General features: G+C 44.2%; 4 protein-coding genes and 1 long non-coding RNA gene across 12 annotated transcripts; 2 read left to right on the top strand and 3 right to left on the bottom strand.

Annotated features, from left to right (window-relative positions):
• Positions 1–6,267: 6,267 nt before the first annotated feature.
• On the bottom strand, positions 6,268–17,755 carry LOC134510074 (killer cell lectin-like receptor subfamily G member 1). 5 transcript variants are annotated; one of them, XM_063322925.1, is made up of 7 exons: positions 17,637–17,755; positions 13,869–13,943; positions 13,172–13,316; positions 12,012–12,110; positions 10,808–10,959; positions 8,772–8,875; positions 6,268–7,801 (listed from the first exon to the last, which is right to left on the bottom strand). In XM_063322925.1, the coding sequence occupies exons 2-7, from the start codon at positions 13,917–13,919 to the stop codon at positions 7,690–7,692; spliced, it is 663 nt and encodes a 220-aa protein (XP_063178995.1). In that variant the 5' UTR covers positions 13,920–13,943; positions 17,637–17,755; the 3' UTR covers positions 6,268–7,689. The 5 variants fall into 5 exon arrangements, with proteins under 5 accessions (XP_063178995.1, XP_063179005.1, XP_063178985.1 ...); XM_063322935.1 differs by having other exon boundaries at positions 13,869–13,990; positions 17,637–17,727; XM_063322915.1 differs by having other exon boundaries at positions 13,172–13,420; positions 17,637–17,694.
• Positions 17,756–37,437: 19,682 nt separating this feature from the next.
• Positions 37,438–66,388, bottom strand: STYK1 (serine/threonine/tyrosine kinase 1). 2 transcript variants are annotated; one of them, XM_063356293.1, is made up of 11 exons: positions 66,125–66,388; positions 60,297–60,834; positions 51,867–51,971; positions 50,816–50,962; positions 49,601–49,849; positions 49,113–49,294; positions 40,701–40,784; positions 40,236–40,444; positions 39,950–39,990; positions 39,582–39,678; positions 37,438–38,883 (listed from the first exon to the last, which is right to left on the bottom strand). In XM_063356293.1, exons 3-11 carry the CDS (start codon positions 51,931–51,933, stop codon positions 38,679–38,681), a joined length of 1,281 nt encoding a protein of 426 aa, XP_063212363.1. In that variant the 5' UTR covers positions 51,934–51,971; positions 60,297–60,834; positions 66,125–66,388; the 3' UTR covers positions 37,438–38,678. The 2 variants fall into 2 exon arrangements, with proteins under 2 accessions (XP_063212363.1, XP_063212355.1); XM_063356285.1 differs by lacking the exon at positions 66,125–66,388 and adding an exon at positions 60,927–61,040.
• SYCE3 (synaptonemal complex central element protein 3) lies at positions 65,159–69,814 on the top strand. Of its 2 annotated transcripts, none has more exons than XM_063356304.1 (3): positions 65,159–66,263; positions 67,868–67,976; positions 69,043–69,814. In XM_063356304.1, exons 2-3 carry the CDS (start codon positions 67,868–67,870, stop codon positions 69,210–69,212), a joined length of 279 nt encoding a protein of 92 aa, XP_063212374.1. In that variant the 5' UTR covers positions 65,159–66,263; the 3' UTR covers positions 69,213–69,814. The 2 variants fall into 2 exon arrangements, with proteins under 2 accessions (XP_063212374.1, XP_063212381.1); XM_063356311.1 differs by having other exon boundaries at positions 66,071–66,101.
• Positions 69,815–78,873: 9,059 nt separating this feature from the next.
• Positions 78,874–101,513, bottom strand: YBX3 (Y-box binding protein 3). Of its 2 annotated transcripts, none has more exons than XM_063356266.1 (9): positions 101,128–101,511; positions 97,352–97,415; positions 95,612–95,645; positions 90,999–91,088; positions 90,192–90,314; positions 84,748–84,839; positions 80,628–80,799; positions 79,885–79,985; positions 78,874–79,423 (listed from the first exon to the last, which is right to left on the bottom strand). In XM_063356266.1, the coding sequence occupies exons 1-8, from the start codon at positions 101,384–101,386 to the stop codon at positions 79,920–79,922; spliced, it is 900 nt and encodes a 299-aa protein (XP_063212336.1). In that variant the 5' UTR covers positions 101,387–101,511; the 3' UTR covers positions 78,874–79,423; positions 79,885–79,919. The 2 variants fall into 2 exon arrangements, with proteins under 2 accessions (XP_063212336.1, XP_063212343.1); XM_063356273.1 differs by lacking the exon at positions 78,874–79,423 and adding an exon at positions 79,441–79,640 and having other exon boundaries at positions 101,128–101,513.
• Positions 101,514–104,302, top strand: LOC134525434 (uncharacterized). The gene is made up of 2 exons (XR_010073780.1): positions 101,514–101,683; positions 102,324–104,302. It is a non-coding gene; the product is annotated as an uncharacterized LOC134525434 (long non-coding RNA).
• The last annotated feature ends 21,818 nt before the right edge of the window (positions 104,303–126,120 follow it).

Raw genomic sequence — 126,120 nt, 5'->3', positions numbered from 1 at the left:
AGGGCAAGGCTTAACACAAGGAATGGCCACTGTACTGGGAGCTTGGGACAGCAGAGGGGAGACAAGGGACAGACATAAGGACAAGGGCCATATCAGTATCACTGGATAGACATAAGGACAAGGGCCATATCAGTATCACTGTTCTAACTACTCAAAATGCTGTTATAAAAGCCTTTGACTGCCCAAGCCTTGAGACAGAACTCTCCTTCCTTCTGAAAGAGAACATGCCCAAAGGCATCCACCTCCCAAAGCAGGCTTTGTAAAAGCACAAAATGAAAAACAAGGATAAGATAACCTTGAAAACAAAAGAAAATCAGATTTTACTTGCTGGGGGGGCTAAAATCTCCTCTGAGTGCTCTACGCTGTCAGGCTGATCCTTCCTAGGTCCAGTTCTGCAGGTTTTTTTCAGTGATTCCCTACATTAAATAAGCAATAAACACCGTCAGCCTCCAGAAGGCATGAGGCTGTGCTGGAGGTCTGCATCCAGAGCAGATCACCTTGCTCTCCTTTGGTTTCAGGGCTCCCCCTTGCTGTGTGACCCCTGCCTGCTGCATCCCACCTTCTGGAAGCTGAGCATGTCCAGCCAGCTGCAAGGAAAGTGCCACTTCCCCTCTCCTCAGTGAGGTCCCCTTGACTAAGCATGCTGAAGCAGGGATGGGGTGACTGGCCATATTTTCTTGTCCTCCCATCTCTGTCATCTGGCTGTATGTCTTACCTTCCTCTCTTGTAATCTATGGCCCTTCAGCATACCACCAGTGGAGACCGCACATCCTACAGCGTGTAGGCCTGGGACAGAGAAAGACTGGAGAGATTTCTAGACTCCCTGTCACTCAAAGGTAATACAAAATCTATCTAAGGAGAGCTCCAGGCATCCTGAAATGAGAATTTCATTTTCAAACAAATACCCCTTGGACACACAGAAATCTAGTTACGGTTCTTCTCATGTGTTCACTTAGCTCTCTAGCAGTGCCTAAGGTCCCAGCCCTACATGATGTGTTGCACCTCCCAATGGCCAGTGTGTCCTCACCTTCCACATAAAGTCAGTGAACACCAGGATTGGTGGTGTTGCATGCTATTCTCACCTCCTCAGGTTACTGCTTTTGGTGGTGGGATAGCTACTTTGTCCCACATCTCATCATCTATGATGCAATGATCCCCGTATTTGGGCTATGGCACTCCCTGCAGAGATTTCACCATTTCTCTCTGCTCACACCTCACAGACTGTACTCTGAATAAGAATGTGTTGCCATGGCTGAGACTCTTCTAATTCTTGTGGACACTGTTTTCTTTGCAGGGAAAAGAAAATGTTAGTACCTTTCTGAAGTCCTGTGGGGAAACAAGCTGCATCTTAGGGCTCATTTTTGGTGACTAGACCCCAGGGAAATGACCATAAACAGTGAGTCCAGGCCAGGGACTAGATCCTCTGATTTAACTAATAATTCTCAATTAAAAGCAACCCTCAGTACATAAAATCTGCCTTAGAAATTTTCAGAAAAATCTCATCTCAAGCAAACCAGTAGGTCCTATAAAGGTACCAACGCTGCAATATTCTCATTTTGTAGCACAGGAAGAGCTCTGAACAGAGAGAAGGACTCATTCTCCTTACGCATCTACTAAATGCTGACCCGAACCCAGCTGCCTGGCAGAACCATACCGAGCACCATACTTCAAAACTTTATCAGCACCATCATCTGAAGCCTGTCAAGGCCTCCTAGACAGCAAAATTTTCAGGAAGGAGATTCTGGGGGAAACACGGCCTCAATGAGGTCAATGGAAAAACTCCCTTATAAACAACACATCCTTATAAAGCCAATTTTGTAAAAGTCCTACAAAGGTCTTATCACAGCCTGGAGATGTGAAAAAAGAAATAGGAATTATATTTATGAAGTAATCCATATGGTAATAATACTAATGCTACACTGTACCAGTGTAAGGGCCTTATGATCTTTGGAAGTGCCTAGAAATGTCTGAATCCTGGAAAAAAATTAGTTTGACATACACCTAAGTGGATTTTGCCAGAATTTCTTGGAAAATTATTTACTTTCTTATTAGACTGTGGGTAGCAGTTGACTGCAGAAAAATATCTTAGAGTAAATTACGGAAATTATCTTACAGTAAAATATGCAGTCCTACAGTAACCCTGCATTAAGATTATTGGAAGGTGAAATAGTGTTCAAATAAAGTCGAACGGCGTTTAGGAGCGAAAACCCTGGGTTTTGGTTGCAGGGAGTCACCTCGGCTGCAATGGTGGCTCAGCTCCAGTGGGAGGCAGCTGAGGACAGGCTTTCGGCCGGGAACTGTCCCGTCCCGCTGGGATCGGGGACAGCCTTTCCTTCCCCCTGGGTTGAACAGCGAGAGCTGAGAGAGCATCACCGCCCCCACGGTGTCCTGGGAGAAGAGAGCTATTCAGCGCCCACCTTTCCTCTGCGCAGCCTCTGAGGGCCTCACCTGCAAGACTCAAACAACCCTCCCTCTTTTCTTGCAGACTTCTCGCAGGATTTGTCAAACTACCCAAAAACCTCCCGCAGGCTGGGCTGCTAGGTGGTGTCTGCCTGCATTGGTCTCACTGGAGTGAAAAAACATCTTTCAAATTGGCATCGCAGCAAACTGAGTAACCTAAAACAAAACCGCAGTTTTACAAAACTGTCTTTTTTTAACTCATTAATTTCTGAGTACAGTAACAAAGTTATTTCATTACCGCTGTAATGTATGTATAGGGATTGTGTTCTCTTTACATGGGGACATCTAATGTTGCTGTATTCATTTTGAATAGCAGAGGGCACCCTTCAGACTTTCAAATTCGTACAGAAGAGACTCATACGTACGGGTTATATGTTGTAAATTTTCACAGGATTTTCCTTGGCCTGCTGCTGTGCTGGAGCTATACTTTTTTGTATTTATGGAATAAGGTTTCCCCAAACTGGCACTCACCGTTCCGCTACACAGCCAGTGAACACAGCAGGAGAAGGCTGGTTACACAAATTCCTGCAGGCAATACACTAGATGCTTTGATACTGTTCATAAATACTTTCAGAGGTATGAAGCTCTCTTTAAAAGCTTCACAAAGCAATGATTGAAAGCCTGCTCTGATTTCCAATCCTGGCTTTGTTCCTAATATAAACGAAGTAGAGCAAAATGAATAGATGATGGTTGTTTATTAGTCATTAAACATTATTTGATCAAAACACCTTTTTTTGCTAATCCAGTAGATGATTCTAAGGAAATTGTTGGTTTGGTGTGGGATTTTTTTCCTGATATGTTCTATAATATGAACATAGATGAAAGAGTATAATAGAAAATTGACTTATTCTAGAGTGACTGGCTATTCATCCAGTCATCAGTGTTCAGAAGACAGAGTTCTGTCCTAGGAAGCTTTAAAGATATCTCATCTTTAATTGGCATAGACTGTTTGACAAGTTTGTGTCTGAAGAACTTGAAAAAGAGGCATACTTCTCCACCTTGTCATAGGATATCTGGGTGTGTGTTGTCAAAAATCCTACTGCAAGCTCATATTTGATTTATCGTGTCATGCTAGGTTTCATTCTGTGCTATTCAATACCCAGGATCTCCCTGGTGATAAGTATTTACTGAACCTGAAATTAATGTATACTCTACACATTGTTCCTGCACTAAGCATTTACAGTACAGCAAATGTTAATTAGTCACTACATATAAGTAACATTACAATTTTTTCATCCTTTACATTGAGATAATTGGTTGAAATCTCTTGTTATGGGAGACACCTCATAAACCTCTATTAGTTCACTGGTTTTCTGACTCCCGTAGAAAAGTACTGGAGCTGGTATCTTCTTACAGTTTGTTCAAACATACTAGCCACCATGGACTCCATATTGGGTTAAATTGCTCATATTATAACCATTTCTGCTGATGCCATTTCAAGGGCATTCCTGGTTATTTTTAAAAGGTAATGGCAACCTGGGATATGTTCCTGAGGACTGGATGGAAGCAATTGTCACTCCTGTCTTCAAGAAGGGCAAGGAGGAGGACGCAGGCAACTACAGGCCACTCAGTCTCACATCAGCCCATGGAAAGCTGATGGAGACACATGGAAGGACAAGAAGATGATCAGGAGTAGTCAGCATGGATTTATGAAGGAGAAATCATGCTTAGCCAACCTGATAGCCTTCTACAAAGAGGTGTCTGGTTTGATGGATGAAGGGAGAGCTGTGGATTTTATTTGTCTTGACTTTACTAGAAGCCTTGATTGTTTTCTCCCATTGAAATCTGCATAGAAAAGCTGATGAAGTATGGAGTTAGACAAGTGGGCAGTGAGGTGGATTGAAAACTGTTGGAGGATTTTTAGTACAAAGGGGTCATCCTGTGAACACTCCAAGCACCGAAGAATTGCTAACAACTATGTAGGCTTTGCACCGAAGAATTGCTAACAACTATGTAGGCTTTGTTAGTTTGAAGGCTATGTGAAAACATTGTAGCGATGTTAGAAATGCTGAGACCAACAAGATACGAGAAAGTGTGCTGAATTCAGCGTGCGAAATGTAGAACTTCACCCAGGATATAGGAGGGGTGATTGTCCGCGTGGACAGATGCTTTAAGCCAATTATAATATGTTGCTTACCGCATGCACAGCTCATGCAACCAATCAGTAAATTGTTGGCGCATGATGCGGAATCAGAACGTCTATAATAACTGAGCTATCTGTGCAATAAACTGGCATTAACCTGATCATATTGGTCGTTGTGTTATTGTCCGAGCCTTCCACGTCAACAGAAAACTGGCTGAACAGACAGGTCCTGAGGGTGGTGATCAGTGACACAAAGTGCAGTTGGAGGCCAGTGATTAGTGGTGTACCCCTGGGGTCAATATTGAGTACTTAGATGCATTAAGAAACATATGTCCAGCAGGACAAGGGAGGCAGGTGATCCTTCCCCTCTAGTCAGCACTGGTCAGGCCATGTGTCAAGTTGTTTGGTTCTGGGATCCCCTGTACAACAAGAATATGGACTTACTGGAGTGAGTCCAGCAAAGGACCACAGGCATGATGAAGGGACTGGTGCATCTCTCACATGAGGAAAGACTGAGAGAGCTGGAGAAGAGAAGGCTGAAAGAGGATCTCACCAATGTACGTAAAAACCTGACAAGAGGGAATGAAGAAGAGGGAGCCAGGCCCTTCATATAGACCACTGACAGAACAAGAGGCAATGGGCATAAATTAAAAAAAATTAACTACAATCTGAATGAAAGAAAAAAATTTCACTGTGACAGTGGTCAAGTACTGGAATAGGTTGCCCAGAGGGGCTGTGGAGTCTCCATCTGTGAGGATATTCTAAACCAGACTGGACACAGTCCTGGACAACCTGCTGCAGCTGACCCTGCTTCATCAGGGAACAGTGGGACTCAAGTGTCCCACTCAACCTAAATGATTCTGTGATCTGTAAATTAAAAAAAATATTTCTTAGAAAGACATATCATGTGATTTGCTAAGGTTCAGATATATAATTTCTTTTCTTGATACACTGAGGAATCTGCAGAAATGAGTTCTTTCTTTCCAGTCATTTTCCAGTCACTGGCTTTTAGTATGTGCCTCGAAATTTCACATCAGCTTAAGTGGTAGGAGGACCGGGTAATAAGTAGTGGAAAAATGTGAAAATAGCAGAAATTCACAAATTTTGTTGAATTATATTTAAGTTACTGCTTTCTTCCTGTTGACTAATCAAGGATATTCCATTTTTCTAAGTAGTGTGAAATTTAATTTGGAACCGTTATTAAGAAATATCAATCCAAATATGATGTTCTAGACATAGTATATTGTTTTGAGAGGCTAATTTTGATTGAATGAATCTCTAATAGCACGTCTTTTATTTACAGCTCTGTTCAAGGTACACTGTTGATTTCCAGATGTTTTTGTATACATTCAGTGCCTTTAGGTTTTTTAATTATTTTGCCTGAAAGGCATAACAACACAATGTTATGATTCCCATCTCATTTAATTATTTTTGCAAGTTTGTGTTCTGCGGAATTCTTTGCATCTTTTCCTGGTCTTTAGCAATATCCAGTTTTCATATTTAATATGTTATTTATTCCTTTCATAGAAATCGTTAACATATATGTATATGTCTCAAAATTAAGCTGAAGAGACAGAATAATTACTAGAATTCATTCCCTATCCTGCGTCCCACACCAGTTACCAACTCTTTTACTTCACAGCTATAAACTTGTTTCAGAGCTCTGGCAAGATAAAGACAATTGTAGATAAATAATTTTCTTCAAAAGTTAAGAATGTCCATGCTTTGCTTCTCTGTGCATGTATTCGCCATCTCCACTCCTTGTGTGATGCTGAGCATCCAGATGCTGTCCTGAACAGCAAAAATGACCATTGATTTCTCCAAAAGGAAATGCTTTTTGAAGTGTAAATCAGATACATTGGATGGGCTGACACAATATCAAAACTCTTAAGTGCCCCATCGGGCTTTCAAATTCAAGAATTCAATGAAAGAACTTTATAAAAGCACAGTGTTGATTTCTGTGTTTATTATTCAGTACAAACAGCCTTAGAATAGCATCCTGAAAGTCTCCTGATAGCACATTTCAGAGGACAACTGGTTGACAAATCACAGAAGTGCTGCATAGAAACAATTCCCACTGCTAATGGGCATATGGGCTAGATAGGTCTACAAAAATCTTGAGTCCAGTATCTGAAGTACCTCAAGGGCCAGAAATAGGGAGTTTAAAACCATGACCACATACAGCACTGCACAGAGCGCAATAGCTACAGCACCACACTGATCCCAAGGGAACGGACTTGAACATGTGAGGGTGGGTTTGGTTTTCATTTCTGTCTTTGGTGATTATATGTCAACATTCCAGTCTAGAAGCTCCAGCACTACCACCAGCAGCACTGACAGCTCATGTCTCAACAGGACTACAAAGCCACCAGCACTGATACAACCCCAATTTCAACAGTAAATCCTCCGTAGGACCCATCAATATCTTCTCTATTTGCCAACACAGCATAATCCCATAGTCAGGGAAAGGAGAGCAACAACTGCAGAGGTGGAGAGGGAAACACATTCTTGATTGCTTCAATAATGACACACAATTACCTGTATTCCTTTGACTCCAGAAATCCTGCCTCTTGACTAGTTTGGTTGAAGTTGGCCTATAAAACATGGTGCGCAGCTGGGTCCTTCCAACAGAGCGAAGTAATGACATGGGTACACACTTTTAGTCCGGTGCAGTACTGGAGGTTTATTTTCGCTGCAAGATTTACAGAAGGTGCAGTCTATAGTTTCACCCTCTTCTCCCTAACTGGCAGCACTGGGATGCAAAAGGAGAGGCTGCCACCGGGAGAAGTCTGTTTATATGTTTCTGACAGTGAACAGCAGGCTTCACTTTCCTGGTCCTGCTGGCACCAGACAATGGAGATGCAGGGAATGGAAATGACAGCTGATGCTCAGGAACGGAGGAAAATGGCCAGCTCAACCTCAGGGATCTGAAGACCCAGCGTCGGTTGTGACAAAACTTCTGTTGGGAATGGGTCTACCACTGAGGATAACTCACCCTTGTGGGCAACAAGCCTGTCTCTACAAAGCACCTCTGTGAGGGTGTGGAAAGGGCAAGTCCTTGGTCTTGTGCAGAGCTTTGGTTTGCAGGACAATGATCCACTTGTACCACTGATGAGATGGTTATGAGACGAAAATGCGCGTGGGATTTATCTGAGAGATTTCTCACAGATCCACGGAGCAGCATATTCACAGCTGGAGGCCTGAAAGTGACCTTTTATCAGGACAGCACAGTGTTGCACAGGGCTGTTAGAGGTGATCCTGCAAGAGACACAGAACAAAAGTGAGACTGAGAGAAAATGCCGAGATTGTCTCCTGGAGGCGAGCAAGAAAAAACATCTGATTTTGAAGGGTGGAGCCCAGAGGAAGTGAAAGAACCCAGCCCCCAAGGGGCAGCTGTTACAAAACCAAATGTACACCAAAAAACTACCTGCCTGGGAGATTACACATCTAAGTAATTTTGCCATTGCAGAACCCAGATCAGAACCAAACACAGACACGATGCCCTGCAGTGTCAGTGATATCCACCGGCATGAGAACAACAGCGCTGAGAGTTTCACGAAAAGATGATTGCCTCCAAGGGCCTTGTAAGAACAGAAAGCTGGGTAACTAAGCCAAGTGCTTCGAGTGCTGACCTGCGACAGTGAGATCTCGGGCAAGTTTCCTTGCTGCAGAAGTGTTAGAGACTAACACATTGTGTTAACTGCCATAAAAAGGAAAGGGCCAGGAAAGTCACCGGACCAAATCATAATGGTTTTTCTCATGCAGAATGCTGAGTTTTGTCCAAATGAAGACTGAGCCAAAATTAAAGTTCTGACTTGGGTTGGCAGCAGCAAAGCAGCAAAGGTCTAGGTCCTCCCACCTAGTGACACCAACGCTTGGCAGAATGCGTGCGAGGTGGCTAAACCCTATAAAGCCAAGATGGACCATATGCTTTTCTGACTGAGCAACTGTGTGGGCAGTGCAGGTGAATAATCCTTGGTCCGAGCAGCTGGAGGGAAGTAGAGAGTGAGATACTAACATTAGCTCTGCTTTTCACAGGCAGGTGCCTTTACAAGGTGCAGTGCAGCAAAAAGTAGGCTCTTTCAGGTTCAGTGCCGTACAGGTGATGACAAGAAGAAAATCTACCCAGGAAGAAAGCTCCTGAGATCTGGTGCACAAACTCTGGGTGTTGCAGAACACCAGGCAATCTGAATTAGCACTGATGTTTTTAAAACAGCATTAAACTCACTTGGTGCCATTGAATATAGAGCCATCTTCCCAAATCCAGACAGAGCCTGTGCTGTTCCTCAGTCCAATCCAGAAACATTCCGTCTGAATACTCTTGAACAGGTCCTAGAAATGGTGATGAATTACAAAATGACCAATGAAAGCCAGCCTGAAAATGGAGGCAAGGGTAAGTAAAGAGACCAGAGAGCAAGACAGATCCGCTCGCCCGAATGTTCCTTAGTGGCTGACAATGCTGCTTCTCCACACCTTCGAATCGGGAAGATCAGCCCTGCAGAACATGCCTGGAGTAAAGACTATGTGTGTGTACACTCACAAGGAAGTCAGCGTGCTTTCAGGGGTCCTGGGCAGCTTCTTCCAAGGACATTTCTCAGGGCGATATGTGTGAACCAACTGGACCCCAGCCTCCTGGAGTTTCCTACACAGAGCTTTATGTAGAAACGTGTGCTATTAATATTAATATTAATGCTCTGCCACACAGCTAACTAGCAAGCTAATACAAAGTATTAACAATTAAAGGTAAAATCAGGTCAGGGCAGAAAGCGTAGGCACCAACAGACGTGTGTAAAGAGCCCAGGACCAAAGCTCATTACATTTTATATAAACTTTCCCGCTTATGGGTTTTCAATGTTCATTTCCTTTTGCCTAACCTTTAACACTTGTTTATCGTTAAAAGGCGAAGCCTGCAACAGAAACTCAACCCTGAAGTAAATCCCCCCCCCCAAAAAAAAGACAAAGACAAGGGAGAAATTTGTCTTGTCCACATTTGTAATGAAACCCAACGAAAACAGCCTTTCAGGTAGTTTGGCTGGGCTCCATCCTTGTCTCCTGCTGGCATGAACAACGCTTGAGAGCAGTGTCTTCACACAGAAGCATTGACAAAGCTGGCTTGGTCAAGTGGTGGGAACAGGAGTAGCTTGAGGAATGCCTGAGTGTTGCTGGTGGTTTGGAGGGGACTGTGCTTCCCTGACAGGTGAAGGGAGGTTGGACAGTCACAGCCTTTGCAGCACAGGGCATGTACAGCTGGGAAAGTCTTGTTTATGCGGGGAAGTCTGAGCAGGGACAATGGGTAACACTCTAGTAGCAGAGACAATAGGAGGAAAGCAGCCAGACCAGGGAGGCTTTCTTCTTGCAAAGAAAGGGGTAATCTGGGGAAGATGAGTATTTTCCAAGGAATCAGGATTTGCCTAAGAAAGTGTGACAGCCTGGTAGATGCTCCCAGCCAAGCAGAGACCTGGCTTTATAAGCCCCCACAGAACATCATACAATGCAACTTCTGTCCAGGCACTGGAAGCTGTCCACGTTCATTGGGCCTCAGCTAATAGGCCCTGGCTTGCACAAAACCAAATCAAGTACTTCTGCTCTAATTAGGCAGACGTGCCTCACCTCCTTAGTGATCAGCTCTACCAGTTCCTTTAGTGGTCACACATGCCTCTGCCCCCAGTGAGCACCTGCTAGAAAATGAGCAGTGAAACAGAGGGTTCCTGATTTCACCAGCACAGCTGAGGTTTTTTGGCAGAGAGAGGAAGTAAGCATTGAAAACAGACTGAGAAAGAAATATCTGTGCGTGAACACAAGGGTCACTGAGCGGGAGGAGCTGGGGTGGTTGCTGGGCGGAGAGCTATCGCTTTTGCAAAGGAAGCGTTTCTGAAGAGTAGGGACATATTCGCTTGTAGGCAATGAGTACAGAGAATGCACGGTGCCACTTTTCCTGTGAGCATTCGTATCAGCTTTGTCGGGGCTAGGAGGGGAGGTGGAGAGGGGCAGTGGAGAAGGCTGTCTCCTAGCATCCTTCATAGGTTGATTCTGAGGGACCCTGAGGGACCCTCACCTCTCCCTTCTCCCCTTTGTTTCTTTGCCTGCTGGGAACTTCTACGGTGTACACTGAAACTGGAAGTGCACTATAATGTCACAGTCATAAATCCTTCCTCTCCTTTAAAGTCAAAGTATTGCCAAAGTGACAGCACTGCTTGGATGTCAGTCACTGAGGAGGTATCTGCAAGGAAATGGAAGATCCTCAAAGAATAAGAAAACCATTACCATTTCTCTGGTATCGCTGATCACCAGGAGATGAGCTCCCTGCTCCGAGCAGGATTGCTGGCTGGAATGCCAGTCCTTCTTCTCCTTGGAGAAGGAGTAGCAGCTCCCTCTGTAGGCCACCCACTGCTCAGGGCAGGGTGGATTCCGACAGCCTGCAAAACAATCATGCATCTCTCTTCCCATTCACAGTCACAGCCTAGTTCATTACAAACACATTTCACAAATACGCGCTCTCCAGAAAATTATTCTCTGCAGTTACAGGAATGCCATCCCCGGAGCTCTTCTGAGACTGGCAAACACAGTGTAATTACCTGCATCAGAGTCTCTGAAGGGCTCTGTTAAAGGCATCCATTTTCCAGATGGGAATAGGTGGGAGAGTGTGTAGGGGTCTCTTGAGACCTTCCTTTTCCTTCCCCATGTTTTTGCATTTTTGTTTCCCCCCCTTTTTTGTTCTGTCTTCTCCATATGAGTTTTGTCTTTGACCCATGTTTCCTTCTGTTCCATGAGATAGGCAAAGCCCTGGCACCTGACAAGTTTGTGGCAGGTGGCCCATTTCCATACAGCCTACACTAGCGCTGGCTGCTGCGAGGGCATATCCTGTAGCACATTTCTGAAGAACTGCTGCTTCATAGCATTTCACAACAAGCTGGTCAAAAGGCTTAAATTTCCTAGGAACAGGAATCATTTTATAACAGCTGCTAGTCATGGAGGTCTTGCAGTTTGAAGTGCCCTCCTTTTCCTTCCTAACAGGAGACCAGCTGATGCTACTAGCCCATGGATGGCCACTGAGCACCTCAGGGTTCATTCTCTCACTGCACAGCACTGATGTGCTGAGAAAAAAAAAATGGGCCTTCAGGTTACAACCTCCAGCCTAGAGCTGTATTCATCAGGATGTAAATATTCCTGAGTGGCTGAGCACCCAGCACAGTGTGCTTGCTATACACTGAAGTCTACTCAGTCACCCTTTCAAAGGCACCTTTGATGCATTCTACCCCTTACTGTCTTGTTCCTGCTGAGGGGAGGTCTAACCAGATCAAGCTTAACATTTAAAAATCTCAGAAAAAAGAAGCAAGTCTTTTTTCACAGGTAAAAGGTTCTTCCATGCTTTTCTTGGACCTCTGAGCAGATTTCAAGAGCTCTGTTTTGTTCCCTGACAAAGTTCTAAATTCAAATAAAATGTTTTCAATGGAGGAGATTCATTTACCCTTGATAATAAAGCCCACTGTTGTTCCCAGCAATGCCAAGAGGAGGATCCCTAGAATCACTGCAATAATCCAACAGGTAGTACATGACATAGGAGAATCTAACAAGAAGAAAAAGAACATAAATGTGAGAAAGGTGAGGCTTTCTCAATGGTATCAGCTCTAAAAATACAATTTGCATTGAACTGCAGTGTCTCTTTACTTCAGCCTGCACTCATGTCAGAGTCCAATACTGTCTGACCAGGTTCTTTTTGAGATTCTACACACGGATAATTTAATGTTTAATACACAATTTACCTATTTGAAGATATGTGATGTTACGTGGGATTCTGATTTATCAGAATGATACAGTTATGTCTTGAAAGCACAACATAACGGCAAATTACTTTTAGCAGAATACAGGAATTTCAATGCACAGCTGAATCACAATACAAATGTGATTCTCATTGCCAGTCTCTATGGCTAACCATCACAACACTGGGTGGCACCGGGAAGGAATATGTGTGTTTAAGCAGCTCAAGCCTGTTGCTCTCTTCAAAACTCTTTTTGTCAGTTGTTCAGGGGTTGTATTCTGTGTTAGGCTGAGCCATGTATGCTCCCCCCATGCTGGTCTGGCTAACTCAGGAAGACATTCACACTCTTTTGATTAACTCACGGACAAAAATTTACACAACCAACTGATCCACGCAACAGGTACAGCCAGTTGATCCACCCAACTGATGCAACTGTTAATCTAAAAAAAGGTACCTCTCTGGTCCCCTTAACGCTAAGTTCAACTTTCTTTCTGACAGCTGTGTTCAACCACTGCATACTTCATGAGCACATTTCACTTGCCCATCTCCTTTGAGCCTTCTCCCATCGTAGGGGCTTATTGATCAGTCACAACTCAGGATGACGTCTGAAGGGTCCCAAATCCAAATATAATGACTGTTTTGATATGGCATCAACAGAAATCATTAGACCACACATTACTTAAATCTGTTGGAGCTGCAAGTCTCCAACTTTAACCTGCCTTGAACTGCCCAACCTTCACAACTTCAAACAGCAGGATAGAAAATAAAAAATTTTAGCATACAAATGCAGATCTCTAATTCAGACATGAAATCTGCTAGACTGTTTGTTCAGTAATGCATACATCTTTCCCATTATTAAGAGACTTTACCTTTGCTCTTGGTGTTCTGGTTCTCCTCTGTACTTTGTCTTCTCATTTTCTGTTTCTTGGAAGAGGGGCTGTATTTCACATTCAGATAGATGTGCTCATTTGTATTCCCATCACATGCTTTTAAGTTTTGCCTTTTTTCACTTTTCTTTATTTGGAATTTAAAAGTGCAATTAGTTACAAAGTCCAGACCTGGATTTGAATTTCCCTGAAGGTCAATAGAGCTTTCCTCCCAGCAGCTTGGAGTCATTTCTGACAACAAAGCATATTAGCCAAAGAGTAACACAGACAAGGAATGATGTTCTAAATCAGCTTTCTGGAATACAAAATAATTTAAACAAGAGCTCTATCTTTTGTGATTAAACTGCTGCTATGACGGATGCTAAGTAGGTCAGTGTTATACAGTGGATCTTGCTTTCACAGGTAAGTGAAGTTATCTAGCATTCTCCACAACAACTAATATAAGTAAGCAACTTAGGCTTGACCAAGATGACAAAGGTGAGGTAAGGAATTTCCTTATGCAGCAAATGGATGCACATGGGTAATTCTAGTGGAACAATTGGCAGAATGCATTTCTCTCTTTCACTGCAAGCACCGTCAATAAAAACAATACAGATGCATTTGATCTATTTCAGCAACATACTGATTTAAAAACAAAAGTTCTTTGAGTATTGAGACAAGAAAATCGGTGGGACATTACCTTAATTCCACAGGAGGAAGCTGAAATATAATAGCAGAGGAGGTGATGCATCTGTCCTGGTTTCCATATGTGACTCTGCAGGGTTACAAAGTGATCATTATCATCAGACTGAAACAGGGCAGCTGAGGGATGAGAAAAAAGTATTGTGGTCACCCACACAGGAAACTTGCATTCCTTCACCCCAGCACAAAGCTTTACCCTTTCAGACTTACAGTGACAAAACCTATGCCTACCATGGTCACATGAAACTCGGTTTGAGCTAGTTGAAGTGTCACATTCACTGAGCAACAGAATACATTGAACAAATTGAACCTGCAGAATCCACTACTAAAATCATAGGCTCGTACTGCCAGTTCTTTTCCTACAAGAACAATTTGTCTTATTTGCCCAACAGTATCAGTCTTTCCACACAAGTCTTTGGTCTGTGTAGAAAAAAGATGCTCATGCCTGCTTTACAGATAGGTTGGGACCTGACTTCACATGGAAAAGAGAAATTATAGTACCTTCAGAACCGGACTTTTGCATAATTATTTTCACTTTATAAGTTACCAGAAACATATATCTTTAATATCAAAAGATAAAAATAATTTCCATCTCTTTTCTTCATTTTCTTCCCCGTCTTTTTCTTCTTACTCCATTTATTTTTAAGGACATGGACAAGAACTGGGCAAGGATGTAAACCTTGGGGTTGGCTTGGCTGCAGTAACCATGAGATGGTGGAGTTCAGGATCCTGAAAAGAAGGGGCAAAAAATGAAACGCAGACTCACAGCCCTGGACTTGAGGAGACGAGACTTCGGCCTGCTCAGGAATCTGCTTTCAAGAATCCCATGGCCGACAGTCCTGGAGAGAAGAGGGGTTCAGAACAGCTGGTTGGTTTTCAGCTCCTCTGAACTGAAGTATGGTCCATCCCAATGAGTAGGATACAAAGCAAAGGTGGCAGTGGGCCTGCATGGATGAGCAAGGAGCTCCTGACTAAGCTCAGGCATAAAAAAGGAAGCGTACAAGAGGATGAAGCAGGGTCAGGTCACCCAGGAGGAATCCCCTAACTTGCAATTAGGAAAGCCAAAGCCCACCTGGATTTGAATCTGATGAGGGATGTGAAGGGCAACAAGAAAGGTTTCTACAGGTACACCAGCAAGATGAAAACTAGGATATAATGTGGTCCCTCTGCTGAATATACAGTGGAGCTGGTCACAAAGACGTAGAAAATTGTGAAACACCCTGTGATTCAGTGCCTTCTTTGTCTCCATCTTTGCCGATGTGACTTGCCCCCAGCAATCTCAGGTCTATGAAAACTATGAGAAAGTCCAGTGCAAGGTATCCTTGGTAGAGGAGAATCATATTAGGGAGCATTTAAATGAAATGTACGTACACAAGTCCATGGGCCCTGATGGGACACACAGTAGAAATCACATAAAGGACGAGCACTGACTGGGTGAAGAACTTTAGCTTTGTTTTACAAATCTGTGGCTCCTTGTGGGCAGGTTTTTGACATAAACATCAGACTTATCACACTCCCCAGCAAACTGGATCTAAAATCAACCCCTGTGCCCCTGAGTTCTTCATTGTGCTGCTGCAACTGATTGCATATTCTAGGGAAGGATGTTCTTCATTCAAAACATGGATGTATCAAAAAATTGAAATACGGAATGCAAGATTAAATTTAATAAAAATCTTCCTTTTTATAATTCAGTAAAAGAAATTAAATAATTAAATGTATTAAAACATAACTAATCAAGCTAAATACAGTCCTTCACCTGAGAGCTGGCATATACCTGTGCAGGAAGTACACATTCAAAAAAAACTTAGGTTAGAGCTTGCATCTGGCTCCTCTTTCTTGTCACAAACAATAAACCACATCAAATCCACACTTTGAAGAGATAACACCAGCTCATGGGTAATGCTTCTTCTGAAGGCATTAGCTTCAACCAGACAGGAAGCATTAGCTTCACAAAAGGCTTTTTTGTGTGATATATTTCTCATAGGAAGGAATGATTAATAAGAAAGGCAATGAGCAAGATCTGAGAGCTTCTCTTCCATGATGCCATATATATGTCATAATGCCACTTCTTTGTGTGTTCAGCAGATAAGCCTGTACTGCAACATGTCCAAAGGTTAAGAACTTCAGCCAAACACCTCCATTTCTGGTTGGTTGGTTTGATTGATTGTGGGGCTGTTTTCCTGCTCTGGTTTTTGGTTATCTCAGACTCAAGACTTCTCATGAAAAGTACAATTAACAATAAACAAAAAATAAACTCATCCAAACAGAGCGGCATACATTTTTTATAGTGTACGTTTCCACAGTGTACAGTACTGCTCCTATCTCTTCACCTCGTCTTGAAGACAGGTTGTGGTGAAGAGCTGAGACCTGCAGCTCTGCTGCGTGCGTACGTACAGGATCACATACAGGCTATTAGTACAATGAAGAAAGGAACAGCTGATCGTGACCTGACTCAGGTACAAATATTTAATTGCTTTCATTCTTGTTACAGTGATTCAGGTGAAAAGTAGTGAAAGGTTTATCCAATGGCAACAGCTCTGCTATAACCTTCCCACATCAAAATATTCCCTTCTTACCTACCCGAGCCCCATGCATCTCCTCCGTGTGAGATGGGCCCCACTCTGCCTGATCAGGATTGAAGTTCACTAGTGGAGGCACACACACAAGGCTCCCTTGGTTCACAAGCACATGCACACTTTCATGGACCCACCAGTACCAGCACAGCACCTCACAGCGCTTCGCTGTTCGTTGAACATGAGAAAGTCCAGCATAAGGTAGACTTATCCTTGGTGGAGCTGGGTCACATTAGGGAACATTTAAATGAAACGTACACACACAAGTCCATGTTAGAATTTTGAATTGCTAATCACAGGAAACTGATCAAACCGCTTCTGCTCACACTGACACTAAAGTCCTTCTGTACAGCTATGTGGAAGGTGAAAGCCTCTGCTTCATTAAGGTTATCCAATCAAGGACCCTCTAAATGCAAAATAAGATAATAAGGAGTAAATGATTAAACAGAAATCCAGAGAGACACAAACTCGGTGCACAAGAAATAACAGAGGCAACAGCAAAGACCAAAAGTCTTCAGCCACTGACTGATGGGCCACCAAGAGACTCCAGGCACAGCTTCGGAGAGGGCCAACCTGGGCTTTGTAACTGATAAGAAGTGGGCAACAAGAAGAACAGGAGGATTTGGGGTATTCGAGGAGGGCCTGTGGGACTGTGAAAAACTTGTTGAGGAACATTTAGGGGAAGGGAGGTAAACAGAGAGGATGGGGTAAAGCAGGGGATGGGTCATGTGAGCAGGTGCTGATCGTATGTAAGCATGTGGGGTGGGTGAGGGACTCTCACCGATGTCCGTGTGCCCTGCGCACAGCTGCTGGGGGGACCGGGGCGAGTGAGAGACTCAGCGCCAACGGCTGGAGCGGGACTGTGGGTCACAGCCTGTCTGCCGGGTGCTGGGGGGAGAGTGCTTGAGTCCTCCCCCAGCCTGGGGTGCGTGGGCTGTGCCTCTGCAATTCCCTAGCAAGCTCCAAGCCGGCGAGTAGGAGGCCCTGGTGTCACAGACACTTATAAGAAAATTAAATTAGGCAGGTGATAAACTTTATTCTAACCAAACAACTTTATGCTAACCAAACTGTTTAAGACTCTGACAACATTAGTAAACCGCAGGTTCAAGGTGTCAAATGGAATTAATACTACACAGCCAACTTAAGAATTCTTAAGTTTTAGAAACAAGGATCCAAAATGCGCAATCACTCACCAAATAAAGCAAGGGTTTCACCAAATAAAGCGAGGGCTCTCAACCTGCAGGAGTTTACTTTAGGTGGTGTCCAACCCACAGGGAGAGTCCCCAGCTGCAGACCTGCTGCTCTGAGGAGGATTCACTCAGTTTGTCCTCTGGTGGGGCTTCATTTATACCCTAGTTGGATCTGATCTGTGATCATATATGGTCATGTTAGTCCTCATTGGCTGAGGGTCTTAAATTCCTCGTCTTTCGACCAAAGTGTGTATGTGACAATAGTCACGATGTGGCTTCAAGAAGTTTTGTTCTTAACAGCTGTGGGGGTATGCACCTGCCACACCTGGGTCTGGGCAAGGGCATCAGGTGGGCAGAGGGTCTGTGCTGGTATTTGGGGGTTCCTGTGATTGTGGGGTGCCTGTGAGATAAATGCATAGTGTATGGGTCTGCTTTTTAGCCAGTACCGAGCTGGACCTGCTGGTGAGTAGGGCACCTGTGGGGTGGCACCTGGGGGTAAGAGATGCTGTGATCTGGGCAGGGGTGTCAGATGGAGAGGTGCTGTGCTGGTACTCATGGGTCCATGAAAGTGTGCATGTGCTTGTGAACCCAGAGAGCACTGTGTGCCTTCACTAGTGAACTTCAATCCTGAGCAAGCAGAGTGGAGGAAGGGGACTGCGCTGTCTGTAACTAATGTTTGTGTGAGTCCTGGAGTGTTATCCATAGGTGCTGTTGAAGGCATCGCCGTGCCTGTGGCCATTTGTGTATCTAGCAGTGCTAGTGTTGTGTATTTGTGTGTGTCTGGGACACATGCTCAGCTTCACTAGCTGAGCTGAACATGCAAACATGAAAGAAGCAGATGTGTCCATCAGCTGGGATCTCCCAGGACCACAGATGCACCGGTGTAGGCTCCAGTGGCCAGCCAGTAGGAATCTCTGAGCACCAGAGCTGTTGGAGGTGGCATCCACTTAAAACATCCCTTATCAGCAAGACTGTCAGAATTGCATATATCAATTTCCTCATATATACCTGCTTATTTACCTCTTCAGAGGAGTACTTCAGTTTAATTGATGTGTTCCTTGCACAGAAGCAAAGTCATCTGCTTCCTCAGTCCATTGTATTTAATGCCTTGTCCAGTCTACATTTGTAATGGTTTCTACCAGCATGTGTAATGTGATGGTCAAGCTTCTGATCTGTAGTTTTAAGACCTTTTTAAAAGTGGTGCCACATTTGCCTTTGGTTTCTTTTGTGTTGGGATACATTCAAGAAGTAAGTTACTGTGGTGGGTTGACCCCGGTCAACAGCCAAACCCCCACCCAGCCATTCACTCACTCCCCTCTCTGATGGGACAGGGAGAAAATAGAAGTAAGGTGAGAGAACTTGTGGACTGAGATAATGGCAGTTCATTTGAGAAAGCAAAAGCTGCACACCAAAGCAAAAATTTTTTTCACTCCTTCGCACCAGCTGGCAGATGTCCAGATGATACCAGGAAAGGTGGACTCAGCACACATAATGGTCGCTTGGGACGACAAACGCCATAGACACGAAAGTCCCTCCTTCCTCCTCCTTGCCCTGATGTTGGTGTTCTCTCTGTTGTTTCTTGCTTTTTTTTATCCCTGCCCTTCCTTTTATACATTTCTCCAGAGGTGCCACCACCCTGGCCGAGGGGTTCAGGTGTGTCTTGCGACTGGTCCGTTGCAGGGTCGGCAGCCCCCGGTTTCTTCCCACAGAGATCACTCCTGCAGTCCCCTGCTGCCCACACCTTGCCACAGACACCCTGCACAGGTACACACTGTACCCAATGCACTCACGGGGACCGGAGGAGGGGCACGCGCTCAGGGAGCAAGGGCAGAAGCAGGCGCCAGCCCCACATTGGGGCAGCTGGAGCTGGGCTTGCACCACGGGCACTGCCTGCCTTGCCCTCTGCACAGTCACGCCACAGCTTCCTACTCTTAGGTGATCAGTTTGGAAAGGTGATGTTATCTATGTTCTATAAGCTTTCTGCCAGAGCGGGTTTTCTTTTTTTTTTTTTTATTTTTATCTTCTTCTGGTCCTGGTGCTATTTCACAATGACTTCTGCTTTCTAATTCTCTCTTTTTACCTCTTGTCACTTCCTTTACGTGACTGCTTCACACCTACGCTTTTTAAGGTGTCAGACTTTCAACATGATTTTTAAAATGGTGTCATCTGTGATCACGTTATGTGGTTCACTTCTTTTAAAGGCATATGGCATCGGCCGGTTGCTTTCTTGCCGTGGTGTCCCCTCCCCATTCAGGACTGCATCTGCGTTGCTCCTGAGCCTGTGCACCTGTGTGTCTTGGGGCAAAGGACAGAAGGAGTCATGGAGAAACAGTGAGAAATACCATTGTGAGGACTGCAATAAATAATAAATAAAACATATATATGAAGGCACCTCTGTCCGGTAGTGAAGTGCTATAGACAGGAACAGAGAGTTTTATGAATGTGAAATGCTGTGGGGTTTTTTTTCTGAAACTTTCAGCCAGCTAAGGCTGTGTAACCTCCCCACCCACACACTCCCTGCAAACACCCCCCCCTTCTTTTTTTGAAAACCGTGCTCTCAAAGATAGTTAAGAAGCATAATTTGCACTATGTCGATGTGTAAGTTGCTGGCATACCCTGTATGATTATTTTGTCAGCGTTGAGCTAACTTTTTTTCTCCTTACTTGTTAAAATAAAGGTTGTAAGACAACATTTCTCTCAGTAAAATAACGGGACTGCTCTGTCTTTTTTTCCCTGTTTTCTTGCTTAAAAAGAAAAGCCTTTTTTTTGTTGTTTTTACAGCAATAACATATTTTCATGCTCTATCTGCATGCAGAAAGAATCCACCCAGGTGGGCCAAGGCAAATCAGGGTCTAAGTATGTCACAAACTAAAGGGTTACCCAGCCTGTGGGTGTGTAGAGATTGCAAACGTTGGTTCACAGGATGCCCTGGTACACAAGCACACAGAGGTTTTATCCTCTTAATTTCTCTACTTGACTACAGATTACCACAAATCACCACTAGCAAGCATACCTATGACTAATAAAGTGAATATATATATATATATCTCAAGCTATTACAACTTATTATCAGCATAGAAGCAATCAAGAATAGCAGCAACCAAGAACAGCAGCAACAACTGCAGGCCCCTGGGGCTCAGCTTAAAGATGTGACAAGAAAGCTTCTTACCTTGGTCCAGCCCTCAGATTATTATCCATTATTGCTTTTTCTTGTAGGCAGCAATGCAGCTGCAATTAGAAGTCCAAGGGTGATCAAAAGAGATTTCAAGGTCTTGGGACAACTGGTTAAGGGATCAGGAGCACAAATAGTGCTCTCTGTCCTTACAGTTGCAGGTAATGATGAGGGAAGAAACAGGAAGACCCAGCAGATCAATACCTGGCTCTGGGACTGGAGTCACCGACAGAATTTTGGGGATTTTTGATCATGTCTACGTGACACCACGCCTCCTGGCACCAGACAAGGTACACCTTTCTCAAAGGGGGAAAAGGATCTTTGTGCAGGAGTTGGCAGAACTCATTGAAAGAGCTTTAAACTAGCTTTGAATGGGGAAAGGGATAAAACCAGGCTCACAAGAGATAAGCCTGAGAGCAGCATATCAATGTTTGAGGGACAGTGTGCTAGTGAGGTCCTTCGGTCTGCTTTATGATGTGCTGAGTACACTAGAGCGCATTTGATATGTCCCTGTACTAATGCGCACAGCACCTCAGCCATCTCAGTGGAGGCAGGGGATAGAGATCCACATGGCAGCAAAGATATAAGGGTTGTCAGTGCCATTAAAAAGCACAGAAGAACCTGAGAAAAGTCACATATGAATTAGGGTTTCTCCCAAAAAAAGGTGGCAGGATCAATAGCCCAACTCAAGTGCATCTACACCAACGCACACTGCAAGGGCAACAAACAGGAGGAGTTGAAGCCATTGTGCAGCTGGAAAAGTATAATATAGTTGCAATCACAGAAACATGGTGGGATGACTCACACAACTGGAGTGCTGCAATGGATGGCTGTAAACTCTTCAGAAGGGCCAGGCAAGGAAGGAGAGGCAGTGGGGTGGCCCTGTATGTTTGAGTGTCTAAAGCTTGACAGTGATGACGATAGGGTTGAGTATTTATGGGTCAGAATCAGGGAAAAGGCCAACAAGTCAGATATCGTGGTGGAAGTCTGTTACAGACCATCCAATCAGGATGAAGAGGCAGATGAAATATTCTATAAGCAGCTGGGAGAAGTCTCATGATCGCTAGCCCTTGTTCTCCTGAGGGACTTTAACTTACCAGATGTCTGCTGGGAATACAATACACCAGAGAGGAAACAGACTAGGAGGTTCTTGGAGTGTGTGGAAGATAACTTCCTGACACAGCTGGTGAGTGAGACAACTAGGGAAGGTGCCCTGTTGGACCTGTTGTTTGTGAACAGAGAAGGACTTGTGAGTGATGTGGTGGTTGAAGGCTTCCTTGGGCATAGTGATCACAAAATGAGAGAGTTTCCAATTCTTGGAGGAGTCATGAGGAGGGTTAGAAGAACTGCTTCCTTGGACTTCAGGAGGACAGATCTTTGGCCTGTTTAGGGGTCTGGTTGACCCTTGGAGTCAAGTCCAGAGTCCCTTGGAAGGCAGTCCTGAAGGTCAAAGGAGTCCAGCAAGGCTGGACATTCTTCAAGAAGGAACTCTTAAAGGTGCAGAAGCAGGCCATTCCTATGTGCCGAAAGATGAGAAGACAGGGAAGAAGACCGGCCTGGTTGAACAGAGAGCTTTGGCTGAAACTCAGGAAAAAAAAGAGAGTTTATGACCTTTGGAAGAAGGGACAGGCCACTCAGGAGGACAACAAAGGTGTTGTGAGATTATGCAGGGAGAAAATTAGAAGGGCCAAGGCCCAACTAGAACTTAATCTGACTACTGTGGTAAAAGACAATAAAAAAAGTTTCTATAAATACATTAGCAACAAAAAGAGGGCTAAGGAGACTCTTCATCCTTTATTGTATGTGGAGGGAAACACAGTGACAAAGAATGAGGAAAGAGCTACAGTGCTTAATGACGCCTTTGCCTCAGTCTTTAATAGTAGGACCAGTTGCTCTCAGCGTACCCAGCCCGTTGAGCTGGAAGATAGGGAATGGTAGCAGAATGAAGCCCTTGCAATCCAAGTGGAAATGGTGAGTGACCTGCTACAGCACTTAGACATACACAAGTCTATGGGGCCAGATGGGATCCACCTGAGGGTACTGAGGGAGCTGGCAGAAGTGCTCACCAAGACACTTTCCATCATTTATCAACAGTCCTGGCTAAATGGGGAGGTCCCAGTTGACTGGAGGTTAGCAAATGTGATGCCCATCCACAAGAAGGTCTGGAAGGAGGATCTGGGGAATTACAGGCCTGTCAGTCTGACCTTGGTGCCACGGAAGGTCACAGAGCAGATCATCTTGAGTGTCATCACACGGCACATAAAGGACAACCAGGCAATCAGTCAGCATGGGTTTATGAAAGGCAGGTTCTTCTTCCCTAACCTAATCTCTTATGGCAATGTGACCCACTTGGTGGATGAGGGAAAGACTGTGGATGTTGTAGGGCTGGAAGGTCGCAGAACAGATTATCGTCAGTGCCATTATGTGGTACATCAAGGACAATCAGGTGGGCAGGCCCAGTCAGCATGGGTTCATGAAAGGCAGGTCCTGCTTGACAAACCTGATCTTCTATGACAAAGTGACCCACATAGTGGATGAGGGAAAGGCTGTGGATGTTGTTTAGCTGGACCTTAGTAAGGCCTTTGATACAGTTTCCCACAGCATCCTCCTGGAGAAAATGGCTGCCCATGGCTTGGACGGGAGTAGTCTATGCTGGGTTAAAAAACGGCTGGAGGGCCAGGTCCAGAGAGTGGTGGTGAATGGAGTTAAATGCAGTTGGCAGCCAGTCATGAGTGGTGTTCCCCAGGGCTTGCTATTGGGGCCTCTTTGATATCTTTATCAATGATCTGGATGAGGGAATTGAGTGCACCCTCGGTAAGTTTGCAGATGACACCAAACTAGGTGGGAGTGTCGACCTGCTTGAGGGTAGAAAGGCTTTGCAGAGGGATCTGGACAGGCTGGATCAATGGGCCAAGGCCAATGGTATGAGGTTCAACAAGGCTAAGTGACAGGTCCTGCACTCGGGTCACAACAACCCCATGCAGTGCTACAGGCTTGGGGAAGAGTGGCTGGAGAGCTGCCTGGCAGAAAAGGACCTGAGGATGTTGGTCAAGAGCCATCTAAATATGAGCCAGCAGTGTGCCCAGCTGGCCAAGAAGGCCAACAACATCCTGGGCTGTATCAGGAGCAGTGTGGCCAGCAGGACTAGGGAAGTGATCTTCCCCCTGTACTCAGCACTGGTGAGGTCCCACTTCGAGTACTGTGTTCAGTGTTGGGCCCCTCACCACAAAGAGGGTGCCCCAGAGAAGGGCAACGAAGCTGGTGAGGGGTCTGGAGAATAAGTCTTATGAGGAGCAGCTGAGGGAGCTGGGGCTGTTTAGTCTTGAGAAAAGGGGAGGGGAGACCTTATCGCTCTCTACAGCTACCTGAAAGGAGGTTGTAGAGAGGTGGGGGTTGGTCTCTTCTCCCAAGTAACAGGCAATAGCACAAGAGGAAATGGCCTCAAGTTGCACCAGAGGAGGTTTAGATGGGAAATTAGGAAAAATTTTTACACTGAAAGGGTTATCAAACATTGGAACAGGCTGCCCAGGGAAGTGGTTGAGTCACCATCCCTGGAAGTATTTAAATGATGTGTACATGTGGTGCTTCGGGACATGGTTTAGTGGCGGACTTGGCAGTGTTAGGTTATGGTTGGACTCAATGAACTCAAGGGTCTTCTCCAACCTAAATGATTCTATGGTTCAATGGTTCTATATATTCTAACTATATACTTAGTTTTTCAGGTTACTAGGAACATCACAAGTGGGACCAAATAAAACCAACCCAATAAAACAAGACAGAGGCTCACTTCAAAGGTGATCCACGTCATGGAGATAGGAGTTAGTCAGGTGTCCCTGGTGATGGCCCAATAACTTGTCTAGGAGATCTCATAGAAAAGTTCGTGCAGGGAATTCAGCCTGCTTAGGAAAAGGAAAAGTACATGCAGGATGGGAAGTTCGCAGAGACAGAGGCTCCATTTTGTGTAAAAATAAGTCATTTCTATATCACAGAGACATAAAGGGGCATAGGACACCACCACTTGGAACAGCCAATAGAGGCAGCTAATTTCTGTTTTTCACCTGGGGCAGCCAGTAGATGATGTTTTCTGTTCTCTCAGACCAATTTTTTTTTCAGACTGTTTTCCTGTTCTTGCATCTAGAACAGGTTGGACTTGATGATCTTAAAGGTCCCTTCCAACCTCAGCAATTCTATGATTCTATGATTCTAACAGCTAATAGCAGTTACCAATTCTGACTTTCTCTGGGTTTTTTCCCCTTTTGCTGGACTGTTTTTCACCTTTCCAGATGGTAAGTTGCCCTTACAGTCCCTTGTTGTGCTTGCCGATGGTATCTCAGGCTGTCTTGGCTTTCTAGGTACCCAGCTGCACTTCAAAGATGCCAGCTGTGCTTCTCCAGGATGCGTCTGGTTCCCAGGCCTTGTTCCCTGGCTGGCAGGCATTTTCTCTAGTATTTCAACAGACATTTTCTTCTGTTTAGTAATTTTCCCCTTATAAACTTATAAATGGAGTTACAAAAAAGCTGGATTTCATATAGGCTGCAGAAAGCAGGAAGAAAGGCACAGCTTGGGTCTCATGACAGGGCTTAGTCTTCTGCTGTCACCTTAATACTACTTAGCGTGTGATCAAGGAGCTTCCTGATAAACACATCCAGCACCTTTTGAAGGTACTTGATGTAGGCAAGGGTCATCCCATGGTAGTAAGAAGCCACAGTATCTTCTTCATCTGCCACGAACATCTCGTCAACTTCTTTAATCCTACGTGTGCTCTTCACTTCCTTTTTAACAGTTGTTTTGCTCTTAAACCCTGGATGCTGAGACCTTTACTTCTACCAACAGCTGCTCCAAGAAGAAAAACTTCAAAGTTAGAGTCTGGACAGAAATGATTCCTTGACTAATCTACACCTATTTAATTCTAATCTAAGCAGGATTATAAATATTTCATAACATGCCTTGTTAGTGTTGTGGCTCGAGCCTAGCACTATCTCACACCATAGATCTGCTATAAGTTTCCCAAAATCAGAATTAGTTACTGTAAGTCAAGCAGAGGGTGAAAAAGGGAAGGGCAGGGTGAAGTGAGTTGGTTCGGTTGTAAGAGATTTTTGTATTAACCATACATGACAAAAAGACAAGTTTCCCATTTACCTTTTTTTTTTTTTAATTTATACTTTGAAATGGAAATTCACAGTCAAGGCTGAACAGAGATATTTTGGAAAGGAGCGATTTCTGCGAATGCAGTGTACCAGGTGATAAAGCGGGCCATGCTTAAAGGCAGCCTTCAGGAAGCCGGCCAGCTGCCGGAACCCCGAGAGACAGGGGCTGTGTGTCTGCGCACAGGCTGGGGCACTCCTCACGCGCGCTTCCGTGTCGGATGAGATAGCAGCTGTAAATACCACGGTAGAGGCATTTTCAATACAGAGAAAGAGATCTCTAACACAGGACTCCTCAAAAGCATCCAGCACTGCTACATAAAACAGCAGCAGGGGAGAAGATTTTTCAGCTTAACACCCAGCCACTCACTTGCCGGTGAAGGCTAAGCCTCCCCACTCACACTTCACGATCTGCAGGCTCACACAGTCTTAAGAGCTCAGAAACAAGTCCAGGATGAACTTTAAATCTGCACCTCCAAGAGGAACAGGAAAAAAAAAAGCAGTGCTGGGTAAGAAACATTTATCAAACCCAAGAGGGAAGTAAGAAGGAAGATCTGTGAGTTGCGAGACTTTTGGGACAGCTGGAGTCCAGAAATTTTTGCTTCAGCTTTAAAGGAGACTACATGGGTTGCAGGATCTACAGATACGTGTCCTCCTTACCAAAGCCCAACACTTCAAGACCTTGTCATCTTATCTGATACGATATGGTACTTCACGTGCCAATGCCACATGTCAGATTCCCTCTAGAAGTACAGAAGCCTGCAGAACAAAACACTGTGATTGTGCTTTCCACACTGCATTTCTTCATCTGCTGCCTACTGGCTGCTCACCTATCGCTCAACCACAGGGCAGGGACCTTACAACGCACAAACCAACAACCACCGAACTCTATTTTAAAGAGGCTATAAAACCAGCTACACAGCACAGCAAGATTTCAGTAACGATTTTCGGAACAATTATTCACAACTGAGGTGTATCAACTTACACTTACAGCAACAAAAGCTAGGTCAGATGGCCTTCCAACATTGGCCCGTCAAGAATGGACAGTGATTTGCAGTAGGGGATCATACCAAATTATCAACATTTTTAACAGGAGCAGCAGAGCCACGGTGGGAAAGACGTGACCGCATTCTCTGACTCCAATGTATCACTTGCCCTGAAAAAATGGGTGTTTGCCCTCAGTCACAAATGATTTAATGGCACCTTGCCTAAGTCCAGTCATGGACGATACTAGGCATGCTTCCCAGTCATTTTTGCTTTCTTGGTATGTTTTGTACATGACCCATATTCAAAAGTCCTTGGATTACTGACAGCCTATATGAAATCCAGCTTTTTTGTAACTCCATTACATTCCACAGGCTTGCTCGTGGAATGGAAAATAAAAAAGAGTTACTGTATTTTTGTGTGTGATATTGTATCAAGAATGGTTTTGATATAGTACTCAAACCACTGTTGCTGAAAGTCAGTGGTGGCAGCTCAGAGTAGCTTGCCACATATGCATATGAGATTCTTGGGAATGAGTTCTGCAGAAGAGATCTGCAAGAAAAAGAGGAAAGAAAATGAAATTCCAAGGGCAAAATTGGGGAAAAAAAAAACAAAAACCCAAAACAAAATGCCCAAAGGGAAATATAACATCCTGCACAGAAATAATTTCCACAGGAGGTGGAATTTGAAATAAAATTATTATAATCCTAAGCAATTTACGATAAGAAAACCAAGACAGCATTCATAGAATCATAGGGTTGGAAGGGACCTCTGGAGATCATCTAGTCCAACCCCCCTGGCAGAGCAGGGTCACCTAGAGCAGGTTGCACAGGAACGCGTCCAGGAGGCTTTTAAATGTCTCCAGAGACAGAGACTCCACCACCTCTCTGGGCAGCCTGTTCCAGTGCTCTGCCACCCTCACAGGAAAGAAGTTCCTCCTCATGTTTAGGTGGAACTTCCTATGCTCAAGTTTGCGCTTGTTACCTCTTGTCCTGTCGCTGGCCACCACTGAAAAGAGCCTGGCCCCATCCTCCTGACACCCACCCTTTAAGTATTTATAAGGGTTGATAAGATCCCCCCTCAGCCGTCTTTTTTCCAGACTGAAGAGACCCAAATCCCTCAGCCTTTCTTCATAAGAGAGGTGTTCCAGTCCCCTCATCATCTTGGTAGGTCTCTGCTGCACCCTCTCCAGCAGTTCTCTGTCCTTCTTGAACCTGGGAGCCCAGAACTGGACACAGTACTCCAGGTGCGGCCTCACCAAGGCAGAGTAGAGGGGGAGGATGACCTCCCTCGACCTGCTGGCCACACTCTTCTTGATGCACCCCAGGATGCCATTGGCCTTCTTGGCCACGAGGGCACATTGCTGGCTCATGGTCATCCTGTTGTCCACCAGGACTCCCAGGTCTCTTTCCACCGAGCTGCTCTCCAGCAGGTCAGCCCCCAACCTGTACTGGTGCATGGGGTTATTCCTCCCCAGGTGCAGCACCCTACACTTGCCCTTGTTGAATTTCATAAGGTTCCTCTTTGCCCAACTCTCCAGCCTGTCCAGGTCTCTCTGTACGGCAGCACAGCCTTCTGGTGTGTCATCCACCCCACCCCAGCTTTGTGTCATCAGCAAACTTGCTGAGGGTGCCCTCTATCCCTTCACCCAGGTCATTGATGAATATATTGAAGAGGATTGGACCCAGTACTGACCCCTGGGGAACACCACTCGTCACTGACCTCCAACTAGACTCTGTGCCCCTAATCACGACCCTCTGAGCTCTGTCTTTCAACCAGTTATCTATCCACCTTACTGTCCATTCATCAAGCCCACTCTTCCTAAGCTTCCCTATGAGGATGCTGTGGGAGACCGTGTCAAAGGCCTTGCTTAAGTCAAGGTAGACCACATCTACCGCCCTCCCCTCATCTATCCATCCAGTCATGCCATCACAGAAGGCTATCAGATTAGTCAGACATGATTTCCCCTTGGTGAATCCATGTTGAGTACTTCTGATAGCTTTCTTTTCCTCCACGTGCCTTGAGATGAAGCCCAGAACAAGCTGTTCCATCATCTTTCCAGGGATGGAGGTGAGGTTGTAGTTCCCCGGCTCCTCCTTCTTGCCCTTTTTGAAGACTGGAGTGACACTGGCTTTCCTCCAGTCCTCAGGCACCTCGCATGTTCTCCAGGACCTTTCAAAGGTGATGGAGAGTGGCCCAGCAATGACTTCCGCCAGCTCTCTCAGCACTCTCGGGTGCATCCCATCGGGGCCCATGGACTTGTGAATATCTAATTGATCTAATCGATCCCTCACTCGATCCTCCTCAACTGAAGGGAAGTCTTCTTCTTTCCCCGTTACTTCCCCCAGTGCCTGGGACTCCTGAGGGCTGGGCCGAGCAGTAAAGTCTGAAGCAAAGAAGGCATTCAGTAACTCCGCCTTCTCATGGCTCCTGTCTCATTCAACAGTGGGCCCACAACTTCTCTGGTCTTCCTTTTGCTTCCAATATACTTGTAGAAGCCCTTCCTGTTGAGCTTGACATCCCTAGCCAGGTTTAATTCCAGGGCAGCCTTGGCTTTCCTTGTTTCATCCCTGCACACTCTGGCAGCATTCTTGTAATCCTCCCAAGGGGTCAGTCCCCTCTTCCACTTATTGTAAACTTCCTTCTTCCACTTGAGCTTTTTCAGAAGCTCCCTGTTCAACCATGCAGGTCTCCTGCTTCCCTTGGCTGATTTCTTTCTCTTAGGGATGCACCAATCCTGAGCTTGGAGGAAGTGGTCTTTGAATACCAACCAGCTTTCTTGAGCCCCTTTGCCTTCCAGAGCCCTAGCCCACGGGATCTCTCCAAGCAGTTCCTTGAAGAGGTTGAAGTTAGCCCTCCTGAAATCTAAGGTTGTAATTTTACTTCTTGTTGTTTTGTGCGTGGTACCCATGATCCTGAACTCTATCATTTCGTGATCACTACAACCTAGGGTGCCCCCAACCTTAATGTCCTCCACCAGTCCCTCTGTCTTTGTCAGTACCAGGTCCAGGAGTGCTCCTCTCCTTGTTGGCTCCTGCACCACCTGTGTCAAGAAGTTATCATCAATGCACTGGAGGAGCCTCCTGGACTGTTCCTGCCTGGCTGTGTAGCCTTCCCAGCAGATATCGGGGTGTTTGAAGTCCCCCATTAGAACCAAGGCCTGAGATTGCAAGGCTACCTTTAGCCGTCTGTAGAAAGCCTCATCAGCTTCCCCATCCTGATCAGGTGGCCTGTAACAAACACCCACAACAGTGTCCCTCATATTTGCCTGCCCCTTAATCCTTACCCATAAACTCTCGACCCTCTCGTCATCCGCCCTTAGTGAGAGCTCGATGCATTCAAATTCTCTCTCACATAGGGTGCAATTCCACCACCACGCCTCGCTGGTCTGTCTTTCCTGAAAAGGACATAGCCATCCATGACAGCATTCCAGTCAAGCGAGCTGTCCCACCATGTCTCAGTAGTTGCCATGAGATCGTGGCCCTGCAACCGCACACAGATCTCCAGCTCTTCCTGCTTATTCCCCATGCTGCATGCAATGGTGTATAAGCATTTCAGAGAGGGAGTCGTGTGTGTAGTTTTGACCCTTGAGATGTGGTGTGCCTTCTGGCTTTCAGAAATACTGGCACACTGGCCCACGAGCGCTGAGCAACTACGCCCTGGCACCTCACCAGCAAGCCCAGTACCGTCCCCACCCCCCTTCAAATCTAGTTTAAAGCCCTATACATGAGCCCTGATAACTCTTGTCCTAGAACCCTTTTCCCCTTGGAAGTCAGGGTATTCCCGCCTGTTACCAGCAGGCCAGGCGTTTTGTAGATCGGGCCATGATCAAAGAACCCAAAGTCCTGCCGGCAGCACCAGGCTCGGAGCCAGGCGTTGATCCGCTGGCTCCTCCTATTTAGCCCCTCGTCATTCCCCACAACTGGGGGATAGGCGAGAACACAACTTGCGCTCCCGATCCCTTGACCAGCCGTCCCAGGGTCTTGAAATCTTTCTTCATTGCCCTTGGACTTCTTCTTGTTACCTCGTCGCTGCCTACCTGAAAGAGCAAAAGTGGGTAGTAGTCCGAGGGCCGTACCAGGGAAGGAAGCATCCTCTTCACGTCCTTGACCCAGGCCCCAGGGAGGCAACAGACCTCCCTATGTACCGGCTCCGGCCTGCACATTGGGCCTTCCGCTCCCTTCAGCAGGGAGTCACCTATGACAAGGACCCGTCTTTTCTTCTTTACCGCAGAGGTTTTGATACAGAGGGAGGTCTGACTAGGCCTCGCTGACGCCTCCAAGGTAGGAGAACTATCGTGCTCGTCATCATCCAGGTTCCTCTGCAGAGCACTGTACCTGTTAAATAATAGCACCTGGGAAGATGGGGTACTCGCCAGGCAGTCTCGAGTGCGGCGCCTGTTGCGCCGTGCAGGAACTTCCTGCCATTGGCCCCTGTCCTCCAGGTCACCACCTTCAGCTGAGGTGAGAGAGGACAGGGAGTTCTCTGTTGCAGGGGTTCTGTCTGCCTGCTGGGTTTCTGTTGTGGGATGCAGGATTCTACTCCAAGAATCTATCTCCCTCTTGCATTCCCTGATGCTCCTCAACCTACGTACCTCCTCCCTGAGCTCCATCACTGATCGGAGGAGTTCCTCTATCTGGGCACATCTCCCACAGGCGTGCCCATCACTGCCATCCGACCCCGGCGTGAGAGCAGGGCACGACCTACAGCCCGATGTCTGGGTGGCAGCAGGTTCCCACAGGAGCTCCGTCTGAGAGGCTGCATCAGACCTGGTGGTTGTGGAGCTCATGGATGCCACAGTCTTCGTTAACATTCATTAACATTTGGAAAAAAATTGTCGGATAGCAAGTTCTAAGCCACAAAAGACTCAAACATTCCCATGAACATCACCAAACTAGCATAGTTGTGCTTATGAATTACCAGTTTCAGACAGTGGATAGAAACCTAACAATGGCCCAGAGGGTCGGTTAGAAAAGGGCTCCACCGAATCAGTATGAACGTGCGATGACGCAGAAAAAGAAACAGAAATATCTCAATTCGTTCCGCAGTTGAGAAGTGGCAGGGTTCCTCTTGTATTACCAGACAGAACAGATACTGCTGTTACCCGAATTGTATGAACCAACTGCATACGGAGTTGGTTTTAATTGTATTCGTATTCACAGGTGCACCTAAATAAAATCAGACGTACAGTCAGGTCCTCCTCTTGCATCGCAGCATTAATTCTACATTTTAAGGTAGTCTACCAGAGGGGAGATGTGGTAAGACCAGTCAGTCCTGCCAGACAACCCGCTGCAGCAACTGGAGGGAAACACGGGTAAACACTGCAGCCCGTGGGATAGGTCTGGGTTTTACCACGTTGCTGCCTCTTTCTTATACCAGAAACCATGCTGGCATCCTTCAGGAACCCATGTGAACTAAAGGCACCCGTAACCCTGCAACAAGGGGTTTTTTTTGGTGTCCATTTGGTCTGACCTGTGAGAAACTTCCCCTGCCTCAGCGACAGCGACTGCTGCAGTGAAGCATGACTGATCCTGTTATTCAGACGCCACCTCGCAGCAGCTCTGACAGCAAGGGCTGCTCCAGCAAAGACAAACAAAGAGCAAAATATGCAGGGCGATGGCAGCAGGGGAAAGTAAAACAGATGTAAAGCGCTGGTGAAAAACTGGCAATAAGCTTGCAAGGTAAACGAGCTTGTAACTTCTGAGCTATGGCTGTAATGTGCTTTGTGTGAAGGTATGCTGACACGGGAACAGAAGAGCAACACCTCTCGTGTAAAACACAAAGCTACGGGAGTAAAATGCCCCTCGCAGAAGTGGATGACAATGGAGGCTGTTTAAAAACAAGGCAAGAGGAAAACCCCAGGCCACCTTCTCCTTTTCTCATAGGTAGAAAGACACGTTAAAGCATCCTATAAATATGAGACTAACTAACGTGAAAAAATTAGCAATTTTATGTATCTTGTATAGTTTCGGTAGGTTTTTTTGGAATTATCACTATTTCTTGATAGTGCAGCACCTGCTATAAATAAAACCACAAGCTGTAGGAGATAGCATAAATGAATGCACTCTCACATCCTCATGACAAAACTGCAACTCTCACCAAAAAAGCAATTCTGTGACCACAGAAGAGCTAGTAAGAGCACTGCAGTATCTCTTTTCCATGTGTTTAAATGGGAGTCCCTTGCCACATGCCCACTGTAGCAGGAAAAAGATTTAAGAAGGCCTAGAGAGTTCAAAAAGACTCTTAAAAAGCTAATGACTCATCTGTGGTTTCAGGGAATTGCAAGCGTGGTGAAGCCAAACCGCATCATGAATATTTAGTATCCATGCATCCTGTCTGTTGTCGCTTTTTGGACCATAAGCATTTTTTTCCCTCTGCCTGCACTGGACAGAACTTTCTCATCCTTAGGAAAGCTATTGATGCTAATTCAGTCTCTCACTGAAAAGACGATCAAATGGCCGGAGAAGGCAGGTATCAGAGATAAACTTTCATCTGTAGTGAAAGACAAGCTACGCCTACATTTGAGAAGGATGGTGAAACGATTGACCCTTTTCCAATCGCCGATCCTGTATAAGTGGGTGCCATTGAATGTGAGTCAAATAAAGACTCGTGTAGACACGATTTGCGTGCTACCGCACTAACCTGTTCCTTCCTTGTCCTGTCAGAAGTAAGGCTGGGCAAACTCATAATCAGACGAGCGTAGAGTGAGGGGAGGCAGCCGCTGCTGACCCGCACACTCGATACCTCTCAGCAGACCTAACCGGCTCAGGCAGGGGGTCTTGCTGTCATGGCTTCAAAGGTTCAGGAGACCCCAATGCAATAGCTGTGTTGGTTCCCTGCATTTGTTCCAGGTGGAGGAAGTCTTCTCTCGGAAAAAAAGCTTCCAGTTTTACACCCCGAGCCTAGGGCATCACCATGGAGAGAGTAAAAAGGTTTGTTTCAAAGAAACAGTAAACTCACGCTTTCAGTGATGGCAAATTATCCGATAGAGGTATTGCAAATCAGAGAGGTAAAGTCCAGGTGCAAAGCCCATTCTGCAAGCCCTGCAGGAGCTGCGGCTCCTCTGCTTCACACTAAGTCCACGGGGACTGACTGAATTATGCAGAGGGCCCTGCCATCTTGGAGAAAATGTCAACATAATAATAAAAAGTCAACATTTTTCATGGGACCAAGATACTCCAATCAAACAAATAAAACAAAGTCTTCCACTAAAACCCCAGGCTTCTCCATGATACAACTGAGAAAAATTTTCACAGGCCCTCGAGTCTACACTGATCCTAAGAATTTAGGGAGAGTACACAGACCACTTTAACTAGCATGAAGGGTAGTTAAACTAGGGTAACTCCACACGTATAATTCCTTTGTGCCACTATAAAATTTAACCTGATTTAGATTCAGCCACTTCCAAATCTATATAAACTAACCTGGGGAAAAGGCAGTCAAACCAGAATAAGAATGCTCACATTGAGAATCAAGCCACTTTACTGGAACGAAATTAAACTTAGACCTTATCATATAGCAGGAAAATAACTTTCTGTGGACAAGTTCATAAGCAGGGTCTTGGCACAGGCTTGATCTCAGGGGAAACTAAAGCAGATCTTTTCTTAGAGGCTGTGAGGTGCTCGGCATCCTGAATTCCCGCGGATTCCCTTGATCGGAGCTTTGATAACAGAAACAAAATATGAGGATTGGTGTAAACCAGAACATGGCTTTCTGCGATGTAACAAGATAGGGAGCTTTGAGAACAGTGATGCATTTGTCACGTTTGTCTCTCCGTTTAACAAAGCTCCCTATGTAGCCCTGTGCATTATTCATCAGGTCTGCAGCAGCGCTACGGATGCTGTTCACGGTTCTGGGATTGTATTTCGTATCTGAAACACACCCACCTTTCGCGGGCAAGACCTTTGAGAATATCCCATTCTTGGGTGGGAGGTATGAACTAAGCAAATGTGGGGTTTTTTTTAATGAATAGTTTATTCACCAAAACAAAAAAAAAATTACCGGGTAGCTTTGAACCTGTTTTTAAGCAAGGGAAAGACAAGAGCATCTTATCATTTTAGCATTTTGGAAAGAAGATGTTCCAATTCTTCAAGCCAGATTTACACCAATAGTCGTTATGGACATTAAGGTGGCGATTAGCCAACACCATAAGAAAAGCCAGAAAGCTAACTGAGCACCTCTGAATGGAGTTTGCAATGTTCCGCTGTATGGTGGTGATATTTGTTCTGTATGAACTAACATTGCTTTCATTTCTGGATGGAAACATAGTTTCTTACAAAGCCTAAGTGATATAAGAAAAGCAACCATTCCATTCGTGCTATTTTGCATTTAAAAGGGAAAACTTCTTAACGTGGTCTTTGGAAGAAGACCAATAAATTTTGACGGAAACCAGAATCTAAGCTCCTTTTTACAGCGATATATGTTTAATATTTAAAGTGATGGTTGAAGACTTCCTTCAGGGTAAATATTGCCCTTTAGAAGAGCCATCGTTTAGCTTTTTTCACAACATCAGTTTTCAGCTTTGTATCCTACATGACTAACATAACTAATTTTGGTTTTGTAGGATGCTGCAGGCCTGCAACTTGTGCTGAAATGATCAGGGATTCAACTACACGAAAGAATGAAACCTAATGAATATAACTGACTGCAATTAGCCTTTTGTGGGTCGCTATGCCCTGCAACTTCAAATACAGATGAGGGTCATGCTAATTGGAGGGCTACTGAGCGAACATTGAATCCACTCTTCACACAGAACAGTAAAACTATTCCTTTAATGTGCGTTTATTCTTTTTTTCTTTTTTTTTACAGGAACCTTTATTGCTCTAAGTGTGAAAATAATTAAGAGGGAAAAAAAATTAAGGCCACAAACAGTAGAAGTCATGTGAGAAAATTTGTTTCACAGACTGATTCTGCTTCTTTTGAAGTGAAGGAAAAATGTTCACAACTTCAGGTGCCTCTGATTTTTTACAAAGTTTGCATGTTCATTAAAGTCAATGGCAAAATACTTTCAGATAAGCTTTGTGCAGCTTATATTATAAATACTGAACAAGCAAAAACCGCGCTCTTTTTAGAGAGACTTGCCCCTGTTCCAGGCAGACACTGAAGACAGATGTATTTCCATGGGGACTTCAGCTTTCCTAGGGCAAGCCTTAGCATAGGCACTGCTCTTTCCACAATTTCTGCAATAGCACTGGCACAGCCAGAGCCTGCTCATAACCTGAATAGTCAAATCATGAGCACTCACACAAATCACCAGTGCAACAACCCTAGTCATTGAAATCTTTAGTGGAAACAAGCCTGGAACTCACATTAAAACATAGCCACTGACTAATGCATGGCACATAAATGGCTTACAAGACAACTAAATACAAAAAATTTCTCACACTGTTTTAAGCTGAATCTTGAGTTCCTATTCAGCAGCTCACTAGGCACAAGTTCATATCTTCCATGTGATTACCAAAGTTATCTGTGTTGTTCATATGCGAGACCTTGAAGTAGCCCTGTTATCACAGTAACACACTTGTCATAGGGTAGCTATGGAGGTGATGTCTGATATCCAGATCCTTACTGCAGAAGTCATACAGCAATGGTGTCACCACAGAGGTGAACACAGTCTACAGTATATTCTCACCATAATCACACAACAATGTGGCTATGCATGCTTATTCTCATCATATGTTGTTTTTACTGTAGACCAGCCTTTCTTATTTGGTGTACTCTTAACATTTACACACTATTTTCATAGTAGTTATGATAACCATGGACAGATTTCTCCAAAAAACCAAAAATAATTAACCCAGCAATTAGCAACTCAAAAGAGAGGCACACGAATGAACCAATGAGCTGCTCTGCTCAAAGGAATGACTGGTTAAGGATGATCCCTGGGAAATTCAGGTCTGTAAGGACTTTTTCCTGAGAGGAGCATGGGATAATAGGCCTTTTGTCTTGGAGTACACGCTTGAGCCCACTGCTACTACAGGGAAGGTACGCTCTACATGAAGATGTATTACATTAATGTAACAACTTCTGCATCCATAGATATGCAAGGTTTTGGTTTTGGTTTTGGTTTTGGTTTTTAAATACAGTACCCATTCTCCTGTGGAAAGTTAAGGTTATAAAGCACTGGGGAAATCCCAGATATTTATGGAACACTTAAAAGGCAAGAACACAACAGTCTTGAATAGGTCCTTAGTGAATAGACAGGAAACTATGCATGTATAATCTATTATGTACACTTTTTCCTATAGGGCTGTGCCCCATAGCATATTCCCCAAGACATCTCCTCTTTTGAATACCCAACTGATGCAGTTTCCTGGGACACAAAGTTATGGTGAGAGATTTCCAGAAACCTCCTTGTGGTGGGTTGACCCTGGCTGGCTGCCAGGTGCCCACCAAAGCTGCTCTATGACTCCCCCTCCTCAGCTGGACAGGGGAGAGAAAATATGATGAAAAGCTCATGGATCAAGATAAGGACAGAGAGATCACTCACCAATTACAATCCCAGACAAAACAGACTCGACTTGGGAAAATAAATTTAATTTATTGCCAATCAAAATCAGAGTAGGATAATGAGAAATAAAAACAAATCTTAAAACACCTTCCCTCACATCCCTTCTTCCCCAGCTCAGCTTAACCCCCGATTTTCTCTAGCTCCTCCCCTCCAGTAGTGCAGGGGAATGGAGGTTGCAGTCAGTTCATCACACGTTTTCTCTTCTGCTCCTTCCTCCTCACACTCTTCCCTTGCTCCAGTGTGGTGTCCCTCCCACAGGGGACACTCTTCCATGAACTTTTCCAAAGTGGGTGGGTCCTTCCCACGGGCTGCAGTTGTTTACCAACTGCTCCAGCATGCATCCTTTCCATATGGTGCAGCCCTTCAGGGGCAGGCTGCTCCAGCGTGGGTCCCCCACAGGATCACAAGTCCTGCCAGCAAACCTGCTCCAGTGTGGGGTCCTCTCCACAGCGCCACAGGTTCTGCCAGGAGTCTGCTCTGGCATGGGGCTTCACACAGGGTCACAGCCTCCTTCAGGTGCATCCACCTGCTCCAGCATGGGGTCCTCCATGGGCTGCAGGCGGATATCCGCTCCACCGTTAACCTCCATGGGCTGCAGGGGGACAGCCTGACTCACCATGGTCTTCACCATGCAGATGCAGGGGAATGTCTGCTCCAGCACATGCAGCGCCTCCTCCCTCTCCTTCACTGACCTTGGTGTCTGCAGGGCTGCTTCTCTCACACATTGTCACTCCTCTCTTCCAGCCGCTGTTGTGCAGTATTTTTTAACACGTCTTAAATATGTTATCACAGAGGTGCTACCAATGTCGGTGACGGCCTCAGCTTTGGCCAGCAGCAGGTTTGTCTTGGAGCCGGCTGGAACTGGCTCTATCGGGCGTGAGGGAAGCTTCTGGTATCTTCTTCCAGAAGACACCCCTGTAGCCCCCTTGCTACCAAAACCTTGTCACACAAACCCAATACATTCCTTTAACTCAAGTTTCTCATTACATTTTCTAGAGCTTCCTAAACCCATTTTGCTCCCAAATGACCACTGGCAGAATGACATCAACAGGTTGATTTAATAATAGTAACGATAATAGTTTGTTGCTTCTGGCATGGAGGGGCGATCTGATATATATATAATGTGTTTAAGAACAGAGATCCCTTCCAACAGACACACCTCATTCTGAGCTTGCAAAGTGTCTAGAAAGGGCAAACTCAGAGGCTTCTCCTTTACCAACATGTGAAAGGGTCCTTCAGAGTACAGTGTATTCACTCACTAGACTGTGCACATGAACACCAGCGACATTAGCATAGAGTTCAGGCACCACCAGCTCAGGCACCTGCAGTACTGCGTGGTCATTGCTTGTCTTTACAGCTGTTTGGAGGGACTGCATCAGGGCTGCTGGAGAAGGCCGGTTAGTTGCACTCCACTGCCAGCAGGACTTCATGATGTTGTACCTGTAAGATGGAGAAGTAGGGAAGCACTGGGAATGAGAAGCACCAACGCAAAATTTTACTACAGTCAAGTCATCTCATACTTAAAATGCCTAGAGACCTTCTCTTTTTATGCTTCATATGAAGTTCTTTCAATGACCCTTTGAAATTTGCAACCACGCAATAATGTGGGGGGACAAAGACATGCAGTTATTCGCCAGGAAGTAAACTGGCAGTATGGGAAAAGGGAAAAAGATTGTTTGGTATTTCCTTTTGAAACAGCATTATGGAAGAAAAAGGCTCTGAATATTAAAAGAAATTATGTGTTCACAAAAAGAAATATAATGCCTTAGATATTCCCTGCAGATGCTTTGTTCATTTCAGGGAGAACCCCGCAACTTAGAGGAGAAAGATTATTCCAGAATAGCCCTTCACCTTGCAGGGAAGCAGTGGAGCAACAAAATGCAAAGGCAGACAAGGAAACTGAAACAAGAGCAGTTTTCAAAAGCGGTAAAGAAAGGTTTTGGCAATCAAGGTTTCATGCAGCCGAATCCATTAAGCAGATGTGGCAGACTTGTGAGAACAAATCTTTTCAGATTAACAGGTTACTGTTTTGTATGGTCTAGACTTAGAGATCTTCTCTAAGATCTAGTTTTTTATGTCTCACTTCCATTTAGCTCTGCAGATCTCAGGTTCAATTGTCCATAAAGCAAGTGGCTTACATGGCTTGCTGGCAGGTTGAGGGCTGCTTCATAATGTTCTGTCTCTGCAGGTATGGTAAAATGTCAGAAGGTGGCACCTCAGGATATGGTGGAGCTCCTAGAAGGGCAAAAGGAGTAACAGTAGAAAAACTATAAGATAGCAGCTTCTGTGTAAGAAGGCCTTCCTTGCCTACCACAGGCCATTTTTTTTCCTTCCACAGTTCACGCTGAAACAAAGTCTGAAAGGAATTGTCAAGACTTTGCAAGTTGGAAAAAACTGGATGCTTATTTAAATGGCCCAACTTCACATTCTAAAATTTGAGATTTTAAGTCTTGTTAAATTTGCTGCTTCCTTACTTATTTTTTTAATGACCATTAAATCTTCTTACCTAATGTAATCATCTCATACAGTAGAATTCCAAAAGACCATCTGCAAGAAAAGAAAACAAAGCAATGATAAGTTCCCATTCCAGCTAGCTAGCTAGCTTCAGTACATACAAACAACTAGGCATGACCTGCAGAATAAGAAGAGAAGGTACGAGCTATAAAGTGGAGCCTTATGCTGAGACTAGATATGCCTTACTGTGAATTTCAGAACATGAAATGATACATAAAGGAGTGAAAGAGACAGGCCTGACAGACAGATGAACTTTGAGTCCAAAAATGAAATCATACATGTCTGCCTTGATGCTGGGGGGTTTCTTCAGGAGCCGCTCTGGTGCCTGCCACTTGACTGGCACAATCTGTGTGACTGAGTTGGCACCATATGTGTGAGTTTCATAGGCCAGACCCAAACCACAGAGCTTAGCAGTGAAGTTGTGATGGAGGAGGACATTCCTGGCAGCAATGTCTCCGTGGAACAACTTCTTCTGTTCAAGGTAAGCCTAGAAATTTGGAAAAGAAAGAGACTGTGATCATTTTTAAATTAATTTTCATTTATATGAATTTTCACTTAGTTTATGCCTGTCTTCCACGCTGTGGAATAGGGGTGTATGCTCACCCAAATAATGCAAGCATATTTCGCTCAGTTTTAACAAAGCACATTCTCAGTGCTCAGGCCAAGAAGACTTAGGCCACCATACAGACTTGTGTTGCAAGCAAACAAGAACAAAAAACTGCAGCGAATGTGAGCAGACTTACCAGAGCTGCGGCAACCTGATGTCCAACTTCATACACTTGCCTCTCAGTAAGATCATAGGGGATACCATCGATTGTCATTACATCCTAGAGGCAAAAGAGCAGACCTTGGTTCATACAAATGCCATAGCTGTAGGGTACTGGGGAATGTTTTCTTCTAATATAATAAAATAAGTACTATCTAATCTTATGGTCCCTCAGCTAATTTCACAATTGGTCACAAATTGTCTGAAATATAAGGGTACATGGATGGGTGATGATGGATGGATGGTGTAATGTGTAAGACAAGTACATAGAGACTACAGGTGGGTAAACTGAAGCGTGGAGAAGAGATTAATAGGTTAGACAGAAATGGGCAGAATAACAGTGGAGACTGACAATCCATACAGATGAATGAAAGATATATTATAAATTAGACTGATGAGTAGAAAAGCATAGTTATAACATATGAACGGTTATCTGGTATGAGACTAACAGTCTGTCTCTCTTACTAGCCGGCCTGTAACAGTGACCCTAGTTGGATGCCCAGATGAGAGAAAAAGAATAAGGTAAGCACACAGTGTTTCCCTGTGTTGTTTTCCAGCCCCCAACTATTTTCAATTTAAGGAACTTCCTGAGATGGTTATGGTTTCAACATGTTCAGCAACCTCTGAAAGGTTATCTTCCATGAATGTTCTCAGTCTTGTCTTGAACCCATGTAAAGTTTCAGTATCCACAGCAGTCAGTGGCAAGGAATTCCATTAGTCTACACCCTACTCCATGAAGGACCACCTCCATTTGTTTGCCTCTCAGTCTTCCTCAGGGTCAGCCCTGACCTTTACTGGCTGGAATCATCAGGAACCATCATCATCTCACTGTCATCCCATTTTTTAGGTTATTGAATGTCCTGGTTCTGGCAGGGATAGGGTTCATTCTTCCCAGGCTCTGGCAGGGACACAGGTATCCCATGCCATGTGAGCCATGCCCACCCTGAGCTGCCGGGGGAGGGGGCAGGAAGTCGCTGCTTGGAGCGGGCTGGGGCATCCCAGGTCCGGTCGGTGAGTTCCATAACCGTGTTTGTATATTCCTCTGTCCGTGTTATTGTTGTTGTTGTTCCCTTTGCTGTTCTGTTAAACTGCCTTTGTCTCAACCCAAGAGTTTTGCCTTTTTCTTATGATTCTTCCCATATTGGGAAGGCCCGAGCGAGCGGCACGTGATTCTTTGTTGCCATCTGAGGCTAAACCACGACAGTCCTTTCGGCGCCCAACATGGGGCTCGAAGGGTTGAGATAACGACAGAATCCAACTAGAGCTTGAAAAAAACAATTTGTTGTATGCGTTTATTGTATTAGGTAAATAGTCGCTGGTCACCATGTTGCTTGGTTTATTCTCATGGCTGTGTTATGTGAATTGCTATATGGCTTATGTACTCCCTGCGGTGATATTTGTTACTTCTGGGAGAGGGATGAGGATTATCATTTTGCTGTCCTGTGCGACATCGGCTTATGATATGATAACATCACTTGTTAGACAGTTACTTTGGGGCGTTTATGTGGTATTGCTGTCCTGTCCGTTGCCGTCTCTCAGAATTTATTAATAATTACACCCAGTCTATGGGGGAAACAGGGGGGGACACTTTCCCCAGCTCTTTTGCCTCCCTTTTCTCCTTCAGGTCAGGTATGAGGTATGGGCTTTTGAGAATTTTCAATATCCTTGGGATGCTCAAACCAGCATGTTCCTAGTGTTATGTCTCCTGAATATGTTCCAGGTCTTGTTTAAGGTTAAAGGACTACTTAAGACTACCACCCAGAGATCTGCTCCGAGGCTGGATAGTCAGGGGTGGCACGGCATGTGGGAGAGCATGGGCAGGTATCTAGAGAAATTCTCACCTCCAATGGTCTGGGACTTCACCCCTGAAAAATTACAGGACCCTGATAAAGTGGTAGAATATCTGAAGAGAAAATGCTGTGGCTATTCCAGAGAGGCACAACTCACCGTGCTGTGCTGGGCTCTGGCCAGTATCTACCAGGCACTGCTCAGTGTTACACAGCACCCTCAAGGGGAAGAGATGGAGACCAGACCAGCAGCCACTGTGGCTACTGCAACCCCTGCGACAGACACTGCGGCTACTGAAACCCCTGCGGCAGACACTGCCACTACTCCAACCGCGGTGGCAGCCACTGCCGCTGAACCAGGGAACCAACCCGTGTCAGTATCAGTTGCCCCCATACAGAAGAAGAACTACATGAAGAAATCAGTTCACTTAGTAAGAGATGATGATGAACCAGGGCCATCATGAGAACAGGAGGAAGAGGCAGAACCAGAGATAATCACTCAATCTCCATCCTTGAGTGAGCTGTGGGATATGCAAAAAGATTTTAGCTGACTTTCAGGCGAGCACATTGTCACCTGGCTGCTTCGGTGTTGGGATAACGGGGCCAGTAGCCTGGAATTAGAGGGTAGGGAAGCCAGGCAGCTGGGATCCCTGTCTAGGGAAGGGGGCATTGACAAGGCCATTGGAAAGAAGACCCAAGACCTCAGCCTCTGGAAATGACTCCTGTCAAGCATGAGGTAAAGGTACCCCTTCAGTGAAGATGTTCTATGTCACCCAAGAAAGTGGACTACCGTGGAAAGAGGTATCCAGTACCTGAGAGAATTAGCCATGTGGGAGATGATTTATTATGACTTGGACAATGCAGACTTACCCACAGACCCTGATGAGGTGCAATGCACAAGGCCCATGTGGCGGAAGTTTGTACGGAGCGCACCATTGTCATATGCCAACTCACTGGCAGTAATGGAATGTAAAGGTGAAGAGGGACCAATGGTGGATGAGGTGGCTGGCCATCTCCAGCAATACGAAGGAAGTTTCTCTTCCCCCCTTGTCTCAGCTGTGGAGAAACTGTCCCAGAAGATCCAGCAACTTGAAGAGACCACGTCCTACTCCCCACCTATATGGGCCAGCATCTCAGCTCTTAGGAGCAGGCGTTTTCCCCACTCAAGAGAGAGAGTACAGAGGGTACACACCACGAGGCACCCTGTGGTTCTACCTGCGGGACCACAGGGAGGACATGAGGCAGTGGGATGGACAACCTACTTCGACCCTGCGGACACAGGTACAGGAGTTGCAAGGAAGAACAACCACAAAAGGGGATCCCTCCAGGAAAAGTGCCGCCCCAGTTTCCAGTGGGCAGTTCCCCAGACAGAGCAGAAGGCCTGATCGTGCTTCTGATCCTCTTGAAGGAACTTCCAAGTCATTTCTGCAAGAAGTGAGTAATGGATACTATAACCAGGATTAGAGGGGCCCTGCCTCTGGCCAGGTCAGGGAAAGGGACAACCGGGTTTATTGGACGGTGTGGATTCGATGGCCTGGCACATCAGACCCACAGGAGTATAAGGCTCTAGTGGACATGGGTGCGCAGTGTACTTTAATACCATCAAGCTACAGAGGGGCAGAACCCATTTGTATTTCTAGGGTCACAGGGGGATCCCAAGAGTTGACTGTACTGGAGGCGGAAGTGAGCCTAACTGGGAATGAGTGGGAAAAACATCCCATTGTGACTGGCCCAGAGGCTCCATGCATCCTTGGTATAGATTACCTCAGGAGAGGGTATTTCAAGGACCCAAAAGGGGACCAGTGGGCCTTTTGCATAGTTGCCTTGGAGACGGAGGAAGTTAAACAGTTGTCCACCTTGCCTGGTCTCTCGGAGAACTCTTCTGTTGTGGGGTTGTTGAGGGTCGAAGAACAACAGGTGCCGATTGCTACCACAACGGTGCATCGGCGGCAATAGCGCACTGAGACTCTCTGATTCCCATCCAAAAACTGGTTCATCAACTAGAGGTTCAAGGAGTGATCAGCAAGACTCGCTCACCCTTTAACAGTCCTATATGGCCGATGTGAAAATCTAATGGAGAGTGGAGGCTAACTGTAGACTATCGTGGCCTGAATGAAGTCATGCCACCGCTGAGTGCTGCCATGCCGGACATGCTAGAACTCCAGTACAAACTGGAGTACAAGGCAGCCAAGTGGTATGTCACAACTGATATAGCTAATGCATTCTTCTCAATCCCTTTGGCAGCAGAGTGCAGGCCACAGTTTGCTTTCACTTGGAGGGGCATCCAATACACCTGGAATTGACTGCCCCAGGGGTGGAAACACAGCCCCACCATTTGCCATGGACTGATCCAGACTGCACTGGAGCAGGGTGAAGCTCCAGAACATCTGCAATACATTGACGACATCATCGTATGGGGAAACACAGCAGAAGAAGTTTTTGAGAAAGGGAATAAAATAGTCTGAATCCTTCTGAAAGCTGGTTTTGCCATAAAACGAAGTAAGGTCAAGGGACCTGTGCAGGAGATCCAGTTTTTAGGAATAAAATGGCAAGATGGATGCCGTATTTCTGAGGTCAGCAGAAACACCATTGGGACGCCAGATCCCAATGGATGTGATCAACAAAATAGCAGCTATGTCTCCACCAACTAGTAAAAAGGAAACACAAGCTTTCTTAGGCATTGTGGGTTTTTGGAGAATGCATATCCCAGATTACAGTCTAATTGTAAGCCCTCTGTATCAAGTAACCCGGAAGAAGAACGATTTTAAATGGGGTCCTGAGCAATGACAAGCTTTTGAACAAATCAAACAGGAAATAGTCCATGCAGTGGCCCTGGGGCCAGTCTGGGCAGGACAAGATGTTAATAATGTGCTCTACACCGCAGCCGGAGAGAATGGCCCTACCTGGAGCCTCTGGCAGAAAGCACCAGGGGAGACCCGAGGTCGACCCCTAGGGTTTTGGAGTCAGGGATACAGAGGATCCGAAGCCTGCTACACTCCAACAGAAAAAGAGATATTGGCAGCATATGAAGGGGTTCGAGCTGCTTTGGAAGTGGATGGTAGAGAAGCCCAGCTCCTCTTAGCACCTCGACTGCCGGTGCTGGGCTGGATGTTCAAAGAAAGGGTCCCCACCACACATCATGCAACTGATGCTACATGGAGTAAGTGGATTGCACTGATCACACAGCGAACTCAAATGGGAAACCCCAGTCGCCCAGGAATTCTGGAAGTGATCATGGACTGGCCAGAAAGCAAGGATTTCGGAATGTCACCAGAGGAGGAGGTGACGCATGTGGAAGAGGCCCCACCATATAATAAACTGCCAGAAAATGAGAAGAAATATGCCCTCTTCACTGATGGGTCCTACCGGATTGTGGGAAACCACTGAAAGTGGAAGGCTGCTATGTGGAGTCCTACATGACAAGTTGCAGAAGCCAGTGAGGGACAGGGTGAATCGAGCCAGTTTGCAGAGGTGAAAGCCATTCAGCTGGCTTTGGACATTGCTGAGCGAGAAAAATGGCCAGTACTTTATCTCTACACTGACTCATGGATGGTGGCAAATGCTCTGTGGGGGTGGTTACAGCAGTGGAAGCGGGGCAACTGGCAGCGCAGAGGCAAACCCATCTGCGCTGCTGAACTATGGCAAGATATTGCTGCCCGGATAGAGAATCTGTTTGTGAAAGTATGCAATGTAGACGCCCATGTACCGAAGAATCGGGCCACGGAGGAACATCAGAACAACCAGCAAGTGGATTGGGCTGCTAGGATTGAAGTGGGTCAGGTGTATCTGGACTTGCAACATAAGGGTGAACTATTCATACCTCGGTGGGCCCATGACTCCTCAGGCCATCAAGGGAGAGATGCAACATATAGATGGGCTCGTGACCGAGGGGTGGACTTGACCATGGACACCATTGCACAGGTCATCCATGAATGTGAGACATGCGCTGCAATCAAGCAAGCCAAGCTGTTAAAGCCTCTTTGGTATGGAGGGCGATGGCTGAAATATAAATATGGGGAGGCCTAGCAGATTGATTATATCACACTGAACAAACCCGTCAAGGCAAGCGCCATGTGCTCACAATGGTGGAATCAACCACTGGATGGCTGGAAACATACCCTGTGCCCCATGCCACTGCCCGGAACGCAACTGTGGGCCTTGAAAAGCAAGTCCTATGGCAACATGGTAGCCCAGAGAGAATTGAGTCGGACAACGGGACTCATTTCCGAAACAGCCTCATAGACACCTGGGCCAAAGAGCATGGTATTGAGTGGGTGTATCACATCCCATATCACGCACCAGCCTCTGGGAAGAAAGAATGATACAATGGACTGTTAAAAACTACACTGAGAGCAATGGGTGGTGGGACTTTAAAACATTGGGATGCACATTTAGCAAAAGCTACCTGGCTAGTTAACACCAGGGCACCTACCAATCGGGCTGGCCCTGCCCAATCAAAACTTCCACGTACTGCAGAAGGGGATAAAGTCCCTGTAGTGCACATGAAGAATATGTTAGGGAAGACAGTCTGGGTTAGTCCTGCCTCAGGCAAAGGCAAACACATCTGTGGGATTGCTTTTGCCCAAGGACCTGGGTGCACTTGGTGGGTGATGCAGAAGGATGGGGAGGTCCGATGTGTACCTCATGGGGATCTGAGTTTGGGTGAGAATAGCCAATGAATCAAATTGTGTGTTGTTGATTGCTAAGTAACACTGTCACTGTATATCCTCGTTACTATAATTGCTATCAGATGTACTACAGTAAGAATCACACAAATTAAGGACAGATGGACTTTGATGAAAAATTGAGTAAAGCACAGCGGTCATGGGATCAGAACAGGCCTCAGCAGCTGGTGCCCAGCAACTTCCTCAAGATCTATATCTTCAGCCCACGGACTGTGTGCATGAGCCACACCGGGTGCACCAGTCACAAGCTCCGAAAATACAGCATGCAACAGGCCAGCACCACACGGCATCTCTTCTGCCCTGAGAGACTGTTCTAACAGAGGGAGCCCAAAGCCATGGATTAAATGAACTCAACGGACACTTTGGAGGGATGGCCCATAAACTAAGGGCATTATATCTGCATGAATATATATGTGTATATATATATATGACAGGGGCAAGTGGTGGCAATTCATTGGAACCTGTAAGATCTGGGCATGGCAAAAATGGTATGGAATAAGGGTCCTGGTTCCAGCAGGGGTAGGGTTTATTCTCCCCAGGCTCCGGCAGAGACACAGGTATCCCATGCCATGTGAGCCATGCCCACCCTGAGCTGCCCGGGGGAGGGGGCAGGAAGTCGCCGCTTGGAGCAGGCTGGGGCATTCTGGGTCCGGTTGGTGAGCGGCTAGGAGTGGCAGTTCCATAATCGTGTTTGTATATTCCTCTGTCTGTGTTATTGTTGTTGTTTTCTTGTTCCCTTTGCTGTTCTATTAAACTGCTTTTGTCTCAACCCAAGAGTTTCACCTTTTTCTTCTGATTCTTCCCATATTGGGGAAGCCCGAGTGAGCGGCACGTGGTTCTTTGTTACCATCTGAGGCTAAACCATGACACTGATACATGCAATGAACAGCACCAAGTCCTACATGGGTGACCTCCCTCCAGTGCAAGTACCAACCTTTCAGTCTTACGCTCTGTTTCCTGTCTTTTAATCAATTGGTTATCATTCAATGTTCAGTTTTGGGCCACTTACTACAAGAAAAACATTGAGATTCTGGAGAGAGTCCAGAGGAGAGCAACAAAGCTAGTGAGGGGTCTAGAGAACAAGTCTTATGAGGAACAGCTGAAGGAACTGGGGTTCTTTAGCCTCGAGAAAAGCAGGCTGAGGGGAGACCTTACTGCTCTCTACAACTACCTGAAAGCAGGTTGTAGTGAGGTGGGGGTCGGTCTCTTCTCCCAAGTAACAGGCGAGGGAGTAACAAGGCGAGGCAAGTAACAAGAGGAAATGGCCTCAAGTTATGCCATTGAGGAGGGAGGTTTAGATTGGATATTAGGAAAAATTTTTTCACAGAAAGGGTTATCAAACATTGGAACAGGCTGCCCAGGGAAATGGTTGAATCACCATCCCTGGAAGTATTTAAAAGACGTGTAGATGTGGTGCCTAGGTACATGGTTTAGTGGTAGTTTTGGCAGCGTTAGGTTATGGTTGGACTTGAAGATCTTAAAGGTCCCTTCCAACGTAGATGATTCTATGATTCTGTGACCTTCTCCCTGGTGTTGTAACTGCTCTGCTTTCTTAAAAGCCCTTGGAGTGAAACTTTTAAAACTTTTTAGAAATTCAGGTAGCTGTATCAACTCTCACTCATATTCCAGTGCCTGCTATACCCTTCAAGGAACTCCAATGGTCTGCAAAGTAGGACTTAGCTTTACAAAAGTATATCAACTTCTTCCAAACTATATCATCTCAATCCAGATATCCACCAATTTTATTCCAGTTTAGACTTGTGTAGAACTTCTTAGGTGGATGGAAATAGTTTAGACTGATATAGAGGGATGCACTGAGAGATGAAAAGAATCATCTATGACTTATGGACTACGACTTATGGATAGATTTGTACCTAAGGAATTTAAGAAGATATATAATTGCTCCTTTTGACTCACCTTCCGACACGTCCATAGAAATGTCAACAGGTCACCAAGAGACACATCTTCCATAATCATATAAAGTGGGAGCTGGCCTACACAGCATCCAAGCAATTCAACCAGGTTCTCATGATGGCCAAGATTTTGATGGAATTTAATCCTTCCCAGGAAATCCTTTACTTCCTGAGGACTAGTCAGGTCTGAAGGAACAAAAAGAACCCCAAAACAAAACAAATAAACAAAACCACCACCACCACCAACAACAACAACAAAAACCACCAAAAAGCCCCCAAATGGAAGCAGCAAAGAACTGGGTGCATAGCTTAAAATCAACATGAACAGCAATCTTCTTTAGTCAAGACACTCCCACCAAAAGGCTACTCTGACTAGCTAACGTGATACTGAAAACAGCTTATTCTTGCCCAGTAATGACTGCCGATTCTGCCCAGCATCATGTCTTTGATACAGAGATCTATACCAAAGGGGATCCTGGCCATGTGCCTTACCTTGTAAGGCTTTCAATACTACAGTCTTAGTCTTCCCAGGGTCCCCAGTTTCCAATTGTGCTCTGTAGATGCTCCCATAGCGGCCTTGTTTTATCAGCTGCCAGGTGCTTGGTGAGAGTTTCTCTCGGGGTATCTCCAGTTCTTTCAGAGTTAAGGATGCAGAATGTAGCAGGCTCTCCATAGATGTCTCACTCAGCTGGATATAGCGTTTCTCTGTTGAGCTGGATTCCTGCCAATTCTTGTCATTCACTGACAAAAGCAAATGCACATGATGCAAAAAACCAGACAGATGAACTCTTGTAGTAGGTGGCAATGCCTGTTCTTCCCTTTAATTTTTTGCTCCATACTGTTTTGGAAATCGGGACAAAGTAAAGAACTGTTGCTGTATCTTACTTAACCTGGCCCTTCAAGAGGAGAAGGAATCTGTCTCCCATTCTGATGAAAAGGCAGGAACGAGTCTGGAGATCTCTACTATATTTAACTATCTAAATTTTCCTAGATAAGAAGCATTTGTACTTGATTCCCATGTGCTGAAGAAGACCATTTTCTTTTCTTACCAGCTACCAGTTGTTATGAAAGTGACATGCACAGGGTGCTTCCACAAAAGCCTTATCTTTGTTCTCAATTGTTTCCCTTAACATAGGCTGAAGAGGCTTTTCCCTCTACAAAACTAAAATCAGTTCAGAACTGGATTTTCATTTCCACACTGCAACATGTGTTTGTGGTACCAACAAACCTTTCCCTATCCCCTCACCAGTCCCTGTTCTATTTCCTTTTGTCTCAATAGGAAGTAGGAGACAGCAGCTTGAAATTAAATTTCTTAAATGACAGTATAGAAAACGGATTAATGACGTGTCATCTACATCAAAGCAAGTCATTCATAATTGCACCAATAGCCTCTAGAAGGCTGTTACATAAATACTCTTTGCAGCTTTCAAGTGATGTTACCACAGTACTTTAAACAGCCTATATGGTATGTTGCTTTAGGTTTTCTCAGGTCCATCTATACTACAGATTCCACTACTACTACTGTGAGTGGGGTAAACCAGGGTTCCCATTTTTTCTAATGTTTACTGGATTGCTGAATACCACTCAGGCTCTTCATAAATGCTACTGCCTAACAGCTGCCTAACAGCTGAAGCAATGGGGAAAAGGAATTGACTTCTGGTCACTGAAACCAACACTCTTTCCTCTGTCTGAAAGACATTTTTTTACCTTGTTGTCCAGATGATGATGATGGTTGCTCCTGCTTTGCTCGCAAGCCTCGACAGTGGAGCCAAAGGATCACAGTTAGCACGATGACAAAAAAACCCACAAGGAGAACTGGGACAACAATCACTTCAGTCTGATATTCACGCACAACTATCAGCAGAAAAAGAAAATGGGAAACCAAGGAATAAGCAGCACTGCCAGATTCACATGGGTTCTGTATAACAAAGTAGTAATGACCCCTGCCAGTAACTTTCAACCCCAAAAGCATGTGTATCTGCCCTCTGCTACTTGGAATAGCAACTCAACACTATTAGTGCTGCCACACTATTTTTCAAAGGTGCTGAGTATCTAAACTGCATGAAACCACTCCCACACCTAAGGTCACTTATTTGATGCCTTAACACAGAGGCTAGGAATTGCAGCCATGTGTAAGTGTCATCCACCAGTGAAACAGAACTGGCCCTGGCAGAGGAACAGCAGGGAGATGGGAAGGGCTGATTATTACAATGCCATCACAAATACATGTGCAATTACAACTTCAGCTCCTTCCATTAAAATTATAGGCAACATTTCAAAGAAAACAGGGCGTGGTCAGCTGGTTTGGAATTTGACCGGAAGACATTGCAATTAACAAGGATGTTGCAGGTAACTAACTCACTCTCTTATACGCCCAGATTTGGAGGTGGTGCTATTTTTGTGTAGGCCAAGACCACATTTCAGTTCCCAAAGACGACAGAAAGTCATGAAATCGAAATCTCACAAGACTGGTCCTTAGGGAAGCGGCAGGGAATCTTTAATGACTATATTATGTCTCATTCAAAGTAGAAATACTCTAAAATGGCTAAAATTACATAAGATTAATCCCACCACAAAGGCCGCATCCCCTTAAAAGTTTCTCCCCGAGACACAATGCAGGGAAAGGTCAGTCAAATCCTTCTGTGTGGGCTGGGATGCAGGTAGAGGAGGGGAAAGGGCTTGGCCTGCTTTTCAGTAAAGCTGGACTTCCTGATCAGCATGTGAAAGCTTATTACTTAAAGGAATCTGTGAATCTTACCACATAGCTTGTCACTGCTGTTGCATTCCAGTAGCATGCGTGTGAATCTTTTTATATCCCCTGCCATGTTCAATTACAAGCAAGTGGGTCTCCAATCTCTATCTTCTGCACAGACACAAATAATATTAATGAAATTTATTAGGAGAAAGGGTGATTAATGAAGCAACAGGTGAGCTGAATATGGAGCTTTCTACCCCTTATGAACAGTGGTTTTGTGAAGAAGCAGCATTGGGACTTAGAGGCTTAGAGAACGATACAGGACATCCATTATCAAATCCTATGAAGGGTAGACTGTATGACCAGAGAGAATTTAAGATTAAGCTTGTTCTACAGTGCTTCACCAGCAATAGGGTATCCCTAGGCCTACAGGCTGCCATATGCACAAAAACTCATAGTCATGAACTTAATTATATTCAAAGAATAGCTAATACAGCTAATACACTTCTAGCTATCACACTTCTTTGATGCCAGGATGGCCCAGCCTTTTATCTTCTGGTCCATAACAAATGAACAGATCAGCAGCATGCATACAAAGTGTCTGTCATTCTTGACTACAGCTCCTGCCATAACTCATACTATTGCTCCACAAAGACAAGGAGAGAAAAAGGCTTGCCATTAGGGCTGTCTGGTACTGACTCCTTAACACCGCCAGGTCTATAACTAAACTGAAGCATAACATCTGGAACTCTTCTGTATTTGTAGTTGAAAATCCAGGGCCTGTGCAAACGTGCACCTTTCCAGCTGTAATTTCAGCTATCACTAACCTCTTCCTTACCATGTGCAATCATAGACCTACAAAACCTTCTGATTGTGTAAATGCGTTTGCCATGTGTACAATCCTGCTCAGACAGGGCTAGATTCACCAGCGTATGCCAGCATCTTTGAGTTGTGCCAGGACTGCAGATCAGCTGCAGGCCTCCCAGACGTAGGATTTTTGCTGTTCTGCATTACAGGGGGAGATCGCCCCTGTAGAAACTTGTATTTCAGTTCAAATGGGTGCGTGTGTTTTTGTTTATTCTCTGGAGAACACATAAGCACTTTAGAACATGTCCCACTGCTACACTAAGTATACTATCTTTACTGAGAACTAAAGTCATAAGATAGGAATAGGCTCCGTGGTGCTGCATTGATTTACATCAGCAGAGGACCTGGACTACTATATCTAAATTGCAAGAAATCAATGCGGTGAATAGTGATGATTGACAGAAAGGCAAGGAAGGCATGTACATTTAGCCACTGTTTCTTATAAACATTGCCAAAAATGTAAGACTTGATAGCTTCACAAACAGTATAATCTAGAATGTTTTACAGACATCAGGAATTTTATCCTGTAAGTACTTACTTTATTTTCAGCTATGAGTTCAAGTCAATTAACCTCAATGGCAAACGTTAAGAATAATGTATGGCATTCTTACTGATACTAGTATGGTTTTATGGAAGTTGGTGATAGATAAAACATTAAACAGGTTGTTCTCATGCTTAAAATTAACGGGCGAAATTCCACTATATCAGTTGCACAACAGAGGCAGCAGAAAGAGGAAAATAGAATATATATGCACTTTATCACAAAAAGTCTGTTTCATTTTATTTCCTTTGATTCTTAATATGCTAGCAAATTCACCTGGTTTCAGGGTGTGGCTACAACACGAATCCAGTCAAAGGAGCAATAATACAGCAATAACACCAAGCTTTTCAGGTGCACTCTGAAAGCAAGCACACTAAGTCAACCTGCCTTGGCTATAACACATATACACTCTTACACACAAATACACAGGTATCACCATAAGAACAGTCCTAGCTTCTTTCACTCTCAGATACACACAGATATGAAACACACGTATGAACAGACATGACAGCATTACAGGAAAATAGACTTTAGGACTATTAGCCAGCAATCGTATACGTATAATCTGAGTCATAAACAGTCCAAGCTCCATCTTAACACTAGTTAAATGGTTTTTGCTTCATGCAGATGCCCACTAGAAATGCAAACATATGTTTAAACGATGGGCATGCACAGGGACATATAAGCACACACATACCAACTCGTACTTACACAGGAACATGCTCACAGAGTCACAGAGATCCACACAAAAAAGCTTTGACACAGCAACCATGTCTATACTGGTCCCCTGTCCATCAAAAAGATTCCTGCCTACTTCCTTATGCACCTCCCATCAGTGATGCCAGTGGGTGGCACCCATGTTTTCTAACCATACTCAGGGCAGAACTATGGGATCGAGAAATAAAAGCACTGGCAGCCATTGGCACTTTATTTGCACTGGCACTCCCACCTGTTGCTTATGGAGCCGCACAGGTGTTACGACTGGAAGACTTTGATTAGACAAGTCCATTTACACGCTCTGTGTTTACCCTCTTGCCAAACTTAGGAAGCAGGAAAAGAAGTTGCACTTGAGATAATTCTGAAACGTCTTTTCAGTGATCCTTTCCAGGCCAAGACAAAACGAATTCTTATACTTAGCTCCTTCTGCAGTATACTTGTCTAACAGTAACATTATTGCAGTTCCTACATTTCCATCCGCACAATAACAGTGGTAACTCAGAAATACACAGATCTCACGTTACACATTTAGTAAGTATTTTTTGCAGTGTATCAGTAGGGGTGACATGGAGGTTATGTGGAACTAACATCTTCAATGTACAGGTGCATACTCACCACACAGCAGAAAGCATTGTCAGTGCTCAACCACTTATTTTATTATTTGAAGACAGTATTCCGGTACCAAGCCAGGATAAGAGGGACAAAAATACCTTAAGAGGTTCAAAACCTGTACCTCGCTGGCATGATTTTCCTTGTTTGTGTGTTATGTTTTACCAAGACCAGTGCTGTCTAGGTCATGAGCACAGTAGAACATAGCCTCTATTATTTCAATTTAGAATTTGCATTAGGCAATTTGTGCAATCGCAAGTAAATTTCAGCCTAGTTATTCCACTGGCTTTTTATTACTCTTTTACATACACTGAAATCCACTCACCGGAATTAATTTCCCTTTATTGTTTACTTTCAAAACCATATTTGCTTCAAAAGTCTACTCTCCTTGCCTAGGCCTATCTACTCTTTCAAACTATTCTGATTTCCTCCTCCTTCAGTTGAAACTCATTATTTTCATTTACACAAAACCTGGAACTTTCCTTTTTCTCTTGGACACACATCTTTTTTCATCAGGTCCTCTATTGTGCAGCACATCCATGTGACTTAACATCTTATTTAAGAAAAGTAGTTGGCAGTGAAATACAAAAATTAAACACGGTAGTACTAGGCCACTCTTCCTTCAAAACGCCAAGGCTCAAGGTAAAGGTGCTATGTTCCCACTCAGTTTCAAACTCCAAAGCCTTCCTGAAAGACTGTGATAACAGTGACCAGAAAGCAAATGAGCTTTTCTAGAACAAAGCTCTCAACACAATGGACTGAATAGGAGCAACAAGGGGCTGTGAAGGTCTTTGTAAATGAGTTTTGAAAAGGGATTTGTTCCCCTGACTAGAGCTCAGGAGGGAACAGGGTTTCCACTCAAAAGATTTGGAGAGATGTGGGGAGCTTTTGCTGGGGCAGAGGGAAATGAATATGAATCAACGCAGACAGGCTGGCTTAGAGGGCAATGCTCAATGTATTATTAACAATGTTCAGATACTACACAGTTCCAAGCTGTCCTGGTTTGAGGTAAAACAGAACCAACTTTCTGATTTGTAATTTTACATTTTAGCTGGGCCTCTTCTAACTGACTAAAGTCTGAAATTAACAGCATATTGTTCAGAAACTGTTCGCTCTCAGAGTGATAAGACCTGATCATACCAAGGCATGGTACACAGACAGGCTCTTGCTTATACTTATAACAACCAAGGCCAGCTAACTTCGCTGTTTGCCCCGTCAGAGGGTCAGAAGCAGTGAAGCGTAGAGGGGTCCCACCCGCAGGGAGGAGCAAACGGGACAGGTGACCCAAAACTGACCAACAGGGTATTCCATCCCATATGTGTCACGCTCAGTATAAAAGCTGAGGTATCAAAGGGGCAAGGGGGCTCTGGCTCGTTTTTTCTCCAATGGCCGACATCTGAGGAGGACCCTGTCTGTTCGTCTGCCTTTGATCCTATCTGAGCACTCCTGACTCTAGTTCCGAAATTCAGCTCCTGTCCGTCACTGACTCCAGTCTGGGACTTTCTCTGTGTCTGCTGGTGACACGATCGTCATTCTGGGAGCTGGATACGGTTTTATGTATATTGTATACTTTTTTTTCCCTTTAATTTTTATTATTCTATTATTATTTACTATTTTTTTATTTATTATTATTTTCATTAAAGTAGTTTAGTTCTTTTTCTAAACTTGTAAATCTCCTTATCTCTTCCTCTCCTCTCTGAAGAGAGAGTGGGGGAAGGGGCATCTGTTGTTCTGATCGGCTAACCTGGCCAAAACCATGACACGAGCAGACTGCAACAATGATGGCAGTATAGCCTTTCTTTGACTAATACCTGAATCCAAAGCCCCACATCCAAGCTAAATATACAACGAAGATCATGGTATCTAGAAAGAGCAGAAGCGGCCGTTCTTAGACAATGATACAAGGCAAAACGTTAGCAGAAGCTAACCTACAGTCAACAGCATTTGCAAACTGCTACTAGCAGACTACCTGGTGAACTGTGCACAGCGCAGAAGTTTCACAGCGTGGTGACAGCGCCAGGTTAATTAGCCCCCATATCTGTCCTACACCGACACTTACTGCTCCTCTATGTACATCTGCCAACAGGATGAATGAACACTGGGGAAAAAGGTGGTGTTTTGTTTTCAGCCATGTTTGTTGGCCAAGCTGTTCTGCTGCCCTGGCAACTTAGACAAAGCACAGTGGGCAACACAGGGTCAGGAATAGGCAGCTAAAAGATGACAGTTCTGGGGGCTGCTTAAACCAGTTCAGGAAGCCCCAATACTGAATGTGAATATGGTTTTGTGAATGCAGCTGAGCTAAATTAAGTGCTCAACAATGCCAAAAGAAGGGAGTATCTCTGCTCTCTTACCACTCCTTGTTTTGCTCCCAGCTGTGCAATTGATCACATGGTAAACTGATTCAAACCACTACCCTATCAGGAAAAATTCACTGTTCTTTTGCCATGGTAATTTCCTGCCATTTTAATGAGTGGTATTAGTTTGCCAAGCAATTCCACAAGTGCCAACACAGGCTCGAGGAAGTGGCAGGAGCACATATCCAAAAGCAGGAACACGTAAAACAGATCTCCCGCCACCCAGGGTAGTGAATGGCTAATTCGTCTAAAGCTGCATTGTGAAACCATTCCCAAAGTGTCAGCACTAAGATTTTTCCAGTCCCCTGTCATTCATTCCCACAGGTACGCTGTCCCTTTAGCTCTAGCACAAGCATTCACATGGCAATGTGGTGAACTCTCACATTTTATGGACTTAAATTTTTCATCAGGCTCAATTTATGCTATTTAAAGTGCCAGGACATAAGACTCGAGAAGCCTGATGCGTGCTCCTGCCATGTTCAGGAAAATCCGATGTTGTACATACTCACAGCAAATAGACAGTTTTGCCAGTGAATATGTCTGACTTGGGAACCAACATCATTTTTCATCACCAGTGCAAATGTGTAAATCCTTGAGCAGTGATTAGCTATTCTGTCTAAAGAAACAGCTGATTAAATTAATTAAGTATGATAAAGGCTAAGATTCATTTGGATCTTCATTAGACCTTTTAAACTGTGCTCTGAACTGATATGGAATATCAGTTAATCCTCCAAACTTCCTGGTCTGCATTAACTGCACACCACTCAATCATAAAAATACTCTTACAGGTGTTTTTCATGGATGAACTGTGAGGACCAAATACAATACGTCTACAGGCATGTAAAGAACAGCTGAGTCCAGCCCACTGCCTGACTGATAAAAGACAAAGAAAGTCCTTTACCCATGACACCTTCTATTTAATTTCTTACAGTGGCAGAACTGCACTCTCAAGCTTTTCCAGTCACCATTTCTGTACCGCTTTTATTATTTTCCTCCTCTTAGATCACCTTTGAACCAGGCCACCAGTCAAGGTTTAGGCAACCGTTACGCACAACCGCGCTGCCCTGGCTGTGCAGCTGAAAGGGAGGGGAGCTACCAGGGAATTGCAGGAAGTAAAACGGCAGTGAAAACATGATCTGTGGGCTCAGGACAGACGAGCAGTCATGGACATTGAATGTGAAAGAAGAAGAGGACCAGGGAAAAGCAAACAGTGAAACAGAGATTTTTTCTCTGTAATGTCCACCATTTTACTAAAAGCAGCGTCCAAAACAAATAAAAAACAAGTCCAACAGGACTCAACCCTAACAACTTAATGCGATAAGAACATATTTCTGCAAAAGGCTATGTACTTTTTAGATTACATATCCAGTCTCTTCTGCCTTCAGAAGACCTTGGTGACTATTTCATACGGCAGATCATGACATATTTGCAAGGTTCCCCTGGCCCACCAAGTCATCTCATCTCTCACTGTTAAGGCACCTGTGGGTTACCAAGCAGCAGCTCCTACTGTGTAGAATGGGAAATTCTGACTGGTCAACCCAGGTTATAACATACCGGAGCCACCTCACTTCTGTCCTGAACAACGATTACTGATAATATCCTGCGGCTTGCTGTACTGGCTGTAATAATGTCTCATCTATAAAGATTTGGAACTCTAATTTACTTTTGCAACAGCTAGTAGCTGTAACACCCTGTAAGAAAACAAAGTGTTTCAAAAAGTCACGTACAGTGACTCAAGATTTTCTCTTGCTCCAAAATTAGAAGCGGTACCTGAACATGAAGCCTAGGCTAGTTGCCACAACCATATTAGAGGAGTGAAAGACAATTAGGCTGACCACTTCCAAAGAGCTAGGCCATGGAGAGAACAGCAAATGATGAGGTCCATGCTGCTATTTGAGCAGGTGAATTACTTAGGGCAAACTTGGCTGCTTTTCAAGGGAGCAGAAAAAATAGGCAAAGTCAGCAATTGAGAGATATGCATCAGGAGGACTCTGCACTGCTGTGCGTTTATGCTAACAAGGTTAGTCCAAACTGGCACCGTATCAGTGGAGATATGCAAGTTCTTATAGTGCTAAGTTTTGCTTAAACTCAGATCATCTCACAAAAATTAATGTATTTGTGCAGCATGAGGAAGCCTGAGTACAGAAGCATGAAATGGTACAAAAACTGAATGGCGATTAAGACAAAAATATTTTTTTCTAATGCAGATAAGGCTGACTGTAGTTTCTGAAAAATTAACATATATCTTTATCACACTCCCCCTGAAAAGGCCATGAAAAGTAATTCCTCACAGTTAATCTGCAAAACCGAAGTTAAAATAATAAAAAAAAAAAAGGTGAGGAATACATTAACTTGAAGCCCCTAGTGAGCAAGCCGTTTGGAATATGAAAAGCCTGGAGATCAAACTCTCAACAGCACACTCTTACCTATGACTTCCTTTTGTGTAGTCAAAATCACACACTACTTTTGAAAATGCCAGCCATTCCGTCTCTTTCTTACTGACCGACTTCTTATTTTGGTGGGAACTGCCAGTATTAAGCCTGTATCAAACCCTAGCACAAAGTTGATACAGATACTCTGAAAAACTGACAGCAAAAGCTGTGATGGGACATAAGAATGAAGGAGTTTTTCAAAGAACCATGTATACATGTAGCTCTTGTTGTAGAAAACACTGTGTGGTAACAATGCTGCACGGTATCACATTGCTGCGTAATGGCTTAAGAAATGGAACGTGAATCTGCTTTCATAAATGCACAGCCACGAGGAAACAGCTGAAGTTATGTAAACAACTTTAGCTTCACAATTCCCCAACTTTCGGATATTTCTTGGTGCATTTAACATAGATTTTGTTTATAATTTAATCAGTAGCTCACACACACACAAATCCGTGAAAACAGGTAAAGACACTGAAAAATCTAGATGCCTGCATCATTTTGGATTAGAGTTAATTTCCTTACAATCAAGTAACAGTGATGGAAATTAAATGCTAATTAGTTCTGAATCCAGCCTGAGGCATGTATTACTTAACCAAACACTGAACATATTTATGCACACATGCATAGCATTGCCCTGTATTGTTTCAGCAAACTGAGACTAATTTTATATGAAACTTAGTTCCTTTGTTATTTTCTTCCTGTTTAAAATATGCCTAGAAGTTATTTTGTTTAAATCAACGTGCATGTAGAGGACATATCTCCTCTTGTTTTCTCAAAGCCTAATACCATTATGAACACAGAAATTTATTACTGTAAGTAACTTCAATACAAGCAGTAAGTACATGCATAGGCGTATAGATTTTATGGTACAGCTATATCCTAGTTCATGTCGCATTTATGTCAATTAAAGTCTTGTTTTTTTTAAATAAATTCATTAGCTAATCTTCCAGCAGTGTTTTCTCTCACTTACCTGAATTACACCACTTCTCTTGCCCTGCGGTAGTTTTTTCCTGAAGCTTGCGGGCTGCCGGTTCACAGTTTGTTTGAGGCCACTCCTGATAGCACTGATGGTTACTTTGTGTGGTTGTAATTCTTATGACTAAGTTCCTCCTCACTGATTTTCCTACCCCAGACCTGCCCAGCTTCAATTCTTTACTCCTCAAGATCTTCTCAGCTGTCTCCCCAGGGAGTTTGCTTGAGTGTAGGTTCAACACACGAGCTGACAGATAGGCACACACTTGTAAAACGAGTCTGCCTGGCTTCCACGCACCAGCTGCTCATTTGCTGGTGACAGAGACAGGCAAAGCAGAGTCCTCGGGTGGGGACCTGGAGTGTAATTTGAAAGGCAGGCAAACACAGAGCAACAGCGATAGGCTAACGTAACAAGCAGAAATCATACACTTCAGATTACAAGTTCACGTTTCGAAAAAACGGTTTCTTGGAACAGAAAATCTGTACAAAACCCACAGACTCCAGACACTGAAAAAGCTCTCTATCAGGAACACAATCTGCAAACAAATAAAGAGAGAAAAGATTAATAATATCAAAGCAGGCTACAACAGACAGCAGCGATGCAGGCTTTTTTAACATTCTGACTTACCTGTTCGTATCCCTCCCGCTCAAGCTGTCCATGCATTCTGCCAGCATTTTCCAGCCCTGCCACCAGCCCTCCCCTGCCCCTTCCTCCTACCACTCCAGCCCAGAGCTCCCACACAGCTCTGGCAATGATCCTCACTTAAAAAAAAACCTTCTAAATCCATCCTGAGCTCCCCAGCCAGACCAGACGATATTCTTGAACTTGCCCTGTGACCTTTTCCTGCTATGATGCCTTTCGGGTCACCATTGCACCCTGCTGGTTCCCTCAGTCCTCAGCAGCTGTGTGGCGTAATCTTCATTGCACCTCAGTTCCTCAGCATTTTAGTTCTGGGGACTGTCTTCCCACCCAACCCGTGTAGGCAAGCCCTAGCTGTTGGCCTGCCCTCCCCTATCACTGAAAAAGCTTGTGTTAAGAGTTTCAGTTTCCCGACTCCTGGTTATATGAGTCTGTACAAGATTATTTGCTTACCTACTTCATACAAGTGAGAGGCAGTTGTATTACAAGAGGAAACAACATGAGGCCTACCGTTGAGAGACAAAGTTTGTTTCACACTCAACAACACACTGCAGGTGGCTTTGGGAAGATGTAGAATATGATATCATCTCTGACAACTGTTTGAGCAAAACTTACCTACTCCCATTAACACTTTGCTGCTGCATATATTATTTTGTTGTGGGAAAATTTTAGTTGCGGTACAGACAATAGCTTTAGATACTGAAACACAATAGTTAATTTATCCATCAGAGAGACTGCATATCGCTATATTTGTACAACGGTACATCCTCAACTTCTCTCTGGGATTATTCTTCCAGCTGGCATTTGCTGTCCGTGTGTGCAAAATGGGGAAAATGACGAGTGGTTTTCTTCATTGCTTAATCTTTCTACAGAGACTGGCACAAGTGGACAAAATAGTATCAGTGAAATAGCTCTGTGATGCAGACTTTCATCCTCTGAGAAACTAGGAGAGATATCTTCTAGACTGAAAATTTTCTCGAGTTAGAAAGTTCACTACAGCTGCGGAGTGTAGGCTCAGGCTCTGGTTTCAGCTTTCCTCTTATTCTGGTACTAACTTGCATTGATTCTCTGCAGTATTTTCTCCATGAAGGAGCAAGGGGTCTCTCCTATACCTCATTCCCCATTGAAGAGTGGCGAAAATGCAAAGGACAGTTCCTCATTTAAACGAGTTCTTTACTGAAATGTATTACTTTCCACAGGCACCTTCCCTGAGGCACCTGGGGGAACCTATTCGGATTCCTGTTTAAAAATATGATAATTGACAATATTCCTCTTTTTGCTCCTTCTTTCAGTTTCTACAGCCCTCAACTGTAGAAGAAGGAGTGGGAAAGGCAAAGGGTTAATATTCAAGGTACACATGTGCAAAAACAGCAACTGCTGCTGCTTTTAGTTTCCCCAGTCAATCTCTCTGCTGTGCTCCCAGTCTGACTGGTTGGAGAAGATATTTTAATGGTTCAGAGATCAGGCCTCAGACTGTATAATCTTCCTCACTGATCCAGAAGCCCCTCCCCCTGTTTAGTTAAGGAACAACAGTCATTTATTGTCACTTTTGTCCTGTGAAAAACAAACCTCTCCTGCTATAAGTCTTGTACTGTGTGCACATCCACAAAGAAAACACTGCCTGTTTAAATGCCTCTGTCCTTCTCTCTGATTTTTCCTTAAGCAAGTATGATTAGGCACACTGAAAGGCAGTAGACTGGCACTCTTACTAACAAGAACGTCCTCTTCATCTCCAAGACAGCTATAGCACATAGAGCAACCATCCAAACCACACAGCAGCGGCTCAGGAGCCTCAAGACTTGCTTCTGGGACTAAGCAGCACTTCAGCCACAAACCATTCAGTCTTTGTCCTATGTACTGAGACTGTTAACAAGGGTGCTAATTTTGCAGTTCAGCTTCTGGAAGGTAAGCATACTCCAAGTAACTGCTGCTGGACCAGAAAAAGCCAGCTTCAGATGAAAGGATCCCCTTCTTAAATGTCATTGTGGTATTGACTTTTTCTGCAGTAATTTGGAGGTCTCTGACTTACTTTCACATCTTAATGTAAGATTTAAAAATGTAGCTTATAGCTGATAGGACTGTGACTGATCTTTTGGTCAGCCTAAGCCCACAGAGGTTGAAAGGCTCAGTATCTGTTCTTTTGTTTCTGCAAGCCCGCCATTCATCCCCAAATGAGGTAAGAATCAGAACAAATAATCTAGAAGTGAAATTAAAATTCCCATCATTATCCCAAGTCTCTGTTCTGCCCCATGAGCTTTACCTCTCAAGATGGCAGGTCTTCTGACTTGAGAACAATTCATTTGCCTATTTAATATTTAGATTTGTCTTGAAAATGGTAGTTCTACTGTGATTTTCAGCTCATCCCCACAGTTTTTGTTATTTAAAATTTCACAAGAGACAAAGGCTAAGAGGGGGTAGCATTATATGAAAAGAAATAAAGAAAAAAAAAAAGAGCTTCTCCTTACAAAAATGAAATGACTGAAGGATTATGAATCAATCTTCTTCAGCCAGTTGAAGGTCCAGTAATTTGCTAGCACTTTCTCTATTCAGGGTTAGGCATATTTAATAGTAAGTCTTTTTCCTACAAGTTCCTGCCAAATTAGATCTTATCATTCCCAACTCTTTTCTTAAATCTAAAGGGAAGTTTCATTTGCACAGTTTCATGCAGTCACTGGCCTAGTCAGCCCACTGTTCTCAAACCAGATGCTCAGGAAAGATCCTGAAGGTTGATTAGATGCCGTAAGTATGGTTTTCCCCTTTGGTTTCTTCGGCAGATTTTACAGGCCCAGAAGATCCGTATAGTTAATATAATACAAGGTCATAAGAACTTCTGTAAAGCAATTCAAGTACTAAAATCCTCTCTCTCTATACTGATGTCAGAGGTAACAAAGGGTAACCTAGCTCCTGATTTTCATGTCTTGGTCAAATGTCAGAAGTTATATGCCATACATTGCAGCTGAATTCTGTTGTCTTCCACTTCTTCAAAGACATAACTTCCCTGAGCAGGAACTCTTTGAGCTCCCCAAATCAGCACTTATCTGCAGCATAACTCGGTAGCTTGGCCACAGCTTCTCCCAGAACTCCAAGACCGACAGATGAACTGTTAGACTGCAAGTGAGGTGCAGCATATATCACACACATTCAGTTCCACTCTGTCTAGTTCCCAAGTGATTTTATCCTGAGCAACCAACATCCTGAGCACAATATGTCCGCATATTCCTCTGTTACTTTCACCTTTCCTCTTTCAATTTCTCATGTTCTTTTCGTTAAATATATAAATCTTCCTTTTAAGTTCCTGGTCTTTGCCACTGCATTTTGACACTGTTCACGTTTTCCAGTGAGAATCCAATAGCTCCACTTGGCAAAACCTAGAAGCTGGTGAACAGAGCTATAGTGACCTAGACACCCAGTCTCAGTATGGAATAAATTGCAGGGCTTCGCACAGAAAGAAGCAGACGAGCCAGCTATCTCCTGGAAAGGACACCCAGAGAGACCTTAGAAGAACTAGAAAGAATGTATCAACAAGAGCTGAAAAAATGTTACATAAAAATGCAGGTAAGAACTATTCCGTTTAAAAATATAATTTTTACATCTGTAATTCACCCTCTAACACATTACTGTGTCCTAATTATAGTAGTCAAAAATCACAAATAAACCAAGAAATGTTGAAACAAAACATGCTGCTGTCTGACAGTGTCACTGGAAATGGATTCTAGCACATTTATTATGCAGAAGCGAGGCATCTGCTAAGCTATTGGAATTACATGCACAAACACATGGTATTTGCTGCACAGGTTTTCATAGAGTAATGAAGCAGTATTAAATAGCAATGCCACTAACAATCAGCCTCCTAATCACATACAGACATGTACAGCAGGAGGCAGCATCTGGGAGACAGGTTAAAGGCTCAGAATTTAGGAGTCGGGGTTACCTAAGAAATGACTGTGCCACCTCAAACCAAGGGCCCATGAGCCTAGTACTATGCCTCAGACAGCTGGCAGTGAGAGCGCCTAGGGGAATGAAAGACTATAACAACAGAAAATGGTACTTCCCTTAACGCTCTCCCCAGCCTCTAGTAGCCTCCAGTTCCAGGATTTGCTTAGCCAAATATAACGTTTTCTTTCATACGCGTCAAAGGATTTTGCACAATTGCTTTTGAATGCCTGCAAAACTTTAGCAACATAATGCTCTCTGATAAATTCTTCAGCATTCGTATAACGTGGGTGAATAAATACTTCATTTTGTTTGTTTTGAAGATAGATTGACATCTTCAAACCAGCTACTCAGTTGGCAGTGAAATGAGTGGTGGTAGCAAGAGATGAGTTTCATGAGTCATGAGAATACTCAATCCCTTAAAAACAAGACTGAGTTTGTATTTGTGTGGATGAAAAAGGAGAACAAGAGACAGCCCAAACCATTTAAAGTTTGGATGTTGATCTGGAATGGGACATGATTTGGGGTGCGAGCAATTCAGAGAAGGGACTTGATTCTCACTCTGCTAGATACCAGATAATTCCTAGTATCGGCAAACTCTTGACAAACTTTGACTCTTGTTGCTCAGTCATCAGAAAATTTCTAACCTTTCTTTGTCTAGTCCTGCAAACACCTTCTCTGGTTATTATTTTAAAGAAGACAAAGATCATAGAATCACAGAACAGTTTGTGTTGGAAGGGACCTTCAAAGACCATCTGGTTCCAACCCCCCTGCCATGGGCAGGGACACCTCCCACTCGACCAGGCTGCTCAAAGCCCCATCCAGCCTGGCCTTGAACACTTCCAGGGACGGGGCATCCACAGCTTCCCTGGGCAACCTGTTCCAGTGCCTCACCACCCTCACAGTAAAGAATTTCTTCCTTATATCTGATCTAAACCTACCCTTTGTCAGCGTAAAACAGCTGCCCCTTGTCCTGTCACTACAGGCCCTGCTCTGAAGTCTCTCCCCATCATGCAGACTGGGGGAGATGAACCCCCACCGAGAAGAAGCGGAACCCCCACCCAACTTTGAAACTTTGGGCTCAAGACGTAACTTTTGGATTACTTTCAGGACAATTCCCAAAACGACAGGCCACCTTCTGCCGGCCATGACTCGGGGCGGGTGGAGGAGGAGGGTGAGGGGAGGCCCCGCACCGGGTCCGGGGGAGGCCGGGGGACAGCCGGAGGGACGGTAAGGAGGGGGGAGGGGGTTACCTCCTGTCGTCCAGCCTCCGGGGAAGGGCAACTACGGCACCGCCGCAGGCAGGCGACCAGAGGCCGCGGGGGTGGCCAGGTCTGCTGAGGGGCCCGCTGTGCCGCGGCCCAGGACCGGCTGCGGGTGCACTGGAAAGAGGTGGGGTGGCGGGACAGGGAACCCTGCCACAGACCGGGCCCGGAGCCGCCTCCCGCCTCCCTGTCTCGGTGCGGGGGGCAAACCCGTGTGCCTTCCCCCTTCCCGTCCTTCGGCTGCCTAACTCCTCACCCAAGTCCTTGTTTTCGTGAAACACAAAATTAATCGAGTCCGTGAGCTCGGGGGCAGAGCGGGCAAGAGAGGACGGGGAGGACAGAATGGCGGGGTTTTTTTGGTGTCCCGTTCCCGCCCGCTCCTGTCCCCGTCCCGGGAGGCGGGAGAGCGCGTGCCCCTGGAATTCGGGGGCGGCGCGGTTGGCGGCGGCGGCGGCGGGGAAAGGGGAGGGTGAGGCGGGGAAGGGGGAGGGCGGACAGGCCGGAGGGCGGCAGAGGGGCTATCCACCTCGTCTGGGAGAGAGGCAGGGAGGCCGGGGGCGGCGGGGCGACGGCTGGTCACGGGTGGGCAACGGCCGCCCTCTGAGGGCCGTGCCTCACACCGCCTTCGGGCTCGGCCCGGCGGCCCCCCTGCGGCCTGTGGGTCCTGGTGGGAAGTGAGAGGGTGCCCCTTATGTGGTACGACGAACGGTGGGGGCTTTTTAAGGTCTCCGGGGTAGAAGGTTTGCCGGTACGGGGCTACCGAGTGAAATTGGTTTTGTGAAGAGACCCTTGAACACCCAGCGTCTTGACAGGGCTTGGCATTGCTCTAAGGCGCTTTAAAGCCGTTATAAACCCATGCCTTCCTTCCATGTCTGTTGGCAATAAAAAAAAATTAAAAAAAAAAAAAAAACAAACCAGAAAATGGCTACGGACCAGTTGAGTTTGAGAAATTGTATATAAAATAAGAAACTGGACAAAAAACTACGCCTGCTGCATGACGTGTATAGTCAGTACAGTGAAGCTCTTCCGTCTCCTCCGCCATAGTTTTGTCCCATTCGTTGGTGGTTTTCAGAAAATTCAGAAAAGGACATTAAAGGCAAGGCTGTGTGTCACATTTTTGGTTAATACCAAGGTTCTGAAACTTTTAATTGCATAAACTTGTCCTCTAAATCTATAATGTTGACCCAAGTGATTTTACTTCCTGAAATTTGACTAACTACAACTTAAGCAGAGGTTAGTAAATCATAAGCACTTAGCTGCTTATATGGTGACAGAACTTATTGTTTGTAGTTACCTGGCTGTAGCATGCAAGTGTGAAACACTGGATACAAATGAGGATTTTACAGCTAAATTTGAAAATTAGGAATTGCCGTACCTCAGAGTATCTGGAAGACAACTGTAATAGGATAATAGATAAAATTTTCTAATGAAGTGTTTGAAACAGTGATCTTTTGTTCTTACTGATACCAAAATTTTCATTTGGCGCAAACACAGTGTATTTGAGTGTAATTCTTCCTACTTAATTTCAAAATGGATTGAAAATAGTATGCAGCATACAGGTGACGACCAGTAACTTCAACATCAGATTCTTAATGAATTCACATGTAAATTGAATATTTATATACATACTGGGTTTTTTTTTAAATTTATTGCAATGTTACATTCTCTCAACTGTGAAAATCAGTTCATTTCAAAATAAAATAAAGTATGAAATTCCTGTTTTCCTTGTAGATGGCTGAATCAGAACCTCAGGAAGGAAACTATGATAACATGGTTAAAATGGTGGAGGACCTGAATAGGGACTTAGAAAATCTCCTGGAGGAAATGGAAAAACTAACAGGTACAGGTCTTTATTAAGAATGATACAAATTTGTCTACTAGAGTGAAGACATTGAAGATTTATTATTTGTATTTATTGTTGTAAACTTCTGTGTGATAGAAATGGAAGTGGAAACAATCACCACCAACTAATGAATGCCCTAATTGGGAGAAAGCGTGCAAATAATCTAGAAGTTTCAGATGGCTCAGAATTGAAAATTAATAGGTGATGAATGCTTAGTTCATAATGGTGGTTGAAAACAGAAATAATGCTAAAGTATTTAATTTACAATTACTAAAACATACATAAAATAAGATTTAATTCTGAAAAAACAGTGGGACACATAGTACCTCGGAGGTCAGTGCATGATGTGTTTAATTCCTCAGTTAGAACAAAGATTTCTCTGCAAATTCAAACTTAGTCCTCTGTGTATGGAGAGGATTGCATATTCCTCTCCATGTTCTGCAACAAATCTGTTAGAAACTGTGTGCAACTAACAAGAATAGATGGAAACTGTTACTTAAACTATTGTAATTAAACACAATTTATGAGTGCCATTGAGAAAACTACAGTCAATATACGGTAAAAGGGAAAGTATGAAATAAGTGCTAAAACTACTTGCTCTGCTTTATCAGATCCTTGTTATTTTAAAATCAATTTCATTATTTAGGTTGTTCTGAAAACCTTTCATTTCTATGCTGCAGCCGGCTTGATCTCACTCTTCCTCACCTAACACAAGCCTCCTAACTGTAACTGGTCTGGAGAGAGGATTCTTTGGTTCATTTATTTTAAAACAGTCTGTTGAATGTTTCTTTTTGATTACCTATTTTGTTGTCATTTTTAGGTAAAAGTGTCTCCCTTTTGTAATTTACGTCAGTGTACTTCCATTCTGAAATATTTTGAGACATAAAGAAGTAATACTGAAAAGTCTTTTATTTAATCTTAAGTATTACTGCGGGCAGTTTCCACTTATAGCAGGCCTTCTGACATAGGACCTGTACTGATAATAATTGATGTCCTTTATCTGTTTATTGAATCACCCATTGCTTTTATTTAGCCAAAATTCCTAGCTTTGTAGTATCTGTAGTGCAGGCAACCTGGATGGCTTATGACATGGTAGTCATACGTACCAACCCAGACCTGGCCACCTCCATGAGGCGTTTGGAGGATGCGTTCCTGAGTTGCAAAGAAGAGGTGGAGAAGAAATGGCAAGATGTGCTGAGTGAATCTAAAGGTGAAGAGGAAAAAAAGGAATAAACTGAATTCAGCCATGCTGGCAGGACTACATCCCTTGGAAAACCACTCCGGTCTTTTTGTTTTCCAGCTGTGGAAGCTTCACAGACACTGTGGAAAATGGATTTGCTTTCATCTTACTAAGAACTACTTATGTGTATACACCTGTGGAAGTATTTTAATGAGATTACACACATATATATATATTTATATTATTGAAGGTAAAAGATAACAATGTGTCTATTTTTATTATGCTCATGAGTAATATTTGTAGTGTGTGTGCATACAAAACTTATATTCTTTCTGTGTCTTCCTTCCTGGAAGATCATCAATATACGTGGAATTCTTTGACACCTGAACAAATGGGGGAGGGAGCAGGGGGGTGGTAGTACAGTGGACATCGCAGTGGTATTGCACCAGCAGATGCCTTTCAGGAAAAACTGAAGAATTACTTTTTTTCTAAATGAAAAACAGGTGGAATTCTAGATTTGCAGATAGACTGGGTTAGTTTGATATGGGATTACCAACTAGGTGTTCAGTTACAGAATTTGAGTATTCATGTAGCTCATCTGTAGTTGTTTCACTTTGTTTCCTTGGATTTTTAACAAATTTTTTGTACTGGTTTTCCCAGAAAGATTGTTCTTCTCAAATCCTCTGAAGGTAGCATGTCTCATTTAAGAAAACATTGTTTACCATTGTAGACTGCACTGTGTGTGGTGTAGTCTGTGGGGCTGCTGCAGAAACCAAACCAACCATGTTATAAAACATGCTTTTTCTCCATGTGTTCCTACTGTGCAATATTAAAAAAGAAAGAAAAGAAAAAAAATCTTTTCTTTTGTAGTCAAGATGTGATTAAGAGCACCATCTTGTGGTATGCGGTTGAGTATTTTATCTGAGATGAACGTCAATGCAAGTTTTGAGGAGAAGGATCTTCCCCTTTATTAAAATCAGTCTCTTTTAACTAGAAAGTAAGCACCATGTACCAAGTGAAAGCATCGCCTTTGAAGAGGGATTTGATGATTTAAATCACATCGAAATGATCTGTCAAAAGTTAGCTAAGTATTCTCTTGAGACTGGTTGATCTCGATTCAGACAGAATGTTTATCCCACTAAAGTGAGAAATATGTAAATAATGTCACTTTTTTTTTTTTTGCATTGCTTCCAAGTGTTTCTAGAGGCACAAATGGTTAAGAACATAAATTTTGAATTCCACTCTTGATTTTTCAGTGCGTAGGTCTTCATTCCAGCCAAGGTAGGGCAAAATGGCAGAGCAACATGAGGAAACCTGCACTTTGATTAAGTGCAAGTTAATCTTCTCTGGAGGATTTTTAATGGCATGTTGTGACTTTGGTACCTATGACTACATTGCCTTCATTCTTTAAGTCTATGTTAAAAACTACATTCTTTGAAGAGGCGTGGTCTTTAAAAGCTTCTTTAGGAATGTACTGAATTTTGTGATTTTGTGTGTCTTTTTAGCCGTAAAGTGCCGCCCTTTTTCTTACTCATGAAAGCTCTCACTCACGTGACCACAAACACCTAACGGCGATGAGCGGTAGGGACAGAAGTTGGGAAGAGAAAACTGACGGTTGAGGCTGGGAGCACAGCATGTGCTCTGCCTGGGGAATCTTGCTGGCTGAGTAGACTGGGCCTGCTGCCTCTTTCCCTTCAAGATTTTCTTCCTAGCTGCGTGATGGTAACCGGAGGAGAGTTCCGGATATGGACCAGCATAGGAACAGTGCATATTCCTTGAAAAACTATACAGCAAAATGTTTATACTTTTTCTTTACTACTAAAATGTACTTATTTTAGGTTGGGTTTTTTTTTTATTATTTTTTTAATTTCTTTTTTTAATTTTTTTTTTACATTGAGAATCAACTTATGGGGATTGTTGAGTTTTATTGCATGCGTCTCACCATCTACTACGTTTCAGCCCAGCTAGATGCTTTAGACTTTCAGTGGAAACCAGATAGTCCACATTGAAACTCCTTGATTTCCTGCCACGGGGGTGTGACATAAATTTTCAGTAAAAAGGCTGTGGAGCAACAGCTCCATCTAGTGCTCACATAGCTTAAAACAGTAACAGTAATCCGGATTGCTGGGTAGACATCTCTTAATCACCCATCACCAAAGATTTCTGTAATGAAAAGTGTGAGCAGCAGTTTAGCTTTGTGTTCACTCCCAGCGAACTCCACTTCCGTGATCTAAGCCTGTACAGCAGTTTTTCACAGGTGCTTCCTGTACTGTATTTAAGAAAAGCATGCTTCTGCAAAAGGGCTACAGAAGCAAGAGAAGCTGTCGCTGGTGCAGTGCCCATCTGTATGCTCAAATACAGCAGTAAGGAATTCTGTTTTCTTAGGTATTCATTCCTTAGCCTCTATTAAGTGACACTAAATAAGCAAGCCACAAATCAGTTGAAATGTTTGTTTTGGGGTTTTCTTGTTTTGTTTTATGCACACACCTGGACCAGTACTGAAATCTGTATTCACCCTGGTTCATTTTGCATGGATAGGCAGGCTCTTATTTCCACAGTTCTGTATCAGCCTTTAATCAAGAAATCTATGAAGTATAGCAGAGAGGTTATGGACTCGATCCCTACTGATTAAGGGTAATAGATGCTCTGGTGTCTAAGACCGCAATGCTTTTACTGTTCTTATCACAACAAAATTTACTGATCTTACATAACCCCATTTTCAAAAAGGGAAAAAAGGATGACCTAGGGAACTACAGACCGGTCAGTCTCACCTCTGTGCCTGGCAAGATCATGGAGCAGATCCTCCTGGAAACTCTGCTAAGGCACATGGAAAATAAGGAGGTGATTGACTGACAACCAACATGGCTTCACCAAAGGCAAATCGTGCCTGACAAATCTGGTGACCTTCTATGATGTTGCTACAGCATTGGTGGATAAGGGGAGAGCAACCGACGTCATCTACCTGGACTTAAGCAAAGCATTTGACACTGTCCCGCACGACATCCTGGTCTATAAGTTGGAAAAGCATGGATTTGATGGACGGACCACTCGATGGATAAGGAACTGGCTAGATGGCTGCACTGAAAGGGTTGCAGTCAGTGGCTCAATGTCCACATGGAAATCAGTGACAAGTGGCATTCCTCAGGGATCAGTACTGGGACCAGTGCTGTTTAACACCTTTGTCAGTGACATGGACAGTGAGATTGAGTGCACCGTCAGCAAGTTTGCTGACGTCACCAAGCTGTGTGGTGCAGTCGACACGCTGGAGGGAAGGGATGCCATCCAGAGGGACCTGGACAGGCTTGAGAGGTGGGCCCGTGCGAACCTCGTGAAGTTTGACCAGGCCAGGTGCAAGGTCCTACACCTGGGTCATGGCAATCCCAGGCACAAATACAGGCTGGGCAGAGAATGGACTGAGAACAGCCCTGAGGAGAAGGACTTGGGGGTGCTGGTGGATGAGAAGCTCAACGTGAGCAGGCAATGCGGACTTGCAGCCCAGAAAGCCAACTGCATCGTGGGCTGCATCAAAAGAAGCGTGGCCAGCAGGTCAAGGGAGGTGGTTCTGCCTCTCTACTGTGCTCTGGTGAGACCCCACCTGGAGTACTGCGTCCAGCTCTGGAATCCTCAGCACAAGAAGGACACAGACCTGTTGGAACAGGTCCAGAAAAGGGCCATGAAGATCATCAGAGGGCTGGAGCACCTCTGCTATGAGGACAGGCTGAGAGAGTTGGGGTTGTTCAGCCTGGGGAAGAGAAGGCTCCAAGGAGACCTTATAGCAGCCTTCCAGTGCCTAAAGGGGGCCTACAGGAAGGATGGGGAGGGACTCTTTTATCAGGGAGTGTAATGAGAGGACATGGGCTAAGGGTTTCAAACTGAAAGAGGGTAGATTTAGATTGGATATCAGGAAGAAATTCTTTACAGTAAGGGTAGTGATGCACTGGAACAGGTTGCCCAGGGAAGTTGTGGATGCCTCATCCCTGGAAGTGTTCAAGGCCAGGCTGGATGGGGCTTTGAGCAGCCTGGTCTAGTGGGAGGTGTCCCTGCCCAAGGCAGGGGCGTTGGAACCAGATGATCTTAAATGTCCCTTCCAACCCGAAACACTCTGTGATGCTGTGATGTACTTAACCTGTCCACAAGGCAAGAGTTGGATGATTAAGAGCGAACTATCCAAAAGCCACCAAACTGAGCCATACGTTGTCCAGCCCAAACAGCGTGCAATGGTGTAGCTCAAAGCACATGCCTCGTCTGAATGTAAACATCTACCTTTCCTATAAAACAGAGGTATGCAAAGTGTCCTGCAGCCCCTTTTTATCTAGCACCTCGGGTGCTACTGCACTTATCAGAGCTGCCTGGATTGTTAACACTGCTTTAGAGTTTCCATTAACAGTTTCTCACCAGGAAGCTTAGCTAAAAGGCCGATAGGCAGTCTCCCAGGAAGTTCTGAGGGTTGAAATTGTGCCCATCTCTCCAGTGTAGTGTAAAACAACTGAGAAGGGGCTGTGGACATTTCACATGTCCACTTATGCATCTCAATCCTTGTCAGAACGTGGCCTAGAGCTTTGTTTAGAATATTTATTTCATTTAGTACTAGTTCTTTCCAGTTCTTGATTATTAAAACCCCAATTCAGGTCACCTCAGGAAGGCTCAAGAAGACACTCCGTACTCACTAGCTGGTTTACTTGTTGGCATAAGTTGTTTCAAATTTCAGTCCAGATCCCTGCAGCAATTGTTTCCGAGATGTGTATGGAGAGATTATTAAATCTGTAACAGCCCTATTTACACGTTAGTACTAAAAATAACGTTCTTTTTGCTGGCATTCTTACCAGAGAAGCAAAGAGCTTATCATAAACAAAGGGAGTGAACAACGTTCCTTCTGAGTCATTTCTTCCAGGGCAAGGACCGTATCACCTAGGCACTATCAGCATGAAAGCGGCAGTGCCTTTTCTGTGTACATTCTATTAATACTCATTTCTTTTTTGTAGCAGCACTGCCTCCTTCTTGCTTCTGCACCACCGCGAAACACATTTACATTTTTCAACGAAAACATATTAGGGTATTCTCTCATTTTTCTTTTTCTGATAATCTATTGTCTACCTTGCTTGCCTGGTTTTCTCTAGGTGCTCTGGGCTTGGATCACTGGAATACGAACGTAGGTGGTAAGATTACAAGGTTTTGAGATGACATGTATTTTAAAGGAAGGCTGTTAAAAACTGGTAACAGTTGTCATGGAGAAAACTGCGAGTACTATGTAATGCAAGTGAAAATAATTGGCTAGATCAACACACTGAACAATAACCACACAACGCAGATCTTCTAAGCCTCTGGAAACAAAACAAGACTGTTACAGGTACACTGTACAAAGCATATTTTGTAACTTACCACCTAACTGATGTCACTTAATATGTTAAAACAGCAGAAGTTTGACTTTAACTTGAGGTGCAGCTAATGTTGAGTTGTAGGCTGACACTAACACGAGTTGCTTATCTGAGCTATGACTGTATGGATCTTCACATACTTAACCCACACTCCGAATTTTGTGAGAACAGATCTCCTTCCATACTACAGACGCATACTTTATTGTCAATCATCCTCAGAAACGCGCTGCAAAAGCAGGTCCTGGCTAATTCTAAGGACCTATATGGTCTTACAAAAGTTACAATTTACAAGCCAAAACTCCAGACTAATAGCTAAGCATGGAAGAATGATGCATTTTGACAAGTCAAGGAAATACGATGAAGCTCTGAACTCAGTGACAACTTTCTGTAGGTCTTTCCTATCACGTTTTAAAACCTTCAGATATTAGTATTGCCAGCTGATAAGATGAATAATTACTTCTAAGTTGTCAGGATCAATTTTCTGCACAGTGCATTGTTGTCTACCTCTAAGACTCAAAAATCAAATCACAGTGACATTGCTCCACCATTGTCAACAGCACAAAATGAAGAGTTCAAACTGCTACTTGTTTGACACAGCGTTCAAAACTTTCTCATCTCCTTTACACTTGACCGAGGGGTCCCACTGCTGCGTGGCTTGTGCAGCTGTTTTTCCCCCCAAAGTATGTCTGAAAATCTCGGAGCAGATACCTTCATTCCACAGCGTCACAGTAATGCTGAAGGCTAGCTGGTTCTTCAGAAAGCCAAACCAGCAGAAAGGGTAATGTCTAAGGCCATGGCTTTGAACTCAGGTTCTACAAATAAAACTCTCTAAAAAGCCACAACAAATAACTGTCAAACTTGCGTAGTTTCCATCTTCGTTGTAAATTTCCATGGATCTACAAATTGAAGAGTTTGAAAACCGCTGTTCCAGATCCATTAGGGTCAGTACACTTGTTATCCAGATCCCATGCACATTCATTCTAGTATTCCAAGGGGGAGTCTCAAGCATACGCCCTGGCATGAATTAAGTATGCACATAGCTTGCCATAAGGGCTGCGAAATCAAGTTCTATGTAGCAGAGACTTTATTTCCAAAGATTTTCCAACTGCAGCAGAAAGTCTGTTTCACTTCCAAGGCATTTGTTGCACCTGTGTACAGTCCTCCCACATAAGTGGGTGGAAAGGGCCGCACATGGATATGCTGTTGTTCAATGCAAAAGTTTCCAGAGAAATACGTATCTTGTATCAGTATCTTGTTATTGCAAGACTATTATGTTTAACTGAAACAGCGCACAGACAAAGGCCTACAGAACATTCTTCTTCCCTTCTTTACACTCCTCAAAAGATCACAAGCCACAGGGAATACTTTTGCAGCTAAGTAACAGCAGACAACAGCCTTCACAAGCAAAAAGCCTGGTTACAGTCAGGCAGGCAGAGTATTATGAAAACACTGTAAAATGATTACACTATAAAAATGTAATCCACTCCAAGTGTAAGCCATTATAAGTGCCCATGAAAGGGAAGAATGCTGCAATGAGAGAATGAACGTAGCACAAAAACAATGGCTCCAAGTAGGTATAGAAGCACATTAACTACTCTGCAAATTCAAAATCCTTGTAGCCAAAAGCCTTTAAAAAAAAAAAAAATCAAACAGAACAAAACACCACAACACAAACTAAGCACTTATCTGAAGTTCTGCTTGAGGCAAATAACCCATAGCCTTATTCACAGGCACGCAAGCACCGCAGTTGCCAAGAGAACTGACCCTCCTTATTGGCTGAAGAAATAGAAAACTGGTGCTCAAAGTTCAGCTAACAAGACAAGTAGTGGCCTAGTAAGGGAACAACTTATGCCCTGCCTGAGACATCTAAAAATGTAATTATGGTAAGTGTTTTAGAATCGAACGCTTGAGTTGAGCTTATATTTTCTTAAGGGGGAATTCAGGGATGAAGGGGGTTATGCTCATCAGAAGCTTCTGGTTTATGCTGAGGTCCTTCCTATCACTAAGGTAGGACTGAAGTAACAGAAAAAACTAGACACCAGGACACTACTTGCATCTCTCCCTCTATTTCTCCTTCCATAAAATAAAGATAACTAGTCAGGTGCTTTTGTTAAACTGATTCAAATCTGACCTACATTTTTGAAAGTATTAAAAAAATTCTCTTTGGCTTGTCAAATCTCACTCTAAGAAACACTTGCTTTTGAACAATTGAAGGCAGTTCTACTAGTTTTTATGACAAGTTCTGCAGTACTGTTTCAATGTTTATGAATATCTTACATCTGTTTATATTACAGTGAAACTGACAACCTTGCCCCAATCTGCCCAAAATAGATTTAGTTCTGAACAAATCTAAAGTCTGCTGAGGATTATCCTGCTTAAGAATTTGTAAAAGGTGCATTACTCATTTTCTTCACCTTATTGAATTTTGTTCTACGTCAAAACAGCCATATTCTTCATTTTCCAAGGAAAGCCGTTAGAATACCACTGTGTCCCTCTCAACATCTTTCACAGTCTAAAGCTTACCATATTCAGTACAAAAACTCAGTCTCTAAGCAATCCTTGTATCAACGTACTTTCAGAACTGCTGGGTAAGTGATCCAGTGCTGCAACAGCAGGTTACGCTACGTGAGTTTGCGGGGAATGCAGCAGCGATGTGTACTCCAGGGAGTCAGAAGCATTCTCCTTCCTGAACTAAGCCCGTAGCTTTCACTTCACATCTCATTAATAGTTCCTAATTCATTGCAAAAGCAAGCAGGAAATCCCCAATGCAGTCAGCTGCGGGCACTGCAACTCATGCATCACTAAACCTTCCCCTACCCCAGCAAGGCAAAGGCAGAGTGCAAGGGCCATTCCTCACCTTCCCAGAAGATGGACGGAAAGTGCTTTGGAGCCCAATTATCCCCTACGCTCCCCCTGCTTCTCATTTCCTGAGGAGTAACATGAGAAAGCCTGTCTCCAGAGAACCTCATACGGTGTTTTTTAATTATTAATAGTGTGCAAGAACAGAGAAACTAGAGACAAGGACAGTCCTACGTGTGTACAGTTACAGTGTTGCTCTGGACCAAAGGGGTTTACATGAAGCGTTACTCAGTAACGGCTGGATAACGACTGCATACCTAAGAACAGAAAGAGGTGTTTTAAGCAAACAAATCTACTATCTAAGGTTTGGATAACAGCAACCGCAAGACAGGAACGTGAGGAGTGCTGGACTAGAGAATGAAGGACACAAGATAGCTCAAGAAACGCACCCATATTCAACAGCTGGAAGCAGACTGATAACACTTGCAAGATATCCAAGTTTTAGAGAGAAACATTAGAAATACACACACATTAGTAAAACAGATAAGTACTTTGCTCATTAACACAAGATGGCACAGGTACAAAGATTTTACTGGTTTCGAGTAAGGAAAAGTGGAGAGGCAAGTAAAATATACTGCCACTATTTGGAGCAGGAGCTTGAATAAGCTTTGGAGAGCAAGTCTTATGAGGAGCAGCTGAGGGAGCTGGAATTGTTTAGTCTGGAGAAAAGGAGGCTGAGGGGAGACCTTATCACTCTCTACAACTACCTGAAAGGAGGCTGTAGAGAGGTGAGGGTCAGTCTCTTCTCCCAAGTAACAGGCGATAGCACAAGAAGAAATGGCCTCAAGTTGCACCAGGGGAGGTTTAGATGGGATATTAGGAAAAAATTTTACACTGAAAGGTTTATCAAGCATTGGAACAGGCTGCCCAGGGAAGCAGTTGAGGCACCATCCCTGGAGGTATTTAAAAGATGGGTAGACACAGTGCTTAGAGATATGGCTCAGTGACGGTTTTTGTCAGAGTTAAGTTGATGGTTGGACTAGATGATCTGAAAGGTCCCTTCCAACCTAGGCCACCCTGTGATTCTGTAAAGTGGCAGTTACTAAGCCCATTTTGTCTTTTTAAGCAGAGGAGTCTCAAAGCTTGGATTTTACTGTTCACAGAACACAAAAACCTAGCAAACAGATGGGGAAGTAACATCCCAGTAACCCACTCCAAATCCCTCAGACTCCTGACACAAGATGGCAACAGAAAAATCCAACCATTAAATCAACACCATTTGAGCCAGAAAAGCAGAGAGGACAGCATAGGTTGTAGCTGTGTTGCATAATTTCTTTGCAGAAGTTGTTTTGGATTGAAGTAGATCCACCTAACCTAGTCACGTACATCCACCTAACCTTGGTTTACCCAGCATGGTTTTAGACAAGATACATCACATTAAAAAAGGCAGCTCTCATTTTCACATATAAATGCTGAAGCCACAAGATTAAAATAATTCATTATTTTAAAAACAAACATGAAAAACACTAAAACAGAAAGGTTTTTTTGGTAGTTGAAATCACTTTTATTTGTGAGGAACGTCACCCATGCTGCACAGTTTCAAATAGATCTTACCAAGAAAAGCGGAAGTTTCTCCTCCCCATGTCCTGTAGTGAACAGGACTGGCACAAAAAAATAAAACTCATCACACCTGGGAGGTTTAGCACCAGCATCCAGTAAAAAAAAGCATTTGATTTCAATTTCAGTTCTTTGGTTGGGTTTTTTCCCTTTTCAGTCTGATGCCAAAAGAAAAATTGAAAAATTCAATACTAGCGAAACAGTGAAATTCTAAAAAAAAAAAAAAAAAACCCCGATAACCCACAGTTGCTGTTGAACCTGGGGAGGTTGCTCTTTCTGAATCTCGCTCTCTTTTTTTTTTTTTTTCCTCTTCATGCATCTATCTTGCAGGCGTTCCCTGGATCTCAGTTGCTGGTAAATATATTTTTTCTTTTAAGTTCCGATGTTTCAAATCTTTGCTTTCATCATCACTGTTGACATTTTATTGCTTGAGTGTTTCTTTGGTGTTACTTTTGAGTTGTATTTTAGGGCACCTGTTAGAGAGCCAAATTTAAGAAAATGCAGTTTATTAAATTCCGTTTTCCTGTTGAAGAGGTGGGACGTCAGGTGGAGAGGGAGTTATTATAACAACAGACAGGATAAGCAGGACTGGCTTATCCTGTTTGTAAGCTGGGAGTACAGTATCTTCCTAAAGCAAAACACACTAACTCATCAGCAGATGCTACTGCTATATAGACCAGATAGATCTTCCTGAAAAAAAAAAAATAAATCAGACTGATAGAACGAGATTTACTTAGTGACAAATACAGACACTGAGGCAGAGGAGAGAAAGAAGAGAAAGCAGCAGACAGTTCCTTGGTTTGCCTATGCAGCACTCTCAGAAGTTATGACAAATATCTAGCCATACATAAGAGGGATGTGGCCAGAGTCCAAATCTTAGAAGTATACACAATGCTGCTTCAGTTGGAGAACAGGAACTATCTATAATCCTTACCTGAGGGATAGTAAAGGTGCCTGGGGAGCCGGACATTACTCAGCACCACTCTGCTCGGTCACTGGAGCAGGATTTTCAGCAGGTGTTTCAGTCACCTTTGTCTGAGACACAATAAACCTTTATTATAGGCAAAGACTGACCTCCAGACCTTCCCTCTGTTCAGTGGTAGGCCCAGCACAACCCAGCTTTTAGAATAATCAAGGAAGGTGAATCTTCAGAAAATATAAACTTTAGTGTACTTCCTGTAGTATTACACAGCAGATTCTGTCAGGGGAACACCTCAAGTAGATGCACAATAAGAAAAGTCTTTCCTCATTAGGATAAAAATCTGTGTTTGCAAACAGTTCCCTGAAATCATCCAGCCCACACAGTTCAGGAAATGGATCTGGACCTTTCAAATCCATCTCTTATACTATTTACAGATGGAAAGTTTGAGGAAGCTGGAAAACACAACTGTTTTTCTCCATTTCAAAAGTATTTGTTACCATCTGACCCCAATTAAGAACTGTCCAGAAGCAATCTCTATCCCACTGCTGGTTCCATTTAAGATAAGCTGCTCATTCTCAAAGTAGTTCACAAGGAACAGGTAATGAAACCAGCTCCCTTCAACCACCAGCACTTTGGACTTGGCCATCAGACTCCTCCACCACACCAACAATACTCTTGGTAAAACCACCACAGGTCTTGAGCATTCACCCCATCAAAACTCCATCTCTGCCATATTTTGCCAGGAGCATGCTTACCTCTTTCCCATCCTGAGCCGGAGCATTGGGTGGACGAGGTCGACGCCGGTAGTTGTATGGGCGCCTATACCCACGACGAAGTGGCTGCTGACTCATAGCATTGGCCTCGTGATGGTTCTCTTTGTTTTCAGCCTCTCCAGCCACTGGGGCAGGGCGTGGACGCGGGGGCCCTCTGAAGAGGAGGAGAAATATGTTAAGAGAAGCTCAAGAAGGTTGAACTACCACGAACCCAGCAAAAACCTCTCTAACCAAGTACCATCTGTAACAGTTTTGAATGCTAGCAAATCATCCCTTTGGACTTCAGCTGGCATATAGTTGAAAGGGAAAGCCATTTCATTGGGTTAGACAAGTAACCTGGGTGTCTCTTCACTGCTGAAGCTACATCAGCATATTCTACTGTCTGTCCTACAGTGAAGGGGTAGTTAGCCTATTTGAATTGCTGGCTAGAAGAAGAAACAAGCCAGTAGTGATCACACTGTCCGACTCTGCCAGGCTGACCTTGGACTAGTTATATACCAGTCCAGCCCTCTTCATAATTAATGGTGCAATCCCTGAGAATTGCAGTTCCACCTGTAAACCATTCCTGGATCTTTCCTCTTTGCCTTATGTTGCCCCTCTCAACCATATAAGAAAGTGAAGCATGTATCTCAGCCAGGCAAGTTGGACCTCATTAACATGTTAATGACATGAGGAGATCTCTGGGATTGGTTATTCAAAGGCAGACAGAGAGGCTTTAGGTTTGGAACTACAATGTATGGTCACATCTTAAATGTGTGGATACATGCTACAGTCTCTAACTATGGTCTACAACTCCCTCAAGGGGGGCAGTGGAGGGGGAGGTGCTGATCTCCTTTCTCTGGTGACCGATGATAGGGCACGAGGAAACAGAACAAAGCTGTGTCAGACAGAGTTTAGCTTGGACATTAGGAAAAAGTTCTTCACAGAGGGTGGTCAGTTGCTGTAACAGGCTCCCCAGGGAAGTGGTCGTGGCAGCAAGCCTGTCAGAGTTCAAGGAGTATCTGGACAACACTCCTAGTCCTATGGTTTAGTTTTAGGTTTAGTTTGTGCTCCTCCTGTGAGAAGCAGGAAGTTGGACTTACAGGTCCCTTCCAACTCAAGGTATTCTATGATTCTATAAGCTATTAAGTCCATATTCCTGAAGTATGCAGAGCATTTCATCCAGTTTCCAGTACAAAGAAAGTATGTTTATAAACTGTCAAGACACAGCCAAAAGTGATGACAAAGTTACTGCCTACTATCTAGTTCCCATTAGCTGGCTTAGCTAATCCACAGCTATCCAATCCCCAAAACCACTAGCTTTTCCAAAGGAATCTAACGTAAAAGTATCACTGTCACTGTATTTAGTGCATGTAAATGCAAGCAGTACCTACCTGTTAACTCAAACAGAAACACTCTGCACGCACATTGGACAGAGTAAGCTACCATACCTCTTACAGGGGAAAACGCAACAGAAACACATAAATTCCTGTTAGCCATGGGCAAATCATCCAGCTTGTGATTCACCCACATAACATGCAAAAGCTCAGGTGCCTCAGTGTACTTGGTGTGGCGCTATTCCTGACTGCCCAATGCTAACGAAGACTTTCGGGAATAAAATTTATTCTGCTCAGACCCCTATGAGTATTACCCCAGTTCCCACAGTCCTAGATAAGAAAGCCAACTGTAGCACAAATGTTTAAAGACAGAAACACCCAGAGCAGAGGTGGAAGGCTTGTGGTTCTATACCCAGCATCCAGAAGGATGGATACATTTTGCATGGAACAGGTAGTCATTAAGGACAATGTTGTTATTCCTGCGAAACTCAGCTCATGTTGCTCTTGCACTGTCATTAACCTCCTGCTGTTTTTCAACAAAAATGTATATGAAAAAGTGGGGATTACATTCATTTCATAGTTCATCTCTCTAAATTCAATGTTGGAAATTGACCTCATAAGATAACTGATAGACAGACAAGGACAAGATTAAGAGGAGCAAGCAACTGAATGGCAGACTAAGACAAATTAGCTCCTTGAGAGCAGAATGCTTTATGAAGAACACCAGTGAAAGTAATCCAGTATTTCATTTTAAATGCCACTCATTCTCCAAGACAAAACAAGTTGCAAGAAGCCAAAAATCTGAATGAGCTTTTCCAATTAAAGTAATTCAATAAAAAAGTGAGGCAACATCCCAAAGGTATGACAGTCAGAGGTTGATTATTTCACACCGATATTTTTAACTGCACCAAATTCCTCAGCTATGGAATTGTTCCCTTCAATGCAGAGGCTGGAAGCTGGAGTGGTCATGTCAGAAATAAGGCTGGAAAATGAAGAAAACAATCCTACACTGGCCAGTTTAAGGGATGAGTAACACAGATGACTCAGCAACTTACTCCATGAATCAGTGGAGAAAGCATCAGTGTTCATGTGAAATCCAAAGGATCTTTACTAAAAGAAAAACAAGAATGGCCTACTGGGTCTTCAGGTATTCATTTATCCCAATTCTATGAATCCCTAGGAAAACAAAGACAAGGAAGCCTACTTCCCAAATAGCCTCCCAGCCTCCAATTGTTTTCCACACTGCAGATCTCCTAAGCCAGACAGGGTTCATCAGGCTACGCCTGAAGTACTGTGTCCAGTTCTGGTCCCCACCATTCAGAAAGCAGACAGACTGGATACAGCCAAAGGAGGGCCATGATGATCAAAGGGCTGGAGAAACTGACCTACGAGGAAAGACTGAAGGTGTTGGGTCTTTTCTGCCTGGAGAAGAGAAAGCTTGGGGGAAGGTGTGTGTGAGAAACAGACAACACCGCAATATTCCAGTGCTTAAAGAGCAACTAAAAAGAGGACAGAGGCTCTCTCTTCACAAGGAGCCACATTAAGAAAAGGAGCAACAGGTACAAGTTGCGCCTGGAAAGGTTGTCTTGATACAAGAAAGACTTACAGTGAGAACAATCATTTACTGGAAAAACCTCTACAGGAATGTGGCAGAGGCCCCACCACTGAAGGTTTTCAATATGTGACTGGACAGGGTGCTAGATAAACTCATCTAGACTCTCTTTCCCACAAAAGGTTAGACCAGATTGTTTTTTCAGGTCCCTCCCAACCTGGGCTGTTCTCTGTGGTTCTATGAGCCTCCCTTTGTTTTTCAGCATGCCTCCCACTTCTTTCATTTACAGTGTCCTCATAGTATAGTCTTTTATCAGAAGAAAAAGTAAAACAAATTTCATCTACCCTTTCCATGCTAGTCATTATTCTGAGGACCTTTATAAATCTATCTGCATTTGTCTCTTCTCCCAGCCTCAGAGTACTCAGTCACTTCCACGCTTCACACATTCTTCCCCCTTCGATCATCTTGATGAGTTTTGTCTTATTAGGCTGGAAGCTCTCCAGTCTCTTTAGCACCCCCTTTCTCCAAAAATTTTATCAAGTAATAATCCTATTTTGTTACTTCTCCTTTAGAAGCCCTCCAGGAACTTAACATTTGTAAGCTGACTGACTGCAATGCCCTCCACTAGAACTAGATACTACAAGGCAACTCTAATGCTGCCTGTAAGAGATAGGACACAACGTCAGTTTTTACTGAATAGTAGGCTTTCCTCCATACAAGTAGCACCAGCGCATAGAACCGAGCCCGAGTGACACATAGGACTGAGCTATATGCACAAGCTACTAGTCCAGAGCTAAGTTGCAAACTACTGCCCGCAGTCCACAAGAAGAGTTATAGAGCACAGCCTGTCCCTCCAGATGGTGGGCCTAGCTTGATCCCAGATCAAGTGGGATTTGGATTGTCGAGGAAAGCATAAAAGACCAGCTGGGAAGGCACAGGCCCTCCAACTCACTTAGTAAATTGCTCAATTGTGAGAAGTAAGAGGATACAAAGAATTCTCTCTTTCTTAGGCTGTTCCTAGCTCTGAGCAGTATATAAGCACATTGAACAACTTCTACAGTTGTTTCCTTACTCTTGTGGCTCACCTTTCTCCTAGTAATTAAAATGCTTCTCACTGTCCCTACCATTTGCATATGCATTAATGCTAGGGAATATAGCTTCCTGCTTTTAATGAAGCCTGTGTAGATCACAAAAGCATCCAAATATAGTGACAAGCAAAGGAAATAATACAAACCTGCGATAGCGGGGACGATAGGTAGGATTCCTATGGACTTGCTGAAGTTGTCCTCCTTCTGTGACACCATCCTTTATCTCTCCCTCACCACCCTACAGCCAAAAGAGAACAGAAGACAGAGGCAAAGATGAAGTGTTACCTTATTTCATGGGGGGTATATTAACTATAAAGCCCAAGGACCTGAACACAAAGTTTGAAAACAGTACATCAGTACAGAAACACCGGCATATTGGTTAAAAAGAAGCAGCAGATACTCAGAAGGCTTTAATTTGGGCAGAGATAAGAGTAGGACGGAACAAGAGCCAATAATGCTGCCCTTGTTCCTCACAGTAACAGACTAAGACGCTATCTGACAATGCCTTAATCCCTGTCTGCCAAGAAAGGCAGAGAACCTGATAGTTCTGACACATGTGAAAGTGCATTTCAAGACATGACACTGCATAGTAAGGGGTAAACATGTTATGGAGAAGCAGCTGATCAGGACACTTCTGCATTTGGAAAGCTAACTGAAAGACATCATACTGAAACTTGCCAGAGACCACTTCTGGCCTCATTCTACACAAAGCCCCATTCCACAGAGAACTCCCACAAAAACATCAAGGAATTCAAAGACAGAAAAACTGTACTACATCATGTTAAATACTCTTCTACACAATCAACATTTTCAACCTTTCAGAGATGCAGTGGGTATCTTTCCCCTTCAGCCCTTAACTGATAAAGCTCTATTTCAGTTTGTTTGGGTTTTTTTTCTGTGTGTTTTTTTTTTTTTTTAAAGTGATAGCCATCAGTAATGTCTGTTTTGTAAAACATTACGCTATCTAGAGTTCCCATTGTACTATTCTTCCCTTTAGGGAGGGAATTTAACAAGAAATCTAGAAACAGAAGTGCATCTTCTGCATCTGATCCACTGCAAAAGAAAAGCTGTTGCTTCATGACAGCCTTCAGTAGTCTACGCTAAGTTTGACAGGTCTCCTTCCAATTCTACACAGCTATTTTAACCACCACCATTTTTTGCTCTATTTTAACTAGCAATCTCAGGCAACTGTGTGGGCAGTGAACTTTTCTTTAGCTAAGATAGCATGATGACAAACATTTAGAAAAGCTGGTGCACTGTAGCTTGTAACAAGAAATCTTGGGGAATTACATGAACCTCAGTGACTGACCTGAACAATCCTTTCCTCTCACCACAGTAAGATACCCTCCAAATGCATTAATAATTTCAAGCACTCTTTGTTGCTTTCCAAGTTTCCAAAAAGCACAAAGACATGGCCTAAAGGCAACTGGAATATTCCACATGCTGTACCTAGAAATAGCTATACCAGCTATTCTTAACAATATGACAGGGTCAGCTGCTAAGGTGAGTAGAGAGAAATCATAATTCAATAAAAAACCCACAATCATAAATAACGTTATCTGTTATGTTCTCTCATGTATAAAGCTGATCAGGATAACTGAAAATCCACAGGAACTCCCACTGACAGTAATAAAAGATAGCATCTGATAGCAGTTGAAAAGTACTCGAGAGACTCAGAAAGCAAAAGGAGAAATTACATTTCTGAGTTTAAGACAGCATTATACTACAATCTACTGTGCAATACGAATCTGTCCTTTTTCTATCAAGATGCTTCGTACTATATAACTTACAGTTTATTAGACCTGTGATGGGTGGTCAGAAGTGTCTCAGACAGTAAGGTGAGAAACAGCACTGCCAGTATTGTGTGGCAATAGTGATCCAGAGGTCTTGGGATTTGCCTTTTGTGAAGCAAGGACCTAATGCTGCTCCTGCTCTCACTCTCTTCCTCATGTGAGGACCGCAAAGCACAGAAACAGAAGAGAGCTGCAAGATGTGAAGGGAAGAGAGGACACAAAAGCTAAAACAATCCCGAATGTGTTCCAGCATAATCACCATTTCTCTTCTCCAGGATTTCTGAGCAAGCACATGTGGAATCAGCACTCTGTTCTAGTACCGCAATGCCAGAAATATAGAACTACAAGGCCTAGTAGGTCTTGTCTGAGGGACAATGTGGCAAAAGCTAACAAAGCATCAACCAACCTAATCGCAGGGAGGGGCACACAACAATATTTTTCACTAGTCAAAGCTCTCCTGTAGCACTTGACAATCAGCATTGCATTCACAGCTCTTTAAAGGCAGTATTGAATTTCTACATGTTTTTGATGGCACAACCCAAGTCCACTCCTCCCTACTAAAGGGCTGCACTGGAATCTCAGATAAAAGACTCCATGTCCTGTAGTGACAGAGGAAAGAATGACTAAACCTGATGAAGCATTACTCAAAACCAAATGCAAATATTTTTCTATTCATCTTGAACTCAATGTTGCTATGTCAGTATTTTAAATGGATTTTGCTTAACCCGTGAGTTGAACACATAATAGCAAAGCAAATGAACTGCTTAGCCCAGAAGTCCTGATAATTTCCTGCATCTTCTATAGCATCACAAAAATTCAATTAACATATTACATTAGTATCACTGTCAATTGATCTAGATGTATTGGCCAGAAGCGAAGTATAGCTCCAGAACAAAACAATTATGCTGTCAGAAGTCACTGAAACAGATACAATTTGACCAGAAAACAGAACCTGACCTTTGAGGTCTTGTTTTACTATACTGAGAGTAAGTATACGACATTCATTTATTAGGAAAGCTTCATTTGACTCTTAAAACCACCACACTACGTCTAGCATACACGTGATCCTGTTCACTCAGTCTCCTTCACAGAAACCTAACCTTTTAACTCAGTGCAATACCTTCTAACAAAACATTAGCTCATCCTAAAAGACAAATGAATGAAGCTGGCCTGCTGCACTCTACGTTGTGCTATGAAGAAGGCCAAAATAGGCATGCAGGCTGCAATTCCCCGGTAAGATCTCGGTCAGATTTCCCTAACCCTGAAAAAGTACAAAATTTTATTGCTGGCCCCCCAAGAAGAGTTCTGTAAGCTTTAACTGTAACTGCAAGGAGCTTTTTACCCCTCTGCTTCCCCTGATTTCTTCTTCGTTTGTTCTTATATCGCTTCAGATCAATCTCTAGCTTTTGTATAATACTATCCATATTTTCAGGTCTCCTCTCTACAAGAAATAGTGTCAGCCTATAAAAGGGCTCTCAAACCATTTCAGTTGTTTTCCAACTCACTGATACAAAGGCTTCTTCTAGCAATGCACACAGTATTTAGATAAGGACGTCATCGGTTCTCAAGGTTGTTCCATCATTTATTGCCTGTTATAACTTTCTGACTACAGCTCCATACCATGTCTGTGTTGTCACAGACAGTTCAGTGAAAACCACAGCCTCTTTTCTGTAGTGGATGCAATTAAGAAATTTTTGATATGAACAAGTAATTACATTTTCCACAGAACTCTCCATGCAATCCAAACGCAGTTCCACTGGAGCTCAGATTCCTCAAGGTTTTCTTCGCTCTTGAGAAATTCACACAACATGTTCAGAAACAGACGCACTAAGTTACATGCAGAGTAGAGACCCATTTGAGCTAGCATGGCAAACAAAGAATAGCATCTCCCGTTTGCCTAAAACCATGCCAGTGAGGAAGGAGAAATCAGCTCTTGCTGAGCTACAAGGTTGGACAGGAATTGTTAGCCAACATCAATTAAGAGTTCTTGAAGCCTAGAAGGTCACCACGTCAAAAGTCACCTCAACGAATTAAACAAACACCCAGGATAACATCCTTTTGTAAATTATCATTTACAAGTTTTGAAGGCTGTAATTCTTCGAGTCAATGATCTCAGAGAAAGAGCAGTATGGGTTTGGTTATGAAATTGCAGATTACTTCATAGGACATGAGGCACCAGTCACACCAGGCTAAGGTCTGGTGCCCACACCAAAACAGTCTGGGGACTCAGATGTAAGCAAGCCAAAGGAAGAGAGTGTGATAACACAATTTGTTCCCCATGTGTACATCTTCCAGTACTGGGATCCAAGGGTGTTACAGTGTCACATGCAAACCAGATTTTTAGCATTTGCATAAGACATCCAAGAGAAGAACATGTTGCAGCATAAATACCCTGAGACTGAATGTTCCCTATGTCCAAGATGGGTCTAACATGATCACTCTTCAGGCAGAAAGAAACAGCAGCTTTCCATACTCAGCAGCACACAGGGTTGTCTAAGTGTTGACATGTCTGCTTATTTAAAATCTCAAGCGGCTCCAAGACAACACTAATACCACCAACTAAAGCATTTACTCCCAATAAAGACACTTGAGGGCGATTTTAATCTCAGGAGAGCAAAAGGAACCGGAATCAATACTGGAATGTTGCTGGTTGATGAGCTAACAGATAAGACTAGAAATATCAGAAAGCGGAACAAACCAGAGTATCCCAGTTCTTTGCCACTTGGCATGTCAGCTGAAGCTACAAACTGTATTGCCACAAAGGCAAAGACATACTCAGCAGTAAGTATTCATCGGTTACCAGCACCAGCTTCTAGCAGTCTCAAAAGGGACTCAGAAAGAATACCTTTCACGTATTTAAGGCTCAGTGGTGCCCAACAGGATTAAAGAAGAGACCTTACAATAGCTAGTATAAACAGCTAGGCTTTAAGGAAAGCTTTGACAACACTCAAGTTTGCCCCCATGCTGTCAACTCTCTAGAACAAGATGAGAGGAGAGTTGTGTTGCTTGGGTAGAGACTTCCACCAGGGCTCTCATATTAGGTCATTCATACATTCCTACAAGCGATGATCACAGACTGAACTATGAAAGGAAATATCAAGCCTAGAGTACATTCCAGCTGGATTGTTCCAGGCATCCATTTAGCAGATGCATGATGTGGATAGGAGCAGTAACTGCTAGAACTACAGCCATGTACCTCATACTTCTCCCCCTGCAAAAACTCGCAGAGAGCTGCTTAGGAAGGCTTGCAGATGTTATGGAGGGCTGTGCATAGCTAGTTTAAAGAAAAAATGCATTATTTTTACACTGTACTGCTGTAGGCAGAGGCCTATAAGGAGGTTTCAACTAGTTGGTTAAACTACTACCATGCCATGCAAAAATGATGAACTTCTAAATAAATCTGGTTTTCCAAGTACCTCTTCCAAATTATAGTTACACTACTTAAGGTAATATAAATACTTCCCCTTTCTTCAGGTAAGGGGCATGGTGAACCACTTAATGGTCTGAAGAGTAAACACAAAGGAGTGAGACACCTAACAGCCCAAGAGATGCTTTTAACACAATTGTAGAAAGACACACCAAGGAGGGGCCTACAGGACACCAAATAATAGAAAATATCAGTATTGACATCAATGATGTGCTAGAGGGAGCCAGAACATTACTGAAGAACACTCAAAACTTAGTTAAGCATCAACAGTTTACTATATGCCAGTGCTGAACCTGTAGTTCCCTCTCATGAAAAGATCAGAAGGCTGCTGAGGACAAAGGATTATCACCACTAGAGAAGTCAAACTTACACTTCGAGGAGGTCCACGGCGTCGGCCATAATAGCCACGTCGATAGCGGCGCCGGTCTGCAGCATAACGGCTGCCTTCTACAGGGACTCCATCTGGACCAGTGACGTTAGCTGCTTCTGCACCCTAAAAGGGCCAAAGGAAAGTAATCCAGGGCAGGGCAAGAAAAGAACAACCAGGTACAGGGAGAAAAAAAACAGGAAAGAGACTTGTCTGCATCAGTTCCAAGCTACAGAGATTCCTTCCTCCCAAGTAACACAAAAGCAGGTCTGTTATTCTCAACCCTGTAACACAAGAGTTACGATCATGAGTTAATACCCCATCAGCCAGGCTGAGTTCAGGGGGAAAAAGGAAGAAGTAACTGATTAAAGGCAAAAAAAAAAAAAAGAAACCCAAACCAAAAATCAAAAGAGCTCAGAAGACTCAAAAAATGTTTGAGAAAGTAGAAGTGCAAAAAAAACTTGAATGTTCTTACAATTATTAAGCTACCAGACTCCAGGACAAGTTCTTCAGGGCAATATATGCAGCAGTTAATGTTTACTGAGCAGACTACAAGCTCCGAGTGCTCTATCAAGTAAAAATTACGAACTCTAGAAGCACTAGGATATAGTTAGAGTTTTGATAAGTATCTAGAAACACTTCTTAACGAAGCCTTTATAAAGCAGATCTTCCACAGAAAAGCTGTATGAATGCCACCCACTACAGGGATTAACACATTAGACAAAGCCACCAGATACACAGCTAAGGCTCTGTGCTACTCCCCACTAGAGTGATGTTAACTCTGTTGGACCACACTCCTAAATCTCTTACCTTCTCTCCTTCAACCACATCAAATTCTACAGTCTCTCCGTCACCAACACTGCGCAGATATTTCCGTGGGTTGTTTTTCTTTATCGCTGTCTTTAAAGAAAGAAGATACAGGAAAATACATTAGTTTATCTTACTCATTTTCATACACATTCATACCCTGAAGATAAGGGAAGGATAGTATTCAGCTACAACCCCAACTCTACATACCAGATCAATCACCACACCAAGTTACTTCATAGTCACAGATGCCTCATTTCACAGGCTCTCCAATACTCAGGGGCAAGGTTTACTCCTTGCTCAATACTCATGAGTTTACAGATCAGCTGTTGCTCCAGGATCCCCTCTGTCAAGCCTACTAAATATTCAGACCATTACATATTTCTGTATGAACTGAGTTCGCACTGTTTGATCTCCTGCAAGCTGTACAAAGGCAGCTCCAGCAGCAACTGTGACCCATGCTTTCAGAGCCATTAGGAGACTGTAGGCCATCTACAGAGAAGTTAAGACCAGGAGCAATTTTTAGAAGATGACATTAACTATAAGGCATCATGGCAACTCATAGTAACTGGAGAAGAATTACTAGAACTCTGATCTAACATAAATAAGCTTTTTATCTAAGAACTGTAAGGGAGACAGAAAAAAAAAGTTAGGTGAGTCCCTAAGGAACACAGGAATAGCACCTATGAACAGACACTGTTCACAGTACAGAACAGACAGTCTCAGTCTTAGTCATCTTTTCTAAACAGAAACCCCAAAATACCAATAACAACGTGGCTTTGGATCAAAACCAGTTGAAAACCTCCTCACACTCACAGGAACATTCAAGCCTCCTGAAGCCATTTTTCAGCCTGTCAACTACAGAGGCCTTTTGCTCTATGGAGTATCTCTACAATTCCACAAAAGGCAATTAGCAAGCCTACTATCTGTTCATTTGCTAAGGGTTCACAAACTGGAAGAGGCCAGGGGAGAAACAGACAAACGACCAAACAAAACCAAAACACACACATTATACAAGCCAATCTAGGGGCCAGCTTTTTACTGAAGTTCTCTTAGATTAAGACCAATCCACTTCAAGTTTTCTGACAGGGGCATCTTTTGTTAGCATGAAGGAGGCAGGTGCAGATCCAGTAGACAGAACCACACAGGAAAATACAGGGCACAAGTCTGACTTAAGAAATGGGATGCAGGGCAGAAACAGAAGAGGAGAGAGTTTTCCTATCCATCTGCAGTTCAAGGAAAACAAGCAGAATGAACAATAGTTGAGTTGTTGCCCATGCGTGGCAACTACAGTCATTCAGTCAACAACAGCCCAAAAACATTTCCCACTGAAGGAAGAGTTCTAATCAGTTTAAAGTTGAGCTTGACCAGTTTAGGAAAAAGTATTCTCATTGTTGCTGAATACAGTCCCCTTTGTGTTTTAGGCAATAGGCCAGCATGTCCTTTTAGCCCTACATCTAGCCACACCTTTCCCTGTACCCTGCAGTGTCCCTGAACAGCTTAAGGAAGAACACAAGAGTGTACATATTATTGCTATCAAAAAAAAAAAACCACAACAGCAGGGTTTTTTGATACAGAAAGAGAATGAGCTGCTCAAGTGAATTCTTTTGGGAATTACTTTACAAAGCGAGACTCCCACCATCAGCTGAGACAGCTTTGTTTGCTTTCTGCTGACCTATTAGTGTAACTGCCCCATTTCTAAAATCAGCTGGAAGTGCCAGCTTTTCCACAAATGCTATATACTAAGACTAAAATCATTATCTTCACTGCAGACTAAGGGCTTAATTCTTTCACCACCACTTTTACTGAGACAACTGACTCAAACTCGTGAGACTTGTGCTCTGCATATGAAATTCAGCTTGTTGATACCTCTGTCAAACTCCTTCCCCTTCCTCATAAATGCAGAGGAAGAAAGGACTACCAGATTTCTTTTCAGCAGAGGGTGTACTCAAGATTAATCAAGCTCCTCAAGCATCCTCTAAGAAGGGTAATAGAAGATAAATTTGATAGGATTCCATATGTTCTGTTCCAGCTTTAGGGACAGAAACTTCAAGATTCAGATTTACAATTGAATAACCTGCCAATAGGAAATAGAGGCTACCACACACAGTAGGCTGGAATCTGTTTTATAAAGACAACCAGGAACAATTTTCAGTAAGTCCTAGAATTCACAGCAGAAACTATACAGCTTTACTACTTACTACTTCAGCTGCAGGTAAACATTGCTGAAAGAAGCCTCTAACAAGCCTAAGCTCTAAGCTTGATGAAAATACTTTTTACTCTTGTATATCCAGAGGGGAGAAAGCCCTATTCTCTCTGTTACTGTTCACCAGCATCCTGCAGGCTTCAGCTTCTTTGATTAAAAAGACAGATGTTTTGTGTTAACACAGACAGCACTCAACAATTAAGACAGAGCCTTTCCTTTCCCAAGGGGACACTAATGAACAGACAGCTATAAAAGTCTTCAGAGCTAGTTCAGTATTTTGTTTGGAGGAGTTCTTTCCATATCCTCATGATATCACCACATCATGTGCCCATACAGCACTGCCACAGCAATAGCCAAGATTTATTACACCAGTAACTGGTGCACATACATGAGGCTGTGCCCAAGGAATATGATCCAGTGAAGAAAGAGACAGACCTGTGCAGCAGAAGAGCTTAACTCCTCCTCACTGCTTGTTGATTCAAACTACACCTAATTAAACTGGACTTCTCTGGCTACCGGCAATTTTAATGGTACTTAATTAATACAAGATCCTCCTTCCCCCCAGACACACTCCAGCCTACAAGGCAGGCCGATTCCTATTGCTCACACCACCTCTAACTGACACAGTGCCCTAGATAGTGTTAAAGTACATCAATAGCACCTTGCTCGAACCAACGGATCAAGGATGGATGCAAGCAAGACAAAGCAGGTGAAGAATTACCCTTCCCCAAAACACTGCTTGGGTCCCCGGCAAGACAAAGGGTTAATTCAAAGCAAGCCATGCATGCCCTAAAGAGAAAAGCATTTTAATCTGTACTAGGTTTATAAATAGCATCCAATAGCCAGACACCCAGCGTTAACCCCCATTCCAATCATGAGATCGGCCTGTTCCCTCCCCACTGCGGATGCGTGCTGGGGAGGCAGGGAGGAGGCTGTATCTATTCAACTAGGTCAGCCTTATTCTGAAGGGATTAGGCATGTAATCCAGGCCGTCCCAGAACGGGTGCAGGGAGGAGGGGCAGAACCGGCAGGAACCGAGGAGAGGGAGCTTGCAGCGGGATGTTTGCTTACGCCATGGATTTGTCTGCCTCGCCGGGCGGGCCCCATCCACTGGCCCTGCCGAGCCAAGCACTCAGGGCAGGAGCTCCAGCCAGAAAGCCCCAGGCTCTGGTAGCAAGCACATTCCCGTACTGGAACGGCTCGAGATGGACACAGTCATTAAAGAAGGAGGGTGACGATTAGAAATTGGTCCATGCATTGAGACGTCTTGCTCCCAGACCGCTAACTGAATTGGGAATATGTACTGCACACGCTTCCTGACATCTTCACTCATTAGAGGCACTAGACTTACTCCCTCCTAGTTTCATCCATTTTAAGGCTAATGAGTCTACACCCCTTGACCCAGAGAAATAGTTATCACAGGCTATTTAATCATGAAGCCACAAAAAACTAAACTAACTCTTGATGTGGACCAGCACGTTTAACACAACTACGTATGTATATATCCTTGTCCTCTGTAACCAACTCCAAGTACAAGGTTCCTGATTATATTTGACAGAAATACTACCACTTATGCCACAAAGATCATGCTTTTAAGAATCATATGGGCCAGCAGACATTTCATATGGGACAGGCTCCAGGGGCAACATTCCATTTCCTGGTGAAGTAAAGCAAAGCCTCAGATGATGCAAAACCAGACCTAAACCAACTAACCAGTTTGTATCAGCATGGAGACAGCATCCTCTGTCTTCCCATTAGTTGCCTGTGTCCTAAGAATCACAGTATAAGCTTAGAACAGCCTACTGGCAGTTCAGGGAAACTGTCAATAACAAGCCGCTAGGCAACCTCTCTCCGCTTGGGCACACTTGGCACACAGCCTTCCCTCTCTCCTTCCTAAGAGCAGCTGCCTCATGCAGCAACAGCTGATGGCAACCCAGGCTGGTCAAGAGCCAGATTAGATCACTTTCTCTCCAATACCAGGGAGGGCAGACAGAACAGACCTGCAAGTTAAGAGGGCAGGAAGAAACAGAAGACACAAGCAGCACATGGAAGTTGGGGAGAAGGACAGACCACAAGTAGCAAGGTCTTTACAAAACAGGAGTCATCTCCTCAGAGAAGAGATGACCAAACAAAACCACACCAAAAACATCCTCGAAAACCTTTAGTGTTCAAATCAGAGCAGACAACAGAAAGCGTGAACCATTTAATACCTGCTCCTTCAGTTACAATTCCTGAGAGAAGGGAAACATACCCTAATATTGCTCCCTGAAAATTTCAACATACATGTCCACTCAAGGTATTTGTGGTAAATATTCTAAGAAGCCAGGACATGGTTGGGTGGCTGTTTCAGGAAGTTGCATTAGAAACCTATCATAGTGCACATCTCCAAGTACAATTATTGCTGTCTTACCTGATGAACAAACACGTCTTCTTTGGTATCATTTCTGCGAAAAGAAAGTGAGAAGTCATAAGAGTTTAGATTAAGAGATTTAAATAGAAGTCCCTGACTTCACAAGTGAAGCCCTCCTTCCCCCACCCTGTAGTACATCCCCTGGATTCCATCCATTCTGCGTAAGACTATGCTACCAAGACCCTGCTCTGAATTTCTAGGGTCATATGCTTGACAGCAGAAAGGACCGCCCACCTTCAGAAAGGTGAGGTTCTCCGTAATCTTCTGGCAAACATTCAATATTTTGTTTTGACACAGAGCAGAGTTAATGACTACACCACTTGCCTTTCACTATTCAACCCTCCCAAAAAAACTTCCACAGGGCCTGCAACCTGAGCTGTTATCCCAGAGGTCAAGCAAGACTATCAACAGGACTGGCCACAGCTGTTAACAGAGCTCTCCTTTCAGTGAAACTCAAAGCAACTATGCACAAGAGGTGTTAGTGGAGTCCATTGGAGAGGAACCCAGACACGAACATGAGGTTGCCCCAATCAGCCCAGCCAGTTCAGGCTTTCGCATGCAAAGCATGAAGACAGGTCTGAGACCTCAATTCCGTGTTCCCATACAACAGAAAAAGCCTAGACCCTGCCGTCTGTTCACTCAATTCCTTCTTGACAGCGGGAACAGGAGCATCAAAGAGTTTGTGAAGATAACGCGTAATCCAAAGCTTGTTGCACTGAAGTAACAGTAGACTTTGGTTTAGGAAGAAAGGTAACACGTCATTACACCATATCCAGCCTCAGGCTCTCACATCAACTGCTGTGAAAGACTTTTAAGAGTACTTGATAATTCAAGCTTTTCTTCTAAGCTTACATAATACTGGATAGTAGTATCCAGAGACTGGTATTAATACTGTACGGGACTGCCTTCAGATCCATGAAATGGGGCTCTTCTACCCCTTTCTATGGTGTCCAACTCACCCAAACCTACCTGCTGTTTAACAGCTCAAGGACTTGCAGGACAAAACTTGCCAGGTATGTCTTTTGCAAGACAATCATTCACCATGCAGGAGCTTCATTTTTCATAAAGCACACAAGACATTTAAGCCCCTCAGCCCCACAGATATTCCAGCCTTAAAAGCCAGAGTTTCCTCCAGTAACTTGCAAGTGTTGATCTTGCGCACCTAGGGTTGAAGTGTCATCAGTATCACTTACAGATATTTGGATTATTGATGCCATTCAGAAGTTTGCTCACATTCAGAGAGGAAAAAGAGATACAAAGGGAGAACCTTCTGTGAACCCAGGCCTGCGATATCTTCAGTTAGATGGTATCAGAGAATCTCAATGTGCATTTAGAGTCGGTATTTTGACCAATCAGTTAATATTTGAATTTTTACCTGGAAGTATTTCCTCTCATCCTCCAACCTTACTTGCATTTAAGCTTTAAAAAAGCCAGGCAGTCATGAAAACATACAGCTCATTAAAGGTGTAGTATCAATAAACATGAGAAACAAGTAAGAAGTTTGTAATGAGTCTGACCCTTTCTGTTTTCTCCCCATACATGCAACCTTCAATGGAGGGTGTGAGGGGGTAAGAGTCCCCTGAGATGATATCCAAGTTTGTTGGATGCCTGGCCGAAATGGCTATCAACTGCATCATGTAGTCAGGTCCACAGGTCTCTGCTGCAACTACTAACGCATGACATATTATCTGTACCATGAGTCTTAGTACAGTAAATACGACTATCATAATGTAAACATACCTGTTGATAAAGCCATATCCATTTCTGACATTGAACCACTTGACTGTGCCAAGAACTTTGGTGGCTGGAAAGAAAAAGTTAAAGAAGTTACTCTAAAACATAATGAAGTACAAGAATGTTACAAAAATACTTTTATACCTGCGTATGAAGTCACGAGCAAACCTATTCTGCTCCCTTAACATTTAAGGTGTACCTTCACTGCCCACTTCAGTTTATATAAATGCAGTAGCAGGAAGCAGTGCTTTCACTTGCTGTTCTTCATCCAAGAGTTTACCACACAGCATCTAGAATGAAGTCCAACTCTCTTTTCAGAATTGACCATATATTCCTTCTCTTTTTTCACTTCTTATCCCAGAAGTGGGCAGTGAAGCTGGAAATCCCACTGCCATTCATCAGTTCTCTTTGGCTTAGTAGCTAGACATGAAACATCACTGAAGAAAGCTGTTTAGAAGTCCTCTCACTCGGAGTTACTCTTCCTTGGAAAGGAGAGCTGGTCAAAGAAGCAGTATCCAGCACCATGCAACTCTCTCAAGCGGAAAGGCAGCACACCCTTATATCGGGCAAGCTCTTTCTTGCATTGTCAACATCACTCTAACCAAACAAGATCCCACAACATGGGGTTTTTTTTGTTGTTTGCATTTTTTTATATTCCTACTTCTAGAGATCCAATTTACCAGTTAAAGTGACCAACTTTATATTCCAAGGTGTCTAGGATCAAGACAAGCTCCTGTCTCAACACCAAAACAGTGTCTTATTTAGAAGCTATACTGCAGCGTCTTATAGGATCTAGCAAAACCTGTTCCTCCAACATATAGGTACGTGTGGGAGGAACTCAACAGCAATGGAGGTAGTTCAACCTCTCCTCCCCTCAGCAACTGGGCGGAGGCCACAGACTTGTGCCTTACAAACCTGCAGAAAAGGGAAAATTTTGGGCTCTGGATTTTGACAGATGTTACGATGTATCATGATCACAGCTATTTAACAATTATTTGAAAAGGGTCTAGTCACCTACAGATGACTGCTTGTTAAAAAACATTACATATGTTTGGGGGGTGGGAGGAACCTAAGAGGCAATTAAAAGGAAAATAGTCTAGAGAGACTCTCCTGTTCAGAAGTCCAAGCCAGTCTGCTAGAGGCAAGGACACACTGCAAATCATTACCTTCATCTGCTCTACACCTACATTCTTCCCTAAACATCCACTAGATGACAGAGCTAGACAGACCTTTGGTCTCACACAGTCTTGCCATTCTTATATACCCCTCAGACAGACAAAAAGAGCAACCTCTTCCTCCTGCCCTGAACAGCAAGCCATTTCTCATCGCACCTATAGAAGTGAAGGTTTTGGTCTTTAATACAAATTTTAGCGGACAGCGTGGAAGACGTAAAACCACGTTAAGACTGAGACAGTTCTTAGAAGAGGGCTCTTAGTACAGCATCCATACCCAAGACTTCTTCCTTACAGAGATAAAGAACCTGAGTTCCACTGCCTAGCACCGATTCAATAACAATGACAGTCTTCAGCATTAACAATTATAGTTGTGCTTTTAGGTTCAGTTTCATGGGGACACCACTGTGGTAGGGATAAGCATCTGTACCTAAAGGCACTGGCTACATACAAGATCTCACTGCACTAAGATAAGTCAGCAGGGGAAGAAACAGGGTAAGGGAGGATGGGAGCTCAGAAACAGGTGCCAATTGCACGTGCAGATTTTAGCCTGCTTTAAGAAACAAGGCTAATACCACTGATTCTTCCACCATCATCCTTTCCCTCCCCCACAAAACAGCTATTGAATCTGTTGGCCTATTTCAATCAGATTAGGCGAGAAACCTAGGAAGCCTGAGGAAAACCCTCAGAGAAGGCAGAAAGCTGGCAGAAGGAGAGGCTGTCAAAACTCACTCTACATGGCCAACTGGCTGCTGATAAATGGAAATCCACACGCACAGCTTCGGAGCAGCATTGCTGCTTCTGCATAAGCTGCTAGAGACCAGGAGTGAGTCTCCAATATATTCCCTGAAACAGCATACTGGGGAAATACCATTCCCTACCCACATTAGTCTCAGTGTCTCCCCTAAGCATTACAGTGGTGGGGGGAGACCATCAGACACAATAGCATGACACTGAACATCCACATGGCCATGGTGCTGCCATCGTAAAGCCTGAGCTGTCATAGCAGGGAGATGAAGCAAGGAGGAGGGCAAGCCCAGCAGACGCCACAACCAGTTTTAGTGAGGAGTCAGAGAAGGTAGCTGATGTGTTGACACCTGTCCCGCCAGCAAGTGAAAGCCCGCATATTTCTACAAGATGTTGTACTCTGATGCTATCAGAGGAAACAATCACCAGCTACTCCCACCCATGCCAAAATAGCCTTTTCATTAGTTTTAACAAGCCAAAGCTTCCTGTGACCAAGACAGAAGAGAAAGCTGACTAACCTTTATCCTTATTCCTAGAAGTCCGACATTTGGATTGCCCTGGGCAAGCATCAAACCTTGCTTCTAATGGGATCTTTGTAAGAAGAGACTTAAGTGAACATAATTACAAGATCATTAACACAGACATTTGAGGTGGACTTGAACGTAAGTCCATTTTTAATTAGCATTATCAATGATCATTTTCCTTACAACTCCTGCTAAAAAACTTGCCTAACAATAAGACCAGAGTGAAAGAACATCACCACGTTGGTTTTCTTTTTCCTGCTAGACCAGTAAAGGCACTTGTGTCCTCGCCGCCACCCCCCCCCAAAGCAATAGGTGAACAAGATAAAAACATTACCAGAATTAAACAAGCCGCGTTAAGGCAAGAAGCAGCCAGACATACCAACAGATATGGATGTGCCTTCACCGATTACTGACAAATCGGATAACAGAACAGGGGGAAAAAACCCCACACAAACAGTACCTCCAATTTCTGTTTTGCTAGAACCCTTCTTAACTCAGCTCCAGAGAAATCCTTTACCTGGCTCCTCTATTTGCTGCTGTATGACCTCACTCTTTCCCTTCCAAAGGGGATACTGCCTTTCCTTCATGTAAGTTTGTGACACCGCACTATCGCTCAGCCATGGCTTTCTTTGCCTTGCTAACCTCCTCAAGTTAGGCAGTCACAAACACCAGATCCCTACTTCCACCTTTTCAACAGGTCGATCCAGTTTGATCACAATAAAGAAACACTAGCTGTGACGCTGGCCTTGCGCGCCGAGATGGCAACTTGGCATTTCACTTGCGCCTTTACTGATAAAGCAGAAACGCAAAAAAACCAACCAACCAAACAACAACAACAAAAAAACCCAAACAACAGAACCACCACTAATCCTAGAGGCACTATTAAAGCAGCATTCCTGATGGATAGGAGAGTTGTGAAAAGACCTTCAGATGAAAGGGGGCCAACACCTGGCTCAGCGGCAAACCCTTCCAAGGCGGGGTAGGGGGGGATGCCCCTGCGGGGCAGGGGGCCGGCGGCAGGTGCCGGGAAGCCCGTCAACATGGCTACGTTTCACTTGCTATTCCCCGCCCGGCCCCGGAGAAGCGGACTCTCTCCGCCGTTGCTCCACACAGGTGCTCCGGCCCTAACTCCCCGACTTGGCGTCCCGGCTAAGCGTCGCTCGGCTCCCCCCGGCCGGGGGAAGAGGAGGAGGAGGCGGCACGGCCGCCTCCCCCCGAGCGCAGCCTGACTCACAGCCGCGGGGGGGGGGAACCGGGCTGGGCCCCGGGCGGCGGCCGCCATGTGCTGCCCCCCCCGCCGCCACTCCCGGGGAAGTTGGGAGCGGGGCCCGGCACTCACCCAGCACTTTCTTCTCCGTCTCGGCCGCGGCAGTTGTGGCGGTTGTGGTGGCGGCGGCGGCGGCAGCAGCAGCAGCAGCGGGGGCCGCCTCACCCACAGCCGCACCCGGCGCGGCGGCGCTGACGGGGCTCTTGGGCTTGGCGTCCGGCGGTGGCGCGGGGGTTCCTGCCGGGGCGGCGGCAGCTGCTACGGTAGTCGTAGTGGTGGCGGCCGCGGCGGGCGGCGGGCTGGCGGTGCTGGTCTCCGCCGCCTCGCTCATGGTGCCTGGCGGGATGGGTGGCGGGCGGTTGGTGCGCGGCGCTGGGCGGCTGGTGTCCCTCGGGCCCGCGCTGGGTCTTACTGCCCCCAAAATGGCCCCGCCGAAGTTTTAACACAGTCAGCGGGGGCCGGCGCCGGCACTCGCGCCGCCTCATTAGCATTTAAAGGGGCCGCGCCGACATGGATCGAGCAGAGCGGGCGGCGCGGGGTGGAGAGGAGAGCGGCTTGCCCCCCGCGGCGGAGGACACGCGTGGGCCCGGCCCGGGCCGGCATGGCGTGGGAGGCCAGCGGGTGGCGAGTGAGTGAGTGGGCGGGAGGACCAAGGCGCGGGTGGACGCGCCGCGGCCCTTTCTGCGTGCGCGGCTGTGCGGGTACATACGTGGCCGCGTGTGTGTGCAGGAGTGTGTGTACGTGCGTGGGGCGTGCGCGCGGCCGCGGAGCGGAGCGCCGCGGGGAGGGCGCGCGTCCGTGTCTGTGGGTGCCCCTGCGCGCGGGCACGTGTGCGCGTACATATATATATGTATGTATATGCGTGGGAGCGCGGAGGGGCTGAGCTGCCCGTCGGCTCCCGCGTGGGCGAGCGCGGCTCGGCGCGGCAGGGGCAGCGCTTTGTACGCCCGCTCCCGCGCGGGCGGCGGGGGGGATGAATGGGTGCGTGTGTGCGTGAGCGTGGAGGTGCCTGCGCTGGCGTTGTCGCTCCTGTTGCTTTCCTTGCCGCCCGTTCCACGTCGGCACTTTCTCTCCCGTGAGGTCCTCCCGCTCGCACCCCTCTGACGGCTGGTTCCCCGCCGTCCCGCTGCTGCCTCATCTCCGCGGCGCGGCCCCCGCAGCCTCCTCCCCCGCCTTCCTGCCTCTTTTTGCTCTTCCCATGTCTTTCCCACGGGTTTTGGACACCCCCGCGGGTGCCCTTTCCGTGACGTTTCTGCTCTCTTTTGCAGTTTTCACGCCGGCACCCCTTCCTTGCGCCACACTCCCACCACGTCACTTTCCGTAATCGCCGCTGCCTTGTGCCCACCCTTCCCGACGAGATGGGTGCCTGAGCTGAAGCTTCATGCATGCGGCCTTCTCCGCTTTCTGAAGTTTTCCTTTGCTTCTGTGTATACCTGAAGACTCAAAGAGCGTGGTGCTGTTTGGCTTTCGCTGTGTGCCCCCTCCATATCCCCACTTCTCAACAATTCCTTGTTAGTTCTCACAACAAAAATGAAGGTCTTCGGAGGGCATCCCTTGCTGAACATCATCGTAGAATCATAGAATGGTTAGAGTTGGAAGGGGCGTTTAAGATCATCTGGTTCCAACTCCCCTGCCATGGGCAGGGACACCTCCCATTAGACCAGGCTGCTCAAAGCCCCATCCAGCCTGGCCTTGAACACTTCCAGGGATGGGGCATCCACAACTTCCCTGGCAACCTGTTCCAGTGTCTCACCACCCTCACAGTAAAGAATTTCTTCCCGATATCCAACCTAAATCTACCCTCTTTCAGTTTAAAACCATTACCCCTCACCCTATCATTACACTCCCTGATAAAGAGTCCCTCCCCATCCTTCCTGTAGGCCCCCTTTAGGCACTGGAAGGCTGCTATAAGGTCTCCTTGGAGCCTTCTCTTCTCCAGGCTGAACAACCCCAACTCTCTCAGCCTGTCCTCATAGCAGAGGTGCTCCAGCCCTCTGATGATCTTCATGGCCCTTTTCTGGACCTGTACCAACAGGTCCATGTCCTTCTTGTGGTGAGAATTCCAGAGCTGGACGCAGTACTCCAGGTGGGGTCTCACCAGAGCAGAGCAGAGAGGCAGAATCACCTCCCTCAACCTGCTGGCCATGCTTCTTTTGATGCAGCCCAGGATGTGGTTGGCTTTCTGGGCTGCGAGCACACATTGCCTGGTCATGTTGAGCTTCTCGTCCACCAGCACCCCCAAGTCCTTCTCCTCAGGGCTGATCTCAGTCCATTCTCCACCCAGCCTGCGGGGCTGTACCCATCCCTCAGGTAGCAATGACAACATCAGCTCCAAAGCAGTCTCAGGTGAAGTGTTCACTGGCAAGGCACGCCTTAGGGGATGGTTTAAGCTGCACGAGGTCTCACCGACTGAAACTCCTCAGGAGCCTTGAACCTGGGTTTGACAGATGTCGGAGCCAAAAGCAAGAGATGCTACAATGTGGTGATTTGGACCCTCCCACAACTGCAGACAGGCTAAGGCTTAGCTACTTGGGAGACTGATAATGAGCTGCTTTGGAATTCAGACTGCTTTCAGAGCATTCAGGGGTATTTCCACCCACACAGGCATCGCTGCTGCCAATTCAGTTTCTTACACCATTTTCTAAATCCCGGATGGAAATTAACAGTCCTCGTCATTGCATCCCACTGTACGCATAAGAAACAAAAAAAAATAATTTTTGTCCCGCAGTTTTTAATCCTCCACTCTATGTTAATTTCATTATTTTAAGGTTGTGTCACTTTCTGTCCTTTTACATGTTCCAAGTGCATGAAAATATCTCTGAGGGTGCTCATTTGAATAAATTTTGAGAGGAAGGTTTATTACGTTAAGTCAAATGTGTTATCAAAATTCAGGCACTTGAGATACCAAATTTCTTTTTTCTTGTTAATTACTTTTTCTTCCTCCAGCTAATTTTAGAGTTGTATTGAAAAGCCCATTCAACAAAAAACTGCAGTATACAAGCTGTGGAAATGTATTGTGTTTTATTCCATTCCTTTGTAGAAAATTGGCGATGTTTTTTGTCTATTGTTTTCTATTATTTTAATAATGACAAAATGTAAGAATTATAGAGAAAGTAGTCTAATTTTTCCTTTTCTTTCTGACAATTGGTAATACATTTCCTTTGCTTCAGTATTCAATCTCTTTTCCAAAAATTGTGTTGGAAGAAATTAATCCACCAACTTGGGTAATAAAAAAATTGTAACTGTTGCATGTGGAGACTTATTTTCTGCATCTCTCTACATTTTCTGAATAATTCCTATGAACTTGTTGTAAATAACTACTTTGTAAAATTTAGAACATTACAGCATCACAGGATGGCTGAAGTTGGAAGGGACCTCTGGAAGCCATCTGGTCCAACCTCCCTGCTCAAGCAGGGCCACCTAGAGCTGGTTGCCTGCGACCACGTCCAGACAGCTTTTGAGTATCTCCAAGGATGGAGACTCTACAACCTCTCTCTTTCTTGTGAGTCAGCCTCACCGTAAACAAGTGTTTCTTGAAGTTCAGAGGGAGTTTTCTGTATTTCAGTCTGTGCCTGTTCCCTCTGGTCCTGTCACTGGGCACCACAGAAGAGAGCCCGGCTCTGTCCTCTTTTCACCCTCCCTGTCCTCATTGCATCTGTCCTCATTGGCTCCTCGACCACTTGTGTGAGGCAATTGTCATCAGCGCTCTCCAGGAACCTCTTGGATTGCTTATGCCATGCTGTGTAGTTCCTTCAGCAGGTGTCAGGGTGATTAAAGTCCTCCATGAGGACAGGGCCTGGGAACGTGAGGCTGCTCCTACCTGTCTGTACTGGGCCTCATCCGCTTGTTCTTCCTGGTCAAGTGGCCTATGCCAGACACCCATTACAATGTCACCCATACTGGTCTGCTCTTTAATCCTTGTGTTGCTCGCATCCTTGTGTTGGCTCATTATCCATTCCCAGGCGGACCTGCGGGAACTCCAGCTGCCCTCTCACACAGTGGGCAACTCCAGGTCTTCTCAGCCTGTCCTTCCTAAAGAGCCTGTAACTCTCCTCGCATCTTTCCCCTCACTGGCAGGGTTAAGGAGAACACCACCCGGGCCCCCTGACTGTCACCCCCAGAAGGAACACAGTTTGCAGAAGATGCATTTTTTTTAAAAAAGTGTCTTCTCAAAAATTCTCAAAATTTCTACAAATTATTTTCCTGCCTCTCTTTCCTAATTAATAGTTCCATAGCACATCAACAACATCCTTCTGACCTTGCAGGTGGTGGAAATATCAATCTAACACACTGTTTAAGTTGCTTATAACTTGGCCAAACTGTGACAGCTTAGACGGAAATTTGTACTTCTCATTCAAATAGTTCAGCAAAAGATACTGAGTCCTGACAATGAGATGTGGGAAAAATACTTTGTTTTCCATTATTTGAATTTGTTTTAGGACTTGGCTGTATAAGTTACAGTGACTCGGTGCTTTTGAATGGAAAGTTGAAATTTAGGTGTGATAGAAATGTGTTTTACTGTTCTTCTTTGGGGGGAGAACAGAACTCCCTCAAACACCCCTCGAAACTACTAGCAATCAAATTTCACCAAGTAATGAACTTCTGAAAAAATATCTTTACCACGTGGTCAGTAGAGAAATGATCTGAAGGTGCCGTCTGGAGGTGCACCAAGTATGCTCCAGTTCTTCCCTGCTGTTTGAAGCCCCTGTCTGTCACTCCTGCGTGAGTGCCACGGGACAGTCCGGCCGGGGACAGCCGAGCAGGTCACCCTTGCAATTGCAGTTCTAGGTCACTGTGACAGCAGTCACCGGTGTTTGGAGAGAGAAGAATATCCCGTCAGTGCTCTTCCGTGTGCCTCCCTGCTGCCCACGTTGTAACAAAGGCAGGAAGCAGAGGATGGCTGAGGAGCATGGGCTTCGCCGAATGCAAGACCAGGGAGGGAAACGTCCAGGGTGAAGACACTTGTCGGAAGGGGATGAAATACTGGGGGCAGAATCCAAGAGAAAACAGTGGCTGAGCAAGAGCAGAGAGGCCCGGCGATGGGTGTTTCATACCCCTCTGATTCGTACCCTATGTGCTTTGCCTCCTGCTGCTCCAGCTCCCCCGGTGGAAGGTGTCCGAGCTGAAGTCCTGCGGGGCCAGACCTGCTTCTCGCACGGGTTAGTCAGAGTGGCTCTGTGGGACAAAAGTGTAATTCCCCAGCCTGGGGTTTATTGCTGTTTTACTTTTGGAAGGGAACTGAAACCCGTTTGACAAAAGCCAGTAAAGCTGCAAAGTTAAGCAAGGAAAAGTTAAGCAACACTAGGAATGAGGTTACTTGTAAGCTTGAAGTTCAGCCCCCTTAAGTGTAGGGATAATTACGCATTTCTTAATTAGATGATCACATATTCTTCTTCCCAGAGGATCCTGCCTTTTTTCGGCAAATGAGCTGTTTTTCAATAGTCCCTTTCATCCTCCTCACTCCATGTGCAGCTCAAGCTATTATTTAATGCATATTATATAACCCACAGACTAGATGCAGAATTATTCATTCCCTTCTTGCTTTGGGATGCTGTGGGGCTTTTACCGTTATCTACCCATGGATCACAAGCATTAATGAGTGTATTTTATCCAACATCATGTGCAAACAGCTGGGATTATCGTCTCCATTCTGGGCATGGGGAACAGAGGCAAAAAGAGATCAATGCTGCTGTTTTCAAGTATCTGCTGATTCTGGGTAGCTGCCTTGAACATACACGCGTTTCTTTTCCTGGGAACTTACTATTTTCACAGGTTGGGTGGGACTTGAGACGCCTGCAGGAGGGTGGGACGTGGCATAGGAGCATGGGAGCTATTTTGTGCCCCTGGCTTCAGGGGAGGTTGCTCCTGCAGATCCCGAGCGAGAGGAGATGTCTCGTTGCAGCACCGGAGCATCCTTGGAGGGATGGGGTTTGAACCCCATCTTTTCTCGCCGTTTCCCACTGGTGAGCGTAGGTCATCGTTCATTGTATCCCGTGAATTTCTCACCTTCGGTGACTAATCCTTCCCATGCTCTGTGTGGGCAGCCCAGGCACCCAGCTCCATCTCCTGAATCTGCCAGGTACCTGCATGAGGTTGTGCAGCTCCTAAAAATGAAGTACGTTGTGAGTTTTATAGCAAGTGTCACATTTATTTGCAGGGCTCTCTTTTACAATCCTAGCCTCTGGGGCCCTGTGATAACCTGAAATTCTGTGCTTTTGTTTCATTGTGCAGAACCTGCTTACTCTGTGCCGGCTGCAGAAAAGATCTTGAAATGTACTGCTTAAGGCTTAGATACCGGAAGATAGATCAGAAGAGCTAAAATTCATTATTGTTCTAAAAATTCCATTATTTTAAACCAACTCCAGCAAATTTGAAGGGCTAGGAATCGCCAGTAGTATGCTGCAATAGTTCTAGATCAAATAGGTAGAGCCTATTTGATGATTTCTGGCCATGAATAATATTTTCTACTTATAAAGTAGCTCTTTAGGAGCCTCAGGCTCTACTGAGAAATCTGAGGGCAAAACAGGAGTTCTGAAGATTTTACTGGGAGGATGATGTGCAAGGTGGCTGCATTCACCCAGCTGTAACAGGACACGCTGATCCAAGAGCAGGTTGAGCTAACAGGTTTTGTACTTAGAAAATGTGGTGTTCACCAAAGCGGCAACATTTTGCAGATATGAATCAATTTCTGGAATTGTATTTCTTGGAAAAAAATGGAGATAACACCTTTCAATAAAGTGGAAAAATTCTGTTTCAGCAATTGCAGAAACTAACATTTCAACATAGCATTTCTAGATAATTTAATGTACCGAAATTACTTCATGTAATACACAAATAATGTTGAAATGTTTTTTTTTCTTTACAGTGAACAGTATTTTTCTGAGGATATATTTTATAAAATACATCTAGAAATACTCCTTTTTCTTCCAATTTTGGAAAGGAGAGACATTCAAAGCTGTAGAATTTCCTTTAAAATCGAAACCCCTGGTCTTCTCAGCTGGACCAGCAAGAGACTTATTCAGCCTTAACCCTGAATTTAAACCATAAATTCTTCAAATTATAAACGGCCCTTTAGTGTGCTGTTATATACACCCTGGTGTAATTGGGTCCTTATCTTCACTGCAGCCTGTGCCTGTGCTGACATTGTCATAAAATTGATAATACAATGATCTACCACAGGCAGGTCATTTAAACTGTCTACTTACCTTCCTTATTGAATAATCTCAGTTATAAGATTTGTTTACAAAAGCAAGTTTAAAAAGTCAGAAAATCATAAAAAATGTAGCACTTGATCCATTGAGTCAGTGGAAAAATGGGCTTGGAATTAAGCCCTAAGCGTATGGATGGATCTAAAACGTAGAGGATTGATTGATCTTAATTACTTTTGCATTGCATTTTATATCGTCAACAGCTACTTCTCAAGTAACATCTTTAATATTGGACTGAAGGCAGTGTTACAAAATCCAGCAATTTGTTTAGGGTTTTTTTTTTGGAAGACTTTTGTTAAGAAAAAAACGACTTACACCGACTTTAATGGAAAGTATTGATAGTCTTGTAAATCCTTTAATCTAGAAGGAATCAAAGTGGTTTATGGATTAAATATCTGCAGGGTACAGCAGTCAAATGCAAAATGCTGCTCCACCAGCCTGTGTTGAGAATACTTTAGAGTAATGGCATAAGGATAAAGAATATCTTTCCCATTAAAGCTGTGGAAGGTGATCTTGGAAAATATAACAAGGTTACTGTGGTAGGAAAGTAACAAAGGCTCCAGAAGTCATTGTCCCTTGATCTTCATGTTGTCCTGCAAGCATCTCCCAGCCTGGGAGATGAACCTGGGATAAAAATTTTCCAGTGAACAATTTAAGAGAGAATGCTCTGAACTGAGATCACATTCATTAATAATTTTAGGCAAAATAAAATCAACAAAATGCTTCAAAATTGTCAAAGAATCCATTTGAATATGTTAAATGAGTATGTAGGTAGTACATACAGTGCACCTGCTTCAGCATGGCAAATGAATAACAATCCATCCCAAAATAAGCCGTCGCTTGGCACTAACCTGGGAAGTGTTGGATCAAATTCACTCTCAGGACTGGTGTGTTCTACCACAAAGAGGATGCGTTTCAAACTTGGTTGAAGTACCTGAGAATTACTGTTTATAAGCAATTTTGGATCATTCCAGATGGCAGGACTTGAAATGACTGTCGATGATTTCCATCAGGATTTGTGTGTTGTAAAATACAGAAAAACTTATGAGCAAAATGATTTTGATTGTCTGGCGATCTGTGAGATACAAAGAACCTGGTTCTAGGCCATGGTTGAAAGACATGAACTCGAGAAAAAGCTGCTGCTGTTGAACAATGGTAATTTCTTTGCTAAGAGAGGAAGGACCTGACCAGCGGTCAGTGAATGTTCTGTTGATGGACTGACATCTACAAAGTTTTGATCAGATCCCGAGTGTGTCAAAGACTGGATAGCTGACTTGGCTTAACTATGTTACTGTACTACCACGCAAATATGACTTTTAATGAAGAAACTGAGGAAGGAGTTTAGCGTGTGCTTGTAGAGCCGTTCTCGGTCTTGCTCGATGGCTGGGGACCCTCTGCTGACTCACTGCCCTGGCTCAGCGTCCTGCCACAAGTTACCCTGCAGAAGTGGGGTCAGCCCTCTCCATTCCTGTTCTCTGGATGCTCCCTTGTATTGTTGCTCCAGCCAAGGCTTCTTGCGGTCTCTTAGGGGTTAAGGTGACATAAGGTGAATGCACAATAGCCGGTGTTATTCTAATGGAGTATAAAGTATATCTGGAAGGACCTTATCAAGATAAGGAATTAGCTCACTACAGCACTGAATTGTGTACTGACAGTCACATCGGCTTGCTTCCGGATCTTTGTTTATTTACCATTTTAAAAAGACTGGATGACAGCCAACTGTTGGCTCTGCGAGGAGGCCAAGGAACAAGATGTCTGCATTTGGAAAGGACTTTGCAAGTTGTAATTTGTGTTGTAGTTGCAAACAAGTATAGAACACGGTTCCTAAATTTCGACTCAGAAAACCATTCCTCAGCCACATACGCACACCACAGACCACACGTTCACAAATTTGACTGCCCATGTAACACAGACCACATACAGAGAGAACTATACACAGCACATCCTTCCTTAACGTCACAGGCAAAACGCGCATTTGCCTGCACTACAAAACAAAAACTCAGATTGGCGGAACCCCTCATGAGCTGCCGTGCTTGGTCACGGAAGACAGGAATGAACTGAGAATAGCCACCAGAGATCTATGGGAAGCCTCGGTCACACGAAGGTGGGGGGCTGCAGATCAAACCCCAGGCAGAGGCTCGTTGTAAGCAGCTCGGGTCAGTAGAGCAGTGAGAAGGGTCAAGGTGAGAAAATAACGGAGAGGTGCAGAACACACTAGGCTCCCTAGGGGACACAAGAACAATCTTCTTGTGTCCTCCAGCGCCTCTCTTGGAAATAGTCTTTTCCTTGCATTTCATGATTATTTCTGAAGTCATGGGCATTGACTGCCTTTGTAATCTTTTCTACAGTTACAGTCTTTATATCACTATGGAAAGTACAATGGCAGTAAGGATCAGGGGGATATGAGTGGAAAAGTGTAAATGGAATGTCAACTGACCTGACATCAAGTAAATAACACACTCAGAGGAGGGTGTCCACCCAGGAGTATCCTCTACCCGTGCACTCTGTAGAAAGTCCATTATATGTAAGCGCTATACCAAGATGAAGAATGCTATGACATCTGCCTATGGCACTGGATTCTCCTTTTGCCTCTTGTGGCGACAGAAATCTGCATAGTTAATAAATTCCTTCTCCGCTCCCGAGCATGCCATCAGCTTTTTTTCTTTTTTGTCCTTGGGGCGTTTTGTGGAGGAAGTATGTGTCAAAGCAAACTTGGACGCTGGGATTCAGTTCTTAAGTGTGGGGCCTGCTCTTCTGAAACAAGCTTTCTCCTTTCTCTGTGAGTTTGCTCCCTCTAGCTGTAATGTACCATATGCCTGCACACGCCTGTAGGGGAAATGGGTTGGGAGATGCATTAAACATAGTCAATTCAAGGCTTTACGGCAAATCATTAAAGATTTTTTAAAAGTTAAGAGTGCCAAGCGAAGAGGGGAATTGTCTGAGCCCGTGCAAAACGTTTATAATGAGGAAAGAAAGCACTGCAATAAAGAAAAATTATCCTGGCCCATGGGGTGGATATCTGCAGGCAGGTGGCAACTCTGCCTGGCAGAAGGAGACATGCTGATAGCTAAGCGGTTCAATACTTTGTTCATAACAGCAAGCATCAGACTCTGTGGGGGTGGCAAAAATCACATTAAATTTAAAGCTAAGTTGCATTAAAGCAAAACAGAGCTCCAAAGAATAGATTGTAGAGGGGAATTGTGCTCTGCCAGGTAAGACGAAAAGTGCCTAAGATGGGATCTAATAGAGTGCTTTTTCACTAGGCACCCTGTGAAATGTGTGTGCTCCAGGAATGCCTCCTGTCTGAGCTGCAACATGAGCTAAATACTGTTGGACTCACAACAGTTCCCAGCAGGCTGACAGCCCAAGACAGCAAGAAGCTGGGTTGCTGGGAGGTTGTGTCGCACCAACATGGAAGAGGCCGGGTTTGCAGTCTGCTCTCTTGTTGTGTCTATTCCGACACCGGGAGCACCAGCGCATTCACGTGGTGCTTACCTAGTGGTTGCATGTAAGAGGGGAGAAGAAGAAATCAAAACAAGGGTCAACCATAATAAAAATCCAACCAATCTTGCCTCCCTTTATCAACATCAAAAATCAAAGCAATCACCTTTTCTGAATGATTTCTGCTTGACTTAATACCTATCAGATCATTTACAAGACACTAAAGAGTTACAACATTACCTGCAGCGGTAGAGCAGGGACAGGTCCCTGAAGCAATCAAACCAGCACATATCAAGAGCAGCACACCGCAGGATGTTCTTGTCCAAGGAGGCGGTTGCTTTCCTTCACTTGAGAGAGCTTCATGGTATTTCTTGGAGCCAGTTTGCTAGTCCTAGCTGCAGGTTGGGCCACATAACTGTAATGCTCTGAGATTGACTTTGGGGATGCATTTTGGCACCTTTTATAAAGCCCTGTTTTAAATTAAACTTTGGGAGGGTCATAGGGGTTTTTTTGAACTTGCTTCAAATAAAAAAATCAAAATTCTTTGTTTTCAAACCACTGAAATGCAACACTTGTCTCTTTCGGATTGCCTTCTCCTTTCTCTAGCCAAGACTTCTCCCCAAATACGGCCCAAGCTTGCCATCACACAAGCGCTGCGTTCCTCCGTTAACGCATTCCAAAAGCCCTCTCTGCAGTTCCCTTGTCAGTGTGCTGCTGTTCCACGAGATATGAAGTGCTGCATGTCACACGAGGGACGCTGCTGACAGAGGCAATTCAGCTCTCCTGCCCTAGGCTCTGATGATTTGTGATTATAAAATTTTGGGAGTGAATGCCAACCGTCCTTATGAATATGAGGGACATTCCCCTTCACTCCACCCCACCGCTGCAAGAAGATGTGAGGTGGTGATGGTGGTGATGGAGTACCTTCCTCTGAAAACATGACGTATTCAGCACTGTCTGTGTTAATAAAAAGCGAGCCCACAGTTCCTATTCAAGCAAATCCCATTCCCCTGCTCTACACAGCTTTTCTTTACTTCTGCCTAGGAATTTCTGAATGCATGCAGGAATCCTCTGAGAAGAGACATCACATGCAGAAAGCCTGCTACACTGCCTGTACCTCCTCTTCTCTTTTGAGCCAAAAGGCTTTTTTTTTTTTCTCCGCACCAGTAACTCTATATGATATATTCGTGCTGCAAAGCTAAGAGGGAATATGAGATTTAAAATGGAAAGGAAAACAAACCTTCCAAGGCCAGCAGAAATAATGGTTTTATCAAAACTCGTAGCTTTTAAATAAATACAGTAAACCAGAGATATTTATTCAAGTTCCAACGATGCGTCATAGAATCATAGAATCATTTAGGTTGGAAAAGACCCTTGGGATCATCGAGTCCAATCATCAACCCCACTCTACAAAGTTCTCCCCTACACCCTATCCCCTAACACCACATCTAAACGAGTCTTCAACACATTCATGGATGGTGGCTCCACCACCTCCTTGGGCACCTCAGTGTCTGAGCGCTCTTTCTGTGAAAAATTTTTTCCTAATGTCCAGTCTAGACCTACCCCGTTGCACCTTAAAGCTATTCCTTCTTGTTCTATCGAGTCCATTCAGTCAGAGCCAGTAGATGGCAGTAAAACATGGGGAACAGGGAGGATTAACCTGTAATTGAGGAACAGCAGGCGGGTTTGCATTTCAATGCAGAGACTTCACCTTAACCTGGTGCCATACTCTGCAGTTAGATTAGAAAGGCATAGTGTCTCAGAGAACCATTTTTTTCTTATGCCCTCGTGCCTTTCTCCTTAGATTCTATGGACATGCAAGAAATGCTAACAGTAAATTTCTGGTTTCACGATTTAACCCCACAAATAAGATTCCGTAAAGAAGGGTTGCAAGCACGATGCCCGATTCACAGGTAGGATCATGCACAACCTGCTGAAAATCAGCTCTCCCTCACCGAAGTCCCAGTAGCTGGTGAGCATGATCCCACAACTGAACAAAAGCTCATGGAGAAAGCGAAGACTACAGCCAGCTGACGTGCAGATAGACAGTTAAGTAACCCAGAGCCCATTTGTCCCCAGTAACGTCTGCTCAGCATTTGGATTAGCAAATTGAATACGGCAAAGAAAAACCATCCCAGGATCTTGAGCAAGTGTAGCGGTCCAAGCTCAGGCCGTGCACTTTAATACAAAGTAAAACCTTGTGCAGCGGAATACTGCGTAGTCCTGCATTATGTGAGCTGAATGAAACGCTCGGCATTGAGGTCTGCGTTAGTTGTGATGCCACCCTGCAATAACTGAGTGCTTCCCACCTGGGCATTAAGGGACATGACTCTCATCTGTCACACTGAGAGGGATAAAACATGCAAGCAGAAGCCTGCAGAGTCCTGGGACTCTGGCTTTGTGTGCGTCGTCATCACATTACATCCTTAGGAAATGTGTTAAGTTGCATCCCAAAACTAGTTTGTTCTCCTCCTCTGCCCCCCCACCCTGATAAATGCCCTCTGATTGTCACCTGTAGTATCCCATAGGCTGCACTCTGCTCCAGCTATGACATATACCATTATTCTACAAACCACAATGAACATAAACACAATTCTTATTATATAATATATAAAAATATAGAATTAATATAACGTCTAAATATAAATAATAAAATGCCCCATTCAGAGTGGAATCAGGTTGACATTTTTCACAGAAAGAGGCTTCTGATAAGTGACAAGTTAATTCAAAGTTCTTCAAAATCTAAAACTTTTTCAGCAGGTAAAACTTTTCAAAGAAACTTTTTCAATGAAAATAGAAGCATTAATTCCACTGAAAAGTTTTCTCAGGGGAAAGCTGTTTAATCACAAGCTATATGTAACACCTAGAGGAAATGGCATCCCTAGCTGAGTCACCAGCAACCACAAAGACTCCTGGATTTTATATTCTGGGCCTGTCCCTGCTGAGAGTGAGAGATCCCTCATGTCACGGCCCTAGGAGGGTTTAAATTAAACCAACCTCACACGTGTTGTGCGAGGCTGAACTTAATTTAATGGCTTCCGCCTGGTACCCTAGAGGGATATGTGTTCTCTGAAGACACTTCAACAAGACCCTTTGGTAAGTCCCAATTTGTTTGAATCTATCCTTGAAATGTAGTATTGTTCCTTTTCCTCTCCTTTTCACAACCATCACCATTTTAGAATCACAGAAAAATTTATGTGGGAAGAAGGTCATCTAGTCCCGCTCCCTGCTTGGAGGAGGGCTAACTTCAAAGTCTGATAAAGTTGCTCAGCTTTTCTTGTAAAGCTGAAAAATCTAATAAAATCCTGAAACTGGGACAACCGAAAAGCTCATTGAATGGCAAGGAAACTCTTTGTGACGGCACCTCTTTAAGCCAGAGCCAAAGGCATTCACTGCCACATTGTTATTAACACGGTTACCTGGCTCCTGTTACAGGCTCTGTAAAAAACTAATATCAACTGCCCATGTCATAGGTATTAAGTATCACTAATCACTATCACTTTGCGCCAGGCTTATATCAAACGTAAGTTGCAGTGTATAAAGCAGTAATGCACTGAGATACCCAGACAGGTATTTAATGCCGGTAGCGACTTGTCTACTATTTAATGCCATGACAGCTGTTACCAGGTTCTGTTCACTGTCTGGTGGGGAGGTGGCTTTACCTTGCCAGGTGCCTTCTGAAGTTAAAAGCGAAGACCAGATTAAGGTATGAATCATGGTAAACCCTTCTGGGGTTGGGCTACAAGCTTTGCATTTGAATTGGATCTGCCTGGGGATAACTCGACAGTGCTGGGAGGATTTTGATTGAATGGTGAATCCTAGCCTTGAGGTTGTGTAAGTGGCTGGACAGCTGCAGGAAACGGATTTCGAAACCTTCTGGTTTCGATCTACACTTATATGTAAGCTGAGTAAACATACTTCTTCAATTTCTGTACACACAGAGCCATTCAAATTTTCCAGCTCTGCAGGCCAAGTCGGTTTTGTGGTCTGACAGTAAGGTGCAAGAGCCAGACTGTTCCTGACTTTGGGAAGTGGAATGGGGAGGGCAAGGAGCAGAGCTGGAATGGAAAGGTGGGGGACAGGGCCTGGCAAGACCGTACTTCCTCATCCTGCTGTTCCCTGAGGAGGATAGCATCTGCTTCCCACTGGCACAATCCTCCGGGAAGCAGCTCCCAAGCCCCTCCTCTGCAGCAGCAGCTAGCCTGGTCTTCTCATGCCATGGCAGGGGCAAGGGCCTTGGTTTTTGCTGCTCCTGTGCAGACAGTAAACGCGTTGTCAGCATCTGAATGTAGTAAATGCTTCATTTCCTTATTTTTACTTTAGTGATTGTCTGCTGTAAAGGATGATTTCAGAGTGGCTGGTGAGCAGCATGGCATTGCATTCCTACAGGTGAGGGAAATCTCTACGCAGGGGTACAGGGCCACCTCCCCAGCATCCAGCCTTTCCAGCACAAGATTCATGGGCAGCAAGGCTGTCCCTTCAGTGAGCTCCAGCAGGCAGAGTGAGAGCTGGTGAAATAGGATGTTGGGAGCCTTTGATGACCAGCTTTAGCCAGATGCTCCTTGGCTTTCCTTCAGAGAGCACAAGCCCTAAGGACCTCTGGGAAGGTTGTTGCTCCCCTGAAGGTGCAACTGTCCATATACATTTATTATGTCATGATATCTTCATCAAGATTTAGGCTTTCACGTAGAAAAAGTGTTATCTAGACAAAGTGGTTTCTAAGTGTTCTCTCTGAAAAGAAGACACAGACAGGGATCCTGTGAAGAACCGTGTTGTTGATCTCTGAAAAAAGCAGCGTGGTTGGGTGCAGTTGCTTGAACAGAGGCATGTGCATTCATTTGGGATAACCTACTATTTCTGACACAACTCCAAGGGACTGGGAGGCATTACACGTGATCTACAGGAGACCTTCTCCCTTCTGGAGAGGCACCCAGAGGCTAGAAGGAAGACCTAGATGATATAAGACGGCACCAGACATTCATGTTTAGTCATCCCACCAGTAAACTCTCTGTACTGAATGACTTCTCCATTCCGTCAGCAGGTCTTCAGCAATCAGTCAGCTTATTCCAGAAGTGAACAATTTGGCAGTAACTCCGTCCCCAGAAGGCTTTGTGCCAGGCTCTGTTGCTGGTTCTAGCCTCTGTCTGGCTTCAGCCAGGCAGTACATTGCAGCCAGCCACCTGACCACCGCTCTGTCTCTCTGGCCACCACGGGGTGGTCAAATTCAGATGGCCACTCGCAACACTCAGAGCTGGGCTGTGAGCCTGGGCGTTTGTTGCTCCATACTTGAGGTATCCATAGGAACCCCACTAGCTGCTTTGGGCTGTCTGACCCTTTGCTGCAGCCATGACCCAGATCCTTGTACCTGAGCTGAAGCAGGTAAGCTCTCAGTGACACAGGCAGGTAGGAGCTAGAGGGAAAATGAAATGGCTGGGAACAGGGGAGGGGGAAGGGGAGAGTAGGAATGGCAGAAGAATTTTCTTCCATGTGAGTGCCGTGCAATGATCTGTTTGGTAGCTACCACACCCTGCTCTGTCCTAGAGCTATTTTTATCTGATGACACTTCTGTACTGACTCATCCCAGTACTCGGCTTCTGACACATGCCTATGAACCACCAGGCAAAACATCCACCCATATTCATGCTTTATCTCCAAACCCACTGTTCTCCTGCCTATAATGCAACAGTGCTTTAAAATCATGAAAGGAGCAGAACGAGCTTTCTTTGTAACAAGACCCAATGACATGCGTGTACTATGTCATCACAGCACGGTGCTATTATCTGCCAGCTCCTTAGATAATTAGGACGTGCTCAAATATTCTTAAAATTACAGTCAATGTGAATGATGCTGTTATTATCTGGAAGAGGTGGACTTCTGTAGCACAACCAATACGACCTTTAACTAGAGCTCAGCAACAACAGGTCACCACAGTAAATTCAGGTTTGGGTACTGAAAGTCTGTCCTGGCTGCACCTTAGTGTTAAGAACAACAACTGGGCTGAGAATAAATAGAAAATACATCAGAGAGCCTGAAAGTGACTTGCCAAAATTATGTCACATTCAGTAAAATCATACTCAAACTGTCTTTTCTCTACCAGTCTGTCAGTGCGGAGTTCCTCCCTCCTGGGCCTGATTCACTGACATTTAAGAAGGCCACCAATAGTGGTGGGCATCCTACCGCACTCTATACACTGTAAATTGCCCAGCCTGATGTCCTGAGTGTCAGAACTGCTCAGAGTTGGTTCAATGGAATCATATTCCCTGAGATATCATTTTGCTTGTTAGTTACGTTTGGTTTCTTTGGATGACCGTGTCCTTTCTATCACCAATGAAAGTGCTACAGAATCACTTCCACTGATACACAATGAATACTGATATACAACGAAACTGCTACAGAATCACTTCCACACTTTTGACTCTGATTTCTATCAGTTACCTGCTAGTACCTGCTGTCATTGTTATATCGCTTGTTTTGTGTGGTTGCCAGAAATATTGTCTTCCTGCAACTACAGCCACCAGGAAATAATTGGCTAGTTCGCTCCCAAGTCATCTTCTGTGGGATAAAACATCTTCAGTGGCCCCTGAACACTCCAGCCAAGAAGCATCCTCTGCGCCCCCTGCACTTCCTATCTTTGCTTTTCACTAAAACCCATTTCATGCACCCTCTAGCAGCTACAGTCACTCCATGCTGACCCATACTTTTACTAACTTTATGGTTTGGTGGCACTTATACGCTAGGATTTTGGATGATGCAAGTGGTTTTTTCCTCTCAGGTAAAGGAAAAAACAAGCAAAAGCAGTTAGACCCTTCTGCAACAGACAATAAGACAGTAAGAGGTGAAATGAAGAACTGGGATGTGTTAAGTGATGCGCCTAGAAGAAAAGGAATTGCTTCTATCACTTCATCCTGCCAACCCACTTTCCTAGCTACCAAACCTTCCACATCCTCGATTAAACCTTCTCAACTGCTCAAACCCTACAAGCTAGTCCATCCGAGCCTCTGGACTTGGATGAGTCCTGTGAATCTTATGAAAATTTTCTCTTACATATAACCTTCAGCCTCAGTTCATGAATTCTTTGCCTGGGAATACTTCAGAGACAATCCAATGAGAATAGTACTTGATTCCTACAGGGCTTGAGATCAATTTAATAATTTAATTATGGGGTCAGTAAAACCCTACTCCCAGGTGTTTCCCATCAGTTTTTCTCATGACTCATGTTTGTTGTGCTTAGAGATCATCGCTGACTACACCACTGTGCCAAGTGTAATTGGTAAGTCTTTTTTATTTCCATTTTTTCCCTAATCTATTATTGCTCAGCTGCTTTCTTTTGTCTTCATTGAACTCCCGCTTCTTAGAACCCATGAGAAACACAGAAACTAGAGTCAGGATGGGTCCAACATACCGCTTATCATCCTTTTCACTTCATGTGCTGCAGCCCTGACATACACAAAAGTGCCACTGGCTTAAGCAGGATCAGACTTTCCATGTAAAATGGTGCTTCTCAGACAGAAGACTACCAAGTATCAATTCCACCTGGTAGTCCAAATTAGAGTCATGAATTGAAATGAGATGGGTTGATTTTATGAGAAGGTCACATTAGAAGTCATCTCCTTGGGAATGATTCCCCATTTTATTTCCATTTTAAACATTTTCTTTCCCTGCAAATGAAGAGACTCAGTGAATGCAGCCATACCTCTTATCACTGAGAAGCCATGCAGACATTTCACTGTTGAGGCCAGCTAGGAACAGTCTACTTAAAACTCCAAATAATCAGACAAGTTTTCTGCATCAGATGTGCTTTCTTTCCCGAGATAACAACAGCATAAAAGAATGGATGCAAAAGCAACCAGCAAGCATCAATTTCCCTTCGTTTACCCTTATTCTGAAAGCTCTGAAATGATCATCTTTTTGGGAAGAAAAAACATTAATTACTGGTTAAAGAAGTTCAGTCCAGGTCACCAGCATTTCATGATGTTCTTCACCTTGTCATCACTTTAACAACAGGTCTCCTCGCTGCAACAGCAAAACCTGTGTTTCGTCCTTCTTTATGGCCCCACAGAGGACACCCATGTGGCCTTCCTCACAGGTCTCCCAAACAAATTCCTCCAGACGACAAAACCATACGTGGCATCTGAAAGGCTTCTCACCTCAGGAGTCTGTCTTCAACACTGGGGAGGTCCAGCACCCACCTTTCCATCCCTGCTTCTTCCACAGTTCTCCTTCCTCTCTTAAATGTTCAACCATGTCCTGCGGAGACAATGGAGACTGGGAAGAAGACAAGTGCTGTGCAAAAGCCCGCTATGCAATGTGGGAAACCTTACTTTCAGTGCATAAATACAGTTCAAAGGGATCTATATGAGAATGCTCTGGGGATCAGTTTGTCCTCTTGAGCTTCATTTAAAATAAAGCTGTAGATAGAAAAAAAAAAAACCAAACTATTAAAACCCCCTGCATTTAAAAACATTTTCCAAGTGGCTGTGTTTACAGGATGTTGCAAATGAATTCACAGAATGCTGGCAACAAGGTGCCAACTTCGTAGTCACCAGAAATTCTCTTTTGCCCCAAATGATTGCAGGACCACTTGCTACTCAGCTGCTTCTCCCAGGGGCTGAAGGGAGTTTGATCTATTTTTTCATTGCTTTCTTTTTGACGGGCCAAGATTCAGTGGTTTTCTTGTGTAATTTAGATACCTATTTATCAAGAGCAAAGTGAGGTTTACTTGCTGCACAGCGAAGGGAACAACTAAGCACTACCACCCTGTAGCCAGACAGGAACTGAAAACCAAGAGCTGAAAACTTTCTAAATTGCTTTTTTAAAAGAAGTCATTACTGCCCTGCACTGGCTAGCCTTTAGTGGTCTTACAGCTCAAATACATCTTCATTTACATTAACTACACTTCTCAGTTCATATCAGCAACGAGGAAAAGGGTTCGCCGTACCTAAAAGCGCTGCTTTCCCAACATTTAGCTGGACGAGAGACAAGGAGAATAGCTAAGGGCAGTCTCTGAAAAATACCTTCACTTCTGTTCTTGCGCTGAAACTGGTGCCTTCACTTCCTTTGCAACTACAGTAAGGAGCCTAAGCATGCAGAGGTTTCAGCCAGTGGAGGGCAGCAGCAGCTGTGCCTTGGCACAGTAACATTCGAAAATTGACTGAAAAATCTTTAGAATTTGCAGTTCATGCTCAGAACACTGAGAAATAGATTGGTACAGTGAATGATTATTTTAAAATCTGTTTACGTTTCTAATTTATTAACAAAGATGGTAGTAGCAGATTTCAAGTAAGGAGAAAGTATCCGACAGAAAGTGAGATTTGCAATTAGAGTAACAAATGTCAACAATGACACCAGCTTTGGAAGAACAGATCCAAGGTCACGTTGGTGACAAAAACATACACAATGCGAGCCGTCTTTCACTTAACTGCAGTAAAATGCAGTTAACTGTCAGGAAGAACTGCATAGAGCAGGTAACAGGAAATTAATGCCATCAACTAAAGTGATTAAATACTTCAAAAGCAGCATGGAGATTTTTTAAAAGGAAACAGGGAAAGGCTCAAAGAAAATATTTCAAAAAGAATCTCTCCTAATTTTTTCCTTCCTGAAGTCTAGAAGGCCAAGCACCCCTGTAAAGTAGAAATAAGCAATAATAGTAATAATAGCAATCCTGCAAAAAGTTTAAAACCTGTCCAAGCAAACAAAGTATAAAATAACACATACTTTGGCAAATAGGTTACAAAAACACAATTAAAATCCGGAGAGAGGGAAATTCAAGAAAATCTTCCTTATAGCATAGAAATTACCTGATGATTTTATTTCAAACTTAAGAGTGAGGCATGCTGCCTCAGGGTCTGCAGGGCCAACTGATTATGCCTTTTTTTTTTGACACTTTTTAAAAAAAAAACATTAAAAAAAAGACAAAGGGGTGGCAAAAAAACCCAAAGAAACTCTTGGCCTGTATTGTGAAGAAATTTAAGGAGGCTCCTACAGCAGATTTTTTCTTAACGAGAGAGGCAACAGGAGACCTGTCTCAAACTCAAGCATTAGTTGACGTGATTTTAATATGATGTAGGGAGAAGAGATAACATGGACTTTAAACAAGGGCAATCATGTCTCATCAATGTGCTGGAACTCTGTATATAGGCAAGAGTGATCTGATTTATATAACATTTTTGGATGTTTTAAAATGTTTACAATCTCTCAGAATGCCCCAAAGAGAAGAAAAATGCTGAAAAGGGTCCTTTTCTGTATTATTGTCTAGCTAAGAATAAGAAATAAAGATGATAAATAAATTGTTCACTTCCACAGAAGACAAAAGTGACCATTTATGTCCTAAAAGGAACTTTGCTATGGCCTGTTGTGTTTTACATACTCATAAATGATCTTTAAAAATGGGTACAGGGGAGGGTGCAAAATTTACCAATGCTGAATTCTTTAGAACCATAAAAACAAAAGCAGACTGTGAACAGCTGAGAAATATGAAGTAACTAGACAATCAACCAGCAGATATTCATTCATTATTGAAAAATGCAGAGCTGCACATCAAGAAAAACAATCATGCATGGATGGGCTCTGAACTAGCTGTGGCCAGCTGGAAAAAAGATAGAGGTCTAAAACCACTTGTACTGCAGGGACAGTACAGGACATTTCTGGTTAGCAATTTTAGCATATATTAATTCATCAGGTGGCAGGGCCAAAATAAACAAAAGCAGGAACTTTTCCCATGCTGTTAAATTAAATTGTCAAACACGTGGTAACAGGATGTTGTACAACCCCAAAACTTACATTCACGCAAGAGAATTAGATAAATTCCTGAAACTCCTTGGAGGATTAGTAGACACTAATATGCAAATCTTGACATGGAAAGTCACTATTAACAGATTGCTGAGAGCTGGGAGGTAAGACCAGAGGTAGGATCAGTGCATAATTGCCCTGTTCTTATTTTCTTCCCTCCATATCTGCTTTTGGCCACTAAGTGAGAGAGCATACCAACAGGGTAGGCAGATGTACTACTTGCTCTTGTATACAGCCTGAGGTATAGTAAAAGTACATTATCACTGACAGGTATGGACCAGTTGAGTGACAATGCAACCCTAAATGAGGAGTACCACCAGCTCAGACCAGAAAAGAGCCCCATCCAGAAGAGGCTTTTTCCTAACTTTTAATTCAGTCCTATCCAAATTGATGACGGTGAATTTGTGAAGTAGTTTGCCCCTTATTTTACAGAGGAATGGTGAGACTTGGAGCATGTGAGAGCTTGAGTTTTAGAAATGCTTACATGACAGATTCAGAGGGCATTGTTGGCAGTTTGCACATCTGAATACAAAGCCAAGAGATCTGCCACAGAACCTGTGACAGCCTTTACTCGCAGGCTGACCAGACCACCATGCAGCATAGCAGCATCTTGGCACCTTAAAAGATTTTACTTTATCATACTTTATCTGCCTACCCATTCCTCTTCTGTTGCTATTCTTAAAAAGGATGAAATTCTCTTATGGCTAAAAACACCTACTTTTGCAGCCTACAGCCCCAGAGGCTTTCTCTTGCGCATAATCTCTTTTGGTCCTTTTTGCTATCTACAACCACAATTCAGTTTGTCCTCATGTGGCTTTCAGCCTGGGATGGCAGCTAGGAATTGTAGGCAAAGGAAAGGACGCCACACTAGAAAACCAAGTCAGATGCGGCACGGAAGAAGACAGGTCAGGCAACGCTCTTCAGGGTCCAAACACATTTAATCTGTGTCTGGGGAGCCGAAGTGATCCCTCTTTTGGTGGTACACAGGAAGTAAATTGTGCTGCATCAACCAGAGCTGTAGCTTTCCATCCTTATTGATCTTTGACTTGCCAAGCTGGCCAGGAAAAGAACCGTGAGACAGAGTGAAAAATGAAGCCGTTTTCTAAAGGCTTTCCACAGAGCTTTCAAGAGTTATTTTTGTTTTCATTTTGCTAGTTTATTTTATTTCAAATTTGGGGCTTTTTATAGTCTATTTTGTTGCTTTTCAAGAATCATCAGAAAACTTTCCAGCCCATAACACATAGTTATCACATGTAGCAAGGATATGGACAGAGCATCTTTTTCTGCTTGCAGAGAACTTGACCTCTAAGCCCATACAAGCAGCCAGGGCGCTCTATCTCTTGGTCCTCTTACTAAGGGATAAAATTAAGGCACTACAGCATGGCAGGGCAAACATTGATGCTGATTTATTGCAATCCAGATTCTAACGTTAACACAAAGAGGATCCAATGCAAATTTTACAGAAGGATTCCTACCCAACAAAACAAATTCTGTACTTGAGGAATCAAATGTTCTGTGATGAAGCTGAAATGGCCAGATGATGACCAGGTTTCTTCACTCTGTGCACCTCTTTCTGTATGGGAAGAGAAGAAAAGACTCAGGCATCAAATCATGCAGTCCTGGGGTAGCTCTCAACTGTCTCAGCATGATGTAACACTACAGGACTGATTCATCTTTTGGGAGACACTATAGGTATCTGCTAATCACCTTTGCCTTACTATCTCATAACAAATGTTCTTTAAAAAATGTGCAGATAAAATGCATAGTTATCTTAGTTTGGATGCCTATAAAAACAGTTCACTTACAAGGCTGATCTTTTCCTCCGGCATTTTCCTCACCATAGATGGCTCCCTCTGTAACAAAACACCAGAGGGGTCACACTGCTGGACGTTACCCCCCTACACACACCCAGTGAAGATACAGCCCCATGCCTTGATCTGCCAAGTGGGACACAGTGATGCCCGAAGGGGTTGGTACAGATCAGGGTCATCATGGGAGAACACTGAAGGGGAAGTGCAAAAATAGGATGCTCTGGAAGAGCCCAGGCTGCCTTTTCAACTAAACGGGTTTATTACCTTAAAAAGCAGCCATGCATCAAGCAATCCAAGGTAATTTTAATCCGCCCCAAAACACCTCATCTTATGCTTTTATTTCCATCCAAATAAATCACCCTTGAAAACAGACAGAACCCTACATTTTAATATAAGATTTAGAACGAGTTCCAGATCTAGACATGTCTGATCAGATATGGCAGACTGAGCCCAGTCACTAATGAGCCAGGACCCAGATATGAACTTGAGGTAATAACTTTTGCCCTTCCTCGTGCACACACTACTTCATAAACTTCTAGCGGTGGGAAAGTTGTTGGGTTTTGGGGTTTTTTGTTTGCTTGTTTGTTTGTTTTTGTGGTTTTTTTTTAATCTGCAACAGAGCACTGTGTTTAGATCATGAAGATCTGTGGTCTCCAAGTTGATCTAGACCCTGAAGCACACAGATTAGGTAACACCTGTATAAGAAGACAATCAGGACTGTTGCTGTAGAGGAGCAGAAAAAAAAAGAAAAAAAGGGAACAGAAAGGAACACTCACGTGGACCCCCAATCACAGATCCTTCATTCAAACTGATGCTATGCTCAACTGCTGGCATAAGAAAAAGATGTTTAAAAAAACCAGACAAGCAAAAAACCCAAGCCAGTAAATCTTATATCAGTAAAGCCTTTTATATTTCATCTTTATAACAAAGTACTCTACAATTTGTTTGGTCTTTTTCTTTCCTAACTTGATATGAAATACCCAAAAGAAGGTTATTCAGAAGCCAGGTAGCACTGGTAACTGGCATGGACCACCTGGCACTGGCACACATGACGTGATGCCTCTCCAACTCTGCTGTGTTTGTAGAGAAGAAGGAAGACACAGCTATGATGTCCTATAATGGTAAAATCAGGAATGCTGGATTGCTGTGCACTGGCTGCATCCCTTGCAACAGTTTCCCTGTCCTGAATTTAGATCAGAATGCTAGCACAGCCAGGAGGCCTCCATATGTGTTATTAAGACAACTGCTTATTCTTTCTATCACCAGAATACCTAAGTACGCTCATTATGAACCATGGGCCTATTTCATTAGGCACCATTGTGTAGTATCACAGCAAAAATACTGATTCTTGCCATGTTTTCCTCAGAAAAGAGTTACAGGCCTCGTGAATATCTTTATTAAGTTATTGAGGCAAAGCCTACTGTTTGATGCTCCCTCAGTGTAAAGACATTTCTCTGGATTTAAAAAAGTCCCCACAATCACAAGCTCCCCCTCTCCAGCACTGTCATGCTTATACTTCTTTAGAGAGTGCCTGAAAAATAAATTTTTCACATAGTGTAATAAAGATGCAAACATCACCATTTATAAGCTAAATATTTTAAACGTAAAGAGGAAACTTCTTACATGTTCTTTTTTGCACATATTGCTCAGCGGAGATGATGCTGGGCTCACCTACAGAAAAAGAAAAATCAGTACTTTATGGAAATGTACATTTCACATCCTTTTCAGCAAAACTCTTTGTAAATTGCCACTGCAGGGTACTGTAGGGCGGGAAGGTTGCGCAAAGATGAGGAAGCAGAAGTAGCAAGTCAGCTGAA

This window comes from Chroicocephalus ridibundus, chromosome 1 (genome assembly GCF_963924245.1).
Source record: "Chroicocephalus ridibundus chromosome 1, bChrRid1.1, whole genome shotgun sequence".
NCBI lineage: Eukaryota > Metazoa > Chordata > Aves > Charadriiformes > Laridae > Chroicocephalus > Chroicocephalus ridibundus.
The sequence above is the reverse complement of the archived record's forward strand: the minus strand, read 5'-3'. Positions and strand labels throughout refer to the sequence as shown.

Bases quoted from the DNA above. Each gene is read 5' to 3' on its own strand.
- STYK1 (XM_063356293.1), bottom strand. From the start codon at position 51,933: ATGGCAGGGGATATAAAAAGATTCACACGCATGCTACTGGAATGCAAC. The intron at 40,785-49,112 runs GTGAGTCAAAAG...TTTTGCCTCTAG, and splicing joins TTCTATGGACGTGTCGGAAG to GATGTAATGACAATCGATGG. The intron at 40,445-40,700 runs GTAAGTCTGCTC...CCAAATTTCTAG, and splicing joins ATCAGGTTGCCGCAGCTCTG to GCTTACCTTGAACAGAAGAA.
- YBX3 (XM_063356273.1), bottom strand. From the start codon at position 101,386: ATGAGCGAGGCGGCGGAGACCAGCACCGCCAGCCCGCCGCCCGCCGCG. The intron at 90,315-90,998 runs GTAAGAGATTTA...TGGCCCTTTTAG, and splicing joins ATGTGGTTGAAGGAGAGAAG to GGTGCAGAAGCAGCTAACGT. The intron at 84,840-90,191 runs GTAAGTTTGACT...TTTTGGCTGTAG, and splicing joins GCCGTGGACCTCCTCGAAGT to GGTGGTGAGGGAGAGATAAA.
- SYCE3 (XM_063356304.1), top strand. From the start codon at position 67,868: ATGGCTGAATCAGAACCTCAGGAAGGAAACTATGATAACATGGTTAAA. The intron at 67,977-69,042 runs GTACAGGTCTTT...TAGTATCTGTAG, and splicing joins GGAAATGGAAAAACTAACAG to TGCAGGCAACCTGGATGGCT.
- LOC134510074 (XM_063322915.1), bottom strand. From the start codon at position 13,418: ATGACTCCAAGCTGCTGGGAGGAAAGCTCTATTGACCTTCAGGGAAAT. The intron at 12,111-13,171 runs GTAAAGTCTCTT...TCTTCTTGTTAG, and splicing joins CCAGAACACCAAGAGCAAAG to ATTCTCCTATGTCATGTACT. The intron at 7,802-8,771 runs GTGAGTTTAATG...TGTCTCTTGCAG, and splicing joins TCTATATTCAATGGCACCAA to GATCACCTCTAACAGCCCTG.